Below are 121,896 nucleotides of genomic sequence, written 5' to 3' on the forward strand. Positions count from 1 at the left end.
AAATTGCTAAATCTTTTAAAGCGGATTATGTTATATTTAATAATAAACTCCTAAATGATATTAAAAAATTACCAATAAAAAAATTAAAAGTATCTTAAAAATAAATTTACATCTATGACCCATTATAATGTGAAAGATTTTTTGAATAATAAAGATAGTTGGGGCTAATGTTTCTAAATTTATTGCTATTCAATATTGTTATACTCATTTGAATACTATTTTTTAAGTAACTTTTGTACTTAAAGTTTTACTGTGAATAAATATTTTTTTGAATTTGAATTTGAATATATATCTGCCACTGAATATCGATAAGTAATACAACAATCCAACATTCAATAAAAATGTTTTGTGTCAAAAAGGTATGCCGGTTTGCAATTGAATTGGTCGCGGGTTCGAGTCCCGCATCATTTATAAATTTTGGTTTCAAATTTAATTTGTATAACTATTATTAAGATTTGAAAGAGCGACAAATCAAATCAAATTTCTAATATGCAAATATTGGGGTTGAGCAAGTTATCAACTAAAAAGTAGATCCGTAGATCCTGTAGGTGAAGCTACAACCTGAGAGTTGAACAAGATATACCAATATTGACGTGGCTTCGAGTCCCGCATCGATCATAAATTTTAGTTTCAAATTTAATTTGTATAATTATTTATCCCACAAGTGAGGGATATCGCTTTAAAAATAACAAATTGTTCAAATACCTATTTATCAATTCCATTGCAAAACTACCCTCTTATGGCATAAAGTAATTAATTCACACCAAACTAAATATTTTATATAATCATAGCCATTTGACTCATAAGCGCCTATTTTTAGTTGACCGTCGCCCCTCATTATGAAGGTTTTGTGCAAGTGTTGGACAAACTTTTCATTCGTCGTTTTGAGTCGGGAAATTCAACCTCGACCCACGCCTACAGCGGTTACGTCATCGACATGGAATTAGTTTTACTAAAATATCCAGTAATGTACCGGTTATTTTATGTTTGACAATTTTTTTGTATGTTTAATTAAAATAAAATGGCACGGGTGAAATTCTTTTCAGCATCTACAAATATGTTTTCTGTCAACTTAAATAAATTTATATAAAGTGTTTTATTTATCAAAACGTTTTAACATTTTACGGTTGTGTTCCTTTCTGATGTGTTGTGGTTCTCTGAGACCTTATTATCAACAAAATTAAACGAATCTAGGTTCAATGAAATTTTCAAAGTGATATGCAAAAATCGTAAACAAATAACATATAATCGTTATTGTTAAAAGTGCTGAGTTATGAGTTTTATTACTTTGAATCAATCTTGACAAACAAACCAATATAAGAATGGTTATCGTATACAACCTGTTTTGTCAAGAGGCATGGATAAAATAAAGTATAATATATATTTTTATTTTGCTACATATCTAGTCATTTATATCAATGTAGGACGTCCTTTCAAGGTCAACCATAGTCCTGCGTAGTGTTCAGAATTTCGTTACAATTCGAGACGTGTTGGGAAAGTTCCCAATATCGCACTTAGCTACATTGAAAAGTATCCGAATACAAAACGAAGTGTGAATATGAATTGTGTATTTCTTTTTATTTATATGATTGTATTTCTTACATTTGTTATTGCTTTGGAATAATATAATACTTCAAGGTTTGTTATATAATGTTGATTAAGTTATATAACTAGATTAAGGATTGGTCTCCGTTGCGGCCCAACTAGATACCACACTACCTGAGAACAGTAGCTTTTTTATTACGGTAACTATTAGATGCATGTGTGCGTGGCATCTTGACACTCAATGGCATCTCTCATATAATCCGTGTAATTTTACATTAAAATTAATAAAATACAAAATACTTACTCATGATATGTGATCCCAGGGTCTTTCTTCTTTATTTTAGTATTATTTTTACAAAGTTTTACCACGCACAGTTTTTGCAGCGCACGCAAAAATAGGTTTTCGATTTTACACTTTGTGTTACAAAATAGTAATTTTATTACGGATCGCTAATTTTGAAAAAAAAAAATCCTCGATAAATGGACTACCCAACACTGAAAGAATCATTCAAATCGGACCAGTAGTACCATAGATTAGCGCGTTCAAACAAACAAACAAACACTGCAGCTTTATAATATTAGTATAGATTATAGTATAGATAATATTATAAAATCAATCAGAAATACGTCTTTGTTTGATTTTTAACTCATTAACTTTGATTACACATTTCCGTGGTTTAAGACTACATTATTCCCGAATACTACATACAATCGAACAAGGTCTGTCGGGTCAGATAGTCTATATATAATATGACGAATGCCACTGCGCAGCAACAAAGACAAATATTTATTTATTCCAACAAAATACAAAATATACAGTACAGGAGTCTCCTTTCAAGCAAATAATTGCCTGTAGTAGGAGGCCCCGCTCTTCCATAGCAAAATCACTTCCTTCCCACAAGCACACAGCCGGTCCGAGGTTCGAGTCTCCTTAGGAGACGCCCCGCGACTGTTGTTACGTAGTCTTTGCGGCCTCCACGGCCCACGTCCTACTTCGCTGTGAAAGCCAGGGCTGCTAACAGCACAGAGGAGGTTTTAGTCGGTATGGGGTGTCCACTTACGCGAGCACACTGCCGAGCCTTTTTGAACTATCACTTTTCTTTGAAGTTAAACAAGTTTTTTGGCATGGCGTGACGCATTTTTTTGGTACTTCTCTCAGAAAAGTTATTCTTATAGCTTGTACTTTTTTGTGTAGGTTCATTTATTCAGATTAGTAGTGAATAACGAGGATTGTAAGCATATAAACTGTTTTCCACGCAAGAATTTTGAAAATATTGGCTTTGTTACATTGATGGCGGGCCGGCAGCCGTGAACTCATATCGCTCAAGGTCGCTGGCATTTAGTGTCGCCTTAATGTGCTGTGTGTGTGTGGGTATGTATGTGGACGTGTGTGTGATTGTATGCGGCAACTGTTGAACCAACTAGACATCCAAAACTCGTGGCCCGAACGTTACTCCGACTAGTGATTTCAGCCCGTTCTAAATTCTTTGAAGCCGGGCAACAATAGCTCACGAGCTGTAAATAAAAGAACAAAAGAATTCGTTATTCGGCTCATTACTGTTCACTTCTGTTTACTTGATGTTACATTTTTGAATGAAATATGTTTATTCCTTTGTACGACATACTTCTGTTTATGTGAGTTTTATTACCTGATTGTCTTTACTCTCATTATACTAATGTTAGAGTTAAAAACTCCACAAAAGCAAGCCAAAACCACTCAACGACAGCACCTGAGTAAAGTATTTTATTTTATTGAAGAGTCAAAGTCAAAAATACTTTATTCAATTAGGCTTAATCTTTTTTTTAATGGAGAAATAGGACAACCAAATAGGGTCACCTAGTGTTAGGTGATCACCGCCGCCCACATTATCTTGTAATACCAGAGGAATCACAGGAGCGTTGCCGGCCATTAAGGAAAGTGTACGCGCTTTTTTTTGAAGGTACCCATGTCGTATCGTCCCTGAAACACTGCGCAAGAAAGCTCATTCCACAGCTTTGTAGTACAAAAGCTTATTTTATCTTCAAACCTTGGATTTTTATCAGAAGAAGACTCCTTTCAGCCTATTTCTCCCGCCAATACAATGCAAACGCTTTTTAGGTCCCACACCTATGGGCGCTGCACCCAAAAGAATAAATACTTCACACCATATAATGAAACAAAGTCCACCACCGCGTCTGTCTGTTCGCGATAAACTCATAAATTACTGCACTGATTTTCATGCTGTTTTCATCAATGGATAGCAGGAAAATTTTTAATATATAATTTATTAAGTTTTTGTATACATATTTGTATACATTAGCGATATTTGTTGGAGGTGTTGGGAAAAATAAGACGTCTGGGAGTTTTCAATGAAAATGCTGTCTAAGCCCTTTGAGATATAACAAAATAATGTGTAGTGGAATTGTGTATCTTATATAGTTCTACGGAAATGTCCTCGATGGCATATGTCTACCTCTTATATGCATGTTAATACTTAAAAAAGTGGGCAGTTATAAAGCGGCAATGTAAAAGCTGTTAACACAAATAAGATATTAATCCTTATTATTTTATTACTGCATGTTATAAAATCATTCAGAAATGCGTTCTTACATATTTCCGATGGCCTTGGGCTACATTAATTCCGAATACTTACATCAATTTTTTTCTATTGGCAGAACAACGTTAATTTGCTAGTATTATATAAAAAATATAATATTTTATTTAAGGTAATGTACAATTATTATTGTGAGTTGTTGTCAGTTCCTTGCAACCGTTCTTCTCAGGTCTGAGGCACACTATTTCGAATGGGTAGTATTATTTGACGTTCAAAAAGTGGTTTTAAATCCTATTTTGAAAAAAAAAACATCTGAATTTGATGATACTAGGTACGTACATGTAATATTGCATTTCTAAACAAACATTCAATTCAATCTTTTTCAATCTTTTTTTATTAAGATTTAATAAGATAATCGTTGGATCTATTTTTCTCCCAGCTTGAGCTATCGCGCCTGCCCGCAAATCCCTATACGCCTTTTTATCATACCAAGATTTACGGATCGGATAATGGAAGTACATCCATTGGTACAAACTGAATTTCAAAATTAATATAATTTTAATAAAAAAAATAAAACTTAAAAAATAACAGGTCTGGTTTTTTCAGATCTATACACATAATATTGAGAAATGGAAAAACATTTGAAGACTCATAAATTTAAGTAACCACAATTCACAGCTCCTAGATTTTACGGCAGGTTGCCCTTGGGAATTATTCAATTAAATATTATAAACACCCAGACAATGTAGTAAGTATATACTTAAAAATTATTGGCTCTCACTGTTCAAGCATGCTCTGCTTGTCAATATTTCAAAAAAGCGGCCAGGTGCGAGTCGGACTCGCCCATGCAGGATTCCGTAGCAGTTAGAAACAGAATATTAAAGTTCTTGTAGTTCGTTTTAACATTGATCGATGTTTTAATATTATTTTTTTTCAATTAAGTTATTAATAATATGTCTCCACATTTTACCACTTTGGAAGTGCCTCTCGCGCAAACTATGCAGCTTAGAAAAAATTATATTAGAAACCTCAATATCATTTTTGAAGATCTATCCACACGTATGGGTTTGATGAAATAAAATTTTTGACTTTCAGTTCTAAGTCAATTTATTATATATAATCTATTTTTGTATGAAAATCTTAATTCGGTTCACCGAATACATCCACATACTAAGTTTCAACAGTATAGTTCTTATAGTTTCGGAAAAAAGTTCCTGTGACATACGGATGGACCGACAGACAGACAGACATGACGAATCTATAAGGGTTCCGTTTTTTGTCATTTGGCTACGGAACCCTAATAATATCTATAACGAATGAAAAATGATTGGCCGGAAATATAATATCCATTACAGTTGAAATAAGAATTCTATATTTGAAATTTTATCCAATACATCTTGGCATAGACATTGAATACGCTGTCATTCTATACATGGCTACATGATCGATTAGTTCCATTTTAATATTCCTTGCGAACTCGGCAAACCGCTTCCATAAGGTATTTGTGTAACTATTGATTTTCCCGCCACTTGATATTAACTGAGCGATATACTTCGTTTCAAAGACAGAAAATACTATGTAATAAGAGACGCGACTGCCTGAGTAAAAATTGTTCGAAATAGTAGTAATTACAGTATGGTGATTGGCGACGAAGTATCATCTGGCTAACTATGAAAGCTAAATCAAAAATTGAAAAGTGGCTGACTAAGCGGAGAATTAATGTCAATGCCCAAAAGTCAAGTAACATTCTGCCTGAGGAGAGATGACTACCTACCCCCTGTCATCCTCCAGAATAGTCAACTCCCCCAAAACAACTGAGCAAACTAGTTGGGTATGTATTTTGACCGTCGCTTTACATGGAGACTCCAATATCAATATAATACAAAGATGTCAGAACTACATCTATAATACAAATCTCAAATACAAAATGGCTTCCAAGAGTTTCTGAAATCCATAGCAACCTAAATATCAACACAGTAAAATAGGAATTAAGGAACTGTTGGCCCATCCAAACCAACTTGCTGTGCAATTAACTCTTCCTGAAGCAATACGCAGGCTGAAAAGGCATATACTAAGCATCCATGATTAAATATAGAGAAATTTCTAATGAGGAATTTATTCTGATCGCTTCTCTGTTAATCTGTTCATAGTCTCTAGAGTTTATCATGATAAAATTATTATAAAAAACGTTTGAAAGATTTCGGCTATTTCCGTTTTTTACAACGTTATACGGCCGTTTTCAATAACCTATCTATCCTTAGTTTAACATACTAGAGGTGGACAAATCTATCCTTTTACGCTTACTTACATTTCAATAACCTAGCGACATAAAGCATTGGATTATAGTTATAATATTGTTATATTGGACATAATTATGGATAGATAAGATCTTGTCATAAAACGGTGATAGCAATGTATCCGTAAATAGAGATATTGAAAACGGCCGATAGTCGTCATCTGTCAATCTATCAATGACTGCACGTTTCATACAATTGAGTGAATCGCTTTTTTCTTAGAGAGTTTCGCTACGCTGCTTTGTTTATTCTTCAGTTCTATGGGACTGACTCTTTTCTAACTAGAACTACAGTTCTAATTTGATTGATAAGTCTGCTTCGCCACAAAACTCGTTCTTAATATAAAAAAATATTTGAAACATTAAATGAGTGAGTGGTATTAAGTATATATAAGAGTATTAGTGAGTCATTTCTACGTCAGCTGTGAACACAACGAAAAAAATTGCGGTGAATTGTTGGCCTCTATTTTCAGCAACGCACGCAAACTGAAAGAAAGTGACTCCTCTTCCGGCTTAACTTTTGCTGCTTGAAATAATATTTCGTGCTGCGCTGGTGGTCAGCCATCCCCGTCTTCCTAGGGTGTGGTGGAATACACAGTAAAGAGGGGCAAACTCATATAACTATTATAAAAATATTTTTTTTTGTTTTATGGAATAGGAGGACAAACGAGCGTACGGGTCACCTGGTGTTAAGTGATCAACGCCGCCCACATTCTCTTGCAACACCAGAGGAATCACAAGAGCCTTGCCGGCCTTTAAGGAAGGTGTACGCGCTTTTTTTGAATGTCGTATCGTCCCGGAAACACCGCACAAGGAAGCTCATTCCACAGCTTCGTAGTACGAGGAAAAAAGCTCCTTGAAAACCGCACTGTGGAGGACCGCCACACATCCAGATGGTGGGGATGATATCCTAACTTGTGGCGTGTCGTGCGAAGGTGAAATTCGGCAGCAGGAATCAGGTTAAATATCTTTATGTACATAAAGGAGAATGGGCAATAATGTATGAACGTTGATATAATCTACCAATCGAACACTAACACCCTCTGTGGAAATGAGAAGCTATTAAGTCCATAATAAAATCACGGCTATCGCTTAGGTCTAAATGCACGTGAGTTTTTCATTAGATTTAAAAAGATAATGCTTAAAAATACAGTATTTCTTTATAATGTAACATTTATCAATTTTAATAATTATTTGCATCGAGAATTACATTGATAAGGTTTGCAGCAGTGGGAGGCTCTTTTGCACAGGATGCCGGCTAGATTATGGGTACCACAACGGCGCCTATTTGTGCCGTGAAGCAGTAATGTGTAAGTATTACTTAATATCGGTCTGAAGGTGCTGTAGCTAGTGAAATTACAGGTCAAACGAGACTTAACATCTTATGCCTCAAGGTGACGAGCGCAAGAGTAGTGCCGCTCAGAATTATTGAGTTATTCAAGAATCCTGAGCGGCACTGCGTATCAATTACCATCAGTTCAACGTCTTGTCCCTTACTGTTATAAAAAAATATGTCCACAAATGTCCTCGATAGCCTCAGAAGCAAATGCTTCTAATGTAGGTCGCTGCGAAATCCAGTCACGAACCCATAAACGTAATTATTGTCGAAGCTTTCTGTAAATAATATAATATTAGTCATACACACTCACGTACACGCATGCTGAGATTTATAGAGCGTACGTAAAACGTAAGTAAAGTTTAAGCAGAGTCTAAGGACGCATATATATATATGATGAGTGGCTCCTACTAACAAAAAACAACCGCCTTCAAAAACACTATTCCGATCAATAGATCCGAACAATAGATAGAAAGTGCACTAAAAAGTATAAAAATAATCGCGTATTTTTATACAATCTAATTAATTAATCTAATTCTAGTTAAGATTATTGTTATTTTTGGAATCGGTGTCCTTCCGCCGCGACCCGCTCTCGCCTTTCGCCTCCTCACGACTCAAGCACATCTCACCTATAACTCTGTATGTAGTTACAAACCTATCTTGGATGACACCGACTCCAAAAATTACAATAATATGAAAGATTGAGTCCCATTGATCATCATATTCGACTACGACAATTACTTAACCATAACCATGGTAGATGACTTAAATATCCGGATAGCATAAAAAAGATTCGGCCGAGTATCGTTAATTTGCTCCTAAGAATTGAAGAATTCCGTTACTTTGTCATGGATTCTGTAATCAGAACCTAACCAAACTCTCACTAAACTATCTTTGAAGTATTCTTTACAATAAAAAAAGAATCATCGAAATCGGTTGGCGCGATATTGAGTCATTCGTAAATTTATTATCAACTTTGCTTTACGTACGTATAGCAAATTTAAGACTTTTATGGTTTTCTCATGGATGCCATTGTCAGATCTGGGCCAAATTACACCGGCAGACTACACGGGAAGCACCAGCTTTCAAATAAAAAAAAATAACAAAATCACCCGGTCGGAAGTTTTGAGGTAACAAACATAAAAAAGATACCGACGAATTGAGAACCTCCACCTTTTTTGAAGTCGGTTAAAAAGCCAGTCCTAGTAACCATAATATCATCCAAAGGAGTGTTATTATGAAAACGGATGATATAATGTTGTACTGAATTTCGTTACAACACTTGTTTGGATAAAGTAATGGTTATGATTAGGACATTGTGTGGTTTAATGTTGGCAATTAGCTAACTGTTTAGAAAGGTTGGGTTAGCTTAAGATCTTTTATGAGAAACAAATAAACAGATTACTTTAAATTTACTAAACAATAATTGTTATTTACTTAGTGGAAAGTTGTTTTCCACGTAATGCAGACTTATTGATTTTCATGTTGTTAGGTGGAAGTACAGAATGTTGTAGTTTGCAATTATCGCGAAGTATCTAGGTAATGGAAAAAGCATGTAATTGTTTCTGATAACTGCATTCGTTGTTCCTCGTCTATGATTAACAATTATTGTGTAGGTAACTGCGATAAATTGGTGCAAAATTCAATTTAATTTTACAATTCAATGTAATTGATACGCCCTGCCTATCACAATGTAGTGTAGGATTCTTGAAAATCCCAAAAATTCTGATCGGCACTACAATTGCGCTCGTCTCCTGTAGACTTTTATGCCTTTTCAACAAGCCACCCACTGGTATATTTGATTTTTAAAAAATTTTCTTTAGATTGCCAAATTGACATTATATTTCTTGGCTTTGGTGCCAGAAAATATATTTTTTTCTAAAGCTGCATCGGGGCTATCGCAATATTGGCCTGATGTGCAAAAACGTTTGTTGTTTTTTTTAGAAGAGGAAGATAAAATTTTACATTAGAAAATAAAATTTAACATTCAAGAACGATGCGAAATTTTAACTTGTGCCTGGCGCTTTGACCACATAGCTTAATGGTCCAAATGTAAGATCCATAAATTGATCCTTGTGAATCTTGGTAATATTGTGTAATTCTCAAGTTACGGCGCTGATATTTAAATAAAACTAACAAAACAAAACCTTCACAAGAGCCAGGAAATTATAATTGTCTTATAATAATTATTCCCGTAACCTTTACATTTAGGTACGGACAGCGACCACGCACCCATTTTCGCGGAACCTTTGTCGTTTATAATTGTAATGAATACACAGAAGAATGTTATCTTTGTACACAAAACCGCCATTATAGCCTTACCCTGTTCATACACAGACTTAATTAACATCTGAAATTAAACCTTCTAATACTGTCCAAACATTTTTGTTTAAATGTTGTACTCAAGAACGTCGAGCTACGAGCGAAGATGTTTGGGTACTCGTCTTGGCTCGGGTGTAATTGGCGGTGCGAGTGCGGTCGAGATCGGGCGCCGCGCAAGCGCCGAGCAGGCAGTGAGGGAAGTACTATCGAGCGAAGTGGTTGTGTCGCACGCGCATGCCGGAAGCAATACGTTCTTATTACGTAATCTATAATAGCTGTTATGTAAAGTGTAACGAAAGTGAAAGTGTTTAACTTGCTGTGGTATTCAACGCTCACAACTATGGACAACCACGAAGATATTATTGTGAGATATAGAAATTATAAAAAAAAATAGATCCTGACCATGTTACCGTTACTGCCCCGTCATATATATAAGAGAAAAAATGGTTTGTTATGTGAATTCTCATAGGAGTTGTTCAGATTAATAACAGTAGCGATATTCTACCATCAGAAATTTCGTCAAAAAGCGAAATTCTACCCGCATCGGAGGAACAACTGCCCAAACCCTCCATAGCCACGACTTTTCTGCCGAACACTGAGGTCGACACAGTAGATGAGGCACTGAAGCTGATCCGAGTGCAAAATGCGGGACTGAACACCGAACACTGGAAGGTGCTCCACGCGAGGGAGGACAAGGGAGGCCAAGTGGTCACTTTTTCCTTGGACGATCCCTCCGCGGAGGCTCTGAAAGAGTCCGAGTGCAGAGCTGCCCTTGGTGTTAGAAAGATTAATTTTAAGATCAAGGGCGTCTCTGAGGGTTCCGCATCCGCGAGTGGACGGCAACCCATCCAGACCAGCGGGCCTGTGCGGCCGGGAACATCCGGGATCTCAAGGACCCCGCAACGGCCGGTTGCCCCCAAAACTATGACCCGGGGCAAAGGGCCGATGTCTAGGAACGTCTCAGGTCCCCTCAGGGGAGGAAAGGATCTGAGTCGGGCTAATTCTGGCCGCGGGCAGAAATACCCATTCCAGAAGACAGACCGACCTAAGCCTTCCACCTCCAGTGGGATCCAATGACGCACCGCAGTGATAGGGCGAAGATACTTCAGGCAAACCTCCACCACGCCAAAGCTGCTACTGCAGTAATTGAGAAATGCCTCGCGAATAGAGTGATCCTCTTGGCCCTACTACAAGAGCCGTGGGTCAACACCGGCAAAATATTGGGACTGAACGCCGCTGGTAAGTTAATCTACAATACCAGCGGATCAAAACCCAGCCCAACCCGAGGCTAGCTGCCCTCTCTCCTTACAACACTCAAACAGGAATGTGCCTTGGTGGAATTCAAACTTGAACAAACTTAGGAAGAAATCCAGAAGGCGTTTAACAGGGCTAAAATGACCCAAGAATGGGAACCCTACAAGGAAGCCCTAACAGAATACAACAGAGAAGTTAGGAACGCCAAACGAGCATCTTGGAAGAGGTTCTCCGAGGATTTATCTAAAACTCCCCAAGGAGCCCGAATACACAAACTGCTCGCCAAGGACAAACCTAGCCAAATCGGCCTGCTTAAGAGACCAGATGGATCTTTACAGCCGACGGGGTAGAAAACGTAAGAGTACTGATACCACCACTTTCCGGGGGCTACCCATTAACCATCTGTAGCAACGCCTACACAAAGGCCTCTTGACGAGGACTGGCATAGATCGGCAAAGATAATTAGACCCCGGGATATAAGGTGCGCCATCAAAACTCTGAAACCCTATAAGTCAAGCGGTCTAGACAACATTTTTCCAGTGCTTCTTCAAAAAGGCTTGGATATCCTAGTACCGCTACTAGTCAAAATATACCGGGTAAGCTTTGCCTGGGGCTATCTTCCAGAACAATGGACTAAGGCTAAAGTATTATTTATACCTAAGGCAGGCAGAAAGGACTACTCCCTACCAAGCTTCTTCAGGCCCATAAGGCCTTACCTCCTTTCTCCTGAAGGTTATTGAGAAAGTCTTGGACAGATACATAAGAGAGGATGTTCTAAACATAAAGCCCATTCATAGTTCTCAACACGCCTACTGTATAGGCAGGTCTACAGAAACGGCCCTTCTACAACTTGTGGATAGAGTCGAGAAGGCGTTACAAGACAAACAAATTGCACTCTGTGCGTTTCTAGACATTGAGGGCGCCTTTGACAATACCCCGACAGACACGCTAGTAAAGGGACTAATTAACAAAAACGTAGACTCCACCACTGTCAAATGGGTAAGGTCAATGCTCTCAAATCGCAAAGCTCTAATCTCCCTCCATGGGACATCACTGGAGCTATAGGTACACTACTCGAGGTTGCCCACAAGGTGGCGTTCTTTCGCCACTTCTATGGACACTAGCAGTAGACGAACTACTCAGTAAGCTGGCAGAACTCAGGATTGATGCACTAGGATACGCAGACGACCTAGTTATTATCGTCAGAGGTTTCTGCCAAAGCCTACTAAGCTCTATATTGCAAGAGGCGCTAAACACCATCTCACAGTGGTGTACAGCCAACAAACTGTCAGTCAACGCAGGAAAGACTGTTATTGTGCCATTCACGAGGAAACGAACACTTAACAAACTGAAGTCTCCCACATTGAACGGCTCTACTTTAGAATTCTCAGCTGAGGTTAACTATCTGGGAGTCACATTCGACCAGAAACTCAAATGGAATTCTCACATCGACAAAGCCGTAAAAAAGGCCAAAACAACCTTGGGTGTATGTCGACGTCTGGTAGGGAGACATTGGGGAATGCGCCCAAAGATCCTCCTATGGCTATTCACAGCAATTGTGAGACCAACAATCACATACGCCTCCATTGTGTGGTGGAACAAAGCCAGCCAGAAAAAAACTGCAGACAGACTAAATAGCCTGCAGAGACTTGCCTGTATGTTGGTAACCGGGGCCATGACGTCTTCTCCTGGTGCGGCCATTGAAGCAATGCTAAACCTACCGCCTCTTCCACTGTTCATACAGCAAGAGGCGAAGGCAAGCATGCTGAGGGCAATCGCTCAGGGGGGTTCATGTAACAGGATGTCGCAAACGCTTAGGACTTTAGAAGACTCAGTTCTGAGAGACCATATATTGGGCATGTTATCTGATCAGATGATTCCACAATTAATCTCTGTTAAGCACTATATCGTGGAACTACCTTTCAGGGACGACTGGATGAACAACAAAGTCTCGTGGAAGGACGGGAGCCTCATGTGGTTCACCGATGGGTCCAAAATGGAAAAAGAAGTTGGCTGTGGGGTCTATGGAGAACGCCCATTTAAATCCAGCATGAACCTGGGGAGCTTTATCTCCATATTTCAAGCAGAGGTGTCACGCCATCTTGGAATGCGCAGAAACCAATATCCAAAAAGGCTACTTCAACCATAACAAATACATTCACTCTGATAGTCAGGCAGCATTGTTGGCCTAAAGACGATGACTTGACGATGTCTAAGTTAATCAATAATTGCGTTGAATGCCTAAATTCATTAGACATGAGAAACAGAGTGATTCTCAGATGGGTCCTAGGGCATGCCGGAATCATAGGCAATGAAATGGCCGATGAGCTCGCAAGAGCTGGGGCTAAAGCAGTCCAATATGGTCCGGAACCCATTTGTGGACTATCTAAGAGCGACATCCGACACACCCTGAGTAACCAATGTAAACAAGAAGCACTTAAACGCTGGAACAACTCTTCAGGTTTAAACCACTCTAAAGCACTGACAAGGGCATTCAACAGCAGCTATGCGAATGAAGCCCTATCTTTGAATAGCAAAAATCTATGCATACTCACTAGGATGCTCACCGGGCACTGTCGCCTAAACAAGCCCCTCAGTGTGGTCGGCATCAAAAGCGACAAAACTTGCAGATTCTGCCTTGAGGATGATGAAACGCCTATTCATCTAGTCTGCGACTGCGGCCCACTAATGCATAAGCGTAACACAATCTTTGGCGACTACTTCGTGCCACCAGATAGTGTTTGCAACACTCGCGTCAAGGAATAACTGCGGTTCGTAAAGTCGGCAGGACTTGACTACGAGCTTTAGTATGAATGGCGAACACAATAGTTCAATTTTGGACGCGGTGTTACTAGGAATCTTTAGGACTAGGTAATAGCCACCCGTCTTTAAATAATAATAATAACAATAATAATAAACGCATTTCTCTATTTCTGGTGTTACAAACTTAAAGTTTGTGGAGGTGTCCAAAGAAATCTGAAAGCGTTCTCAGGTTCGATAGCTGGGCTGATCCATTGGCTAAAACAACTGCCAGCGCTTGGGTTACCGTAGTAACCAATAACTGTACTGAGACACGTAGTTGGTACTTTGTATAATCTCCGAACCTCTAACCCTCTTTTGCCTTTGGGGTTAGAGGTTCGGAGATTATACAAAGTAAGAACTCGACACCAAACGGCACAAACGGAAAGCCCAAATTATTTGTCACGTTTTTTGATCACAAATCCCATGATTTGTACAGCAACGTGATGGTCTCACTACTAAATTTAATAAAAACGGTGTAATAAAAACATTGAAGAAACAGAGGTTTGATTTTTCATATAAGATACGAAGAAGCTTTTCCCCCAGCCTGAGATGTCAACCTGAATAAATTCCGCCAACATGGTATACACTAATATAAACACAGTATAATAAAACAACAATAACATTCATATGGTAAGTACCTATAATTATGCTTCAGTTATATGTTTGCGACCACATAGATTGTTTTACTCGGATCTACTCCATTTTTTTAATTTTATTTTTTGAAAACTTTGACTGGAAGGAAACAACACTAAATATTACGAGTATGCTACCAGAATAGGTCAGAGAAAACCACATTAATAAATTTAACCATTTTTTAGAATCACGAGGACACTTACGAACAACATAAAAACTCTATTTTATTGATCACCGCCGCCCACATTATCTTGCAACACCAGAGAAGTCACAGGAGCGTTGCCGGCCTTTAAGGAAGGTGTACGCGCTTTTTTTTAAGCTACCCATGTCGTATCGTCCCAGAAATACCACACAAGGAAGCTCATTCCGCTGCTTTGTAGTACGTGAAAAATAGGTCCTTGACAACCGCACTGTGGAGGACCGCAACACATCCAGATGGTGGGGATGATATCCAAACTTATGGCGTGTCATGCGAAGGTGGAATTCGGCAGCAGGAATAAGCTCTTCGTAACACCTCCCATGATAAATGCGGTAGAAGACACACAAAGAAGCGACGTCTCTGCGTAATGCCAAGTGACAATTCGAGCTGCTCTGCGTTGCACGCGGTCAAATGGATCTAGCTGATACTGAGGTGCGCCAGACCAGAGATGACAGTAATACTCCATGTTTGGGTGGACCAGCGCTTTGTAAAGCGCTAGAATGTGGGCCGCCTTGATAAATTGCCGTGCTCTATTATAGACGTCCAGCTTCTTCGAAGCCAATTTGGCTTTGCCCTCCAAATGGCCAACGTGTATATAATATTTTTTACAATAAATTTTGTGCACAAATACGGCAGGCTTACTATCATAATATGTATAGGCACCTATATGCAAATGTATAATCACAATAATCTTTTAGGTCAGTCGTCAGCTTAACGAAAATACAATTTATCTCAACACTCAATTAAAAGAATTGAACTGAGACACCCGCTGACCCATTTCCGCGTACCGGCCGGTCAGGTCAATGCTTTACGAATACCCCATTTTAGCGCTAAACTCGCAGTTTTAAAGTCTTATATCCTGTGACAAACTCTTAAATTGAATTCTTAGCCCATTGGTTCTAATTTAACTGGAGTACCTCGAGAGCTCATGAATAGTTCTTTGTGAACCATTTAAATTTCTCAGAAGTTCCTTCGATACTTAATGGATTTTCTAAAAAGGATTAAAAGTATGCTGTTCATGCTTTGGTTATGGTTTGTAAAGCAGCTTTGGTACAGTTTAGTAAGTATTGCATAATATGTAGATGAACTTGAATTGTTTTGTTATTCGGTAGATTTCTCGTGACAAGTATCGTCATGCTCGCTTAAATACCTCTACTTGTGGCGGCGACGTGGGGCGGGTCGTTCCCTTCCCTAAAATATGGTCGAGGGAGGCGATGGCTGGTCCATGCGTCATGCTCGTGAACGGGTGCTACTCGTGGTGGCTGGATGAACTTGTTACCGGAAGGTCTGCTTGATGTGTTTTTATTATTATTATTTCCTTTAAAGTTAAAGTTATTATATATATTTTATTTTATGAAATGCTCACATAATGCCTCTATTTATTTACGGTATTTGTGGATTGATGCATCTACTATACTCAATAACTCTTGTGTTTATAAGTATTAATTTACAATTTTTTTCTTTTTTTGACTTACTCGTGTAAGCCTTTCAGTTTTTGACATTTAAGTATTTTTGTTGCGTCACTTTGCATATATTGTAATTGAAATGATTTGTAAAACAATTAAAATGTAAATCTTGACTTAAAAGAGTTTCTTGCTACTTCTTCTCATTACCTCAACTCTTTACGAAGTAGCGGTAAATTCAATAAGAAACAATATTTTTTTTTTTGACATTCATAAGTGTCATTTCCGTGACCTACATGAATAAAGTGTTTTTGAATTTGAATTTGAATTTAGTGAAACCTTGTGTCACTGTGGCCAATGTGATCTACTATGATAGGTACTGTTAATTGACCAATGCTAACTATAGCTCACTGCTCAATGCACTGTAATGGGCATGGCGTATCAATTACCATCAGCTGAACGTCCTGCTCGGCTCGTCCCTTATTTTCATAAAAAACTGTAAAGTAGATCCTGTGGATGAAGCCTCAACCTGAGAGTTGAACAAGACAAAAGATTAATCAACGATACGTCACTCGAACGGTTGGCTCAGTGGAAAGAGCTCTCGCATGGAACGCGATCGCGGGTTCGAGTCCCGCATCGTTCATAAATATTGTTTTTAAATTTAATTTCTGTAATTAATCCTAGAAGTGAGGGTTATCACTTTAAAAATAATAAATTGTTTAAAAATATGATAATTCTGTAAACTAATTCTTTGGCTTCGGTATTGTCTGTAGAGCACACAGCAAGTATGCATTAAAAACATTTATCTACACCCATGCTTTAAATCCTCTATTAAAGATTCTGAAACAGTAAGCTTATTGCCAACATTAAAACACCCAATGTTCTAAAAACCATTACATCATCAAAACCAGTGTTGTAATGTTGTACTGAATTTCATAACAAAACTCCTGTTTTTTTTCGATCCCTTCATGCGCAAAGAGTTTCAACAGACAGCCACATTCTTATTGCTCGATGCGTGGTATCTGTATGAATTTCAAAAAAATAACATTTTCGTTTACGCGCGTTCAACACTACCACAACGTAATTAAAAACCTTAACCCCAACGCCTTATAAAAAAAGTAGGTTATTCGAATCCCCGCCATTTATCTTCGATATTTTTACTGTTTTGTTTACAAAAAATGAGCGATTCATTTTAAACGCTGCAAAAGAACAGTATATTCGAGTGAATTGTTGCACTATACAAAATATAAATTACTACTAAAATAAATAATTGTTTCATTAATACTTAGTTTATTTGTATAAAATCAGTAATGAATGATATTAGGTTACTACTAGGACTGGTGTTTTAATGTTAGCAGTAAGCTATATGTTCCAGAATCTTTTCGAGGATTCATATTCTGGGTGTAGATAAAGTCTTGTATGCAACTGTTGATAATTAGGTATTAAAACACTCATGTAATAAATCCACATTCGTTGCATAAATAACTATTAATATACAGTTTTTTATTTGTTACGATTTTATTATAACATTTATATATAGTTAGATATGACTCAGATGTAAATAGTAGATTCCAAATCTAAAACTTTTTGTCTTTATCTTTACCTTTATCACTACAGAATTACACGACAGGGAGAAGTAATTTTAAGCTTGGAGTAAGTTTACATTGCTTTTATTAATAAGACAGTAAAGATCTTTGGTTCTCTAAGATAAGCTTATTAATAGGGTACTTTGATATTTCTTTTATAAATGTCATTTGAAACTTTGCTTTTATATATCTTCTTCTTTATTAAGGCCAGGACAGATACTCGACTTTATATTGACTATCTGGCTTTTCAAAGTTACCACCAAAATATTTTACAGCGAACACATGTGAGTGATAAATGGCTTCATAAATAACATATTCACATGTGGAATGCTTTTAGTGTGTTTCAGTGCATGAGATGGTTTTGTATGCACCATGAAATACTGATGTTACAAAATAGGATTATAAATAAAGACGTACAAAACCTTTGCGTTATGACATTCAAAAACTTATTAAAAAACGTTTGTATGGTAAAGGTTAGGTTACTATTACTAAAATGACTTTCAATGATACCATAGATTGGGAATGGAACGACCGCTCTCAAACTACCAGTGCCTATTACCAGTGGGAGGCTCCTTTGCACAGGATGACAGCTATGTTATGGGTTCCACAACGGCACCTATTTCTGCCGTGAAGCAGAAATGTGTAATCTTTACTGTGTTTCGGTCTGAAGGCCGCCGTAGCTAGTGAAATTACTGGGCCAATGAGACTTAACATTTTATGTCTCAAGGTGACGAGCGCAGTTGTAGTGCCGCTCAGAATTTTTGGGTCTTTCAAGAATCCTGATCGTCATTGCATTGTAATGGGCAGGACGTATCAATTACCATCAGCTGAACGTCCTGCTCGTCTCGTCCCTTATTTTCATAAAAAAAGCTAGTAACTAGCTAATAAATTTTTCAACAAACATGCTTGTAAAGGAAGCCTTATTACATCGTTTTTAGGGCCATAAACCGAACTATAACACACACGTGCATAATAATGTTACACACTAGTACATAATAGGATTATCTCTACAAAGTTAAGTTAGTACCTTACTGCAAATTATATGAGAGTAAACAGAGCATTTTCAATTTAAGTGGGTAATACAGTTTTTTTATAACAACAAAGAGTTTTTATGCCGCGGAAAATCCATTTACATTTTTGGAATAAATAAATGTGTCCCTAATTAAGACGAAAAACATTTAATGTATCAAATTATTATTAGGCTGTGAGTTACGCAGGCCCAACACGGCTAAACCTGCATACGTTGCCACCCCGTACCCCGACGTAGTGCTGATCGAGCACCCATTGTCTTTTACATTTCTTTAGTTTAATTATAATATTGTTTAATCAGTCTTGTTCCAATTTACCTGTGAGTAACATTAAATATTGTTAAATAAAGTGCTTTTTAAAAACTTAATTCCCGACGCCCGATACATAACTGGCGCAGTCGAGTAGTCTCGCGGTAGCTTCTTTTTGTCGGTATAAAATCTTCCGATTGTAAAGTAGCTGTGGTTTTCGAGCCGCTAAACCGCAAGAATCAAAGAACCTCGTCGGTCGTTGGGACATTATCATCAACGCGCACGAAAACCCGGAACATTGGGAATTCACGCGCTGGGCAAGACTCGACAGCAGATGCAGATGCTGATTTGGTGAGTACTCTCGCTATTCAAGTATCCTGCTATGTCTACTGTCCTAGTATTATATATATTTTATTATAAAAGTTAAAGAACGTTGCGTACAGCTAATATCGCTAAATAACGGGTTACACTTACTTAGTGACAAGAAAGGTGTATCTAGGTGATAATTACCGAGTATTAAAACAATAGTGTAATCCGAAACGCAATGTCTTTCAGTGAATGTGATAAGGATTTTAAATTCCTTGCCAATTTATTACCACGGTATGATGGGAACCCAAAGTTATTAAACTTTTATATTAGAGAAGGAGAATATTATATAACTTTTAAGTGAACCCTCCTGGGTTCACCCGGCATTTATATGTTTATTGAAAAGTGAGTTAGGAGGTGTCGCTATTGATGCGATAGCCTACGAAGAGTCGTTAATAACGTGGGACTCCATTAAAAACGCTCTAATTAGACGTTTAGGAGAACCGCGCAACGAAATCCAGGTGATGCAGGAGCTCACGCGGACTCGTAGGAATAAATACGAAGATGCGAAGACATTTGACAAACGACTGCGTGAGTTGTTAGATACTCTTTACTCGGTCGGTAAACACGGAGACCGTTGGTACTATGAGGAAATGGTTATAGAGCAATATACTAATCAATTAGATATCAATGTTTCGTTAGGAGTTAGAATAAGTAAACCGTTAACATTAGAGTCAGCAATTATGGCAGCAAGGCAGGAAGAGGCTAGGCTCGTCCACAGTAAACCTTTTTATAACGGGTCACCTGCTTCCCATTTTAAGCAAAAGGATGCCCCTAGAGTTTCGCAACAGCGGAATATTCCATCAAGGAATTTTATAGGGACGCAACCTCAGCACCACCAGCCTTCTAATATCGTAAATCGTCAAAATGTGTCTATACCCCCTACACCTAATTTTAAGAGAAACTCAGGTAATTTTAGGAATAGTAACAGCGCGAACTTTAGGCAATTTAATGTACCTCAAAGACAGGTAACTCCTAAAATAAGTTCAGACGTTACTATGCGAGCCGTGAGTAAACCGGATACGCCCCAGTACGCTGCTCAGAATGTTTTCTATACTCAAGGTCAACCAGTATTATATGGCAATGAATGCCATAGCAACTACAATGAAGGTGAGTACCCATATCATGTAGTACAGGAACCTGAAGAGGAGTACCAGCAGGATTTTCCTCAAACCCAGGAGTTGCCAGACCAGACCTAGTGAAAATAAACTTGTTGGTCAGGGATCACCTCCCTTACATAGAAATACCCGAATAAGGAGGTAAGTTTCTTATTGACACTGGAGCAAGCCGAAGTGTGATTGCTTCAGATGCTATTTTTAATACGTATTATGAACCTTATGTGGATTATGAACCTTTTGAAATATCAACGGCTCATAGTGTTTCTCGCCATAATTATGTAATAAACCTTCTCTTACCACCAATTTTTAATATTAAACTTAGTCATAAATTTCTTATATTTGATTTCGATCCTAAATATAGAGGTCTTATAGGTTGTGACTTATTGAGGCCATTAAAAAGTACAATAGATTTTAATAAAAATATATTGCGCACATCGGCGGTAGATATCCCGATGTACCTAAATAAACCAATTAGGAAAATTAAAATAGGTCCTAAATGTGAAAAATTGGTTCATGTGAAAACACATCACATCGACGGCCAATATTCACATGAAAAACTTTATTGGTCGGAAGACTTAGTCACCCGCAGCCTTCGTGACGGTAAAAAATGGTTCCTTCAGAACCACGGTTATAAACTATAATAACGAAAATAAATTTATCCCAGTTATAACCAATATTAAGTTAAAAAAATTACCGAAAATCTTGAAACAAGTAAAATAAATTCGTTAAAAGTAAATCCAGATGTGGACAAAACATTAAAAGAAAATTTAAATCAAATACGTACAAATCACATGAATGAGGAAGAAAAAAGGGAAATAACAAAAATATGTTATCAATATCGTGAAATTTTCTATTCAGAACCCTTAACTTTCACTCATGCTGTGAAACACGAACTAAGATTGACAAATAACAACCCTATCTTTGTTCGTAACTACAGACAAGCCCCTAAACAACGGGACGAAACAAAGAAACAAATTGATAACTTATTACGACAAGGTATCAGAAGAGAGAGCATATCACCTTGGTGGTGTCCAACACATATAGTACCGAAGAAACCAGATGCGTCCGGTAAAGTTAAGTGGCGTCTTGTTATAGATTAAAGACGTCTTAGTGATAGAATAGTAGAAGATAAGTATCCCTTGCCTAATATACATGACATACTTGATAGGTTAGGAAGAGCCCAATACTTTACAACATTAGATTTAGCTAGTGGGTACCATCAAGTGGAAATGCACCCTAATGATATAGAAAAGACAGCATTCTCTACAGAGAGAGGGCATTACGAATTTTTAAGAATGCCCTTTGGCTTAAAAAACGCACCAAGTACGTTTCAGAGGCTAATGGACGATATACTTAGAGGCCTTAGCAACTTTTATACGTACCTTGATGACGTAATAATAGCTTCTACATCGCTTCAGGAACACATTGACAAACTTAGACAGGTATTTGATAGTTTTAAAACTCATAATTTAAAAATACAACTTGAAAAATCTGAATTTTTACAAAAACAAGTGAACTTTTTAGGGCACGAACTAACGGACGAAGGTCTTAAACCAAATAAAGACAAAATAAAAGCCGTATTAAACTTCCCATTGCCCCAAAATCAAAAAGAAATAAAAGCATTTCTTGGACTTGTAGGATACTACAGGAAGTTCATAAAAGATTTTGCTAAACTTACAAAACCAATGACACTTTGTTTAAAGAAACACAGTAAAATTACGCACAACGCTGAATTTATTGATTCTTTTAATAAATGTAAACAAATCTTAAGAAATGCCCCAATCTTACAATATCCAAACTTTGATGAAACTTTTATATTAACAACAGATGCATCAGACGTAGCTCTTAGCGCGGTTTTATCACAAGGAAAAGTGGGATCGGATAAGCCGGTAGCCTACGCATCACGTACAGAATCGCGTTATTCAACTATTGAAAAAGAACTGTTAGCCATTATATGGGCAACAAAATATTTTAGACCTTATCTATATGGTAACAAATTTACAATTTACACAGACCACAGACCACTCACTTGGCTTATGTCATTAAAGGACCCTAATTCTAAGTTAACTCGCTGGCGTCTAAAGCTTGCTGAGTATGATTATAACGTAATATACAAAAAAGGACGTCAAAACACGAATGCAGATGCATTATCTAGGGTTAAAATTTTCATCAAAGATGTTTTTATACCAATTAATAATACGAAACAGGAAATTATACGTTTCTTAAAAGAACATACTATAGCAGGTAGAATATTCCATTGCTATTTCTATAATGAAGAGCTATACTTGGCCTTTTCTAGAGTATATACTACAATCTTTAACGATAGAGGCCCTAAATTAATAAGATGCACAACTCGCGTCACTTTAGTTGAAAATAAAAATGAACAACAAGAATTAATTAAGAAATACCACGAAGGAAAAACAGCCCATCGAGGTATTCAAGAGACGCATAAGCAGTTACACCGAAATTACCATTGGCCTAATATGTTGCTTACGATTCAAAGATATATTGTGTGATGTATGTGACATATGTCTTAAAGCAAAATATGAACGAAATCCATTTAAACCAGCTTTAGCATTCACTGATACACCCAGAAAACCAATGGAACACCTTTACATGGATCTGTACTCGACAGGAGGAGTTACATTTCTAACTATAATCGATAATTTTTCTAAATTTTCTCAAGCTATTCCCATCAGTGCATGTAGCAGTGTTCATGTAGCAGACGCACTGTTACAAGTCATATCGACATTGGGACTTCCACACCAAATCACAAAAGACTCAGGCACAAAGTTTGATAATGATGTAATCAAAGAAATTTGTGCATTACACAATATTCATATGCACTTCTCAACACCGTATAACCCTAATTCTAATTCACCAATAGAACGGTTACACTCAACTCTTTCAGAAATTATTAGAATTCAAAAGATGACAAATAAGGATGACACAACTGAGACAATAATGAAATACGCACTCATTGCGTATAATAACACTATACACTCAGCGACAAATTACACTCCACATGAAGTACTATTCGGACACACAGCATCACGAAACTTTTTGGAAATTTACTACCCCAAAGAGTTTTACCAGGATTATGTAATAAAACACAAGATGAACACCAAAGCCGTACAAGAATGCATAGCAGCTCATATGTCAAAAAACAAGGAGGCTGTCATCGCCAAGCGCAACCAAAACGCCGAAGAAATTGCGCTCAAGGTAGGTGAAATAGTATAAAAACAGGTAGCTAAGACAGCAAGAAATGATAAAACTAAGCCCGTATTTAAAGGTCCGTATAAAATTATTCATCTTCACCCTAATAACGTAGCGGAGATTATAGGTAACCACCCTAACTCAAAATCAATCAGAGTACACTTCAAGCATCTACGAAGACCTCATCTTGTTTCAGGGTCCTCATCTCAGGAGCAATCGTGCTCACAACAACCGCCGACGTAACGCTTGTCCCTATAAATGATGAGAACGGAATCCTTTTGCTTAAACAGGGTTAAGTACTACGACAAGTCGATTATTCTAATCTTGCATGTGTCTATAATGTCACGTACCTACATTTAACATCAATTAAACTTTTATCTTTATTCGAGAGTGTTAAAGCTGCCTAAAAAGATACATCAATTGGAGACAGACATAGATCGTATAAAGATCAAATAGTACATAGTTTATCTCTTATAAGTAAGAAAATTAGTTTTATTATTCCACACACAAAAAGAAGGAAGAGAGGCCTTGTAAATGGTTTAGGCTCTATAGTATTGACACGGGAGTGGGTCAGGGATTGGAAATAATACTCCGCTTATAGGAACGAGTCTTTATTTGCGTTCACTTTTTCTGAACTTGCACTTCGCCGGTCTGCGGCTGTTCCTCTTGTGGGCGGCGGTACCTTCAACGCGTCACACCGCACCGAACACTAAGTCTCTTCTATCTTCTTCCTCTTGGAACACTTCCACTTTTCACTACTTCTTCTTTTCTTCTTCTTCTTCTTTACACTTTCGAGTCAGAACTAGAACTGCCGTAGGCCACGCTTAGTACGGCTTATATACCCCCGGATCCGTTCTATTTTCAAAATGATTCTCCCATTCCATCTTTAAATTTAAATTGTAGTAGAAAATTCTTTTAACTATTTTTATCCTGCTTACACATTTTCCATCCCTTTTTTTCTGTTCGATTTGATCCTGAACTAACTAGAAATTTCCTTTAACTTCACAAAACCCAAAAAAATCCATACACTGGTAGGTGTATCGAAAGTAAACACTTTTCCGCTGAGCTACGAGTAATGCTGACGGAGCTGTTGAAATTAACAATGTCTTGAAGTTTGACAACTCTCGTCATATACTTCGAAGGGATGCTACGCAACAGTATAATCAATTACAGAAAATTTGGATAACGATGATGCACTTAAATTCGAAGCAGAAATTTCTAATATTAATAATAAAGTAAATAATATCGCGAGCATCCAGGGCAAATCCCTGATACTGGCCGAAAATACCATTAAAGAATTTAGCCATCAAATTGAGAAAATAAATTTAAATCAAAATAAATTGCTTCTAACCATCCAAAATCAATCACGGATCAGCGATAAGATTGCCAACCATCTACATTTCTTAGAGATATACATAGAAATAGACTTTAGCTTACAAATTATTTTAGATAGATTAGAAATTTTAGAAGACGCAATGACGTTTGCGCAATTAGGAGTAATGCACCCTAGTATTATAAGTCCATACAACCTTTTAAATGAAATTTCATTAATTAATAAAAAACATACGTTTTTGCCAGTAGCAGATATAAGTTTAAATAAGATTCATGAGTTGGAAAAATCTATAAAAGTAAAATCAAATAGTACGGAACATTCTTTGACTTTTATCTTAGAAATCCCTTCCATTGATTCTAATATATATGACCTCATCCACATGTACTCCATCCCTAACTCGTCAAACCTAACTATTATTCCAAAATCCAAATACCTAGCACTTGGTAGCGATGAGTACGAATACCTGGAAGGCAAATGCAGAACAATGAACGGAAACACGCAGCTCTGCGAGATGTCCAACACAGCATCCAAGAGGGCATCGGAAGATTGTATTATATCGCGAATTCAACACCGCACGTCAAACTGTACATACGCGAAAATGCAGATTAATAAAAGTATAGTGCAGAGGATCAAGGACAATACTTGGATAATTGTCCTGAGAGAAGAAACAGTCATCCACATCAAGTGTTTAGCAAAATCTACTTACAAAAAGGCTTCAGGTACATTCCTACTTACCCTTACAGAGGAATGATGAACCGCAAAGAAATTACATTTAATGAAGTTGTTCCACTGCCTAAAAATATTGAAAAGAGTGTACCAGTACAGTATACAACCTGCAGCACCTTCTGGAGACAACCCAAGAAATATCTGTCACAGAGGAACCGTACTGGACCACCATGATGGCAACACCAAGTTGGACTACCCTTATCCTATATGGCTTGCTGATTGCTGTTGGAGTCACAAGGATCATTAGCTGGAGGAAGTCGCATGCAGCCAAGGACACCGCTGTACAATACACTGAGGACACTGTGGGAAGCTGCCGGGTCAGCTTCCAGCTTAAGGAGGGAGGAGTTACGCAGGCCCAACACGGCTAAACCTGCATACGTTGCCACCCCGTACCCCGACGTAGTGCTGATCGAGCACCCATCGTCTTTTACATTTCTTTAGTTTAATTATAATAGTGTTTAATCAGTCTTGTTCCAATTTACCTGTGAGTAACATTAAATATTGTTAAATAAAGTGCTTTTTAAAAAATTAATTCCCGACGCCCGATAAATAACTTGTGTGGCTACATTTATTCAATCACCTTACATTTGGCTTACAGTGGGTCATGTATCAAGTATGTCGATGGTACATTGTTGATGATTGATGGAAAGTAAGTTATTGCAAACGATCTGTCATTTAAAATAGCTTGAGCCGTAGGTGAGGGTGTCTTATTTTAGGAGTTTTCAATAACCAACCGTGTGTCAATTAATAAGTATTAATTGTGAATTAAATTATGTGATATTTTTGCAATTAGACTATTTTTTACAGTGAAACTAGGCAACGGGGTCTTACGCGTATACAGTATATTAGATTTCTGACAACTGTTGATGTGAAAATAATTAAATTAAAAAAAAAAAAAAACTTAAACTGCAAAAACAAGTCACCACCGCGTCAAAGAAGGATGCAAAGGATTTAATTTTCGAATCATAATTATAGCCTCTGAAAATACGCCATTTTTAATAACTGTATAGATTTTTTTATATTAAATTTACCTTTTAACATTTCGTAATCAGCCACCGACGGACGCTGTTCTTCAATAGAAAAGAAAATATGAAATAAGTATCAGGGAATAATATAATATATACAAAAACTTCCGGGATCTATTCTATCCATTGGTGAAAAGAACATGAAAATCGGTTCGGTAGTTTTTAAGTTTGTCGTGAACAGACAGACAGACAGACGTGGCAAGGACTTTGTTTTATAATAATATGTAGTTAAGCGTCGGAGGCGCAATAGGCAGAACCAGTGCAGAACCGTTATCTCTCATCACAAGTCACGAACCAATGTGTATTCTGTTTTCGAATTCCGAATTTCGAATTTACGTTTTAAATATGTTCGTTTATTCGACGCTCTTTAAGGTCGGCTATGTTCTTGTAAATATCACTTTCTACAAGAGAGTATGGGCTCTACATCTTGTATCATTTACATATCGTCATCAGCCGGAAGACGTCTACTGTTTGACAAAGGCCACTCCTAAAGATCTCCACCACGATTGGTCCTGCGCTGCCCTCGAGATCGTTGATCAGATCGTCGGTCCATCCTTTGGGGGTCTACCAACATTGTGACTTCCGGTAAATGGTATCCATTAGAGGACTTTACTGCTCCAATAGCCATCTGTCCGTCGAACTATGTGTCCTGCCCATTGCCACTTCAGTTTAGGAATTTGGGGGCTATGTCGGTATGTAGTTGTTTTCCTACAGATCTCCTCATTTCTGATTCCATCTCGCAGGGAACTCCGAGCAAAGCCCTCTCCATTACCCTCTAACTGACCATGAGCTTTCATGTATACAAGTATACAAATATGTATACATATACCATCAGGAAAGTATAAACTGTAAATGTATGTAAAATACGAATTCCATTAATAATATTATCTAGTAATTGTTACAATTTTGATATTTATTATACTTGGGTATAAAAATGGGAGCTCCTAATAATCCAATATTGTATTAAGCCTGAAAATCTGAAGAAACAGCTGAACAATTCTGTATTTATGGAAACATAATCATCCATCGCTTAATCTTTCGCAGCGTGGGTTGCCGACAACGTTCGGATTTGATAATTTGGCAAGCTCTTATCGAGTATTATATAAATACTGGCATTTTAAATGTCTACATGAAATTTTAAATAGATATTACAACTTTGTTATAATGTCTTTCTCTACTCTTTATTTGTAGTCATCTTCAAAAAAGTACGTAATCAAGTGTTCTGTTTGCTCATTGTAAACTACATCTTTTGTGGACCGGTTTTAATTGTTTCTACATTTCTTCATGATGGCCGATCATAATAAATCATAACTCATAATGGTATCTATGAGTTTATGACAGTAATCCTTAAATCGTATAAGTAAACATATAATTTCTTAGTTTTATCAATTTTCAAAGGGTTTTTTTAAGAAAATAAGGAACAAGATGAACAGGACGTTCAGCTGATGGTTATTAATACGGCCTGCCCATTACGATGCAGTGCCCTTTAGGATTCTTGAAAAACCTCAAAACTTCTTAACAGCTCTACAACTGCGCTCGTCACCTTGAGACAAAAGATGTAAAGTCGCATTTGCCCATGAATGACACTAGCTACGGCGCCCTTCAGACCGAAACCCAATAATGTTTACTCATTATTGTTTCAAGGTAAAAATAGCCGCCGTTCTTTTACCCATAATCTAGCCGACATCCTGTGCAATAGAGCCTCAATTACATAATGTGTCACTTGGTGAGACGAGATATTTAAGCGCTTGTAACTAACTAAATCTAAAGGATTTTCTTTTTGTGTAAGAGGGGGCAAATGGGTAAGAAAGTCACGTAATGGGGAGTGGTGAGACAACCGCCAATAAACATCCACAAAACCTGGTATCAAGACAAGCGTTACCGGCCTTTATGGTGAGAATATCTGCGAGAGAGGTAACCTAGCTCCGCTCGATTCCTCAAGGCCGTTGGCTCGGTCTGTTTCGGAATCAATCTGTAACGATGTTTCAAAGTTAATAAAAAAAAACACATATGAAAAAAACTATTCGTAAATAATTAAAAAAAAATTCGTAGTTTTTTTGAGATTTCTTAAAATCTAATTGTATTGTATTTAAAATCTAAGTTTGGTCAAGCTCTTTCGTATGATGCCAAACCCAATGAATCGGTCGAGCCATTCTAAGAGATTTACATACATCCATATATATATATACACACACACACACACACACAAAAACATACATACAGACGTACGGACACCATCGCGGGAAGGGAAAGGAAGGGAAGCTTCCTAGGACGTTAAAACGACGAGATCTGAGTTAAACTCTATTTTCGAAAATCGGGTGAAACCAATAACTGCTCAAATTTTCGAAGCTTTTAAATTTTTCTTAGCGGAAAGTTAAAAAACAATTTCGGTTTTAAGAAAACTGCTTTTTTGACATATATAGAGTAGAGTACTTACACAAACACTTCGCTTATGAGGTGTATTGTACCCGTATTGTATTTTATGAATTATGTTGGAGTGAGATTGTTTATTGCAATTATTTGTGAAATTAATTTATATTTTTTATTGTTTTTTAGGATTTCATTCTCCTTTTAGTATTTATTAAATTATTTTATTTTTATGTGCACGATGTATGCACCTATATACATTTTTTATATATATTTTAATGCCAATACAGGACGAGACGAGCAGGACGTTCAACTGAAGGTAATTGATACGTCCTGCCCATTACAATGCAGTGCCTTTCAGGATTGTTGAAAAACCCAAAAACTAAGCGGCACTACAATTATTGCGCTCGTCACCTTGCGACATAATATGTTAATTCTCATTTGCCCAGTAATTACACTAGCTGCGGCGCCCTTCAGACCGAAATACATTAATGCTTACTTATTATGCTTCACGGCAGAAATAGGCGCCGTTGTGGTTCCCATAATCTAGCCGTCATCCTGTGCAAAGGAGCCTCCCACTGGTAAAACCTATACTTGCAGGAACACGATTTGTAAACTTGGTGTTATAATATTACGAATTGACATCCTGTGTTAGTGGACCTTAAATAAGTACAACGTTGTTACAAGCACTTTAAAACCTAATATAATTTATCTAAAACGTCGGAAACTTTATGCAAATTGGAACACGAAGGGTTTCCAGGCCACTTGTTATGGAAAATCTCGCTGTAGACGTGGTCATTCGAATGTAAACTCGTGCTATTCCATACAGATGTGACTATACACGTTATATATCAATTTATGTTCACTATTTTCTCTTCGCATTTAAATTCGCCTCTTTATCCATCAATTTTGAGATTATTACATTATGTAAATGACCTTATTTAGTACACAAATTGAATGCACTGAGTTATTAAATTAACTGTCTACAAAAGCTGATGCGTACAAATTTAAAATGACTATCAGGATTTTTCTAATAAAAGGTACGTAGGTATGCTAAAATAACTTTTTTACCGACTTCTGAAATGGAGGAGGTTCTCTATTTGACGGTATTTTTTTATGTTTGGTACCTCAGAACTTTCATCTGGGTGAATCTGAATGAATTTTGATGGTTCTTTTTTATTTAAATGCTTTCGGTGTAGGCTAAGGTTGGCTTGTAACTACCCACATAGGTACGACTTTTAGGTAGTCTAATAAATTGCATTTCATTTAACTATGGGAGCTATAGGAGAATTCTTGATATATGTTGATTATTAAGTTGTGGAAGAATACGCAATTATTTTATTACATTTTAGTGCATAATATTATATTGTTTTCCAATAGTGTTTTTTTAGTAAAGTTAAGTATTAGATTATATAGATTAATGTAGATTGGTTTGATTTTAAATAAGAGTAAAAGTAATAATAATAATTCTTCGTCCTAGCCCTCCGAAAACAACAGGGCCCCAGGGCACTAGATTTTTCAGATACACCAAAACCGAGAGTGCCGTACGGCACCCTACTCCTTCACAAAGTTCTGAACCTTATTTTATTTATAAGATGGTTTATTTTGCACGGTATTAAAGCTTGTTTCAATAGCTTTCTGATACATTCATTTAAATCATCCTAATTATAAGCAATCTATTAATACACGTAAAAAAATACCCACTTACAGAACGCTGCGCGTGCGCCAAAATCACGCCGATCTGAAGCATACCGTGCGATCAGTTTCCAAGAACGGAAAAGCTAGGTAAAAAACGGAACCCTTACAGATTCGTCATGTCTGTCTGTCTGCCCGTGTACGTCACAGACACTTTTTTCCAAAACTATAAGAACTATACTATTGAAACTAGTTAAATAGATGTATTCTGTGAACCGCATTAACATTTTCACACAAAAATAGAAAAAAAAGACAATCCTTATTTTAATTAATATTATACATATTTCAAAACATAATTGAATTAAATTTAAATAAAAGAAATCTTGAACTGAAACGATTGTCAAAATTTGTTATTTCAGATACATATTATTATATTGCGTTCAAAAAAAGTTCACACCACGTAATTAATGCTTAAAATTTACAAAGAGAAGGAAAAGTTTATTAAAATATATAAAGGCAATGCTCGCGTGTATATAAATAATTCGTATGCAATGTTGAATCAATAAAATAAATGGAGACGGGCAACCAGGTTCAAAGCTGTAACTTTCCAGTCTACTGCGTTTATGTTCTATTTAGAGACTGTATTACTTTACTCTACGATACTCTGTCTACATACATTTTATATTAAATAGTAAGCGAAGTAAATTTATAGTAGACAAAAAACGAAATATGCCGCAAATTAAACTATCTATAACAAGCTACTGCAATATACATTGCCGCATTGACACCAGTTGTTTAAAATATTCTTGATCAATAAGCTGCAATGTAAAACTTATTGATATACAATTTTTAGGTTTAAAAAATTATTGAAGTGTCCTAAGTATGTGATTTTTTAGGAGTAGAAATTCCTATAGGTTTTGTCTATAATCAATTCGACACGTGTTCCGCCTCTACACGAGGCATCCTCAGGAGATGTTGCCTCGCCAAATTCTGGCACGAGACTCAGTCAACTGCCAGGATTTGCGACATCTTCTTTAGGTTAATCATAGTGGCAATGTTACCTAAAATACTTTTTTTTCTAACGGTACTGTCGTAATTCCAACAAGAAGTTGATATAATATCAACTCGCATGCCGTTACCAAGGACTTAGCCGATTTGTAAATTGAAATCGCCTATCAGCTATGTGCGAACAATAGGAACGTGAGGCCTCATTACGTCAATGAGATCGTGTTAGCAGCAAAACGATCATTTCGCAGAAATGATTGTACGTTTGTCGTGAACAATGCAATTTGTGTTACTATTTCTGTCATTATATCATTGGTGCTGGTATAAAAATTGTTTTGAATACAAAAACTGTTTTCTCTCTCTTCTTTTTATAGCATGCAATCAATTCTAGAACTATGAGCAGATGTATGTTCAGGGACTTGTCTGGCAGACATAATTTCTTCGTAGGATAGATCCCTTCCATCCTCCGTTTTTCTAGCCTCGATGATTTTTCAATCTATTTTTGTAGATCCCAGAATAGGCAACGATTTCTTCTCAAATCATTCTTTTGTACTGATGTAAGTACTTACTACATAGTAAGTAAAGCACAGGTCCAACAACTGATCCTTGATGCAATCCCGCTTGATTATCATAAAATGTCGAAGCACAATAGTTTTATTTTTCTAATTCTTGTAGTATTAGAGCCTTTATTTAACACAGAAACCCTTCATTAGCGCTCTATCGAAGGCCGAAACAATAAATACATACAGCTAAATAGTTAGATCCACAGCATCTCTCATATCATTATATTATGTATACCCGGGGGACTTGTTCTTGGTTGTTGTTGGTTTTGCTGAATACAAATTAGAAACTTTTTATTGCTTACTTGATTCTTGTTTAAGCGGTTAAGTTATTAATCGTCTTGTTGAGGAAGTAGTCGGCAAGCTTATGGATATGAAAGATCTTATTTCAATTGCTTGCAAAAAAGTCATGATAAGTTTTTTTATTGAAGGTAAGTATCAGATCCCTTAATTTCTCTTGCAACACCAGAGGAATCACAATATCATTGCTGGCTTCAAATAGTTATACAATAATATTTTTGAATTACCCATGATAGAAAATAGCTTCCTAGAAATACCGCGCAAGCCAGAAGGTCATTCTAAAGTTGGGTTTGATGGTATGTTGTATGTATGTTATAATATCATTTTTTTCACAAATTTGTAAGGATTACTGAAAAATACGTATTTTCTGGAAGAAGTTTTATGGACTTAATGTACATTATTTTTCGTTGCTTTTCGTTCTCTTGCTTGTCGTCAACAGGCGGTATGTATTGGATGAAACATCATTCTTTTCGACCACATTCGTGTTGACGATATAAGGGCCCAGTGAAAGCGAAATTCAAAAATGTTTGCACAATACTGGTTCACGTCTGAAAAAGGCCCACTTGGCGCTGTATCAACTCCGGAGTCGGCAAACGAGGCCTTTCTCTGTCTTTTATGTTTATGCCATTTCGTCGAGACTATTGGCGGTGAGTTATAACGGCGCTGCGGATATTGTGTAAAACACTATTATCATGTCTCAGCAGGGCTACAATAACAGTTAACGCTCGCATTTATTTCGGTCGACGGATCACCAACGGATCCAATGCGGAAGTGGTGTCACTATTCTTGCTACAATTCCGCCGTCCACTCTATATTTGAAATTATGTTATAATTTGTTATTAAATATTAGTCTACCCAATAGACGCTGTTCTTTCGATAGAAAAAAAAGATGTTCCCAAGTATACAGGAATAATGTCGTCTAAGATCATCGGAAATGAATAATTTTATTATATGTAGACTTAATAAAATGATAAGTATTAATATAGTTTTTGTGTAAACAGCTTCTACATCACTGTTACATAATTGCCAATTTTTTAAACATTAAAATGTATGTGATCCGAAATAGACATAATATATGCTATTGCGGACAAAAGTCCGCAATAGCATATAGCTGTAGACCTATCATTATAAGACACACAATTCCAACGTGCATTTTGTTGCATCTAAAAGTGTTTAGACAGCGTTTTCGTTGAAAGCTTCCAGTCAGCTTATTTTCTTCCGACACCTCCACCAAATATCGTTTTAATATATTAGGTCTTTATGAAATTGCCGATTTGTATGAAAAAAGTTAAACGAATTTCATTTCATGTATTTTTTATTTGTATTAATCGAAGTAATCACCCATGCAATCAATGAATCTTTGCCAACTCAGTGGCAGCTTATTGATGCCCTTCTTAAAGAAATGAGCTGTACGGGAGGCAACATATTTTCTAAAGGCATTTTGTACTGCCTCTCGTGTATTGAATTTGTTTCCCGCCAAGAAGTTATCCAAATTCTGGAAAAAGTAGTAGTCTATAGGCGCAAGGTCTGGTGAGTAGGGCGGATGACGGAGAACTTCCAACTCCAGTTCTTGCAACTTGGAGAACGTCTGCTGTGCGTTATTGTTGTGCAGGAGCAGCGGAGACGAGCGATTGACCAATGCTGGTAGGAGATGTGCTAGCTTCTCCATCATTGTGTTCAGTTCTTCACAGTACACATCTGCAGTGATACTTACCCCGATTGGTAAGAAGCTGTGATGAATCACACCGGCGCTAGACCACCAAACAGTGACCATCACTTTTCTAGGGTAAGTTTTCGTTTAGGACATTGTTTAAGTGCTGAACCAGGATCCAACCAACTTGCAGAGCGCTTGCGGTTATCAAACAGAATCCATTTTTCATCGCAGGTAACAATGCGGTTCAAAATTCCTTAATTTTTGTGTCTCTTGAGTAGTGCAAGGCACGTCTCGACGCGTACTTCGCGCTATAATTAAGTTTGTCATTCACAGTCACCCATTTGTCAAGCTTTTTTACCTTGACAATTTGACGCATATGTACCAATATTGTTTTGACGCTAACACCGAAAGCTGCTGCTAATTCAGCCGTAGATTGTGTATCATCAGCTTCCACAATCGCCTTTAATTCGTCATTGTCGACCAAAGTCTTCGGACGACCGCGAGGTTCATTGTTCAGGTCGAAATTTCCAGAACCGCAGCGAGCAAACCAATAACAGGTGGTGCGATGGTTTGTAGTGTTAGCTCTCTAAGCGTCGTTGATGTTGCGTGCCCCTTGTGCCGCGTTGCTGCCACAACGGTACACATATTCCATAATTATTCGAATTTTTAACGTATCCGTGATGACGAAAAAGATTGAAATGCGATGAAAATTTAACACTAATCAATAAACAAATGACTACTATTCGAAAAAGAATTCCATGTTTTTAAAATAAAATTGATTTCAAATTAGAATTCTTAGTCATACTAAAATTATTTTGATTTGAAAAGGCCAGTACTATAGAACGGCAATTGCATAGGTAAAGACCTAGATACATACATAATGTATACTAAAACTTAACAAATGGTGAAAAAAGCATGAAAATAAATGCAGAAGTTTTTGAGTTTATCGTGAACAGACAGACAGATTTGATTGAGTTAGATTGTACTATTCTATCTTCAATGTTTGTATATTTGTTCCCTCTCATACTTCCGGAACCAATGATAGGATTATGATGAAACTGATAGATTATGGCACGCAATCTATTATGTTTGAACCAATATTAATTTATCGATACTACCCTTGTTTTACAAAAAATCTAACACAAAAAAGAGCATTCCCGTACCGGGAATCGAACCCGAGCCTCCTGGGTGAAAGCCAGGTATCCTAGCCACTAGACCATACGGGAGTTGCCAGATAGGTCAAAATTATTAATAAGCTAATGCTTTTTTACTTTTCAAAAAATATTATTACGTTGTATCCATTTTGAATTGTTGTTGCAATAAAATTAAATGGACATCGCGATTGTTTCGAGAACAAAAATTTAACACCGAGCATTGTAATGTATTATACTAATCATGATCTGAATATTTACATTAGCGCCATCTAGGCACTTACAATTAAACTCGTTAAAACGTCACAATCCGAGGCTTGAATCAAAAGTGAAAAATAACTACGTAATCTTGTAGATGGCGCTAATCTATAAAGTTATCTAATAAGTTTTGGTTTTCTTATACATGTATTCCCATATATACATTATATAATAAAATCGTTACAACGTAAAAACTGTATATTGAATATTTTTTAAAGTTAAATATTAGCTATATATATTAACACAATTAACCGAAATATAACAAACGCGTGCATAATTACACACAAGTGCATAATATAATTAATTAGTAGTATCTAGTAGTATAAGAAATGATATCAAAAAGAATTCTAAAGGAATCAATTTTGAGAAAATAAATGCCTTTCTTTTCTTCTTTTGGCAATAGCGTTTACTTTTTGCCAATAACGTAAATTAAAAGATTGGGAAACTAAGTTAAAAAAGGATACGGAACACGGGAAAGGATCAGATAAGTAGAAAGAGGATTGAAACGGATATTAAAAATTTCATAAATATACATATATACTTGCTACTTACACAACATTACAAATATTTAAACTTTAATATGATTCTGAAGAATGAAAGATGACAATATTTTATAAAATTTACATGGATACATAATAAGACAGGATATACAGGTAGGAAAAGGAACATTAAGAGATATTAGATCATTCAGGAATGAGGAGCGGTCGTATAGAGAACATGAAAAGAAAATGTGATCTAGATCACATTTATCGGATTCACATTCACACATGTCAGTAGATACAATGCCTAATCTATTAAGATGAACAGGAGTGCAAACATGACCCAAACGCATTCTTATGATAGAAGAACATACTAACTTATTGCATTTGGCACGGAAAAACCATGGTTTAAATGAAATAAGTGGCTGAAGGTTAAAATATTTCCTGCCTTTTGATTGACCAGTTTCAGTCCAAAGTCTATTCCAACAATCCTGAAGGTGAACTATAGGAAGAGCACCTAGATCCTGGCAAAAAACTTTATAAGGGAAAATGTCGCCATCGACCACGGCTTCATTAGCTAGTTGGTCTGCTTTTATATTACCAGGAATGTCGCTATGGCTGGGGATCCATACAAACAACACAGAAAGACCAAAGTGATTGCATTTATTTAATAGATTTCTTATTTCTAGGACAACAGAAGAAATGTTTTTTGATTTAAATGGGAACCTATTGAGAGACTGTAAGGCACTTTTTGAATCAGAGAAAATTATTGTTTTTGGAAGTTTAAATAGAATAATATATTCAATAGCCTTAAAAATACCATAACATTCCCCAGTAAACACCGATGTTTCCGGAGGTAGTTTAATTTTCTGTGATATTTTAAATTGAGCGTGATAGACACCTACACCAACGGGATCCGAGGAGGAATGTTTAGACGCGTCTGTGTAAATATGATGGTAATCAACCCAAACAGTATTTTTAAGAAGATTAAACGAAAAATTTGTACTAATATAGTGCTTAATTAATTCTGAGTCAAAAATAATTTCTGGAAGCAACATTAATGCTTCAAAGCTAGTACTGAAAAGAGGATAATTAATGGATCGATGAATAGGAGCTTTTATGTTGATAAATTTCTTAAAACTATTGATTAGACAAGGTGGTTTTTTATTTGACCAATATGCAGATGAATCTATATAATGAGAAAGTTTCTGAAGTTTGTTATAAAGAGAGTGGTTAAGAAACTGAAAAGATCGGAATATAAATTTGTCTGCTAAATATTGACGACGTAGATGTAGTGGAGGATCACCACATTCTACTTGAAGAGCATTGATAGGACTTGACCGCATAGCACCAGAAATTACTCGTAAAGCTTTGGTCTGTATGAGATCTAGTTTTTTAAATGCCTTAACACTACCAGGCTCCAGCAAGAATGTACCATAATCTAATATACTTCTTATAAGAGCATTATATAACAATTTCATGCAAAAAGGGTGCGCACCCCACCAAACACCTGACAGACATCTTAAAATATTAAGAGTACGCTCACATTTAGCATTTAGGTAATCACAATGTGGGATACCAGTTAGTTTCGAATCTAAGACAATTCCCAAAAACTTAACATTATCTTTAACTGGAATCTGATAACCCTCATAAAATATAGAAATAAGAGGAGGAGTTCTTGATCTCGTGAATAAAACTATTGTACTTTTTTCAGGTGATAGATCAAGGCCATTTAAGTCCAACCAAGTTTTTAAATTTATCAGCGGTTGTGTTATAGAAGAACTAGCTTTTTCAATAGAAATATCACGACAGTAAATTAATAGATCATCAGCATACTGAAGAACATTTACACAATTAAGTGATGATTTTAAATCGTGTGTATAAATATTATACAATATTGGGCTAAGTAATGATCCCTGGGGGAAGCCCTTTGAAACAAGTCGAGTAATTGACTTCCTATCATCTAGTTTCAGGATTATGTATCTTTCGGAAAGCATGTTTATGATAAAATTTGTTAATAGCAGAGGTATATTAAATTGTAAAAGCTTACTCTTTAAAATACTTACTACGACATTATCATAGGCACAATTTATACCAAAGAACGCAGCTATTACTGATTTATTATTTGAAAATGATAATTGAATATCAGAAATGAATATACTTAAGCTATCAATAGTACTTTTCCCACGTCTGAAACCGAATTGGGATTCACATAATAGACCGTTATGCTCAACAAACCATTCTAAACGATTTTTTATAAGATGTTCTGTAATTTTCATCAAAACAGAAGAAAGTGCGATTGGGCGATAGGCAGAATGGTCTGAAGAACACCTATTAGGTTTCAGTACGGGAATTATTTCTTGACGTTTCCACGTGGAGGGGATGTTACCAGATGTCACTATGGAATTTATAAGAGATAAATAATAAAATAAAGCATCATCATCTAAATGAGAGATAAAGAAATACGGAATACCGTCCAGTCCTGGAGCAGAATCCTTAACATGAGACAATACACCTTTTAGTTCAGTGAGAGAAAATATACTGTTTAAACCAAAACAGTTATCATTATTTATATTTATTACAGGGTAACCAATTATTAAGTCTTCAGGAACGAAAGGTGGAGCCAATTTATCTAAAAAGCTATTAACTAAATGAAAAGGGATTGATTTTGGAGATGAATCTTTGTATGCAGATCTAAACCTTCTTATATTTTGCCATACAAGAGATGGTTTGACATCAGGTGATATTGAATAGCAGAAATTTTTCCAGCCATCAAATTTCTTTTTCTTTAGAAATTTTGAAGTTTCTGACATACTCTTTGTAAGATTTTCAAAATTCTCATCAGTGGAACATTGACAGTATGTAATTTCAGCATATTTTCTTCTCTTTACTGCCTCAGTACATTCGTTATCCCACCAAGGAGGAGAAGGAATAAAACCCAAAGAGCTATTTTTACTTGGAAATATCTCATTGGCAACCTCAATAAAGATTCTTGCTAAAGAATCTGCACACTGCGATTCTGTACCTGGATTAATTTTTGGAAGTGTAATAATTTTGTTTTTTATTAGATCTTTATATAAATCCCAATCAACATCATTAAGCTTATATTTTAAACGAGGAGAATAAGTTTTATGTAATACTTTATTGTTATTATTGCAGGTTGGAAATGATAATAATAGTGGGAAGTGATCACTACCAAAAGTAGATCGTAATGGATCCCAGGACAAAGAAGAAGCAAGATTAGGTGTAGTGACTGTTAAATCTGGAGCACTTGGGCCCTCGTCAGGATGAGAACGTCGTGTAGGACGACCATCATTTAATATACACAAATTCACTGAATCAAATATATCTATTAATGTGTTACCATAACTATTAGAAGATAAGTAACCCCAGGATTCATGGCGACAGTTAAAATCACCAAGGATCATAAAAGGCTTCGGAAGAATGGAAATAATATCTTTAATTTCATTTAAGATTGCAGAAGAAGGATGAGGTATATAAATAGATACATAACAGATATTTTCAACTAAAGCAGCAATAATAGAAAAATCATTACTGTGAGAAGGAATAGAGAAGAGAGAAAAGGAAAGAGGGTGTTTCACAAGCATGGCTACTCCGCCATGCCCATCCACACGATCTTCTCTGAGACATGAATAACCACGAATCTTAAATAAAGATCCTGGTTTCAACCATGTCTCTTGAAGAGCACAGATATAAGGTTTATATTTATTTAATAAATAAATAAGATCACTTTTTTTAGGAGTGATGCTTTGACAATTCCATTGAAGAACTTTGTCCATTATTTGGTTTATAAATTTGAGTAATTGCAGAAACTAATAAGGCAGCGTTGGACGGTGAAAATTCATTCGATTGACTAAGAGATTTTATAAGAGAAATAATTAAATCAATTACTGAGGATTCCAAAGGATTTTCATTTACTTTGTTAATTAATGCACATCCATTAGAGGGTTGGGGAATATTAAAATCCTTTTCTTGGTGAGCAGATTTGTCATATCCTTTGCTAAGTGGTGAAGGTGGAGGCTTTGGTTTAACAAAAACAGTTTTTTTATATGAAGTATTGCTTATAGCTTTAGGTGTTGAATGTTGATGCTGGGTTGGAAAAGTATTAGGAGTGATGTTAGGTGATGAGAGTAATGTATCTGCATATGAAATTCGAGAGACAGATGGATGTATCTTTGAAGCTTCTGAATAGGAAATACAGTTTTTAGCCATTGATTCCTTTATAGCTCTTTGTCTTTCATATTCTAAACATTTTTTATCAGTTGCAATATGGGAACCTTTACATAAACAACAAGATATAAAATCATCTTGAACAGAGCAGTTGTCACCACTATGTCCTTGACCACACCTAAAACATCTTGGTTTAGATCTGCATTGAGATTTCACATGACCAAACCGACAACAATTGTAGCATTGAATAGTAGGATATATATACAAGTCTACAGTAAGAGAAGTGTAGCACATATATACTCGTTTAGGCAAAAACTGCCCATCAAAAGTAAATACCACAGACTCAGTACATTTAAGATGGTTTTGTCCATCAATCATCATCTTTCGTTTTATTCTCCTAATTTTTATGATTGGGCCACAGCCAATAGGAACAGAAACATTATCTTTTATTTCCTCTTCAGACCACTCAGCTGGTACTCCTCTGACTATTCCTATTCTACTCACAGAAAATGATGGAATAAAAGCCTTATATTTTTCATTTTCTAAATTTTTGTTTTCAACAAAGTCATTTGCATCTTGGTACTTAGAAAAAGAAATAGATAACCTATTCCGGCCAATCCTTTTTAAACTTCCATTCACAATATTTTTAATAGAATTTCTTTTGAGAAAACGACCAAACGTAACTGGATGTAAAGTAACATTATCATCGGGAGATGAATACTGTTTCTGAATGTGTACAACAAAAGGAGCAGCATCTAATGAGTTATAGAACAGCCTTGCAACAGGGGGCTGTGGCTGTTGTGGAGTGTCTGTGTTATTTTTTTGTATGGTCTCTACTACTATAGAAGAATTATTGCAGGAATCGACTTTGGAAAGAATTTGTTTGTCACTAATGTCTACACATTTGCAATCACTTTCCTTAATATCCTTCTTATCACCACGGTGTTTTCGGCGTCTTTTATTACAGTGTCTGCATATTCTGGGTCGAGCTGACACTCTTTTACGGCCACTAGATGTCTGAGACACAGAACCATCTGTATCCATCGTGCTACCTTCGTCATTATTAGAAATTGTCACTACATGACCTATATCAGGGGCTGTCCCCCCAGGATCATCCGGGGGGTCCATCATATAATAGAAAAGTGAAGAAAAGAAGACTTACCAATAGGATGAAATTTACACAAATTAACACTTTAATAAAAACTAACTACTAAAATATATACAATCTACAACTTATCTGATCAAAATATCAAAATATTTACATGAAATTTAAAAATAAAATGAAAAATTAACAAAATTACGTGCGACCGATCTTAAGTTTCCCGCCCTTTTTTTCGTCCTAAATGCCTTTTATGCCTTTAATAATTATTATCCCTAAAAAGTTAAGTACCCAACTGCAAATTATAAAATGAGAGTAAACAGAATATTTTCAATTTAACCGGGTAATACAGTTTTTTTTTTTTTTTGCAACAACAAAGAGAAAGAGGTTTTATGCCGCTAAAATCCATTTACATTTTTGAAACAAATATATTTCTATGTGTCCCTAACTATGATGGAAAACATTTATTATTATCAAAATATTATTTATAATTCACAGTAATTTGTTGTAATATGTATGAATTTTATTACTAAAATTATAATTTTGAAGTACAACCTACTTCATCATGTAATCAATCACCTTACATATTTTGGCGCATGAAATAAATCTTGCGCGCCTTTTCCCATAATTAAACGATTTATGCAATACATGTTTTGATCTCGCAAGTGTGTTGAAGAACAAGAATCTTTTATAATATGATGAATATGGATGTTTGTTTCCGAGTCATGTATGTCTATATGTATTTATATACGTTTATGTAAGTATATTGTATTAAATATGTCGTCTTGTACCTATAGTACAGGCTATACCTAGTTTGGGGCAAGATAATTTGTGTAAGAGTGTGTCAATATTGGATTATATTATTATAACAGAACGAGACAATATGTCATAGGCTATAGTAGGCTACATATTATTATTATTATCACACTTGATGCATGCATAGTATTCTGCTTAATATAGCGTTTACACTGACGATGTCGCGGGCAGCGATAAAAAAATTAAAATGCACACATAAAATTAATTATATTATCTTTATTACACTCTGCTTTTTCTGTCCTTTTTTATAATCCATTAATGTTATATAAATAAAAATATTTTATCCAATACAATTTAATATAATATAGGTACTTACTACTTTTTGTCATAGTTTTAATTGTTTGTAACTCCAACTAAATCCTGTTGATTTGAATTTTAAATCAGTGGGAGTTAGTTATTTTTTTTTAGATATAATATCTATACAAATGATTTGAGTTTTCTTTAGTGTTAATTCCGCCAATATAATGTCTAGTTGAGTTCGTTTTTTTGTTACGTAATTCTTAATACCTAAGTATCCATCCCTACTCTGTGGTAATACCAAAGTCAACTAAGGCTTCGTTCACACGGCATTGTCATGCACGTTTTTTTGTAATCGTTTTTTCAACGTATAGTTAACCGGGTGTTCATATGGAAAATTTTCATTCGTGTAAAAACGAATACCCTCAGTTTCCACACAGTTGTCACAGTGAGTAGACATCACTGATGGATCATTTGCTATTCGATAAAAAACGTATGACATCGTGTCGTGTGAAGGAGACAAAGCTATACTATATGCCACTGTGAACCGAATACGTCAAAGTTCATTACATTTGCTTGACAAGTCCGTTGAGTATGCGTTTAAACGTATAAGCGGTACACGATTTTTTGCAGTACAATCGACGTGTGAATGGATCTATGTACGTTGTATGGTCACTATTTATACGTAAAGACGTATACTGCAAAAAAACGTGCAGGACAATGCCGTGTGAACGAAGCCTAACGATTTTACATTTGATCGCGTGCAACGCAGAGCATCTCGAATTGTCGGGCACCCCGTGCTCTATGAATGGCTAGATCCCTTGGCGTTGTGTAGACGTAGCTTCATTGTGTGTCTTCTACCCCATTTATCACGGGGAGTGTTCCGAAGAGCTGTTTCACCTGAATCCTGCCGCCGAATTCCACCTTCGCACGACACGCCACTAATAAGGATATCATCCCCACCAACTGGATGTGTGGCGGTCCTCGACTGTGCGCTTTTCAAGGAGTTTTTATCTACCTACTACAAAGTCATGGAATGAGCTTTCTTGTGCGGTGTTTCCGGGACGATACGACATCTTCAAAAAAGCGCGTACACCTTAAAGGCCGGCAACGCTCCTGTGATTCCTCTGGTGTTGCAAAGAGTATGTGTGGGCACTTTACAGCAGGTGACCTGTACGCTCATTTGTCCTCTTTTTCCATATAAAAAAACAACAGTGTACAAGCAAGAGCATTAATCCAAATATTCGTGGCCATACCGATTAAAGGCCTAAAATGAATCCAAAGTCATTTAGACTTATTTAATACTGGAACTTTTGCAAGATTATATTTCTTCTAGATTATCCTAAAGAAGGAAAGAAGTAAAACACACTGAATGAGATTTTCTCTTTATTTAACAATAAGTTTCACGTTAAAATTCACTAGTCTACTTTTTATATTACATAATATTATAGGAATTTAATAAACAGGATCGATCCCAGTTCTAGAAGCAAATAGTTTAAAGGTTTGGGAATACAGAAATTGTTAAAATAGACAGTAATATATTTCTAATTGTTCTTATTTATATAATTATTTAATTATGTAAATAGCAACATTGTAATTTCGAAATAGTTTAACATTTTATTTATATATTACCTCTTTAAAATAGTTTTAAATTTACGCTTATAATATATACTAAGATGTTACTGCATGGCCATTAATAAATAAGCTGAGATCATTGGAATAATCCAAGTAAAAATAACTTACATTGTTAAAACTTATTTGTATCAATATAGGCCAATTTCAAGAAATTATCTTAATCGAAAACTAACAGATGGCGCTTATTACAAAATATACTTACGTAAAAAAAATTGTATTTTAAGTGACTTGGAATGTAAATTCTCTAAGTGCGTTGTTGTAAACGTCAGTTTTGGACACATTTATGTATTACTGTATTACTAATGTAATGGATTTCATAATTAATTAAAGCCTAAGCTACTTTGGTATTGTTATATTATATGCTTATCTTCGGTTAAAAACAATTTAAAAAGCAATTTGAGTACCATTTAGAATTGTGGGCAAAAATATAGTTTTAAAATGTAGTAGGTAGTAGACCCACTTGAATTAATTCGCAGATGTTTATGTATGTACTTAGTCATGGCTAGAATTAAACACCAAACAAGACAATGCTTTGTAATAATTTATTATCAATTTACAATTTTAATTCGTACATAATTAAACAAAAGCTAATAGAGTTGTTGTCCATCCTTTTGTTTTACGAAGATAGGAAATAATATAAGTTAGAACGATAGACTAAAAAGAACTAGAATGAACATAAGGCGCAGTTGGCCAGCAATCAAAATAAAACAAACGAAAATCTATGACGTACTATATTTTCATATAATTGTTACGATATCTGATATAACATAGTTTCAATAATTAAGTTATATAGTTTCAAGATTTTTTGAAGATATAGAGCCTTTTGCTTGCTATTTTCGGACTGTCAAACAGTTGGCTTTATATGACTGAATCCTTTACTTGATTTTTCATCGGCACAAGGTATTTTTACACGTTTTTAATTAGTTTCACCTGTATGTATATTTGCTTGTAACAGACTCATTTGGGCGCGATTTTAACCCACTTTAAACCGTCAGATTTCGTTCAAACTTCGTAGGTTTATCGAGGACCGATGACAATACATTAATTTGATAAAATTAAACCATTTATCCATTTGAAAAGAAAATTTTTGTTAATTGAGTCAAGTTTCTGTCTTTTTTTTAAATCTATAGATAGAACGCCAGGTCTGGTTTCTTTTAATAATCTATACATATAAATAAAATTGGAGTGTCTGTTTGTAATATAAAACGGTACTTACACCAAAATAACATTTTTTACAATTTTTGTCTGTTTGTTCCGGCTAATCTCTGAAATGGCTTGATCGTTTTTTATGGGACTTTTATTGGCAGGTAGCTGGTGTAATAAGGAGTAACTTAGGCTATGTTTATTTTAGAAACGTTCTTTTATTTTAGAAGAAATAGAGTAATGTTGCCATGTCCAAGAAACGGTCTAACTCTTAAAATAATTTATATGGCAAAACAACGTTTGCCGGGTCAGTAGGTACATAGCATAAATTGGACGTTTACAACAAGCGCGGGTCTATAAAAGAGCGGGGCGAATTTTTCAGAGTTTGACTAGTAGGGATTAGTGGTAGATTATAAATCTATGTGGTATTTATTGTGCGTCGCGTCGCCTCCTGCCGGGTCCTCCAGCGTAGTTGGCGGCGGCCACTCCCATCATGTGTTTGGCGTGAAGAGCTCCCGAGTACCCACGGTTAAGGCCCAGGTCCAGAGCGCGCTTGTCACTGTCAATTTAAATGTCACTTATTAGTCTTATATCCATAGAATTATAACTGATTGAAATTCATAGTTCCTGTCAATAGAAGTAACATTATAATTAATGTGTGCGTGAGCGTCACATACTTACATTCGCCAACACTCACACAGTCAGCCAAATAATATTGCAAGTGAATAGAAATTTCCCTAAATCAGTGGTTAAATTGTAATTGTAATTAAAATACTAGATTATATGTAATAACGAAAGAAGAAATAGAATATAAATTAAGAAATTAATAAAAACATCACGTTTTTAATTATTGTTCAAACAATTTTTGAAGTGTAGGTAAAGAAGTTCTTTAGAATCGTTGTTTATTGAAACTCGATAAAACAAAAAAGCGAGACGATAGAGGCGCCGTTCCCAGCTATATTTCAGATTTTCTCTAGAAAACCTCGGATATAGCTGGGCGCTCTAGCGCAGAGAACGAATTTGGGATAGTTTTTGAAATTCAAGATGGCTGCCGTGCAAAATTATGATTTAAAAAAATCATAAGATCATATTATAACGTCTCCATTATAGAAAAAATAAACCAAGGAATTTAAATGCGATATTCTATTCAACCAAACTTGTTTATCTAGCAACCCGTAACATAAACCGCATAACGATAGATACATCGAGTATTATAAACAAAGCGCGTACACCTTCCTTAAAGGCCGGCAACGCTCCTGTGATTCCTCTGGTGTTGCGGGAGATTGTGGGCGGCGATCACTTAACAACAGGTGACCCGTACGCTCGTTTGTCCTCCTATTCCATAAAAAAAAAGTGGCCGCGCCGGGTTTGGCGCCAAAACAGCCCAGCAAGTGGCTTCTGTGGGCGCGCAGGACGTGTTGGCATATCAGAGGGTATCCACTACTTATATAAAATAAGTATCAATTGTTTATAAAACTTGATTGTAAGAAGTACATACGTGTAGTTCGATGTAATTACAGATGTGTTATAAATTACAAAACAAATAGCTCTTAATACGTGGACATTCTGTTGAACTTTCGCAGTAACAACAAAAAGTTGGACACACATTTGCAAACAATCGTCAAAGTTTCTAAATAAACAGGCATTTGTATAACAAATGTGTGTTTATTATGCCTGTTAACAATGATTGAAATTATTTAGAAATTAAGTATTGCGGATTTGTTATTATATGCCTGTAAATAGGTTGAACTGTTAAGCCAACAATACGTCGGTAAAAATAATAAGAAATATTATTTTTAACCAACAATCTCATGTAGACAGACTTTGTTTTTATAACTTTGATACTGTTGTTATGTTTGCTTTTTGTAATTGGATGTTTGGGATTATTCATTGGCATCTCTTGTTAGTAGATGATATCCCCAGTCAGTCCCTACATAGTTACTAATTTCATAAACACTGGCAGGCAATGACGTTCTATATATATTATACTTAAATTATAAATGTGAATGTAAGTTTGTTTGTTACGCTTTCACGCCTAAGCCACTGAACCGATTTTGAAGAAATTAAGTGCAAAGTGGACTAGATCTTGGAAAGGTAGATAGGAAAAATATATGCGGGGGTTGAAATAGGTGATGGAAGTTTGTATGGAAGTTCGACACTTCAGTTGTTTAAAATATTCTTGGTCAAGAAGCAGCAATGTAAAACATTTATTTAGTTGAGGTTTGATTCGTACAGTGACAGTTGACACACGGCTAAGGTGAAAAGTGTGCTTACAATGTCTTACTTTTACCGACCCGCTAACAGACTGTGAATTGTATATCCTTATATTTGGAACGTTATATTTGGAAGTACGTGGTAGAAATTTACGCCATCTAGATGGTAGGAGTTGCAAAGGCAATGAATAATATGACTACAACACGATCCCAGATCCCAGCAAATGTCCGATACACAATAAGTGTTGCGAACTTATCATACAAAAGAATTGAAAATTTTTGTGTTGTGAAGGTGACGATAACGTGAATAACTTTCTGAATGCATATATTTATTGTAACGAACGTTTAATGGATAAAAAACCCAAAAGACTCGCTGAATAAAACATTTAAGTCAAAAATATTCATATTTTAATTTAGGAAATAAAATCAGTTTGGGCCAATTCATACTATCATATAGTAATTGTACATATATCTTTTAATTTTTCCCATCCACTCTAACAACTTTCAGTTTCATAAGCCCCCTCATACGAACAAGAACAGGCCTTTGTTACAAAAATATTTCCAACATCCAGTAATGGGCATAAATTTAGAAAAGATACGAGTTTTATGTCCTTTGAAGTCCAGATGGTTAATTAGAACTCCAATTAGTACAGTATCTAACTGGTAGTTGTTAAAACTACAGTTGTTCATAAATGTGTGTTGTTTGTTTAAACTGTTGCAAGTAAAGACTTCTATGTATACTACACGACAAGAAGTTTGGATTATTATTATTATTGTTCGGGGAAATAAGCACTTAAATCTGTATTAATACTGATTTATTGTGCCCCCTACGTGAGCTTGGACGCACGCCCTAGCGATGACTACGCTCATTGTGATGAGGCAGTTGGGAAACAGGTAGAGAATTTTTCCCTTGCATATGCGAGTCCGGTTTATATCTAAATCACAACCTCCAGGCCTATGATCTTTAAGGGGTACAGCATCCTCAGTGGGGTAGTTCCTTTGCCCTCATGTGGAATATGGAGCAAGCATAGTGAATATGCCTTGCAAACGCAGATGTAATAATAATGACAATGTTTTATTGGTCACTTTGAAAAAAATCGGCGTTTTTTTGTTGAAAACAACGATCACGGCTAACAAAGTGAACTGGTCTTCTTGATTGCTCGCAGTGGACTAAACGAGTTGTGGCGTCGGAACCGAAACTAAATGAGCAATTATTTAAGGCCGGGGACCTAGCCAACGGCCTTGAGGAATCGATTGGAGCTAGGTATCTCTTTCACACAAGATCGCCATAGTTTTACATCATATAAATTTCTACAAATCTAAGAAAACTATGTTATGTTATAGTATTGGTGTACAATTTATAAATTATCGTACAATTTTTATGTGTTATGAACGATTAACGTGGCTCCAATTGTAAACGTAAGGTATTTTGGTGATTTCTTTCGCAGAGTCTATAAAAATAGAAATGTAAAGAGAAAATGAATTCTCTTCTCATTTTCTGTAGACATAACTATTTTTTGTAAACATATAAACTTTATATAAACCGTCAAGAAAGGTTTATAATTTGACGATTTTTTGGGATAGCAGCCTTAATGGCGACTATTCTAGTAGTATACATAGAATCTTTGATTTCAAGTTCATATTAAATAATGTACTGTTTAAATTAAACACCTTACCTTGTAACCGCTGCGTCCTTGTAGCTAAAATAGAAACAATAATAATTGGTATTAGGTGATGTTTTTAATTATTTTTATGACAGTAAGGGATGAGTAAGATGTTCAGCTGATGGTAATTGATACGCCCTGCCCATTACAATGCAGTGCCGCTCAGGATTCTTTAAAAACCAAAAAACTCTGAGCGGCACTACAACTGCGCTCGTCACCTTGAGACATAAGATGTTAAGTATCATTTGCCCAGTAATTTCACTAGCTACGGCGTCCTTCAGACCGAAATACAATAATGCTAACACATTACTGCTTCGCGGCAGAAAAAGTCGCCGTTTCGATACCCATAAACCCATAATCTAGCCGGCATCCTGTGCAAAGGTGCCTCCCACCAGTAAATTAATTTACAGAGTTTATACTTTAATTATAAATAGCGGAATTTGACAGGCATTGAAACATTCTTATATTAAGTCAACGTAATCAACGGACGAATATGATGTTCTCATCTTCTTGGTTAAGATGATCACCTATATTTATCATTATGTAGTGACAAGTCTGCCGAAACAAAAAATTATGCAATATTTGAAGTTAAAATTAAATTTGGCAAGCTTATTCAGTACCTACTTTACTAAAACTTTACAAGAAAATACTTTAAATGAAATGATTAATACTATTTTTATGGACGAGCGAAACCTGATGTTAAGTAATCACCGCCGTTCACATTCTCTTGCAACACCAGACGAATCACAGGATCGTTGCCGGCCCTTAAGGAAGGTGTACGCGCTTTTTTTAAAGTACCCATGTCGTATCGTCCCGGAAACACCGCGCAGGGAAGGTCATTCCACAGCTCGGTTGTACGTGGAAGAATGTTCCTTGAAAGCCGCACTGTGGAGGAACGCCACACATCCAGATGGTGGGAATGATATTCTAATAGTATCGCATATTGTTTTTTTTACCAAATAAACTATATTAAAAATAAGTTATGCATGCGTCAGTTTTACTTTGAATGGTGGAACGTTAGGCAATACTACAGACCCTGAAGATATCTCGTGTAGAAGCGAATCATGTATCGAAGTGGTTTAGCGAAACTTAACAGAATAAAAGTAAAGATCGTCATTTAAGTATAACACTTTAACTAAATAATATAATAATTTATAAATCTTTAGATAACTTTATGGAGCATTCTATTTATCGTATTAAAATAAAGAATATCTCTTATACAATGTTGACATACTCAGCCATTTTTCGTTCAAGTTGCATGTAGCGGTCGAGACGATTGAGCATTTCCATTATGTCTTCGGGTTCATACGGCCCTTCCTCGAGGTAATAGTTGCTGGAACTAGAAACAAATAAACACTTAAGTTTGTTGTCCTCTTAGATAGAAGCTACCCTTCTGAAGTTCACGCAAAGAGAAAAGTTGTGAACGAAACATATCCAGCCATTACTTATTTGTTTTAGTTAATACACACAACTCTTCTAATATATATAAAGATAAAAGTCATTTTGGTCTTTAACGATTTGTGGAAGTCCAGAGAATGTTTAAAAGGTGAATAAATATGAAAATTGTCGGAATTAAATAAAAATAACAATTTTGTTTTTCCTTTGACGTGTCCTCCGTCGTTCAGAAATCAAAGTGAAAGAATAGTTTAAAATGAAGAACTCTAATCTTTATATCTTTCTAACTTTCTCAGGAGGTAAAAAACAAACTTAACTTTAGCTACCTATAATTGGTAGATTAACTACAGTTGTTAACTAATTGCAATACAATGTTTGCTGGGTCAGCTAGTCTATAATATAGATATAATTATATGATATAGTTATTTGTAGAAGTCCAGAGAAGGTTTAAAAGGTGAATAAATATGAAAATGCTCGGAACTCAATAGAAACAACAAATCCGTTTTTCCTTTGATGTTCACGCCGTTCAGAAATCAAATTGAAAGAATAGTTTAAAATGAATAACTAATTTTAATTTTTATATCTCTCCAACTTTCTCAGGAGGTATAAAAGAAACCTAATTTTAACTAACTATAGTTGGTACTTTCAGTTGTTAATTATCTATCAGATTATTTTTATATAAATTAATAAAATATGGCGATATACTCATTTAATACTTTATATTAATAAAGTTTTAAGAAATAAAGACGCGTGGACATAAAAGAAAGACGTGGACGAAGTCGCGGGTATTTTTATAGTTTTATAATATACAAAAGTGTATATATGTTTGCTTGTTTCGCATCACGCCTTAACCACTGAAACGAATTTGATGTAATTTAGTACAGAGATAGACTAGAACATGGAAGAGGATATAAACTACCTTTTATCGTGACTGAGTTTTGCAGGGGTTGAAATAGAGGGTGGAGGTTTGTATGGAAATTCGTCATTATCAAAGATGACACAATGAAACTTTGTATTTTGGCACTAATTGTAAAGAAATAAATAAATATTTGATATATCGTTTTTAATATTTCAATCTGTATGGGGATGAAAAAGGGGGACGAAAGAATCCATGCTTTAACGCCTAACTTAGAATTCAATTTGATTATATTTGGTACAAAAATTAACTAGAACAACTTGAAAAAGGAAGTACACTATACGGACACAGACTTAAACTATTTATGTTTGAGCAAAGGATGTGTTTAACCACAGCATTTTGTATGTTTATTATTTACAAAATATCTTAAAAAATAAAAAAGTGCTGCCGAAAGTAACTATTCCACGCGGAAGTCGCGGGTAGTAGCTGGTATATACATACAATTATGATTATCTCCCTTTTGGAAAGCCAAAAAATTATAGACCTCGATTAGCCTCTATTCCTATTTGTTTGCTGACTTACTTCTTTCCTATTTACTCCTTTATTATAAGCTCTTTTATTCTTAGATAATGTATCTTAATCTGATCTATTTTTAGTGCTAATCTTATTTGATTTTTAATGAAACAGGAGGACTAACGAGCGTATGGATCTGATGTTTAGTGATCACCGTCGCCTACATTTCTTGCAACATCAGAGGAATCACAGGAGCGTCGCCGATCTTTTAGAGAGGTATATGCGTTTTTTTAGGGAAACCATGTGGTATCGTCCTGGAAACCTCGCACAAGGAAGCTCATTCCACAACTTAGTTGTACATGTAAGAAAGTTAATGGAAAACCGCACTGTGGAGGAACGCCTCCAATCCAGATGGTGGGGATGATATTGTTATTTGTGGCGTGTCCTACGAAGGTGAAAATAGGAAGCAGAAGCAGAAGAAACACAATGAAGCGACGTGCTATTGGATCCCCGACAATTCTGTATGTATGATCTTGGAATGACTAGTATTAAATTCTCATTTGAACCATAGCTGTTCTCCTCATACACAACCGTACATTACTCTATCCTTTACTTTTTTGTAAATCTATCAATTAAAAAAAATATGGTGTGACCGTAACATCACACGAAAAACTAAAATGAGGCTAGTCAACACTCTAATTTTTCCAAGTTTAGCTATGGGGCTGAGACATGGACTAAAGAAGACCGACAGAGATCGGATTGATGCCTTTGAGATGTGGTGCTGAAAGAAGATGCTTCAAATTCCTTGGACAGCATTCCGCACCAATCAATCCATCCTTCACACTCTAAGTGTAAAATCCAGACTCTCATCCATCTGCCTCTGTAGAATCTTAGAGTTCTCTGGACAAATCGCTAGTAAAGATGGCTACCACCACGAAGTACTGATGGTTACTGGGAAGGTAGACGGACGACGCCCCAGAGGTCGCAGCCCTAGATGGTCTGACCAAATCCGCACATCTCTGGATACCGGACTTCATGATGCACTGCACGTAGCCAAAGACAGACACAGATGGCGAACTATTGTACTATTGTCAAAACGGTGAATCCTCAGAGAAATCACGACCCTCAGCAATGAGGATATGACTAATACGATGCGAGGAGGAGGATAGTTACCTGGGTTATATAATTTGATATTAAATGATTTTATGGACAATTTTTTGGCTCATATGCACATAAATTCGTGTTTCAAGTCCAAACAAAGAGTGTAGTCATTTTACAAAGGCTTAGTGTTTATTCGTTTTTCTTAGTTCGTGTTTGTAATTTAGGAAATGGAAAACTCTTTAAGGATTCACTAATTATTGACGAATCATTTTCATGTCACATAACTTTTCATTTTATTGAAAGATAAACAGAAATAAAGAAAAACAGAAATAAGATTAAAGCCTTAAACAATTAAAAACATAAAAAACTAATGAAATAATGCAATTAATTTATATATATTATACTATATCAAAAAAATTGGTATTGATATTTAGTATTACGTATTTGTTTGATATACTAGCATATAGACGAACTAGGCATCCGGGAGAGAAGATCATCTCTAATGGCTTCAATACATGCTTCGGTCCATCAGAAAGTTCCTCCTGTGCAGGTATGCTCGTAGTGATAGTTTTAATTTAATGTTAATATAAGTAATAATAATATTAAGTAAATATAAGCATTGTTTTGAATAAATATCATCCAATATATAAAAAAACAATAATTTGTTTAAAATATTCAAATACTTACTACCGAGGATAGGAAGCCACAGGCGCTGCCATGATGGCACCCAGCACGAAGATGGCGAGGACACAGCCGAATCGGATCATTCTGCAAATTGTATGTCATGTTATACGGTCCTGCTTAATATATATCGCTTATCAGAAGTGGGGCTCCCCTGGAATTTAGACTCATACATAGATTGCGTGGGCTGCGGTATCTTCCACGTTCAGACAGCCCCAGAATACCAGTGGGAGGCTCCTTTGCACAGGATGCTGGCTAGATTATTGGTACCACAACGGGGCCTATTTCTGCCGTGAAGCAGTAATGTGTAAACAATACTGTGTATCGGTTCGAACGGCGCCGTAGCTAGTGAAATTACTGGGCAAATGACACTTAACATCTTATGTCTCAAGGTGACGAGCACAATTGTAGTGCCGCTCAGAATTTTTGGGTTTATCAAGAATCCTGAACGGCACTGCTTTGTAATGTAATGCAGGGCAGGGCGTAACAATTACCATCAGTGTTTGAAAGTCAAAGTCAAGGCGTATCATTACCATGAACGTCCTGCTCGTCTCGTCCCTTATTTTCATAAAAAAAGCCCCTGACAATGGTCTGTCTGTCACGTTATTGGTGACCAGACGGTCATTCAGTGAAGCATGCCCACCATTGTCCGTACGGTTTGTCGAATACTTGCAGCAGAAGAGCTGTCTTTTGGTCAATCGCGGGTACAGTACAGGTTTCGTTAGGCTTCTCTAGACATTTTATAAGAAATAAACAGCTTGACTGTTGCCTCTCAATATATTCTTGATAATATTATGTATGTTCATAGGCACATAAGTGAATTTGCTAGAAACTGTCATAACCATAATATTAACAACAAGAACAAACATAAACTTATTATGCCTACTACACGGCTAAGTCGATGATAATGTTAAAAACAAATGTATTACGAAATTCAAAAGAATTGTTAAAAACGTTTGAGTGGTAAAGGTTTACTATAACATAAATGACTTTCTTAATGATACCACTTGTTGGAAATTGGGCGACCGCGCATAGGCTATTAAATAATAAATTTTATTGTTTCATTTTACATTGTAACCATATTTTATATAAAAAAAAGAAGCCCGCTGAGTTTATTGCGCCCGCTCTTCCCAGGTCTGAGGCATACCATACCATTGGAATAGGTGGTAGTTTTTGACTTTCAATAAGTGATTTTTTATTCTATTTTTGAAAAAAAAAATTTAATATCCATGACATGTTCTGCTTGAAGAAGATTGTTATACCCAAATCATATACATTATCTATCTTCTATACGTCAGAATTCAGCGTTATTTAGCATATTTTTTTATTTTAAGAATAAAACTGACTTTTAGAAGTATCATGTTTTGGAAATACATTTGGAAAATATATTAATCATAAGAACACGATTGTACTTGCTCTGAATCAGATCTAGAAATATAGCTGCTTGATTTGACATTGATTTTATAATCGTGGACAGAACTATTTTTGCCAATAGGCCTGATCATGCTCCAAAATCGACTGCAATCCTGAGTACCTCTCTCTGTTAACAACGTCATCAAAGCCAACTTTGATATTGTCCAAGTACTTTACTTAGCTCACGAGGCTACTGACACAAAGGATGTTGATTGAATAATAATTGTCCCGATAGTGGTTCCACGACTAACATCTAAACAGGCTTTAGATGCTTTAAGCTCTCGCTGAGTAACTGGGTTATGGGTTACAGAGTTTTTGCAATGGCGTGCATTTTGTGGACTTTCCTTATTTTGCTGCCGTAGCCAATATTTTTTTAATATGATTTAAAAGTCATTATTTATTACGTCTATTAATCCTTGAGAAAATATTTTACTTTAAAGTTCATGCACGTTATTTGAAGAAAATATAATTATTTATATTTGTTTATAATTGATATGCAAATATGTTATAATAACATCTTACTGTCTGAGACAAAGAAATTCTGTCTGATCTATTTGATCGTCCAACATAGTATTTACTTGGGCGTCCGACATGTTTGGGCAATATAAACTGAAATTTAATTCAAAAAGATGTTAAAAATATTTAATACTATTTTATTTTCGCTATTACTAATAAGCTATATGTTTTACAATTAAACTTTACAATATCAACAAGACCAAATAAAGTACTTACAATGATTTTTACAGTTAACAAACCTAACTGATATTTAATTTCAACTCCATTTTTTCACTTATTATAAGTATTTACAGTATACTTCTTGATCACAAAGAGAATATGTTTTTGTTGATATATATAAACCAAAAATTGGCTTATAATAATTATTAGTTAGTTTAATCGAATAAGTAATATATTATTAAGAGGAACGATATATTGTTTCTCATTCTATAATGTAGATATTTGTTTGAATACAATATTATATCATCTCGTCATATCCAACACTAATTATCAGCTAGAATGCACAGATTACTGCAACACGAAGCAGATGCTAAAAGCCTAGATAGTCGTATTACTCGTATACGTCTCGTATGGGATCCTGACAACGCTGTGGATTTAAATTGGCTCTTAATTTGAAGCAATGCAGACAGAGCATCACTCTGCTTCCAATCTGCGCAATTTGCTTAGCCTAGACAACATCCCACTCTCCCTAACGAGCCTATATACATAATAAAAATATCTGCGTAGCTACAGTAACCGAGATAACTTTTTAGCATGGCGTTATGCAACATAATATTATATAATAGCATTAAAAAAAATAAAAATAACGCTAAAAGCACAAAATTCTGCCTTATTGATTAGATGAAAATTATATAAATTTACAAAAAAGGGTGTTATTTAAATGGTCATCATAGTATTAATATTTTTGTGAGGCAGGAAAATATAATCTGTAAGAAATAGCTAATTAATCAGCAACTCATGGCCAGCAAATATTTCAAAATCAATCATCAATTTATGTCATTCTGGATGGCTGTAATTATTATTTTTTACAACATATTAATTATATTAATTGCAATGAGCTGCTCTTGTTTAATAAAATTTTGGTAAGCCCTCAGAGGATAAGCTAAAAAGTTAATTTCAACGCCTAGAATTCGTTTCTGGCGCTCGCAAGCATTTTTTTTATATAAGAGGGTCAAACGGGCAATAGGTTTACTGGATGGCGAGTGGTGAGGCAACTGAACAATGGGCAATCGCAACAACAGATGTCAAGAGATGCGTTGCCGGCCTTTAAGGTGGGAGTATGCTCTTTCCTTGAAGGTCCCTAAGTCGTATTGGTCCGGGAAAACAGCAGCCAGTATTAATTCTACAAAGTGGCTGTGTGAGGCAAGAAATTTCTTGCAAAACGCGCAGGAGTGGAATGTCAGAAGTCAACATGATGCGGGTGGTATTTTGCATGTTGACGTAATGTCTGGAGGTGGAATTCAGCCGCTGGAATCAACCCGAACAGTCTCGTGATAAATCCGGTAGAAGATGCAGAGAGAACAAACATCTCTACGCAACGCCAAAGAATCAAGCCGATCGGAGATGGCTTGAAGGTTATTTTTACTTGACAAATAAGGGGAAACTTAAGTCATATAAAATGGCTCAAGCATTGTGATTTGTCATTCTCAACAGTGAAGTAAACAAGTCTGAACAAAGCAAAATAAATGAGGGATAACCGTCCCGGGCAAGTCAAAGCTTTTAAGGGGCTTAGTTAAATATAGAAATAGGCTCGTAAATTTTATTTAACCTACTAACTCTAGAAGCCATGTCGACACACAACTTTGTTAGAGTTTAGCAAAGTTGCGAAGTATGAAAACTTTAAAGACTACAAAATAATCTGAAGGTTACTTTGAAATAGGGTTGTCAAAATTTTTTTATTTATAAAATTTTATTCAACCTATTAATTCTAGAATCAATGTTGACACGACTTCGTTAGAATTTAGTAATGTTGCAAAAAATTCAAACTTAATAGGCGACATTTTATCAGAAAGGTTAGATGTTGAGATAGGGTTGTCAAATTTTTCTGGAAGAAGTAGGATGTGTCTCATTTCCGGGGGTAAGACTACAGATTAAAGGAAGATTATCATTTACATATTATTTTCTAGATGTGTTTTTATTATGGTTATATTTATTTTGTGACAGATTGAAGCTGCGATCAGAACTGATTTTGGTGATAATAATAAACATTCTTACACATTGTTTTCAAAGTTGTGGATTTTTTAACTATATAAAAAGAATACTTCAACTTACTCTGTGAGTGTTATAGATTATAGAGTGCGATTGGCAACCCTAGCTTAAATTATATTTTATAGATAATTGGTAGATAATTGTTAATACTTGATAATAACATGCTTAGTAGTAATTAAACGCTCAAATTTGGTGATGTATAAGGTGATTTATATCGATCAATTGGTTGATCTAATTGTATGAACTCAATTCATCGGCACCAGAATCAATCATACCTATGTATAATAGCGGCGTACTTGTAATACAGATTTCAGTAAAACTTTACATGAGCCACTACAAATTAGTTAATTTGCCTGACAGTTGTCAGGTAATGGACCAAGTACGATGTGATTAGGGACCATGTATATGGTGGAAAATGTTGCCTTACCCATTAACAAATAGATTTAATTGTAATGCAATTTTAAGTAAGAAACAGTTATTATTAGGTGTGAGGCATATATTTCGAATGGGTTCTTAACATTCACTAACTGATATTAAATTCTAAAATGAAACATTTAAACTTGAATCGCTACCTTGGCTAGAACTTAAAGAGGTTTATATAACTAACAGAATCTCTAAAATCTAAAAGAAATATGTATCGTTAAATAATACCAGACACTGGTAGAGTTTCATCCGCTGTTATTCACTCAGGAACTGCTTCAGTAAATATATAACCATTGTATATTCCTTCCGAAGTAAAGGCATTGATTTAAATGAGATCTAAAAGAAGTATTATAGCAAATATAATACTTTTAGTACTTCAATCACAAATTCTCATAAAAATGTAATGTGTATTAGATAAAATTAGTTATTATTATTCAGATGTTTTTATCATAGTTTTCATGAGCACTATCGTTTAATAATTATATCTGCTACTCGTATCAGCTGAGCGACCATGCATACCATTGACATAACCCACTTGAGCTAATAATTAGAAGCTAAATGAGGCTAGCCTAATTGAATATTAATCTGTTAGTCAGATTGATATTTTTGTCAGTACTCAGGAACAGTACATACCTGTGTATTTACAAGTACTGCCGTTTTTCATAAGAAACATTTACGAGGCAATCACCTGATGATAAGTGATAGGCCCTGCGAAGGCATCGTAATAGTCTAAGCACATGGTCGGATTTGGTACGGCCGTACCATTGGATGGTCCGATGGGCATCTCGCGCCAATTGATCCGGCGTAGTACTCGGTACGGTCCAGACGGTAATAATAATAATTTTGTGCGATGGACAATGCGAGATACAATCGAATATGGTCCACTACCGGACCGCGTCCGATCATTCAGCCGTACCAAATCCGATCATGTGTTTAGACTATACGTAGTTCATCGAACAAAATATAGTCATAATAATAATTTTCTGCTATATTTGGGCGATGCGACATAAAATGGAAAATGGTCCGCTACTGGACCGCGTCCGCGTCCATTCCCCCCATGTGTTAAGGGTATTATGATGCCGATTCGGCCGTACCAAATCCTAATCATGTGATGATAATCCATATTAGCCCAGTAGTTTTACTAATTACGGCGCCGGAACCGGAATATAATAATTCTTGGATATTACTGGTTCACGGCAGATAAAAGCGCTATTGTAAGACCCTAATTTCATCGCAACGTTACGAAATACATACTACCATAACACATACAATAGCGTTTAGTATGAACGTGTGTTCTGGTATGTGTAGAAGCTTAGTTCTCGCTCCGTCTGTCTACATAAGTTGTTAAGCTATGAACAGTGAGAACAGCATACCTATTGTGCTAAACTTTGTTTTAGTATTGGCTATAGAGCCATTTCCAATTCCTTTGAGGATATTGCGATTTTTGGCGCTGTGCTAGACATTATATTATTAAATTATTTTTTAACATTGCCATCTCTTTGTACCTAACATTTCCTGTTTTTTGCAATGGATAGATATTACTTCTAAGTATAAATTTTATTTCGATAAAATCAAGCGAGTAGGTTTTTAGTAACGATAATTTTCGTGTCCGCAATATATATTTCATAAGGCACTGAATGCCCGTGAGACATTTATGAAACCTTTAAGCGTAGGGGCATATTGAAGAGATTTAATTCAACAATCGAAATAATTATCGATTTGGGATCGGATTTCTTACTGGCTACCATAAAAAGAAGACAAAAAAAAGTGATTTCATTGCAGTGAATTTTGCTTGTTTAATATCTATTACATTACCGGTGTATTATCTTTATACACATATGCTCACACCCATCTCTCTAACTGGTATTTAAGCAATTGCATAAAATAATAAAGGAATTTATAATCGCCGTCAGACTTGTCATTAATTGGATGTTCACTATAGTTTTTAAGTTGTGTATATGTACTCTAAATAAGTTTTTGTGTACTATCTGTCGGTACACCTAATTAAATAAATAAATGAATTAACTAATACCCAAACCTCCAACATAGCATGGCGACCCTGCCAGTGCTACCTGCCTGTATATATAACAACAAATTCTTCATAATATTATATCGAACCAAAATATATTAGAGTTTAAAATTGCAGTCAAACTTGTCATTCATGAAGAACAAACAGCATTAAATTTCCACTAAATAAGTTGTCAATTGTAATTTTGAAGTACAAATTAATAACTTTATAAATTATGATTTTCATAACCATTTAATTGGAGAAGGAAGGTAGACAGTACAAGTACTATATTTACCTCTGGAATAAAACCTAGCCTTCACTTCCCTCAGGACTCTATAACTTCCACGCGAATTTATTCTTTCCATTCAATTTTATGTGACGCTTATTATATTCGGAAGTCCTTTATATTCAGTGCATAAAACTTCTATTAACTATTTGTTCTGCATTTACATACCAAAGGATAAACCTGAGTCATATTAAAATTAAACGGTTTTATGGATATAATGATGCAAATGTTATGAAAGCTTTCTTCTAAATACAGAGCTTACATTAAGTAATTACTTTTCTCTAAATAAGAATCCTTTTAGCGAACATCCAAGACTTATTTTAGAGGAAGTCAGAGATCGTGAACCGTCGGTCTGTTAAATTGCAATTTACGAGAGCCAAGTTTTACGAGGAATTAGTTGAACGTGAGATATTGCGGTAAAGTTGCCTTTCTCTGGTTATAATAACTTGTGAAATATAGTGTTGAAAGTTTTGTATGGAAATAAGTTTTGATTTTAATAACACCTGGATCAAACTTAAAGTTTTGTTGTTTGTTGCCGCTATTTGTAAAATATTATACCTAATATTAATATTACACTTTTATGAAGTATATAGGTCTGGCGCATTTCCTATTTCTGCCTTGAAGTGCCGTGTGTAAGTAGTGTTTCGGTCTGAAGGCGCCACAGTTAGTGTAATTATTGGCCAAATGAGACTTAACATCTTATGTCTCAAGATGACGATCAATTGTAGTGCCGGTAAGGAATTTTTGGGTTTTTCAAGAATCCTGAGCGGCACTGTATTGTAATGGGCAGGGCGTATCAATTACCATTAGCTGAACGGCCTGCTCGTCTCGACCCTTATTGTCATAAAATGATTTATTATAAGCTTTCAGAAAAGCCGGCAACGCTCCTGTGATTCCTCTTGTGTTGTGAGCAAGTGAATGTGAGCGGCGGCGATCACTTTACATCAGGTGACCCGTACGCCGGTAACACCGCTCAAGGAAACTCATTTCACAGCTTGGTTGTGTGTGAAAGAACGTTGCTTAAAACCCCATCCAGATAATGGGGGTGTTATCTCAAGCTGTGGCGTGTCGTGCGAAGGTGGAATTCGGCGGCAGAAGTCAGGAGAAACAGCTCTTCAGAACACTCCCCGTGATAAATGCGATAGAAGAAACACAATGAAACGACTCTACGCAACACCAAGTGATCCAGCCGTTCACAGAGCACTGGGTCCCCGACAATTCGAACTGCTCTGTGTTCCACGCGGTTAAATGGTTCGAGCTGATACTGGGGTGCGCCATACCAGAGATGGCAGCAATACTGTGTGGCCGGACCTGCGCTTTGTACAGCGCCTAGAATGTGGGCCGGCTTGAAGTATTGCCGTGCTCTATTTATGTCACCCAGCTTCTTTGAAGCCAATTTTATAACACGAGCAAATAATTTAAACTTTGTTAATATTTTGTTAAAGCAACCTTGATCTTTATTGCATACTTTTAAAACCGAAAAAACAAAATACAATAATAATTTTATTGTGTAATAAAAATGGCGAAATAAATTTCAAATTGTTTCTAACTGTGGGGAACTCCGTAAACATATTCAATGGAGCTTTAAATTTATAGCCTTAAAAGTTCTAGCTAGAATTTATGGTAGCCAGGTAAATTATGTTAAGAGATGATTGATTACTGAAGATATTTTAAGTAAAACTCTTCTGCTTAGGCCGATTATACACAGATTATTCAAATCATTTTAATCTCCAGCTCTGAAGGTACTGATGAAAATAATGTTAATATTTTCACAACACAACTGCCTTCAAATAAAACACTTTTTAAAGGATTAAAACAGGTTAAATTGTAACTGTGTTTTTACATTATATTTTGCGTAAAAGTTATATTTTTGGGTTTCTTGGCCAAATGGCAAAGAACTAAATCCTTATAGATTCGTCATGTCTGTCTGTCCGTCCGTATGTCACAGCCACTTTTTCCGAAACTATAAGAACTATACTGTTGAACTTTGGTAAGTAGATGTATTCTGTAAACCACATTAAGATTTTCACACAAAAATAGAAATGAAACAATAAATTTAGGTCATTCAAAATGATATTGAGGTTTCTTACATAATTTAAGAAAACTGAAAATTTTGCGGGACCCTTCCATGGTGGTAATATGTAGGCCCTCCCCACAGTACTTCTTAAATATTAGAGTGATAAAACAAAAAAAATATATGATGTACATTACCATGCAAAACATCTACAGAAAATTGGTTTGAACGAGATCTAGTAGGTAGTTTTTTGAAAGGTCATAAATCAAAAACAAATAGGTCACAAATATTATTATTAAACAACTTTGATATTATGTTACTTGATGCTACGAAAACCTTCATGGGCGAGCCCGACTCGCACTAAACCGACATTGCGTGACCTTTTCAGAGCACGTTTTCAGTCCCCCTGAACCACTGAACCGATTTTAATCATGAATTATTCTGTGAGATACATTTTTTTAGTTCTGCTGTGACACTATTTCATTACAAAAACACATTCACGACAAAATATTAATATGCAAAAAATATTGTGTGACCATATTTTGTTACATTTGTTTAGGTGAAGTGAAACGTACCAGTCACCATTTCGCTGGCGTCCGTACGTCTGTATGTATGTATGTGAGTGAGTGTATGGATGTATGTATACCTCTTATAACTTTTGAACGGCTGTTGGCGCCATTCGATAGGACTTGACCAAACTTTGATTTTGGATACAACTCGGACCGAAAAAACAAATTTCTAAATATGGTTTTATTTGAATAGTTTTTATTTATTTATTAGAAAAGGCTTACCAACTAGACATACAATTAATATTATGACTACTTATAATATAAAATTTCTTATATTTATATTTGTATATCTAACTTATAGTTATGCACAGCGTTGCCTTCATTTATTATTGTAAGTTAAGTAATACTACTACAATATGTGTTTACTATTACTAAAAAAAGTTTTTAAACGGCTTTCTTTACCGATCGACTGAACACTGCGTGAAAATCGGTTTATTCATACAAAAGTAATTATTGTGGTTTAAAAATTTATAAAATAGGGTTTTAAATGTGTAACACTCCCGTTAAAGAAAAAAAACTTTAACTTTTATCAGACTTTTTAGATCGAAAAGCTCAAAAACATAGAACAGCTATTGAAATGATTATTAAAATAACACAAATTATATTTTTGAGCTCGAAAAAATCGTTATATGTACAATTTGAATCGTTTAGATATGGAATTAGCGGGAAGTTACAATGGCCCTTAGGGTCAACCATTTTCCCATTTTTTTAAAGATTCATGAAATTTACGCCACTCAAACGGTTAACTCAGTGGAAGAGCGCTCGCACGGAACGCATGAGATCGCGGGTTCAAGTCCCGCATCGTTCATAAATTTTGTTTTAAATTTAATGTATGTAGTCATCAAGTTTGTAAAGTACTGCAGTGTACAAAACTTATTTGTGTGTTATTGTCGTTTATTGTTGAGATATAAATAGCGGGATCATCGGAAATTATATCAGGTATATTAATTTAAGTTTTAAAAATTAGACAAAATTTATGTAATTCCTAAATAATGAATAAAAATGATTTCACTTGTTTCCGAAACGTAAGGGATCGCATAAAGCACAAACTTCTGAATAACATTAAAATAAAAATCTCTTTTTGTTTTATATTAAGAGATATATTTAATTCTACAAATAAAATTTGTAAACAAAATTTTATAAACGACACGACTCTCAGGTTGTGGCTTCATCTACAGGATCTACTTTACAGTTGATAACCTGCTCAACCCCAGTATTTGCATATTAGGAAATTAACTTGAGATGTTGCTCTTGTAAATCAACTTCTATTTTCAAATTTTATTTTTGTATTGATCCTAGAAGTGACTACAATATAAATATATAACAAATTGTTTAGATATTTTATCTCTTAATATATTATATAAAACATAACTTCAGACCAAATGCTTGTTTTGTAATCGCAAAAACACCCACAGAATTCGAAACCATTAAGCCACCCGTCAAATACAAGGGAGATAATGTTACCAAACAAAAGGCATATTTGCTTTAGAAAACACTTAGCTTTATTTATGTCGGCCCGCCTTGTAGAGGCAAGCACAGATTTTCTTTAAATAGCTCGGCAAGATACCGTTGAGAGAACATTGTGCGGTTGTCCAACAAGACAGTTATATTGTAGTCTGACACAATGGACTTAGTGATGCTGTCAGCATATTTTTATCACGATGGGTAAATGCTCAAGGATGCTTTTAGTTGTCACAAAAATTACCTTCAAATGTATGATAAGTATATAACTTATTATCCAGAATATTATTATGTTATTGTTCATCTATCCCTCTGTTGCGTTACAATTTTGAGTATTATTGGTTTAATAGTTCTAATAACCTTCATAACTTTAATGTTAACAGACATAAACTTATAATGCCGATTAGAAGCTTAGTTGACTTTGTAGGTCTTTTGTGGGGCGATGTATATACTTTTACAACAAGATCCCAGATAATGTTCAATACAAAAACTATTACGATATTCAAAAGAGTTGTTAAAAATCGTTTGTGTAGTAAAAGATACTATAGCATATATGAATTCTTAATGATAAGTTTTAAATGCAATATTACTTTGTAAACATATGTTTTTGATGAAAAAAAAAAGTCCACTGAGTTTGTTTTGATATGGGTGGTAGTTTAATTATGTCACATCCTATTTTGAATCAAATTTTTTTTCATTTTCAAATTCACGTTTTTCTCTAACACTTTTCTATGACATATCTCAGCTTACCCATATCACATTTGATACCCAAATAAAAGGGGTTCGTTAAAAATGCCTGAGCTAATAACCGTTCGAAAACTCCTCGAGCACAGTACCCAGTTACTGATTAGAAATAAAATTGCATTCGCAATCATTCGTATGTGTACTGTTGTAGAGTCTTTGTGTGGAGCTAATATTGGATTTCAATCCAGGTCAAATCCAGGTCACAAAATGCATTGTCATATACATCAAGCATGCATCTAATGTTCGTATTACAAGCATCTCTATAAGATGTAAACGACCATCAAGTGTATTTCGTGCCTTTGATGGATGTGAAAAAGTGACGGGACCAGAAAGACGTCAGAAGTCACGAAGTCACTTTAAGAAGTGACGAGCTCTAATTTGATGGTACTTCTGACTTGTCAGAAGATGTTAATGCTCATTTGCCTAGCTATTTCAAGTAGGGCGCCCTTCCAACCAAAGTAAATTCAAATTCATATATTTTTAATTAAAAATAGGATTTGACATCACTTATTGAAAGTCAAAAACTACCACTCATTCCAAAAAGAATGCCTCAGACCAAAGAAGATCGGGCGCAACAAACTCAGCGGGCTTTTTTTCTTTAACTTATTATTTAATAGCCTGAGGGCGGTCGCTCTATTCCCAATCTGTGGTATCATTAAGAAAGTCATTTATGATATAGTAACCTTTACCACACAAACGTTTTTAAGCAATTCTTTTGAATATCGTAATACTTTTGTTTTGAAAATTTTTTGGGATCTTGTTTAGCCGAGTAGTAGGCATATATTATATTAGTTAAATTAGTTGGCATAAGTTAATGTTTGTTCCTGGTGTTAACATTATGGTTATGACAGTTTCTAGCAAATTCACTTATGTGCCTATGTACATCCAAAACATTATCAAGAATATATTGAGAAGCAACAGTCAGGATGTTCATTTCTTTAAATTTTGCTCTCAATGATTCTTAAAACGAGTTCATACTGCGTGAATAATGCCAAAATATTACTAAATCATTCCTAGTATTCGAAAACAGCAACATCTTTATCATATAAAATAAATAAGTTGTAATAACGTCGCAAAATCTATCCCGATTTATATTATGTTCTGTTAAAGGACATTTTCGAGATAAAATACGTCTACGGTTAATTATTTTTACGGGGATGATTTATTTCACGATACGCTTGTGTTATATTAAAAATACTTTCTCATCTTTACTTGTAAGTAAGTATGATAATTTATTCCTACTTTATCTTAAAGAAGGCTTATCTTAAGAAGGCCAGATGATCCTGACATCTGTGAGAACTCTGCATCATGCCGTTCAATTTAAAGTTTTTTCTATGATATTAAGGGATGAGACGAGTAGGAAGTTAAGCTTAACGTAATTGATACGTCCTGCCCATTTCAATGCAGTGCCGCTCAGGATTCTTAAAAACTCACAAATTCTGAGCGGCACTACAATTGCGCTCGTTACCTTGAGACATAAGATGTTAAGTCTCATTTGCCCAGTCCTTTCACTAGCTACAGCGCCCTTCAGACCGAAATACAATAATGCATACACATTACTGCTTCACGGCAGAAATAGGCGCTGATGTGGTACCTATAATCTAGTGGGCATCCTGTGCAAAGGAGCCTCCCACTGGTTAATATATTTGTAGTTATATTTCATTATAAAATAGATATTATTGTCATAATACCTTTATTTATATACAATTTTTGTGGTTTGATACATCTTCTCTACTAACACTACTCAATAAATCATGTTTTTTTTAATTATTTAACATTTGCATTTTCTTTATTTCTTAACTTACTTTGTGTAAGTTATGACATTTGTCGTTTCTTTCTTTATGCATTGCTTCGGATAAAATCTCACTAAAATAATTGGCAAATTTATTTTTCTTATTTTGGTAAATGGTAAAAAAAAAAACTTATTTTGATATTCAACAGTTTCATTATGACCTGATTGAATAAGTCTAATTTTCATTGTAATTGATTTATTTAAATATCGCCGATATTTTGATTTAAAGGCGAAATTTATACGTCTAGAGACTGTGACGTGACAGCTGTGAAAACCTCGAAAAAAATTGAGGGTGACAGTTAACCTCTATTTCGAGCAATGCACGCACACTTACACAAATTGACATACAAATCGCGAGTGTGAGACGTAGCTTGTCATGCACACTAAAGTGATAAACCTGGCCTGTTATCATCGGTTATCTAGCAGCAAGAGGCTCTATCTGGAAGTTTATATTGTCTATGAATTTCTTGTGTCATTATTGTACCGGTGCTATATAATTTCTCTTTGATGGAAAAGGAAATTTTGTCATTGAGAAGCATTGGCAGAAATAAGATGGAAAAATTGTCGAGGTGGAAATGAAAAAATATACCTCCGAATTTTTTCGATTCAAATTTTAAAAAGTATTCGGCACTTGTACTGAAAATAGCCACAAAATATGAAAACGAAAATAATAAGAAATAAGAAGAACGAAAAGTTTAATTTGTTTTAAACAAAAGCCTGTGACCGCGGAATTATAATGCGGTGAATCGAAAATGTAAGCGGTTTCAATTCGTTTTTTTTAATAATTACTCGATCCCTGTGAAGTCTGATTAAATTTTTCTGGAAGTGAAATTGCTTGATTGCTTTCAGTTGAATTTTGAATTCGAGTATGATTATGTAAGAATGATAATGTTTCATTTTAAAAAGCTATTTGAATTTTGCTCTCGATAATTAAAGCCCTATTATATAATATGACTAAACTTTGGAATGAGCTTCCTTACTCGATGTATCCAGGCTGGCAACGCTCCTGTGATTCCTCTGATTTTGTTTTATGATAATAAGGGACGAGACGAGCAGGACGTTAAGCTGATCGTTATTGGTTCGCCCTGCCCATTACAAGGCAGTGCCGCTCGGGATTCTTGAAAAAACCTCAATTATTCAGAGCGGCACTACAATTGCGCTCGTCACCTTGAGACATAAGTTATTTAGTCTCATGTGCCCTAATTTGACTAGCTACAGCGCCCTTCAGACCGAAACGCAATAATGCATCAATTACTGCGTCACGGCAGAAATAGGCGCCGTTATGGTACCCATAATCTAGCCGGCATCCTGTGCAAAAGGAACCTCCCACTGGTAGAAGAAAAGTGTCTTCCTCTTCCATTTAAAAATATATTTCAGTGTTATTATTGCTTTACTGGATTATATAACTGGGTTTAACTCATTTTGATCGTATTTAGCTGGTGTGTTCAACAAAATCACAGGAAGTGATGTAGTTAATATTATGATTATCTTCTCGACCAATATTTGACTCATGCAGCGCCGCTTGGTCAAATCTATCAATTATGGAACGAGTAAATTAATTAATGTTTCGTCAACATTGACTGCGGATATTGATTTATAGACTTTGCTATTGACATTTCTATAATTTAAACACATAATATGGGCGTATTGTAGTATTATGTGGTTTTATTTATAATCATCTTTATATGTTCTTTCTAAAACAAAAGTAATATACAAGTTTTCATAGTTATACTTTGAGATGTTCATTCCGAAAGACTAAGAAGAATCTCTGGCCCTTGAAGTGCGACATTTCTTGTGTATGTTTTAAAATGTAACTATCGAAGACAAAACCATGAAACTTTGTATTGAGGCACTTGATAAGAAAGTTATAAATTTTTTTTTTTGAAAACAAGGGACGATACGATCGTGACGTTCAGTTGATGGTAACTTGCCCATTACAATGCAGTGCCACTCAGTATTCTTGAAAAACCCAAATATTCTGAGCGGCACTACAAATGCGCGTCACCTTGAGACAAGATGTTAAGTCTCACTTGGCGTTCACTAGCTACGATGCCCTTCAGACCGTAACACAGAAATAGGCGCCGTTGTGGTACCCATAATCTGGCCGGCCACCTGTGCAAAGGCGCCTCCCACTTCAAGAGTTTCTTAAATTTAGACCTGTGTGGGGTGAAAAAGGGGGATGAAAGTTCTATATTTGGCTGCTTTTATAAATGTACTAACCACAGCAATTTGTAGTGAAATTATTTGCACAGTGAGTATATTAAAAATTAAAATATTGCTGCCCAAAGTAACCATTGCACGCGGCCAAAGCCGCTGGAAAAACCCAAGTACTAAATGATAACTTTAGATGTTAACTCACATTAAAAATAAAGTCCTCTAAACCAGCCAGCCTTAAGCCTTGATAGAAAAGGTCAAATAGTTAAGCAGGTTGGCTTTCACCTCACCCACCTCATATGTGACTTAGAGTTAAATATATACATACAATATGTGGATTCATTTAACAAAAATATTTTTGGCTATTTATATTAAACTTCGCTAAGTGAACATTAACCACTTGAGAGTAAAATCAATTTAGTCTACTTTCTTAATTACGCTAATTTATAAAAGCATTTGTAACTAGACATAAAATGTGTTGTTACAAAAAAGTTAAACATGTGTTGAGCACATGTTTTAAAAAGTTCTATTACAAATCTGTGTCTTTCTGTTGTTTAGCGTTCAACAATCTTGAGATATTGCTTACATTTAAACACGAGTCGAAACTTGTCTTAGGCGTGTCGAACGGATAGGTTATATTCATATGGAAGATTTACGGCCGTTTTCAATAACATATATATCCTTAGTTTAACTTACTAGAGGTAGTCAAATCTATCCTTTTAACCTTACTGACATTTCAATAACCTATTAACAGATAGCATTAGAGTATAACTATATTGGACATAACTTTGGATAGATAAGATCTTGTCATTTACGGCCGTTCCCAATATACTATCTACAGATAGAGATAAATTACTACCTTCTACTGTCAGTAATTAGCTGTCAATAATCTGAAACTGTCTCAATATACCCTAGTTACCCTATATACCATAGTCATTCTTATCGCCTTATATTGGGACGAGTGAATTGCAATTTCCATACAAACTTCTATTGCTGGTAAGCTTTACGTCGTCCCATTGACAGAAAGCGTGTACGGATAAGGTGAGTAACCGTCGATAAGTTTATTAGGATAGAAAAGTCAACGATAGTTACGATTTTTATCCCAAATAAAAGAGATTGGGAATGGCCGTAAACGGTGACAGGAATGTATCCGTAACTAGAGATACGTTATTGAAAACGGCCGCTAGATTATAATGTGCTAATGATAGATGCTTTCAAAAATTGCGTTCGGTTCCTTTAATTGTTTCTGTACACTTCAGTTTATGTTGTTCTTAACGACGTTTTAGTTAAACACAAACCCCCTTATTCATAATAGTCTGCTAACTTAAAGCATTGCTAATTCGCACTCTGTCTTCTTCTATTGACCTAAGTCAGAATGAGAAAAAATTCTCCTTAGCGGCTGTTAAAAGTTAGCGGACCATTATGAATAAGGGAGAAAGTGTAATACAAATCGCGAGTGTAAGACGTAGCTTGCCACGCAAACTAAACTAATATTCCTGGCCTGTTTTTATCGGCTGTCTAACAGCGAGGGACTCTATCCGGACGTGTAAAATATCTAAGATTGTCAATAAGATTGTAGTAATATTTCTACTTTACTATTGGTTGGTTAATGGGACAATTATTAGCTTTCAGTAATCTAAAATTGATGCTTTAATAATATTATTATATTATTTATTGTATTATTTTTACTGAATTATCCTATAATTAAACTGTATTAAAATCAGTTAGTTTTGTAGGAGCAAAACCAAGCTTAACAAAATCTTACTGATATCAAAACTACAAACAAATCCATTAAAATTCGACTTAATACTAAATGGCTAAATGATTTTGCCATCTCGTTAAGAGTTGCTATCCACGAGTTGGATGGTTGATTTGATCTTTCCGAATAAACACTGGCTTTCATTGAATGAACAACCATCCCATTGACAAACTAATTAACCAGAGAGATACATAGCTATATGAATAGAGTTCCGAATGACGTTTGAAATTTATTTCATTTCCGTTTTTAAAAATGGGGATGATAATATTCTGTATATTATTACATTGGGGTTCAGAGGCGCGGAGAATACCTACACTCGCCACGCGTGACTTTGAGCGGGATAGCTTCGTCTAGAACCAAACAATACCGACTTAAACCCTATCAATGTATTAAATTAAATCTCTATTAAGATTTTTGAGTTTTGAAGTCGGTTTTTGTAAACGTATTTTTATTTATTTAATATAATCATATTAAGTTTTGTAAATATAGATATAAGCACGTTTTATAACTTAAAAAAAACTACGTTTAAAACTAATTAACTACATAGGAGTAATAAAAATTAACTAACGGATGGGACAGACTAGCGTTCGGGGTGTTAAATGATCTCCGCCGCCCACATTCTCTTGCAACGATAGAGGAGTCACAGGAGCGTTGCCATCCTGTTGGGTATATTTGAGCGCTTTATTTGAATATACCCATGCCGTATCGTCCTGAAACCACCAAGCAACCCAGTGGGAGGCTCTTTTGTACAGGATACCGGCTAGATTAAGGGTACCACAACGGCGCTTATTTCTGCCGTGAAGCAGTAATGTATAAACATTACCGTGTTTTTGTCTGAAGGGCGCCGGGGCTAGTGAAAATAGTGGGCAAATGAGACTTAACATCTTATGTCTCAAGGTGATGAGCGTAGTTGTTGTAGAGCCGCTCAGAATTTTTGGGTTTTTCAAGAATCTTGAGCGGCACTGCATTTTACCATCAGCTGAACGTCCTGCTCTTCTCGTCCCTTATAATCATTAAAAAAAACGCAAGGAATCTCATTCCACACTTTGGTTGCACGTAATGGATCCCCAACAATTTGAGCAGCTCTTCTTCTTATACGTGCAGTTATCGGTGAATGCAAACCGGATAGTAGAGAAATGCTATATAATATAGTTAAGACTATAAGAATTTTATTTGAATATACCATGGATTCAATGATAGATAGAATGACGAGAAAGGGTAAATACGGGTATAAATTTGTACACAAGGGACGGATAAAGCTTTGTGTAATCGTTATCGGTTACTCTTGTCCTTTGTCAGAATCGGTTTACCGACCGGTATATTGATTCAATATTGAATAAGCTTTTACAAACAAAAACCGAATGCTACCTATAACATATTCAATATACTATCACTAGCTGACCCGACAGACGCTTCTGACAGATCAGTCAATAAAAAAAGTAATGTAAGTATTTGATAATAATGTAGTGCAAAGCCATCAGAAATGTGTAATCAAAGTTAATGAGTTAAAAAAGAAAAAAACACTTGTGAATGATTTTAAAACATGTAGTAATAAAATTATAAGGATTCATGTAGTATTTGTGTAAACTGCCAATTTTTTAAAGTATTAAAATGGATATAGTATGTTATCTTTACGATATAGACATACTATGCCATCTTTTCTGTAGACCTATAATAAATAAAAATAAAAAGTCTTTTTATTCTTCCATCAAAAAAATGTGGAACGCTTCACAATTTTGCGTGCCATCCTCGCGCAAGGTTGGTTATATTGGCGCATGGTTATATTCTCTGTATCATTTAAATTTTAGCATAATAAGTACTGATCTTAGGTATACCTAACTGGTGAGGAAAAGAGATGAGAGAAACGATGGACGAAATATTATTATGAACTTTGAAGGAATTTGAGAATATAACATGCGTTAAGTTTAAATGCAATGTTGCGTGTATTCGTGTTTAAGAAAAAGTTTCAAAGTTCTAGGAGAGAGGGGTGGGAGAAACCTCTTATACAAAATATTGTCGCCGAATTTCACCTTCGCACGACACGCCACAAGTTACGATATTATCCCCACCATCTGGATGTGTGGCGGTCTTCCACAGTGCGGTTTTCAAGGAGCTTTCTTCCTCGTACCACGAAGCTGTGGAATGAGCTTCCTTGTGCGGTGTTTCCGGGACGATACGACATGGGTGCCTTCAAGAAAAGCGCGTAAACCTTCCTTAAAGGCCGGCAAAGCTCTTGTGATTCCTCTGGTGTTGCAGGAGAGTGTGGGCGGCGGTGATCACTTAACACCAGGTGACCCGTACGCTCGTTTGTCCTCCTATTCCATAAAAAAAAAATAGCAATGGCCGGTTAGAGTGACGTATCCCGCATCGATCATAAATTTGATAGTAAAATTTATGATCGATGCGGGACTCAAACTCTCGCGTTCCGTGCTTGCGCTCAACCACTGAGCCAACCGTTCGAATGACGTAATATTCATAGATTTTGATATGTCTTGTTCACCTCGCAGGTTGTGGCTTCATCTACAGGATCTACTTTACAGTTGATTACAGTTTAAATTTAATTTGTGTAATTAAACCTAGAAGTGAGGGTTCTCACTTTAAAAAAATAACAAAATAACTGTAGTAATAGTAGAGCCGAGGGCAATTCTAGATGTCGCCAGTCTTCAAAATAAACAATGGAGTAAATTCGTAATACCAACATATTTTGAGTTCATAGAAACTGTAGGATCCAAGAATTGAGATATACTCGTAGACAAAGGGTAATTGATTCTTAAGGCAAGCTAAGTTTGTGAGCCCTTACGGATTGAAAGGGATCATAGCCATTTAGGCGCCTGAAACTTAATAGCTACTATTTTGACACAGATTGCTGCCCTTGTTACTATAATATATGTAAGTATACATCTCTACTCTGTGTTATAATAATAATAATATAGACATATTATTAATTCGCACCAAACAAAAAATAACAAAAAAATAATTACATTTTCATAATAAAACAAAAACAGAAGGGAAAAACAAATACATTTTACAAAAAAGCGTATAAAAACAAACTAATAAAATATTGGTATGAGTACTTTCAATGTGATTTAAGTGAAAAAATTAAAAATAATAGTAGTTGAACGAGAGATGCAAAAATTGGTACCGCTCAGCACATGCTGCAGCAGGTGTTACAGCGCTGGTCAGCGACCCATTGCGACACAGCCAAAGAATATAATTATAATAGTGCAAGTGCGAAAGTCTCACTCCGAAATATCAATTAAAGCAATAGGGATTCTTGGGGTCATACAATAAGGTGTAATTCAGATCGCACAGCGCTACTAACTTACATTTTTATTCACCTAGACTAGAAGTTGCCTCTCTTTCCACATTCATTTCCTGACATCCACGATGGATAACAAATTTGATTTCAAATCGTTCTATATACCCCCGAGAACCTTGGAAAAGATATCCATATTGGTGCAATGACATTTATAAAATTAATAACGGCTTCGATTTCACAAATCATTCCAAATACTTCTTTTGTCTTGTCTTGTCTTTTTGAAGTGAAAACTTCTATTGCGGCGTTGAGCACTTTTCTTGGGATGGGTATAAAATGTTAAACTCGCGTCAGGACACGTGGCTTGAATTCGTAAGATAGAGGTTGAAATTAGATTGGATTTATACACTTCTAAATAATTATAGTTCGGCTATTTCATTGCACCGGTAGTCGAATCATTGTGATTGCGAAGCCGAAACACCGCGAGACATCCTTTAAATATTTTTACAATATAATTATTTGTTTTTTAAGCTAATTAAATGAAGACGGTGAAAGAGTCGTTGAAATTATAGATGAAAGCTGATTTTTATGAGACAAACTTTTTAATGTAAAATAATAGTAATAGTTCTGAAGTTTTAAATTGTTATGTAAAATATATTGTCATTTTTGTGTACAAATAAATAAATAAAGCAAGCTTTATTTCATCGTCATTTACATGTGGACCCAGTCTAAATTTCGTAACGTGCTCTCTCGGGAACTGTTAAAAGCTTCAAGATAAAAAGTACTATGTCCTTTTCTATACCCCTGAGAAATAAAAAAATACAAATAAACTCACATTCACATTTATATTAGTAAGGATTTATTATTTCTCTTTTTTTACTGAAAGTAAGGGACGAGACGAGCAGGACGTTCAGCTGATGGTAATTGATACGCCCTGCCCATAACAATGCAGCGCCGCTCCAGATTAAGAACAACCCAAAAATTCTTAGTGGCACTACAATTGCGCTCGTCACCTTGAGATATAAGATGTCAAGTCGCATTTGCCCAGTAATTTCTGTTTTATAAGAGAGAATATTAAAAACTCTTTGAAAGTGGCCTAAGAAGCAATCTAGAAAATTCCAAAATCAAAACAAACCAGTATTCGTTGAACAGATAAGAAAAATATCGGAATGGAATCAATTATCATTTATCGTTATTATTGCTACATTCATTTATAGCAGTTTGAAATCCGTTATAACATTTTATCATCCATAAAAGTTATTTCTTGCTTACCTCATAATTCGATCGTCTATTTTTTATTATCCCTCGGTTTCGGCAAACTACGGAATTTGATTAAGCCACTGTTCCGGCGATATAATAGTATAAAAGTTATTAAATCTGAAATCTGATCGGGTCAAACTGATTCCTTCAAAATAGACATATTATGTACAATCAATCAAATCGATTACGGAAAAATATTCTTACATAATTTCTAAAATATCTTTTGATAAAATCCAGGCTTTCAACGTAATAAAATTAGGTTTCAATTTCACAAATGTATTTGACATTAAGAGAAAGTATTTTATACCATATTTTGATTCAATAGTAATTCTATTTATTATCTGTGTATCTTTTGATATTAAATATCTGAATAGGAAGATCATTGAGTATATTTTTGTATATATCATATACATGTGCAAACATTTATATGATGAATATGGATGTTTGTTTCAGAGTCATGGATGTTTATATGTATTTTTGTATGTTTAAGTAAGTATATCGTATTAAATATATCGTTATCCCATAGAACAGACTATGCCCAATTTGGGGCAAGATAATTTGAGTAAAATTGTGTCAATATTATTATTATTATTATAATTTTTATACACCAAACAAACGGCCACATGTGACTTTGCTTGTAATTATTTGGTTTACGCGGCAACTGACAATCGAAATTATTAAATTGAATTGAAATAAAATGAAAAATCTATACTTAAACATATAATATTAATTAAATCATTAATATTATAATAATAAATTATAGTATACAATATTTAGGGCCCTTATTAGTCCAACCTCTAAAGAAAGTTGGCCCATAAAACCCGATGTAATAGACAACTAAGGGATAAATAAATCACTCGACAATCTCATTAATAGTTCAAGCACTGATGTCACGTCCGCTGAGATCATAAACAGTCCAATTTCTATCGCTGACGTGTCCAGTGTCACGCTTCACCGAATGACTCTTATAAAAAGTGACACACACGCGTGACGCTATTTTCAAATCGACCCATTCACAAAAATCTTAACCATTCCATTTGTGAAAACTTGTGTAAATACACAGACAGATATACAGAATTACAGAATACTATTGTAAACCAATTTCTTTATGCAATATTAATGTAAAATATATCCCACTAATTTTATACTTAATATTAAAGTATAAATTCATTTATTATTAAGTTAATAAAACCTGCATAAAGCCGCCTACACATCAAGAAAATCTTATGAAATCTGTCCGTTGCGTCATTTGTGACGCTAAAATGAATTTTTTAATATTTCGCAAGATTAAATTTTGCATATTTTAAATTCAAAGCGGTCTATGTTGTGGATATTTGTATTTAAATAACTAAGCCGGTCCCGCTTTAATGTGGCTTCTCTTTATATAACATATTATATAAAAATATAAATCGATGTATTTATGTTTTTTGATTCCAGAATATGTGACGAGACGCAAGTCATACGCCTGCCAATGTAGTGCCACAGTAGGATTTTTGGTTGGACACAAAATTCTGAAAGGCATCGCAATAGCGTTCGTCACTATGAGACATAACTATTAAAGTCTTTCCCCCTTATTCATAATAGTCTGCTAACTTAGAGCATTGCTAATTCTCACTCTGTCAGCAGCTGTTTTAAGTTAGCGGACCATAATAAATAAGGGGGTTATTAGCCAGTGAACGGATATATATATGCTTTCACTGTTCACCGTTCAAACCAAAACACAAAATATCTTGTAGATTTCTTTTCATTTGTAAAAATATATATTATAATAGTAATTAATTCCAGGAGTGAGGGTTATCACCTTAAAAAATAACAAATTGTTTAGATTTGAAAGAGCGACATCTGAAGTCAATTTCCTGAGCCACAACCTAAGTGTAGAAGAAGACATACAAGATTTATCAACGATACGTCACTCGAACAGAACTCTGCTCAGTGGAATGAGCGCTCGCACGGAACGCGAGAGGTCGCGTGTACGAGTCCCGCATCGTTCATAAATTCTGTTTTCAAATTTTATTTGTTTAATAAATATATATTCCTTATATTTTAATTAGGCTGGACAAATTTTGTTCAGGCAATCTCGGATAATCCAAGCGGTAACCCTGTAAGCGAGTTTGGTTGTGATCGAATAATTTTGTTATTTCGGTTATTTAGCACGGTCACTACATTTTAAATTCTATTAATATTAAATATATTTTTTCATGGGCACAGAAAAAGATATAGGGTAGGACTTTCATCCCGAAATTTTTGGGAGCTCCCACGCGGATATTTCTTAGATATACCTAAGAAATAAAAAAAATACTTGAAAAAAAAAATTTAAGACTCGTGAAATCTATCAACCATCTTCGTAGCTAATAACAAATTAGCTATCAAGTAAATGAAACCGCGTCTTAAGAGGGGACGCTAGCAGCGTTATTCCATACAAACGTATTCCCGTTTTTTCTCCCTGGATAATACTTCTAGAGAGGAGATTTTTTGTCACAAAATCTAGATATGATAAAGCTACGTCTGTACGAATGATATTTTTTCAATCGATTAACGACATAAGAAAATATGACTCTTCAAACGTCGTAGAAAATGCCATTTTTATACCGCCCTATTTTTCAAATTACGGTTGACCCGGGTCCCCTCTTAAATCGGTCGATTCGTTTGAGAGTTACAATGCCACAGAGCAACACACTGTTACAGAGATACGTAAGTAGGTTTAACTAGTTTATAGTACTTTATGCAACAGTTGTATAAAGAGGATCAAAGAAAGTGATTGGCGCGGTTCGCAACGAATGACGCCACGAGTATATACTAACAAGTTTGTTTCTGTAAAGTTGAGATTCAAATGTTAAGTCTAATGACTTAAACATGAAAAAAGTACGTATTTAATATAATATATACTACGTATTACCTAATATTTCTATGATCCTACCATACCTAACCTAGATTTAGTTGTCTGTGGCACCAAAATCTGTGATTTTTTGGCGACAGTATAGTACAGTAAGCAATGCTTTTTTAAGCAATAGAGTATAGACTTTTTCAAAGACTCAATAAAGTATGTACTTATATTAGTGATCGTGGCTGTATAAATGTCAGATAAAAGTAGAGGAGTAGAAAAGTCACTGACCTCTACTATATACCACTGGACTGGCGGCTGTCAAAGTGCTTTTTTGCCTGTTTGACATTCGCCAATTTGGCGCTGTTGGCCATATAGCGAGAGGTACTCAAACTAGTGATGACAACCTCAACTAAACAAACATCGATAGGAAAACTATTTACAATAAAAAGTGTACTGAATTACGTTGATTCCAAAAGTATAAATAACACGGAAAACGACAGAAAATAATTCAAAAAGCAATACCATTTCAGAGTACAATACGCTTCTCTCGCAGCCATTTGTAATATACGTCAAAATTAGTTCTCTGGAAGCTCGCGAGTGGCGCTTCAAATAGGCACAAAAAATTTGCTTTCAAATTTATGGAACAGCTTGTCCAGTGGTATTTATATAGTCAGTGAAAAAAGTAATTAAAACACCACTCTTTTACGTCAAGGATTATAAAAGTAAGTTACTAAGAAAATTAAGTTAATCGCTTGTGTCTCAATGCATTGACAGTTAGGTGCTTGTGGCTTATTTGAGCTTTAATGCTTCTCATAAAATGTTATCACACGCCGTAAGCTTTATCACTTCCAGTTTTTAATTAAATTTGAAACTATCGTTCGTTGATGCGTAAATTGAATTTGAAACGGCTTAAAAGAGTTTATTTAACACGTGAGTGCAATTTTAAAACTAAATCCAGCGAATGGTCGTGTTTGAAATGAAAATATTTATTAAGTTCTGCTTTTAAGTGAGCCGGTTTGCAGCAAACTTTTATAGCAATAAATTTGCGAAAGAGCACTACATTTACAATCGTGAGTAATATTTCAGTGAAATTAATTCGTGTGTCGTTTACTTGTTATTGAGATATGTGAGATATAGTTATGTGAGAAAATATTTGGGTATAAAAAGCAAGATGACGTTATTAAATGATTAAGTTTATGGAAGAAGACACATGAGCGTACGACTTGAAGTGAAGTGATCACCGCTGCCCAGAGGAATCAGTGGGAAGGGATTTTTTTTTTATGGAAATAAGGGACGAGACGAGCAGGACGTGTAGTTGATCGTAATTAATTACCCCTGCCCATAACAATGTAGCGCCGCTCAATATTATTGAAAACCCCAAAAACTCTGAGCGGCACTAATAAACTGCGCTCGTCACTTTCAGACATAAGGTGTCAAGTCTCATTTGCCCAGTAATTTGAATAGCTACGGCGCCCTTCAAACCGAAACACAGTAATGCTTACACATTACTGCTTCACGGCAGAAATAGGTACCGTTGTGGTACCCATAATCTAGCCCGTATCCGGTGCAAAGGAACGTCCCACTGGTTTTGCTATTTAGGAAGGTGTATTTTTATTAAAGGTATCTATATCGTACAGGCTTTTATGAAGGTGAAAGTTAAAAGCGTTTCAAATAATAAATATTTCATTAAAAGTAATAAAGAACAAATTGTATATAAATTATCCTATATTGGATGCATCAACCTTAAGAGCTTGAATATATTATATTGTTTGTGAAAGGATGCTTCGTGAACATGATGGTTGAGACTACTGTCATAATTAGTAATTGCATCTAACAAATAAAATGATTTATTAACTATTACAGGTCAACCTAGCACCACAAGCAGCAGTTCACGAGTTAACGTATGGACCAGCAATCGTTACCTTCGTACATATTTTAGAGAAGGAGACGACCCGGTTCACGACGCCGCCGCAAGCAATGCCATTTTAGTCAGCATCACGAACCGTGTTATAGTATACACATGATGATACAATATACAATTCCAAAAACAATGCTCACTAAGCAAGCCTACACGATTCTATATAATACAATTACAGTAGATTTTATATAAACCAAAATAAAACAATGATATTCATGTTAAATTTATGAGATTATACAATTTTTATATTATGAAGAATTATTATTAGGTGGATCATCACGAGCATCTGTTATCCATAACTTCTTCATCCTCTATATATTCTTTAATCGTATAGTCAGCTTTTTGAATAAGTTGACTCTTTAAATTGTATTTACCTATTTTTTTTTTTAATATCATAGCATGTATATCTTTATTTTGAATGTATTCCTCCTTCTATTACAAACCATACTTATATATAAAATACTCGTGTCATGGTGTTAAACATTGAACTCCTCCGAAACGGCTTGACTGATTCTCATGAAATTTTGAGTGCATATTGGGTAGGTCTGAGAATCGGACAACATCTATTTTTCATCCCCCTAAATGTTAACACCACGATTCGGTGGTCCACACGAAAATTTTTTTGACATTATTTTTTTAATTTGTTTGATTATGAGTCCCCATTAAAAAATACATACAACTTCAAATTTTCACCTATATACGATCAACAGTTACTTTTGTATCGCGATTTTAATATCGGCAATACAACGTTTGCTGGGTCGGCTAGTATTATTATAAATTGATTGGCATGCAAAAATTCCTATGTGTCTAAAGTGATTTCTAAGGGATTTCCCTTTTTTGCAAAACAAATATTGTATCGATATCAGCTGCTTTCCTCCATAGCAACATTCTATATGACATAATTCTATAGAAATAACTGAAATAAATGAATCTCGCTGTGTTACTATCAGTAATATCTTTAATTCTTCTGATAGCAAAAGTAGCAGCACTGAGTTTATTTAAGATTGCCTCAATGTGAGCATTCCATTAAAGTTTTTTAGATTGGTCTGTCTTTTCATCTGTATAAAAATTAAGGCACTTATAAAGCTTATTTATTTTGAAAAAAGGCGAAATGAACTATTAATCAAATACATAAATACATTTTTCCTGAATAATATAACACGGATGACTAAGTCCTGAAATGAATTGGTTTCACATTCTGTATCTCATCGCGTACACTTTTCTCATGAACAAATCGTCATAAAACCACTTATATTTCAAATCGTCCATTTTGTTACGTATTAACCACGGGTTTTAGATAATAATGAATCTATCAGTCTATGTCCTGCATTATGTTCGCTCGTCGATAACGGAGCCCCTTTGTTCTATTAATGTCAGCCCCTACCGTGGAGGCTTCATCGCACAATTTGTGATGACAACAATACAGATTGGTACTCTCAATTAGCATTTAAAATAATTTGAAATTTGAAGCGTCGCTCGGTGGCGCAGTAATTACAAACATTGACTCTCACCACGCAGCCCCCGGTTCAAGTTTTCGTAAATCAAATAATGATATTTTTATTCGGCACTTGGGTATTTACGTACACTTGTTTTTGTCAAAATATTTTTTTTTTACATGCCTTTATTGCTGTTATACAATAATTTAGAATGTATTAAATATTTGTAACTGACAATCGGATTTAAACCGACTTCAAAAAAGTGGAGGTTCTCAATTTAACTGTATTTTTTTTATGTATGTTTACCTCAGAATTTTCGACTGGTTGAACTGATGATTCTTTTTCATTTAAAAGCTGGTACTTGTTGTGTGGTCCCATTTTAATTTGGCCCAGTTCGAGAATGGCAACTATAGGAAAACCATATTTTTGCGTGACAAATGGAGGAATATCTCTATATCAAGCCAACCGACTTCGATGATTCTTTTTTTTCGAACACCAGATTGTCCTGTGATAAAAGACTATGGATGGAATTATTTCAATGACTTCCACCTATCTCTGTTTATTGCAAGTCTTATCCATTTTGGATCGGCCACTCTTTTGAGGTCGTCCTTCCAACGCCTCATTGGACTCCCTTTATTTCGTAACCATCCCTGGAGTACCATTACAATACTATTTTAATCCATTTCTCATTTTTATCTCTTAACATGTGTCCTGCCCATTTCCATTTAAGAGTTTTGCAAACTTCACTCACTCTCACTCTCACACAATCTTTACATTTACTTACGTTTCAAATTATATTTAACCTTATTTCAAGTATTCTTTTTATTCCAATTACACTTCTCTCTATTCTATTTTGAGATACGATTCGATATTTTGTTAATTGATTTCTCTGTTAGTTAGTAGTAAAAATGCCAAAATGTAAAATAAGTAGTCATCGTTTTCCTTTGTACGATTATTCAACGCTTAAAAGGTCTGCAATGCTCTTGTAATTCCTCTGGTGTTACATAAGAGTATGGGCGGCGGTAATCACATAACATCCTTGACTAAAAAAAAAAATAACGTGTCCTGACGCCAATGACGTTCTATACATAAGAACGTCATTGTCTAACAGGAGTTTAACATGTTATACCCATCCCTACAAAAGTGCTAAATAAGTTTTACTTCAAAAATACCGTGAAAATAATACTGTTACACTAGATCAGTTAAATAGAGAACTCTTAGAGTAAACTCTTTCAAACTCATAATAACCTTAAAAAAACGTTCTTTCATTGTTTAATTATATTTCATATATTTATAGCGAGAGATAGCCTCCAAATACTGTTAGGCTTTGCTAAATTGAATAACTAAATTCATTTTTTTTTACTTATATACAAATTCTACAACACCCACAGAAATTTTGTAACAAAATAATTTTTACTATCTTTTCTCTTTGACCTTTTTTATTAATAAATTTATAGATCGTGGGCGACATATGGTCGTACCATCGCATTTTAAATATGTGTTGAAGGAGGCTCCTTTGCACAGGATGCCGGCTAGATTATAGGTAGCACAACGGCGCCTATTTCTGCCGTTAAACAGTAATATGTAAGCATTATTGTGTTTCGGTCTAAAGGGCGCCGTAGCTAGTGAAATTACTGGGCAAATAAGACTTAACATCTTAATAAGTCTCAAGGTATTTTTGGGTTTTTCAAGAATCCTGAGGGGCACTGTATTGTTATAGGCAGGACGTATCAATTACCATCAGCTGAACGTCCTGCACATCTCGTCCCTTACTGTAATAAAATAAAAATTTATTTACTTAAGAGTTATTTCATCCGGAAATAGATTTACTAATTTTTAATGAAATAGAGCGAATATTTTAAAAAGCTTAGAGCAATTAAACCAAGAGCAATGTCCATTTGCCTCTATTAAGAACGCAATCAGCACGACGAAGTGTCTTGTAAATAGTTAACTTATTTAAGTCTTATTGCTTCAAGTGCATTCTCATTAGGACGACGTATTTTAAGTTGCGAGAAAGTTAATGGACTTAAATTTAAATTTAACTTGTGATAGATGAGATTTGCTGAAAGCTATCGTTCATTTGATCTCAATTTGGGTTCAATGCTCCCTTTTTAATGAGTTATTTATATTTCCCTCCTTGTTAATTAGAAAAAGGTTAAATTCCAACCTGGATAGTATCATTTACTAAACAGTGAATCTTCTTAACAAACTTCCAAATAAGTGTATACTTAAAAGGAAAAATAACTTTCGAATAAATATAATAAAAGTTAAATTATGTTTAATTTTGTTCAGAACGTAGACCAATTAACAAAGTCTTAAATTTATTTACTAAGCATTTTAGATTTTCCCATCCATTGTGTGGTATTCATGCATAAAATCTGCTAAAGGGCTATCCTTAAGATGTAATAAAATAATAAAAAAAACAAACTAGGCAAAGCTTTGTACTATGGGTGCCTGACAACGATATATTTAATACGATATACATACTTAGACATACATATAAACATCCAGGACTATGAACAAACATCCATATTCATCATATAAATTTTTGCACCTACCGGGACTCGAATCCGGGACCTAAGTGGGAAGGTTCATCAACTGTTTGGCTGTATGGGTCGTCATTTAATGATATACTGTACAAGTTAGAAATAGAAATATATGTATTTACCATCGGGGAAGACAATAACATAACATATTGCAACAACACTTGATAAACGTCATGAAGATACATCAGTTCGTAAAAGAACTGATTAAAAACTCCCAGCCAATGAGCGAAGTGATCAGGACAGAAAAACAGCGATAAAATAATATTGACGCATTCAGAATTTTCTCCGATTTTGAAGTCAGACTGGACATTTTGGATTGGAATACCCAGAAGTTAAAATCAGTATGCATACACTCCAATAGCCCATGCAAAAATTTCTAGAACATATTATAAACTTTACTAGTCATGTCAATCATTTGATGCCCGCGGTGCCATAAATTATCGATGCACTACGTGATAAGTGATGGAACAAGTAGCCCTAGTACCCTAATTACATCTTTCTGCGCCAGATATTCTCACACTTACAGATTTATGCTCATAAATGTTAGGAAAATTTCCATCCAAGGAAATCCATAGTTGGACGTAGTTCCTGAAAAACGTTCCAAGCCACAAACATCATATTTTAAGGAATTCGTGTTTAAAGTTTTATATATTAGTGTATTCCATCCAAGTGGGTTGGAATACTAAGTCATGGTGTCATTTAAGGAGTGACAGTGGGGCTTCCATTTTTTGTCAGTCCGTTATCCTGAATCACGTTACCAGTTTTATGTTCTTAACAGCTCAATTTCGACATGATTGTGGTTTGGAACGTTTTTCTTATTTTATTTTACGTCTTTATTTCGTCCAAATTATCCAACAAAACATGAAACGAGTCTGCTGAAGACAGGAGAAACACGACGTGTAGAATTGGCGAAAGACCAAAGTTAGCGTAATTAAGACTCAAGAAAAACTCTATTACACTTGACTTATAAATCTTAGCTAAGCAAGAGCTATCAAGTGCTTTCAAGTCATCGGTGCACTTGGAATAGTGGAGTGTTGTGTCACTTATCGATAAATGCACATTATCGAAATTCTTTTGGGAAAAGGTTCCCTTCCCTTAATCCAAGGGGATTATCGATATTATGTGTCACAAGCCAGGTCGACCTGTAATAGTTAATAAATCATTGTGTTTGTTAGATGCAATTACTAATTATGACAGTAATCACGACCATCATGTTCACGAAGCATCCTTACATAAACAATGAGATCAAGCTGGAAAGGTTAATGCATCCAAATAACGATAATTTATATTAAACAGTTAATTCTTTATTATTTTTCATGAAATAATTTATAATATTTAAACACGACTCATATATTGGATGCAGCATCTTATAAACTAATTTGACATGTATTTTTACAGCCATTGTAAAATACTTTATTTGATTGTAAAGAGTGGAATTTTTTGAATTGAATTTCTTGTATGTTCTTCTCACGGCCGCAAATTTTTATGAACATATTATGGTAAATTCAGTAATTTTAAAGAATTGTTTGTAGTTACGATTTAAAGTGCTTGGTTTAAGACTATTTCAATAAAGTTTATTTGCCTTTAACTTAGAATCACAACACGTAATATGTCTATATCATAATATAAATCAGTTTATACGAAAAAAAAAAGAATTCAACATTCGTGATTTTTAGTCTCTGGATACAGCTTTTAATACAAAGACCAAACTGGTTATATAAAACGAAATGCAGCCTTATATCTTAAGATATACTATCAATCTCCAACGATGTTCGGAGTAAATGTTCCTAAAGTACCTCTAAGTTCCTTTTACCGAGATAAACTCAACTGCGTTATCGATAATGCAACTGCGTTTTCTTTGAGTTTTATCAACTTTTCACTTTTTATTCTTGTTTTATTTAAGGTACATATAATTTTTCTGGTGAATATAATTCCTTTACAAATTTTCTAAAGATATTATTAAAGTGAAACTTTTATTATATCGTCTCAAACTTTTTAGTCTGTGGGTCGGGCGGCGCCTATAGTTCGCAGCAGCTGACCGTGTAGTGTATAGACTATTACTCATTTGTGCCAGTGCTACACGCTATTTTGTTTGTTTTTAATCATTTTAAATTTTTTTTAACCAGGGCTTAGAGACAGAATTCAATAAAAATATTAGTTGGAGACTAAGTCTACTTTTATTATTTCCCATTATCATTCCAATTTTCCAAGTATAAAATTAAGATTTATAAAGCGATTTTTATACCCTTAATGGAATATTATTCCAAATTTTTTTAATTAAATGTCTATATTGTGAAAAAAAAATGTTTCACTTTTACTGTGATTTCATAAAACCACACAATACTTTTATATATATAGGAGCTTCTATATTTTAGTATACAATATTACTTCTAGTTTCTTTCATAGTTATTACTTTCAGTCTTCACGCATGTGTTTCATATTAAATATTTCATAACTCTGATGAGAAAAAGTTGTGATTGATCAGTCTTTATTCGGAGGGTAGAAATTGAAGGAAATGTACAAAATATATTCTTAACTTTACCCATTGTACATTGTGATAAATAACTTCAGCTGGCTATTAAAAATGATCGAGCAAGAATATTTTTGATTAACTTTTAAGGTTATTTGTACATTTTGTTTTTGTCTTGCTTAAAAAAAATTATCAGGGATTATTGTTCAAAAATAAAATATATCAGTCACCTATTTCAATTCAACAACTGGTTTCATGGCACTCTTTCGTTTTTTTCTTGTTTGTGTATTTTCAAAGAAAATGCTCAGACAAAATCTAATATAATAGATATTAAGTACTTGCACTCAAAGAGATAAGATTTTGTCGCGATATTTTTGAACATTATGAACAAAAACTAGTCACGAAAGAACCAAATCGACCCTTGATCACTACTAGGTCCCAAAAACGTCCCTAGGTCCCACGAGCCGAGCGTAGCGTGCCGCGGCAGTTCCCGGCGAATAACAGACTCAATCGGCTCTTGTTCACTTGTTTGATGGTCATTTCATATATTTTTGGGGACCAACAAGTAATAAATATCGGTGTGAAAAACTATAATATTTGTTGCTCCAATATTAGAATGCATTTATTTTACAAAGTCTACGCGATTTCGATCAATGTCTGTACTATATATATTCGGGTTTCGTCAAGTTTTTGAAAAACAGGAGCTAAGACAGATCAATTTGCACTTTCACTCTAATGGTATATATAGTCCTTCTTAACTCACTCCCCGACTCAGACATTTTTTTTTATATTAGGGGACCAACCAGGCAAGTGGTTTACTAAACTACCCGCCACTGAACATTCTCCTAATATAAAATTTTGTTGTGTTGGAAGCTCATTAGATATTATTTTGTAGCTAAGGTCGCACAAGAATATGATTTATAATTTATGGTTGGTGAACATTTCATCAGTTGTACGTGATGTCGTTAGAATGGGGTATGGCGTCACATATATTGAGGAAGAACAGACGTGCTGAATTGTTACGTATTCAAATTATACTGAGCAGCCTAGCGAAACTCTTTACAAAAAGTGATTGTATGAAATGTGCAGTCATTGTTAGATTGACAGGTGACGACTATAATATTGTAAAAAACGGATATAGCCGATACCACCTACGTTTTATGCAAGTGTTTGCTTTCAAACTTAGCCGGACTACACATCGTCGCCATAATATTACTATTTCAAACTTATGTCAAGTGTCTGCAAGTTTCATACTTAACTAAGTCCCACCTCTTATTACGTAGTTAATTTTATAAGTTTGTATTGGTAGGATATCATAATAGTTTATATAAAATTATATTTTGAAATCTTCGTTCTACAATATCCATGTTTTAATATATATTTTAATAAAGCATCAGTACCTACAGAGATAGAATAAAGCTGTATTATATCGCAAAGATTTAATAAAAATAAAAATTAAAAGTTCATTTTGCGGAAATTCTTGGGAAATAAAGATATTCAATTATAACTTTGTCTATATGAATCTTGAATGAACAATTTTAAATTGTAAAACAGTAATTAGACGAAGGGCGAGAAAAATATTTTTTTAATAATTTATTGTGCTATCTTCAAATTTTGCAAATCGTACTTTTATGAGTCAGTATAGTAGTACTTTAAATGATGGAAGTTTGGTTTGGCAAAATATAGACACCTCCATGGGATACTCAGTTCCATAGACTTAGTATATACTAGCGACCGGACATCATGATATTTCGAAACTAATTTTGATTTGTCAATATGTGGGTTAGTTTTTGTTGAAACACCCAAAAATTCTGAGCTTCACTACAATTGTACTTATCACCTTGAGACGTAAGATGTTAAGTCTCATTGGCCCAGTAATTTCACTAGCTACGACGTCCTTCAAACTGAAACACAGTAATTACTCATTACTGCTTCCCAGCCGAAATATCTTAACCTTGTCACTACACAATTACATGACAGGGAGAAGTAATTTTAAACTTGGAGTAACTTTTCATTGCGTTTATTTATAAACGCACAGAAAAGTCTTAGAATATACTAGAGACCTGACAGCATTTCGTAACCAACTTTGATTTGTCAATGTGTGTAAAGGTTTAATATGCAAAATACTACCAGTGGGAGGCTCCTTTGCACAGGATGCCGGCTAGATGATGGGTACCACAACGGCGCCTATTTCTGCCGTGAAGCATTAATGTGTTAGCATGAAATTATTGGGCAAATGAGACTTAACATGTTATGTCTCAAGGTGACAAGCGCATTTGCAGTGCCACTGAGAATTTTTGGGTTTTTCAATAATCCTGAGCGGTACTGCATTGTAATGGGCAGGGCGTATCAATTACCATCAACTCAACGCCCTGAAAAAAATACTAAGGACCTAATGTCTTGATACGATCTTATTAGACAGAAACAGTTGCTTTCAGCTTGGAAGGAACCAGCCAGACAAAGAGTATGGCAATATTATTTAGTTGTCCAAAGAGAATCTTACTATAGCTGGTATATTCCCGTTGTTGATCTAGAGTTATGATGATATCAACAAGCTAATCCCAATATCAATTTCCTGTGTGATATGAATTTTATGGAGCACTGCTCTGCGATTGTATTTTCAGATTCGTTTTCGCAATCGGATATTGAAACTTCGAATTTGTTTTATATTTCACTAGGTTTGTTACGGTTCCCAAACTTTTAAGTGCATAAAAAAATGGCTGCTGGTAGAAGTGGACATTTAGAACTTTCATTATTAAAATTTGAAATTTCATAATATTTAAAAATAATTAAATTATTAATTTCAATTTATTTTTAAAACTTACCTTCAATAATGAATGTATTAATCAAACAAAAACACTATCTCAATAATGCACTGTATATTATACACATTGAACTTACTACCTTGGAATACATTTTAATCACTCTAAGCAATCTTTAAAGGAGACTACTCAATGAATTTGGAAAAAAAGTATTTGATACCTACAACCTACCTAACCTACACGACAAAAGCTAAACAGAGGACCAGGACAACACAAAGAGCCATGGAGAGAAGCATATTAAAAATAAGGAAAACACAAAGACAGAAGTGAAGTTATAACACAAAAAACCGAGGTGCCCTCATTGAAGCCCTTAAATTGAAATGGCAATGGCTGGTCATATCATCATCATGAGCCGGAAGATGTTGGACACTGCTGGTCATATAACTCGCTATAAAGACAGCAGGTTGACAATCAGAACCACGCAGTAGAAGGCACCTATAGGTGGACTGATGACATAATAGAAATTGCTGATAAAGACTAGCAAATTATCATCAAAGACAGAGACACGGGAAAAAACTTGGAGGAGGCCTTCGACCGAAAAGGCGTTCATATACAAAAGTAATTCATATTATATATGTAAGTAACCCATACTAATATACAGATATTAACTAACACTGAATAACAACATCTGAAATGTACGTATACATATAAAGGAAATAAAATCCCGCGAGGTGCCAATCAGACGTCTGACGTCTGCTATCAAAACTACCGTTGAGTGCCAAACCAGACGTCGTACGTCTGCTTGGCACACAACTCTAGCAGATATTTTTTCGTTAAAAATACACAGAGTAAGACAAGCTACACGATATACCACAAGAAAGGTAATTTAACAGACTATAAAAGTAAGAATATTTATTTTTAAAACTTTATCTGTGAAAATACGACAAGCCGTCAAAATGCGGTCAGCCGTTTAGCCCTAGCTTTAAACGAAATTGGTTTAAATTACGCAGTATCTATTGTAATCTAACAAAGCGCTAGTTTGTTTAATAACAAAAACATTGACGTTCGTTTTTATAAACAAGCCGAAACACTTCAAAAGCAATAAATTTTATTGTAACACGAGCCCGTTGAAATTGGCGTCGGTAACGCGCGGCGGCTTAAGACGGGAATGTGCGCCACGCGCTTTGTGGCGAGCTTAGCCAGTGGCGGGTTATAAGGATTGTGTGGTTTTATGAAACCACGGTAAAAGTGAAACTTTTTTCACATTTTAGACATTTACCTAAAAATTTTTGGAATAATATTCCATTAAGGGTATAAAGGATTAAAAATACACTACACGGTCAGCTGCTGCGAACTATAGGCGCCGCCCGACCGTCACGCGACATGCAACACACAGACGAAAAAGTTTGAGACGATGTAATAAAAGTTTCACTTTAAAAAGGATTTATTATTATCACTAAAATTACAATTACTTTATATGAATCTATTTTAGTTTCAGACCAAAATCATGGTTATTATAGATATTGGCATATTTCCACAACAGTGCAAATCACTTCTGACCTACTATTGATACGACTTGTTATAATAGCACTTTGAACTTTTAATGCATCTGTACAATAATGGCGTACAATTAACAGGCTAGAAATGAAAACCTTTTAATCTAATACACAAGCTGCATTTAGGGACTACATTAAGTGTTTACATTTCAGATTGAACTGTAGGTACGAAAAACTATATATTTACTAGCTGACCCGACAGACGTTGTTTTGTCAATAAACAGTTCGAGAGATATGGTAAATGCGTGGGTGAGTGCGTGGGTGGGATCGTGGCACGACAAACTAAAATATATGTAAACCTTCCTTGAGCTTCAACAAATCTATTACAAAAGATTTCATTGAGATTGGTCGAATAGTTTAGGAGTTATTAGGGAACATACAAACATACATTCTCTTCTATATATGTATAGAAGTATGATTCTTAAATTATTTTAAAGATGGGCTGGGAGTTTCTTATCGATTCTTCTCCACATTTATTGAAGTAGGCGTTACTTTGCGGAAATCTATAGTTATACAAATGATTTAAGTTTTCTTTAGTGTGAATTCCGCCAATATTTGTTTTTAAACAATTCGACACGTGTTTCGCCTCTACTCGAGGCATCCTCAGGACGAGTTGTCGAATTAAAGTTGGACGAATTAAAGGAATTAGCGGAATTAACACTAAAGAAAACTTAAATCATTTGTATAATCTTCTCCACATGTCAAAGCCTCTTTACGAACTTATATAGGTACAAGAAGTTTACCAAGTTTATTGGAATATGTTATGTTATTGTTCATGTCAATGTTAAATATATATGTATTTATTTATATTCTGTGAAAACTGAATTATATATAATATAAGGTATGAAAGGGTTAGGTATGAATGAAACAAATTCAAGCGATAATCAAAAATCAGTAAAAAAAGTTTAAGGTTTAAGTTTTTATGTTTTTTTTATGAAAAAAGGGACGAGACGAGCATGACGTTCAGCTGATTGAAATTGATACGCCCTGCCCATTACAATGAAGTGCTGCTCAGTATTCTTGAAAAACCCAAAAATTTTGAGCGGCACTACAACTGTGCTCGTTGTGACATAAGTCTCATTTGCCCAGTAATTTCACTAGCTATGACGCCCTTCAGACCGCAACACAATAATGCTTACACATTACTGCTTCACGGCAGGCGTAGGCGCCGTTGCGGTACCCATAATCAAGCCGGCATCGTGTGCAAAGGAGCCTCCCACTGGTTTTATGTAATATAGATTGATGATACAAACATCTATGTATTGTATACATCGAGTATAATTAAATATATATCAATGAGAAAATAAATATAAATCTAAAGTCGCGCGCCGGAGCTTAACTCAGACAATTTTTTATTTAGATACACGCTGTGTGTTAATGTAGCTACGCCTTTAAATGCAAACCACTGTGTGCGCCATTAGATAAAATAATTCTGTTGTTTTAGCAAATTCGGTAATGGATAACACGACACCGCACTCTGTTATGCAAACATTTCTCACTTTCTGCACACGGTACGCGGTGTTACGAATTGACCTTAAAAAACTGAAATTTAGCATTTTGCTTACCTACTGAACAGAAAACAAACAAGAATGTATAAATTGTGAAGATAATTTTATTTTATTATGACGCGCACATTTTTTATCTAATCTGGCTATAACTACGGCCGTTGACCTAAATGCTTTATATAATAAAGCATTTTATATAACAAAATATATTAAACGAATTTAGTTGTTCATGTTAATAGTACCTATTTAAGTAAGAAAAATATAATTTCTTTATTTCTTTTCTTAATTAGGAAAAGCAAAGAACTACACCTTGCAGAGACGTTGTAAAGAAATTACAGAAAAGACTATTGAAATTGTAGTCATGGTAAAAGTAAAAGTTTGAGGAATACTAACTTTGTTAGAGAAATAAAATAATGTTTTAAATTATGGCTTGATGGAGTAAATTAAATTAACAACAATTAATAAGCAATTATGAAAACACAAAAAAGAAAACAAAAGAAATAATTAACTACAAAAATGTACAATAAATTATGACTCTATTAAGGTAGCTTCTGGGTTAGTTAGTGAAAATCTACATTAAAACTATTATTTTCCTACAATCTTTGGTGAACATTTTAAGAAGCTAGTTCCTGATATGAATTCAGCAGAGCGTAGTATTTGCTTTACCAGAGTTCAACTACAAATAATTGCAACAAGATTTGTTCAGAGTTGACAATATCTCTTCCGACCCACGGTGAATGAGTGCCGCCTACACGAGTATCTTTGTTGATAGGCTATTTGATATTTTTTATACAATGAGTTGATAGTACATACAGATTATGTTTATTTAAATGAAATTTCTTTAGAATTGTTGTGACTTGAAACTCGATGACGAAACCCAAAAGCGAGACGATAGAGACTAAAACAAGTAAATGTATAAGATTCAGCTGGCGAGAGAATGAGATAGGAAGCTCATACAGTGTTTTGATACCAGGCCATCATAGTTGAAAAAGAGGTTCTCTTATGTATGACGCGAGTATACCTTAATATATTGTGACGTAATGCGCTCGACGTATTACTATACCAACACCAGAAGAACATAAATATGGTAGCGGTGATAGTCATGTCTTTCATACCTGTTGAAATCATGCAACATCCTAGCAGCATCTACCAGGACTTCATACGCAGTTTAGAGGTTCATGCACAATGCACATTTTAAAATTATTATACAAGTCTTGACGCGACATTATATAAATTAAGCACCCACTCATTGTATGAATACCTTCGTAATGAAATGTCATTGACTGAATTATTTGTATTGCGAATATATAGGTATTTAATATTTTTATTAAAATAAGTTAAGTGGGTAGTAAGTAATTAAAATTTTAACGTAAAATTTGCATCGGATACAGCGATTCCCTTGATTGAGTTTTTGGACGCCAAATTTAATTTGAAAATGTGCAGCAGTCGCACTGTATTAACAACAATATCAAAAACATTCGTTGACACAGTATTCCAAAGATATATTAATACCAATCATCAATCATCTAATGCTGTGCATTTCTTTTATAGGTGTGCATATTGGAATTGTAAATAATGTAAAGTTTATATTTGTAAATGTATTAATATGTATTCTGTTGAAGTGCCTAATAAATAAATAAATACCAAAGTATTTATTTCATACTTAGTTACCATAAGCCTCTTGTATCATTAATCGAAAGTGTAAGCTATGAGTCTGAATAACGGCGGTATTCAATAACGTATCTCTACTTACGGATATATTGCTGTCACCGTTTAATGACAAGATCTTATCTATCCATAGTTATGTCCAATATAGTTATACGGCCGTTTACAATAAACTATCTATCCTTAGTTTAACTTACTAGAGGTAAACAAATCTATCCTTTTTATTATTCTATACAATAGGATACCTTACATTACAATAACCTATCGACAGATAGCAATGGACTATGGGCCGTTTTCAATAACCTACCTATAGCCTTAGTTTAACTTACGGATACATTGCTGTCACCGTTTAATGACAAGATCTTATCTATCCATAGTTATGTCCAATATAGTTATAGTCCAATGTTATCTGTCGCTAGGTTGTTGAAAACTAAGTAAGCATTAAAGGCTAGTTTATTCTACCTCAAGTAAGTTAAACTAAGGATAGATAGGTTTTTGAAAACGACCTTAAATTTATGTAATATATACCAATAAAATATAAAATAATTATCAAACTTTGTATCACTATGATCATTACGAAAACCTACAATTATACTCTTAACGAAATTTTACATTCATCTGATTATCTTGAACCCAAAAAAGGTTTAACTTCTACCACATGTGAAGGCACACATGTTTTTTATTTCCAGTTGAGTCTTATAATTGAACTTCAGACACAGATTCTTAAACTTGATACTATTCTAAGTAACCCCGCTCTTGCAAGAATGGCGACTAGATTGAACATTTTATTTTATCAACAACATTATTTTACAACTTCTATATTGCATTAATTAGTACCTTTTTAAAATCTTGTTAGTAATTTATGCAAAGCAATGACAAAGTCTAGAGCTTTGACTTTTAAATGAGTATTTTCCGTTTATATCTAGATCGTCTTTCTTAATCGCACGAGAATTATAAAATTATTCCTAAATACAGCATTGAATACGATTTTTATGAAAAATAATTAAAGAGATAAATAAACTAGATGAACCGGTTATTCTAACCCTAATGTTCAATATTCTATGGTTTTTAGCTATGACCGTGGAAGAAAAATAAAACATAAATGGCGACCAATCTCCACAAATCGCGATTTTTTTTTCTTTTTTGAACAGGAAGTCGGCTCGGTCGAATTTTGGTTTCCATCAAGAATCTTGACCATCATTGAAAAGTAAAGGTCAGGGCGTATCAAAAGGTTAACGTATTTTTTGTCACGTCACTCTTTCTTTTATGAGAGAGTTTTTTTTATAAAAAGAACGAGACTCAGCCCGTTCAAACATACAAATAAAATCCTTCAGTCGTAAAATACTGTAAGGATAGATTGGGCAAGGCTTTTTGCGAAACTAATAAAGAAGGACCAACCAAGCTGTCGAATGAGCTTCACCTTCCTTAAAGGTCGGCAACGCTCCTGTGATTCCTTTGGTGTTGCAAGAGAATCTGAGCGATGGTGATCACTTAACTAAACTCCAGGTGAACCGTATGCTCGTTTGTCCTCCTTTTCCATAAAAAAGAAGGATTAGTCTTTCCCAACAAGCAGTTTTTGTGAATAAACAAGCAAATCAAAGGCATTTCATGCATAAAAGAAGACCCCAACATTAATTTTGTATGTTTTTGTATTTATTGCAATAAACAATTTTTCATTCCATTTTCATATCATTTAATTGTATAGCTCCCAAAATGTGTTATTTTGTGAAATCATTTTTTCACAAAATAACACATCTTGGGAGACCCCAGCGCCTTACTCCACTCGGCCATCCTGACTTAAAAGCAGTAGTTGAAATTAATGATTCGACTCCACGTATACTCGGTCGGCTATCGACATGCGATGCACGAAAAATATTTGGCGATATACATTGCCTATTATACAACAGCTTTATGGGTGTTTTTTTAAATTTTTGGGGGGATTTTGCCATAATCGCTACGCTTGGCAGGCGGGTTGGCCATCGCAGTTGATGGTGGTGCTCTCTCGGAAGGATGCTGCAGCCCATCCTCTTTGTATCCCTTAGTCGCCTCTTACGACACCCACGGGAGGAGGGTGGTACTCTTTGACATTGTGGTACTATTCTGGTGCGACACCACACGGAGGACCGATCGTCGTGGAGATCTTTGGGAGAAGCATTTGTCCAGCAATGGACGTCTTCGGCTGATGATGATGATAACAGATTCACTTTAATAATAGAAACACTGATTGTTTGTTTGTTGTTCAGGGTTATTTCCTTGCTACAACTGTGACCTAAAATACTATAAAGCTGTGGAATGAACTTCCTTGTGCGGTGTTTCCGGAACTATACGACATGGGTAACTTCAAAAAAAGCACGTACACCTCCCTTAAAGGCCGGCAACGCTCTTGTGATTCCCATAGTGTTGCAAGAGAATGTGGGCGGCGGTGATCACTTAACACCAGGTGACCCGTACGCTCGTTTGTCCTCCTTTTCCTTAAAAAAAAAGAATAACCTACGTTATATTCATGTGTCTGCTATTACAAAGGTATCCTCAAGCTTTAAAGCTAAACCCAACAGTATACCGATGGCAATATTTTGTGCCAGAAATAAGTATGTGACCATTCTCAACGCAGCTATTCCAAAATATACTCTAAGTAGGAGAAAATAAAGCATGGAATTGTAATAATTATATTTTAATTAGAGTTATCTGACACACTGTAAGCTTCAGGCAAACATTTCTTAACAATGAACATTGTCTCGGTATGCTTTTGTCAACAAACAAATTTATTTAAATATTTTACAATGGAAATAATTTTCTTTTTTATATTTACTTAAGAATGTACTAATAGAAGGAGCCGTATTTTTATTCAGTTATAAGCTATAAGTAATACTTACTTAGTATACTACCATACCTACTCTGTGCTTATACCGGAAGAGGCAGCTTGTTTCGGAGAAGTATAAAGTATATTATGATGGTGATAACTTATCTGGAACCTATATTTTTTGACTAAGATGTACCTATATATTTGCATCACAAATAATTCTATCAATGAAATTTCATTCATACAATGAGCCGGCCCGGGTACTTTATTCATATGGCAAAACAACGTTTGCCGGGTCAGTTAACTTATATCATATATACATATTTAGTTTTGAAAAATACATACATTTGTGTCGAATTTTTTAAATGAATAAAATAGCTGTGTTTTAGTGGTTCGTTTCACTCTTTGTAAAGTAGTATAATATACTTCTTTACGAATCGGTTTTATGTGACATAATTTACAGATATGTTTTATTTTCCTTTTTTATTTTATTTGCCCTATTTGGAGTTGAGCAGTTAGACAAAGTTCTCTCAAGTCTATTTGTGAAGCAAATATGTGTTCTGTTAGAATTACTGCAGACCTTACTGCACTTACAGTAAGTTCTACTGCTGCTCTTGACAAATACAAATTACTTCTATACTGCCAACACATATTAGAAAAGCTTGTGGTAGGGGAACCCCAATCAGGAGCATATTTCTAGCCTCCTATTTTTCAACTACATTCATTCTATTTTTATATTTATAACGTTTCATATTATATTTATAGATATCTAACTTTCGATAAGTCTTTTTTTATTGTTCAGAATATACAAGAAACAAAATACTAGAGAATTTAAGCCATCCACTTGAAACTTAAGTGTTAAATAGCGAATTCACTTATTATAAATTTAAAATATTTTAATATTAAATAATTATTATTCTAAACTTTTTATAGTATCGACCATTTGGATAAAATATTATTTTTTGCTAATATTTTTGATACAATATGCCAAAAAATTTTGTTCCAGAAACTTCCGGCGAAATACAATGATATACTTACGTGTTTACAAGGATTAAAATAATTAAAGTTGATTTGTGAATCATTTTTCAATTTCCCAAGCGTTGCGGTCCAGAATATTTATTCTGTGAGCATCACAGAAACATCTCGAGGGTGAAGTTAATTGCCTGGATAAACATTAAGGAATAATTTGCCTCTAGCAACTTAGGGATGTGGCGTTCTGACGGCCCTTACCTTCATAATTTTGTTAAAACCTCTTCATACTAATTTACATCTATTTTAGTGTCGCGTTAACTGTTATAAATAATAATTTATTCATAATATGTTAATGTATGGCACATTCTGTCGAAGTTTCTGTTCGTAATTTAATGTTTTATGTGTGTTTAGAGTTTTATCATCAAACCAAATAAGCTGCCGTTGTTACTACTCAAATAGAAACAGTAATTGTGAGGAAATAAGGAAATGGTATAGTTATGTTATGGTATGTTATTAAAAGGCATAAAAAGCATTTATTTTCTCAAAATTGATTCCTTTAAAATTTCTTTTTGCATTTCTAATATACTAGACACTACTACCGCTTCGGAAACAAGAGGTGGTAAAACCAGTGGAATCTGCTATATTTCTTGGCATTACTCTTGATTCCAAATTTCAATGGGACCCCTAAGGATAGGAAGCAATATTGAAGGATGGCGAATAGGCTCAGTTCTGCAGCATATGCGGTTAAAAAAATAAGACAGTTAACTGATATACATACGACGCGACTAGAGTATTCTTTAGTTTTTGTTACAGTATTATGTCCTATGGTATATTGTTATGGTGCAATGGAGCCGATATTAATACCATCTTTGTGCTGCAGAAGAGGGCTATTTGCGCGATTTATAACCTAGGTACTAAAGAATCCTTAAGGGAAAGATTTCGCAAAGATTATTTCAAGTATCGAAAAAAACAAGCCATTGTTCCTCATAAACAGATTACGAAAACGTGAACAGTTATAGGCGCAGAGCGAGTTGAAAATAACGTTAAATGTTCACGAAAATCGGCTTAGCGTGTTTACGATAAAAACATCTTGTATGAGAAATAATCCGATAAGCTTGTGAACTTGAAGAATAATTTTTGTAAAAATGTTCCATCGAAGACGAGCATTAGATATAATGTTGGAAGAATTTAAAAAACGAACAACTTTGCTATAAAGGCTGAATCTTTGATCGGGTGATGGTTGGATATTTTGTTATTTTTGAATACCTTAAAGTTGAAAATGGAGACACAATTTTATGAATTTTTTATTAGGCACGTATTACTTACCTTGTTGTAAGTGATACCCTCTATCTCTTCCCGAAAATTCTGAGCGACATCGCAATTGCGTTTGTCAGAAAGATATTAGAAAAATGACAGTTAAAAGCTGGACGAATCACTTGAAACTTCAAAAAAGTTAAGAAATTTAACGTTAAAGTATACTAAACAAGTAAAAGAGCAATCAGGTTCCATAATTGTCTGAAGCAAAACTCTGCCTACGCGTCTATTAGGCAAAGTTTTCGTTCAGTTGTGTTTCGACTGCGCTTTGAATACAACGCCACGCAATGACAAAGTGCTCAGTGAAAAACGGTCCAAATACCTACAAAAAACTTGGGAAAAGGGTCGCAAACACCTTTTTCGCGATATCTCGGATACTATGCATCCTACAAAAAATCGTGACGATATAATTTGTACAAATTTCGGTTTGCTTATAAATTTATTCATATAACTTTTTGCCCTAAATTTTATATTATAGAAGTTATAAGGAAAAAAGTGAGAAAATATCTAGATAAATTTTCTTTTCAGCTGTATAACTTTTTTTTAAATATAACTCTATAATTTTCAATAAAAAAGATCATAAAACTAAGTCTTAACATTTCGTTTTGACCGAATTCTCATGAGCATTGATGAACTTTGGAGCACTGTAACAGCGCTTTAAATTAATGAAATAAAAAACATTATAGAGAAACTTTTTCCTCAACAGACCATCTACAAGACTGGTCTGGGATAATGTTTTTGTAAAATGTAAAAAAAAAATACAGAGCAAAGAAGAAAATTTTTATAGAAATTTCCTCACTTTTTTGCTTTTAACTTCTTTAATATTAAATTTAGGGCAAAAAGTTGTCACATGTCCCAAAAATAAAATTGCGTCCTCTAAAAAATGTATCTGTATAAGTAATGTAAATGTATATGTAATGTAATATATCTGTATAAGCTAATAATGCGACGCCGCTCGGACATTTTTTGACATTTTTAATAGGCCATTTGGAAGTCTAGTTGCATATTGTAGGTCATTATGTACCTTTAATATTTCTGCTGCCATTATTTCTGATTTATCAAATCCAATTTGAATATTAGGACAAAGTATACAAATCAATTTCTTTCTATCCTGAATTATATAACACTTCGTCTCACCAAAATTATTCAAATCCAGAGTTAAAGCGATTGTGCAAATTCGCACGAATAAAAATGGTTAAATTAATAAAGAATGCAAATATTTAAAGATCTTCTTGATTCTTGGCGAAATGATTGGATTAGGAGTTGCGTTCATATAATTTACATAGTTATTGTCAAAAGGTTTGTTATTTTTGAAAGATATATTTATATCAAGATAATATTTTTGTTTCATTTTATTTGCAAGATATTATAATTTTTGTTTGAATATTATAAAGTTTTGCGTAATATTTAACTTATCCCTACTAATATTATAAATGTAAATGTAAGTTTGTTTGTTACGCTTTTACGCCGGAGCTACCGAACCGATTTTGATGAAATTTGGTACAGAGATAGACTAGAGCTTGGGAAGGGAATATATAGGCTACATTTGATCTTACTATTGGTTGTAACCTATTATATGCCATAGCAATCTTCCTCGAAATAAGATTCATATCATATGTTGGGAACGGGAGCGAAAACAAGAACCGGAACTGGATGAGGACATGAGATAATCTTCAATACCAAACTTGCTTATTATTTTTAAAAACCCTTTATCTACGCTGTGGAAGTCGCGGCATCAACTAGCTGGTAATAATTTTATGACATCGATATTTTTAACAGTCACTTCTAAATTAACCATAGAGATGCTAAATGATGACTGCCAAGTTAAATGGTTATTGGTAATCATAATTTTGTTTGATCCCTCGATACTTCGGACATTTTATGCTGGTGTTTCAATGATAAGCTAAATTAAGTCAGATATACGGCGTTTTTAATAACATATCTCAGTTACGGATAAATTGCTGTCACCGATTAATGACAAGATCTTATCTATCCATAGTTATGTCTTATATAGGTTAGACGTTAGACGATAGGTTATTGAAATGTAAGTAAGCGTAAAAGGATAGATTTTTCTACCTCTCGTAAGTTACACTTAGGATAGAAAGTGTATCCAAAACAGCCGATAGTAAGCTTGTACTACCCGGTTACATTATCTGACGTCGATGACGTCACATGGTCGCTTTGTTACGGTGTGCAAAAAAATCATCACTAGGATATTATTAGTAATAAGTAAACAACGATTTCTTGTTTCAGTATTATAGATACATCAGTAAAGGTGGTGTGTTGTGATGCTGATTATTATTGTAATAATGTTGAAAAATCAATGTAAGAATCTGGGTTTCGTAAAGAAAGTATTTATTTTTCTGGAAGTACTATTATAGCAACACAGAATAACAGACACTACATAACTATTATCAACAAAAGTCAAACCGTAACAATGAAAGCTTCAAAAACAAAGCAGTGATAGCATGAAAATATCACAACATGTACCTAACGGTAATGTAACAGCAAACCGTACTGATGCAACAGGACGAGCGCGAGGGGCCGAAAGGGGATTGGGAGGAGGCTTTACGTTCCAGCGAGCTCCAGAGATCGTCTGGTCGAGAGAGCGTGTCGTAAATAAGCTTGTCAAAGCTTAAAATAATTGTTTTTTTTTTATGGAAAAGGAGGACATACGGTTCAGCTGGTGTTAAGTGATCACCGCCGCCAACGTTCTCTTGCAACACCAGAGGAATCAAATAAGCGTTGCAGGTTATTATCAACAAATGGTAATATAATTTCCAAAAAAAGATTCATTAAAATGATTTATTCTTAATCTTATAAATTATTGTAGTCAAATGGTAATATAAAAAGATCAATTTAATTTGATTTATTCTTATTCATATCTATTTTTATATGTATTGCACTATTTGCCTGGTCAATAAGAAGGATCTAGTTAATAGAATAAAAGGCATATTTGTATCATTATAGAACATAATAGATTATAATAAGGTAAGGTCGGCTTTCATACGGCCTTTTGTTTAACACACAAAGGAATAACAAAGATACCATGTTTATTCATAGTTAGTGCGTCTACAGGAATAGCATTCCTCAAGGAACGTCGAGAAAATCGCGACTTTTATGCAATATTTTGGGTATTAAATATTCTTTTTTAGCTTTTAGTCTCAGAACTCATCAGGTTTTGAATGGCATGAGATTATTTTTATGATTTATTTAGGTTTTAGAAGAATAGGTATCAATAGGCTCTTGCCACGTCTTGAAACCAAAGCTCAACTCTCTCTTTGACATTCATAAGTGTATTTTTTTACCTAAATTAATTTTGATAGCATAAGATTATGTTTTAGGTGTAAAATAAGGTGTTTTTTTTTGTATAATCTTTAATATTAATGCATTGCTATAGTGGCAAATATGAAACCTCAAATCGTGTTTGAATAATTCTATTTTTCAATTACGTTCTTACAAAAAAACATCTTTACTAAACGAAAAACAAATAACTTTATATTTCTACTTACTGCTATTGTTAAAACTCATATAATATTAGCTCAAATCTAATTTATAGGAGGAATTACGAGAATCGTTTCGCACATCTACGCAAAACTTGTATCAAAATCTTAATTCTCTTGTTATACTTACTCCAAGACACATTTAATGTTGTAATTATGCATAATCTACGTTAGAATGAAGTAATTTAGCACTGAACCCAATTATTCCGAGGGCTTATATTCTTACTTCGTTTGTCGTTGTCAAAACTGTTGCTAATTACTATGTATACTTGGGAAGCTTTACAGAGAAAATCTGACGGCACTTCGGTAAGTTTCTAATTAGATTCTGCAAACAATGACGGTGTTTCTTGCAGTAATCTTGAGCGAAACTCATATGTATTTTTACACGCTTTTTATTATGAGAAAAAAAGCCCGCTGAGTTTGTTGCGCCCATTCTTCTCAGGTCTGAGGCATTCATTTTGGAATCGGTGGTAGTTTTTTTGACTTTCAATAAGTAATGTCAAATCCTATTTTTTATAAAAATATTTGAATTAGAATTAGCTTCACCTGTATGTATGTTTGTTTGTAACCGACTCATTTAGGCGCTATTTTGACCGTGAGATTTCGTTCAAACTTCGTAGATTTATCGAGAACCGATGTTAATACTCGTACATTAATTTGGTAAAATTATTTTCAATTTGAAAATTAACATTTTGTTAATTTATATAATTTTTTTATCTATCGTCAATAAGGCAGGACTAATTTTAAATTTCAACCATTATATTTTCAACCAAAGCGTGTTTTTTAGTTTTTTCAACTCTTCCTCTCCTCCTCCAAACCCGCCGCGTCTGTCTGTCTCTCTATTAGATTATCTCAAAAACTACTGCACTGATTTACATGCTACTTTCACTCTTCTCGAGGGAGGTTTTAGTATATGATTTGTTAAGTTTTTGTCTACATATTGGTGTACATTAACGACATTTGTTGGAGGTGTCGGAAAAAGATTAGCCATCTGGGAGCTTTCAACGAAAACGCAGGCTTAAACACTTTGAGATACAACAAAATTACGTATTGCGGAATCGTGGTTTAAAAGGTCTACAAAGAAATAATAAAATATGGGACGAGACGGGCAGGACGTTCATGATGGTAATTGATACGCCCTGTCAATTACAATGCAGTGCCACTCAGGATTCTCGAAAAGCCCAAGAATTCTTAACGGCACTACAGTAAAATTGCGCTCGTCACTTTGAGACCGAAATTATATTGTATGTATACGTTTGGTCAGACAGATAGCTTAATATGTTTTATTAAATACTATTAAATAAGTAAATCTTACAAATAAAGATATATCTGGGAAATAGCTGTAACGATTATGATGAAATATACTGCACGAGTTTTTGGGAGGGAAAATCCAATCCATCTCGGGGATAATGGGATAACGCGTTCTAAGAGTTTTTCACGTCTCTCTTTCTCTGCACAAAGCTGCATATTATAGGTCAAAATTTTTAATTTAAATCTATTAATTAGCTATTTACTTACATCCTAAAGACAGTCACTTATGTAGTACCTATTTTAATATGTTATGGGAAGCAAATATTCGTATGCACTCTCGCCTCAGAAAGGAATTGCCGAGAATGTATCTAATATAAACAGGTCCTCCCGAGGGATAGCAAGGGAGATTAAAACTGGCTCCTGGAACGCGCAGAAACTCAACGTAAATTATTTTGTGTGGGACAGATTAATTTCAATTCTGGGTTAGTATTCAAAAGCGAATTAAACTGACTTATGCTTACTGTTTATTATAGACCAGATTCTGTCACGCTGCTTTGTTTGCGCATTTTAAGACTGGTTTTATGATGTAAGACGTTCATATCTGTATTTGTGAGCCAATTCCTTCATAACTTTTTTTTATGAAAATAAGGGACTAGACGAGCAGGTCATTTTTTTGATGGTAATTGATAAGCTGTTTCATTACAGTGCAGTGACCCACAGGATTCCCGATAATCACAAAAGTTCTGAGCGGCACTACAATTGTGGTCGTCACCTTGAGACATAAGATGTTAAGTCTCATTTGCCCAGTAATTTCACTAGCTACGGCGCCCTTCAGGCACAAAACACAATAGTGCTTACCCATTACTTCTTCATGGCAGAAATAGGCGCGCTTGCGGTACCTATAATCTAGCCGGCATCCTGTGCAAAGGAGCCTCCCACTGGTAAATAGCTAAATAAATGATACCATAGGATAGCTAACTACAAAACACCAGAGAAAATAGTATTGAAATGACGCCATTTATGAGATACCCGAAAAAGTCAATAATATGTCAAAAAAATATTTATTATTTTTTTATTTTAAGGCAAAAATCATTTCTTTCTTTTCTCGATTAAAATGATAAACTTCTCTTCATATATAACTGTAGAAAATTTGATTCGTCATCCGAAACTAAGAATAACATTTTCTCATTCTTATGCATGTTTAATAATTCAAGAACTCGAAATTTCGATTGGCGTGGATGAAATATTCATCGAACGAAAGATTTTCTGGAATCAAAGTGACTTACACCTGCGGTTACAAGATACGAATACATTGAATAAGTGTCAATTTGATTTATATTTCAAAGGGTTTATGTAGAGTGGCTAAAGATCCTCCGGGATTTGGGAATACCACATGAAAAGCTCTTTGTGATATTTCTTATTGAAACTTTAGATAGAGAAGCGGTTTTAAAGTAAATTTTAAAAGGATAAGTTTGTTTGCGAAAAAACCCCGTGCGATGTATATCACTATATATTTTAATCCAGTGCCGCGTCTGTCTGTCTGTTCGCGGTAAACTCAAAAACAACTGCACCGATTTTTACACTGTTTTCACCAATAAATAGCGTGGTTCTCGAGAAAGGTTTTAGCATAATTTGTATACATTAAAGAGATTTGTCGGAGGTGCCGGAAAAATGATTAGTGACTTGGGAGATTACAACAAAAATGCTGGCCCTTTGAGATGCAACTAAATAATGGAATATGGAACTGTGTATCTTATTAAGGTCTACAAAAAAGTCCGGGAGAGTAAATGTCTATCTCTTAAGTAATAAAATACTATATCCATTTTAATAGTTTAAAAAAATGGACTTCTTTACTTCCGAATACTTACATCTTTATTTTTTCTATTGACAGAACAGCGTATGACGGGCCAACTAGTTTTTACTATAAAAACCGCGCTTCACTAACGAGTAAAAAATATTTAACTAACTAACCATTAATTAATAATTTAGGAAGAGTTTTTTTTATTAATATTTATCACTTAGATCATATATACCTACGTCTAGATAGACTGTGACAGCTTTGAAAACGTGGAAAAAATTGTGGTGGAAAGTTAACCTCTAATTATAGCAATGCACACAAACTAACACAAAATCACATATAAATTGCGAGTGTAAGACATAGCCTTTTACGCACACTAAAGTAATAAACCTGGCCTGTTTTCATCGGTTGTCTAGCAGTAAAAGGCTCTATCTATAAATTATCCGAGGACATCCCCCTTCTAAACCATGACTGACACTGAACGATTACTGCGACCCACTTTATATTTAGAGTCATCTGTGTTATAGAAATCTTAACCTTCTTAACGGCTTTAAGGCGCTATAGCCTTAAAAAGTTACATTTTTGAAAATCTACTTAAAATACTTCTACAAATACTACGGTTCCAGTTCTTGACATGTTTACCTTCATTTCTTTAACTCAATTATCGCTAAAACACGATTACGAAAAAAAAATTGTTAGATTTATTTTTTATTTGAATTATATATATTATCTTAAAACTATGATAGCTATCAACACAAAACTTTTTGTATTCGATACTTTATTAGTATTTTAGAATTTTCTTCGTGGGTTTTATCAAAACGTTTTGTGAATTATTTTATATGAATTTTTTTCGTAATAAATCAATCGCGACGCCTTGGTTTCATGCTCGCTCAAGCCATTCATTTCATAGCCATTCTTTTAAATGTCGTAAGGGATTTGTTTTAAACATATTACGGGATAATGTTGTAAAAGCATACATCGCCAACAAAAGACTTACTAACTCGACTTAACCGGGTAATAGGTATAAAATTCCATAACAAAATGAAATCAAGTCTATTAATCGATGTATTAATAATGAAAAATACGAAGCAGTGACGAATTTAAACAATTTTAAAATAAGAGACTATTATTTACGTAGGCCATCCCATCTGTCGATTAGTATCGCATCAATTCCTGCGTCTGTTCATGATAATATTATATTAAAATATGCATCAAAAAATTCATGAACATAATTTTATGCAAAATTTTACACTAAAAGATATTCTTCAACCAATTTTATTGTTAGAGTGCTTTTGCACTGCGTCCGATCCGAATCCGATCCGTACCCGTGAAAATACGGTTCGAAGTTGTCTTAGAAATATTTCTATGTCAGTTTACGCACTAGATCCTCTCCGTCAACCGTAAGAAATAAATACTAATACACCGGTATGTATTTCCACGGGTACGGATCGGATTCGGATCGGACGTAGTGCGAAAGCGCTCTTATAGTTGGATTTTGTTTTGTATATTCTTAATCTATTTAAAATATATCATCATATCTATTTAAAATAAATAAAGTTATGATACTGTATAAATTACAAAAACTTTCGTTTAAACTACTAGCTCCTCCTTATCACGCTTCCAGTCAACTCAGGCCGACTCTAATTGATCGAGCGTTACACATCCGAGCATGATGAGTGAGCCTCATTCTATAGCCAGAAAAAAAGTGCTAAGTACGCTTTAAGAATTTTCATTTCAAGAATCTTATTCCTTATATTTCTGGGAAATATTCTAGTCAACCCGCGAAAATTTATACCATCATGAAACGGCATGAAAGAAAGAAAATATTCTTAATATGAAACAAAGTTATCCTATTTGCTTCTCTATATCTTTATGCCTTTGCCATCCGATATATGAATTTAATGATGTGTCCTACATAAGTATTGAATACGTAAACACTTATCGAGTATTATTATAAACGGGTTAACCCGTTTACATCCATTGCGTTCTAAGGCTGAGATGTATAAAGCGCACTTAGACTTTACTTACCTAAAACTTAGCTAAGTATAAGCTTAGCCTAACCTTTGATTTCATTTTTACATGCTTTTTATTAGCGTCACCTGTGTGTATGTTTGTTTGTAACCGACGCATTTGGGCGCGATTTTGACCTTTAAACGGTCAGATTTCGATCAAACTTAGTAGAATTATCGAGGACCGATGACAATATATTAATTTGATAAAATAATTCCATTTTTCATTTTACAAAACAAAAAAAAAAAAACAATATAATATTTTTGTTAATTTATATAATTTTCATCTATCGTCAATAAGGGCGGAATTGCTGTTAATTTTAAATTTTAACCATTACTTTAACCGATTTATCTAATATTAAGAAATTATCGAATACCAAAGTTCAGTTTTCTATAAAAAGCGGTTATTTTAAACTATTATTTATTATAGTATTTTGACAGCTGTAACTATGCTGAGCTTAAACTATTACAGCCCAATGCAAAAGTCAAGTTCGCGATTTATCACACTCAGCTAAGTTATACGTAAGTAAAGTCTGAGCAAAGTCTAAGTACGATCTAAGCATCTTCATATTATCGCTAAATTCTTTTAAAATCAAATAAACTTTATTCAATTATGCTTTAACTAAGCTTTCGAATCGGCACTAAAAATATTTCTTTTAAATTACTGAATCTACGAGAGTGAGAAGAACATAAGAGAAACTCAATGGCCACTCTTTTCAATGAATAGAGTATTTTACATGGCCTGTAATATACAAAACAAATTATTAGATTAGAAAAGCGTATTAAATATCAAATATTTCAAAAAAAGTAATAAAGCAGTATTTTTGAATTGAGACGATATCTATCGCGTGACTCTTACCACTTCCGACGTTAGGGTTGTCTTCTTTACCTAAAACGATAGGTTATAGACCTACCTAGATAAATTAACCTACAGAAGTAGCTTAGTTTTTCCATAAAATAAATAGGTATGTAATCGTAATTTTAAATGAATATTCTTTCGTTGTCAAACCTACATTGGTTGAAGATAGTATTGTATATGTTTGAAGACCAAGACATATTCAACATAGTTAGTTTTTCCTTAAAAAAGTAGGAACTTTTTAATAGGTAGATAGGTATATACGACCGTGGAGAGAACCACGACGCGAGAGAAGAGAGAAGAGAGAGAAGAAGCTAGACACACGTCACTCTTATTAAATTAACAATAACAAATTTTTTGCAGTCGGCTCTTGATCGAAGTAAGAAAAACGAAACACAACCATTGAACCTACTTAGAATATATAGTTCATAAATAGGTAGCTATCATTTTTTTATGAAAATAAGAGACGAGACGACGGACATTCAGCTGATGGTAATTTATACGCCATGTCAAGTCTCATTTGCTCAGTAATTTCACTAGCTACGGCGTACTTCACACCGAAACAAAGTAATATTATCAAATTTAATAAACAATTTCTTAATAATAATTATCACTTTAAATTAGATTATTTCAGCATCTTTACGAAGTTTAATAAATTTAAATTTGGATCACAATATTTAATATGATTTTTTGAAACCTTAATATGGTTTGCTTTTTGTATGTTTCTCCATTTTAAAAATATCAGTCGGATCTGTGAAGTAACGAACAAACCTCGCGCGTGCATCACTGCTCGCTCGTGAGTCCTCTGTAGAGGCCGCCGCACGTACTTTGATTTCGATACCTACAAGGGGAGTGAGACAGGCCTGGTAAAAGTCCGACTTCAACTTGATCGGTTTTAATCAGTATCTATAGTTCAAGCGAAAATCCACTGTCTGTATAATATTATACAGTATAGAATACCCTATATGATATGATACATTACGGGTATTTCAGTAAGGCATCTTGTACGAGTATTAAGTTATCTTAATCTTATCTTAATATATATAAACCCAGTGTCCTGGTGTTAGATTCCAGTAAACTCCTAAACTAATGAACAGATTTTAATGGGGATTACTTCATGGAGTTTAGTTTAGTCCAACTTGAGAGATAGGATAGTTTTTATTTCGATTTCGACCCATGATTATTTTTTAACAGTATTTGTTTTATATGGACATATTTTTTATGAGAGAATTTATTAATGCAGGGTTTGACAGTTCTGCTATGAAAAAATATCAGTTTCAAAACAACAGGGAGCATATTTTACGAAATAATTCTTGGCGTTATAAAATATTATTGACAAATTTATAAAAAACAGCATTTTATTTATTCACTAGATTTGTTCAGAGAAATTATAAAACCGTGTTGTTATTTTAACATCTTCCGAGATTTGACCAAATCACTATTTTTATCAGTTCCCTGCTTTCACGTACTTTATCGACGATGTAATAAACAGGCATACTTTTTACTTTACATGACCATGTCGATGCGAGACTCGAACCTACGACTTCCGGCGTTCCGTGCCGGTGCTCTAACCAACTGAGCTAACCGTTCGAGTGACGTCTAAGTAACTTAGTTATAGCAAGTAACTAATTATACTACTATTTAAACGAGATTTAAATTAATAATGTTATAAATATACCTTTTGTGATATAAATGTTTTACAGGCGACCGGTTGATTCCCCTGGGTGAAGATTTCATGGTTATCATGACAAAAGGTACCTAGCATTATAAATTTACGTATGATTAAATTTACACACTTACGTCTTTGTATGTTAAGTTAAATAGTATAATTTTAGCTATAATTAAACATAAAATTTATTTTTTTTTAAACCCCGTTTAGATTTCTTGCGCCGGTTGTTCTCAGCTGTAAGTCATAAATTTTCGAATGAAATTTGATTTTGACATTTAATAAGTAAAAATCTGACATTATTTAAACGTCCAGATAGAGCCACTGCTACACAACCGATGAAAACAGGCCAGGTTTATTATTTTAATGTGCCTGACAAGCTACGTATTGCACTCGCGATTTGTATGTCACTTTGTGTGAGTGAGCGCTCACTGCTCAAAATAGAGGTTAACTGTCAACCTCAATTTTTTCGATGGTTTTACAGTTGTCACAGTCGTATAAATGATCTAAGATAACAATATTTGAATTGAATTTCAAATATAAAACAACTGATTATAAAACCAAGCTTTCAAACGCTCGCAAAATATTATAATTCTTAAATTAAATTAATACTTCGTTGCTGTTAAGTGCGAAGTTAAAAATTAATTATTGTACGTAACGGCAAGGAGTCTCATTTAAAATAATTATTATAACACGGCTGAAGGCTCTGGACGAATTATTTTCATGATAGCTACTCTTTGGTCCAAGGACGTCTTGATATTCTTAAAGATTATTATAGCTTTTACGTGCAAAACTAATTAATCGTGAATTCCAATTGCCTGTTGAATTAATCGTGAATTCCAATTGACTGTTTAATTTTTGAAGCTACATTTATATTTCTTTAAAAAATATTATGCATCTATTGTGTTCTTTAAATATATATAATGTTATGTTTATTATGTGCCTTATATTTATTCACATGTTAACTGTATTTGTGGCTGTAAGCTTCCCTAATAAAATAAAAATTATATAATAACAAACGCTGTAATAGCAAAATAGCAAACAAAATAATTTACTTTATTTGCGCGGTCCTTTCAGGTATGTGTGCGTGTATGTGTGCGTGTAGACTGGTAGCGCTCCTGTGATTCTTCTGGTGTGGTAGGAGAATGTAGGCGGCGGTGATTACATACATTTTGCCTCTTCAAAAACAGCGTAGCGTGCCATAAGAATACCCCCATCACATTGTACCGCACCCGTCCTCTGACACCTAAAGATTACCTTTCCAAGTTTCCAACCAGAACGCAACGGTACACGAGCATTAAATTTGTGCCATCGTGAATTCAGCTGGGCCGGGCAGCTAGGGAAAAATGAGGCATGTAATTGTTATAATTATAGCTTAAGGCAGACGTAACGTAACAATGAACATTTACTCGGTTTGGCTTTGTCGCAACAAGCACAATGGAAAATCTTACACTTTTAATTAAACATACAAATACTATCGCTATTCCTACATAACATTTAAGGGTTCAGCGGCGTGAATGAATACATGCTGCATCTTTTAAATAAAAGAGTTGGATTTTAGGGTTGCTCTTGGTTAAGATATGTTAGTGTGTGCTTGTACACTAGTCGATGGCGCGAAGTCATAGTTGGGCGCGGCTAAGGTGCACGCTATCTCATCCAACATGAAGTATGAAAGTGATACATATAATATATATATATAGATAACGCTGTAACGAGAAGTAAGATGCTAGTGCGGTTAGGCACACTCACTCCGGTATAATTAATAACGATTTATAACGTGAAAAGCGGGTAAATTTTATAAATAGTCCCTTGGACATATGGTTATTTTGAAAAAAAAAAAACTACTGAATGTACCATCAAAATAAAATTATTTGAATTTTTAAATAACTATGGTAACAGTTAACAGTTTTGCCATTTTCAAACTCCATGATTTGTATATTTACGCCCAAAGATGCGTTGACATTATTGATGAAGTGTGGATGTTTCGACGCCCATTAACATTCAAGAAATAATTTATTTTTACTTTTTTGTGTCCATTTAAGGATAGATAATAATGAGATAAGTAAATTTTAACTTCAATTTAAACGTACATAGACACACCGTCAATCAAAAGGGTAGTAATAGCTATATTACGTTTGTATGGAAGAATGACCGTCTAGCGCAACCTTAAGACGCCTTTGAACCGACACCGAGAGAAGTGTTGACGATTGTGTGTTAGTCCGTCAATTATTACTATTGAATAGCGTATTGTTGTTATCTATTGAGGGTACAATTGGTGATTTTGGCTGTTGGAATTGCCCTAATCTTCAATTAAATGAAATCACTATTTTGGGAAAGTCGATTTGTCGATACAAAAGAATTTGTTCCCTATTATAGCGAACCCAATCATATAAAATTTTCTTCAGCTAAGGCTTGTATAACTACAGATTAGGATATATTTGATTCTAATTGAATTCTTACATTAAATTATGATGTCAAATAAACAAACAAATATTTATTTATTCCGATGTATCTTTATATTTTTTATAAGCGTTGTTTAATGTTTAAATTTAATAAGTACTACCTGCCGACCGTGTACTGTGTAGTCGTCCGTATCGCAGAAACAATACTTTGACTAAATTTAGCGTGATTCTTTCGAATTCAGATTCAAGCAAAATTTTTATTAAACCCTTTCCAATTTTTGCATTTTGCCTAGACATACAAACTGATAAAACTTTTATAACGTACTGTTTTGGCTTTGGTGTTGTTTGCTGTGTCTTCAAACAAAGTAAGTTTTCTTTTGAAAAATATTCAATCTGACAGTTTTTACAATATTTTTATGTGTTTAGAGTTTATAGTGTGGTCCATTACTTATCGATGATTGAAAGTATTTTTTTTTAAATCTTTGATAGGCGTTTCAAACGAACAATCTCTCCGCCAAGTATCCAATAAATCCAATCCTCTACCCTCCTTTTCATGGATCAAACATAAAGCATTTTAAATATTAGTATAATGTTGTTAGGTTAGCTAATTACGCAATAACTTAAAACAAGGATCCTTCATCTTTAAGTTGGGTACTGAAAAAATTGACGGACTTGGTATTACATGGATGTGATAACTTTTTACGGTAGAAGAACGGAGTTTTAAGACTTGTTTTTTTTTACATTTTGATTTTGATTGTATTACTTTTACCGATAAGACTTTGGTTTTATATTTTTCAATCATATGTTTCCCAAATTAACAACTCTTATACACATGTATTTTATCATTCCGAGCTTGTAAAGTGACAAGCAATTTATGATAGAATACAATCTCTCCAGATATTCCTGATATTTATCACTTACCGCGACACTCCAACGAGATTTCTACAACGTACAAATGAACTCATCTGAGCTGTGCCAGGTCGATACGACATAGTTACCTTCATAAAAGGCTGCTTCACGGCAGAAAATGGCGCCGTTGTGGTACCCATAATCTAGCCGGCGTTGCCTCTTACAACACCCTTGGGCCTGGGACTGCCCTATTCTATTTATGCCCCCGGTGAAGTACTTATTTTTGTCGATTTTATCCGATTGAAAATCACAACCGCCACGCGTTATTAATTAAAATGATAAGATCCACACAATCTGCGATAAAACGCAACGTTTTTGTATCAATACCAATATATAGTAAGTACTTATCTAACTAAACGTAATTTATCGACGAAACAACAAAAGTTACAAAGCTAATAAAGGTACATTTCGGATACCAAGAATACCTTCAACCGAAGCTTTTCCTTAATGTAATAAATTTCTTGCGACTCGAAGTGCACGTACTTGGAAGACTGATGGTTGTTCTAAAAGCTGTAACGAGCTGTAGATTAACAGCGTTGACGTATAGCTTATCCATTTATCTTTCGTTATTATTCGTGTTATTTAGATCATGACAGATTTGAACACAGATTCGCAAAATAAACTGTATCTGTCGTTATAATGTTTTTTTTTTGTGAAAATTTGGGACGAGACGATCAGCACTTTCAGCTGATGGTAATTGATACGCCGTGCCCATTACAATGCAGTGCCGATCAGGATTATTGAAAAACACAAAAATTCTCAGCGGCACTGCAATTGCGCTCGTCACCTTGAGACATATGATGTTAAGTCTCATTTGCCCAGTAATTTCACTAGCTACGTCGCTCTTCAGAGCTAAATACAGTATTGTTTACTGCTTCACGGCAGAAATAAGCGCCGTTGTGGTACCCATAATCTAGCCGGCATCCTGTGCAAAGGAGCCTCCTACTAGTTATGGAAAATAACAACACAGCTTATCTTACATTAGATTTATCACTAATCTGTCTAGAGCAATCGGAAGCTCATCTGTGTAAGTAGTTTATGTAAATGTATATTGTACTTAACTTAATTTGTAAGTGCTGGAACGTGTTCGAGTAATTAGACAATTACGATCCATATAAATTAAATGAAACCAATGTTTATTTTGACTCTGTGTATGTTTCATATACGTGTCATTCTTACTCTTGTATTAAGGATTGGTCTTTGCTGCGCTCAGGATTACCTTAATCTAAGTTCTTACTATTAAATCATTTTTTCTCACTTTAAGGGGATCCTTAGATCTATAGTAAAAGCTACTCCCCGTAAAGACCCAATGAAATAGTTGCCGTTTAGCAAAATTTCCCGAAACAAAAACAGATAAAAATTAAAAAAAAAAATGTTTTCTGTTACAATTACTATGACATACATGCATTTATTATATATCATAGGCACTTGTAGCAGTAAATTTGCCAGAAACTGTCAAAACCATAATGTTAACACCAGGAACAGACATATACTGATGATGCCTACTACTCGGCTAAGTCGAGTTAGTAAGTCTTTTGTGGGGCGATGTAAATGCTTTTACAACAAGATCCCAGAAAATGTTCAAAACATAAGTATTACGTTATTCAAAAGAATTGTTAAAAAACGTTTGTGTGGTAAAGGTTACTATAACAAAAATGACTTTCTTAATGATACCACAGATTGGGAATGGAGCGACCGCCCTCAGGCTATTAAATAATAAGTTTAATTGTACAATGTTACTTTGTTAATGTTACTTTAATTGTAAAACATATTTTTGATGAAAAAAAGCCCGCTGAGTTTGTTGCGCCCATTCTTCTCAGGCCTGAGGCATTCATTTTGGAATGGGTGGTAGTTTTTTGACTTTCAATAAGTGATTTCACATCCTATTTTGAATAAAAATATTTGAATTTGAATATTAAAATAACAAATAGCCAATACAAATTTTATTAATATGTGATTTGTATATGGCGACCAGGTGGAATAAAATTTGCTTATCTAAGAAATAAGATAAGACCTGTGGGAGGCTCCTTTGCACAGAATACCGGCTAGATTATGGGTACCACAACGGTGCCTATTTCTGCCGTGAAGCAGTAATGTGTAAGTATTATTGTGTTTCGGTCAGAAGAAGAGACGAACGTAATCGTAGTGCCACTCAGAATGTTTGTGTTTTTCAAGAATCCTTAGCAGCACCGTCTAATGGGTTGGGGACGGTAATCACCATCAGCTGAATATCCTGCTCGCCTCGTCCCATATTGACATAAAAAACTGATAAGACTTCACTTTCTGCTGGGGTTATTCTAAATTTTATAGCAATGTGTCCGTACAAATTTTAAAAATATGAAAGTAGCTCTGCCTGCTATTTACTCTTACGCTTAATAATAGATCTACAGATTTGGATGAAATTTAGTATAAATATAATCTGAGCTAGAGGGAATATAGTTTGCTTTTCAGGATTTAATAGAGTACTCGTCATAAATTGTTTATAATTGAACTCCGCCCGGGTAACAAAACATCGGGTAACAAATTACCGTTCCTTAGGGTTCTTTCCCATGAAAGCCTCATGTTTTTCCGGATATTGTAGATGATATCTAGTATATTAAAACAATGAGAAGTTATTCTAACACTATAAGCGTTAGCTATCTTAAATTAATTTTCAAATAAAGGAAGCCAAGTTCTTTTATCTCATGTATATATTTCAAATTAAATATTATGGCTGAGATTGGGTAAACTTGAATGAGATATCTGATAGAAAACGTGCCTCGAGATAGAAATGGTATTATTCTGCAACGCAGCAAAGTCATTGTGCTTTTGAAATCATTATTGCCGATTGGAAAATAGTCAGTTGATACGCCTTTTTGTATTTTAAGCATGATTCCAACACTATATTGAGCATATTTATATAATATATACATTAGAGATTTCCACGTATATAGTCACTCATCACGATATCTCTGGAACCATTAGAGCTAAAGACTTGAAATTTGGTATATTCTTTTCACCGAGTAGAGGTCAGCTAAGAATTTTCCTAATAAGGATTTTCCAAAATTCCATCCGCAAGAGTTTTTTTTATAATGAACAGAACAACGTCTGTCGGGTCAGCTAATCTATACTAATATTATAAAGCTGCAGTGTTTGTTTGTTTGTTTGTTTGAACGCGCGAATCTCTGGTACTACTGGTCCTATTTGAATGATTCTTTCAGTGTTGGGTAGTCCATTTATCGAGGATGGCTATAGGCTATGTTTTTTTTTTCAAAATTAGGGATCCGTAATAAAATTGCTATTTTGTAACACAAGGTGTAAAATCGAAAACCTATTTTTGCGTGCGCTGCAAAAACTATTGACAATAGAACAAAATGATGTACAGGCTATAATATAGGCAATATTTTATTACTTATAAAACTATCGTGTGAATTATACTTTATATGGCAAAACAACGTTTGCCGGGTCAGCTAGTATTAAAACAAAACTGAAGGAGTAATCTTTACATTAATAATTATCGTCAGTGATAATATTAATTACTCATTTATACAATTATAGATATCCTCTTAATAGAGATTTTTATTATTATAACACTAGAAATAAGGAAATTTTTTGTGACTAATTCTAGTAGGCTTCATAAGATATATAACAGCTATAATAGTAAATGTATACAGCTATTATGTACACTTTTATAAGAAAGTACTAGCCATTCAGGCATTATCTATAAATAAATTTAAATGTTTTATTAAAAAAATGGCTCTATGGTAAATCCTTCTACTCCACAGCTGCATATCTAAGTGATCCGATAACCTGGGACTAGATTATGATTATTTTATAGCAATAGCAATGGCAGTAGAAATAATGTATATTTTATTAAAAAGAGCGCAAAATAATGCTGGGGGAATTTCTTGCACCGCTTCTTCTCTCTCAGAACGCTTTTTATTTCCGATGCGAAGTAGTATCAAGTATATAAGAAATGACGTCGAAAGGATTCTAAAGGAAACAATTTTGAGAAAATAAATGCCTTTTGAGCCTTTCACATACTTTGTTATACGAACTTTGATATACATAATTTTGTTTAATAAGTGCAAGAAGAAAGTAAGTATATATCCTTGTTTTTTTTAGTGTTTCACAGCATAAATATTTAAAATAATTTTAATTTCCCCTAAACAGTTTGTTTGTTGCAGTGTATATAAGCTATGATTTTTTTAAATGATAATACGATAAGTTTTCAATTTTATTGCTTGTGCTTTTCAAGATTTCTAAATATCACCTCGATCTGTGTCATGTATTTTTATGAATTTGTTCTTAAAAATATGAATTGATCTGATTTGCTGCTTTTTACTAAAAATACAGTATTTAATCTATATATATTATAACTATTATTACAGATTGCTTAATATATACAAAATAATGTTGAATTATATGAAATATAAACCATAATATTTTTATCACTACCACTAATTGTTAAAGCTATTTTGCTAAGCTTATTTGGGAAAAATCAGGTAAGAACTCGACAATACCTGTTTTATTAAATATTAACTTATTAATAATAAGTGTAACTGTTATGTCGTGTTATATTAAACAGCAATAATTATCTGTACTAATATTATAAAGATGAAATATTTTTACGATTAAACACAATTGAAATAGAGAGAGTGCATTTATGTATACTGCAAATTTTAATAAGAAATACGTTGCTGTTAATAAAAAACAAGGCTTATATTTTTAAATTCTTATCCAATTAATTTCAGTCTGGATTAAGTTAGGGAAAAGACTAGTATAAATAATATGGCCTACTGTAAGTTGATATTTAAATGTATCTAATCTAGACTGACCTGGTGACGTATAAAGTTGCGAGGGCACTTTCGACGTCGGTGTCTGGTGAAAGCAACAAGTATTCTACCGCCGCCCGCCTAAAGCTCAGCTTATATAGCATTGTGACCGCCCAACGCCCACATAATCAGTGGACGTCTAACATAGTTACCACTCCAATCTTCACAACCGAAATTAACATTTATTACTATTTGTTTTTATTATCGAAGCACACACATAAAGTATTGTCTTTTAAGACGTTATCATATGATATTTAGCCAGTTGCAGAAAGTATATTTAAAGTCAATGTTTCATTATATGACATGTTATCTTAGACTGTCAAAATGAAAGTGATGGTATTATTTTTAAAGAAATATTAACTTAAAGGATGCTTTCTGCAATTGGCGGTTAATCACTTGTAATAAATAAAACACTTTTTAAAGGATTAAAATGCGTGTAATTGTAACTGTGTTTTAACACTAGTGTTTGCGTACAAGTTAAATTTTTATTATTATTTAAGCATGACCTTTTCAGAGCACGTTTTAATAATTTACTCATTAAATCGAATGAAACATTTAACACCTGCGTGAATCAATGAAAACACTTGTAATAACTAAATCTGAATATAAGTTAACGTTATTTATATAAAATATAGTGTTCTACAGCATATTGAGTAAATTATCTCGTTATAAAGTAGTGAAGTAGTATTTAAATTTAAAGTGCATTATGTTATATTTATTTAAAACTATGTCTGAATATGTATAATCATGTTAACTAGCCTGTTTCTTCTTAGCACATTATAGTAATTTTTTAGGGTTATATACTCCCGGAAAAAACGGAACCCTTTTAGGATCACATTGTGGTCCGTTTGTCTATACAAGGTATTTTCCGTTGACCTAGAATCAAGACCTACTACAAGTATAGAGAAAAAAGGAAAAAAAGAATCTCTATGATTTGAGTTAACCGTGTCATGTGTGGGGGAAGGGGGTATCGTATGAATGTGCTGCATTGGCATATGCTTAAACAGATTTTTATTTATTTTTCCCATAAAGACATTGCTCTGTACATTATAAATAAAATACTGTTTTTTATTAATTTGTCAATAATATTTCGTAACATCAAGAATTATTTCGTAAAATATGCTCCTTTTATAACGAAATTGTTTCACAGCAGAACTGTCAAACTGTGCGTCAATAAATTCTCCCATAGAAAATATTATGTCCATACAAAACAAATATTGGAAATAAAAATAATTATGGGTCCCAAATCGAGATAAAAACTATCCTATTTCTCAAACTGCACTCCGTGAAGTAATCTCCATTAAAATCCGTTCATTACTTTAGGAGGTCACTGGAAACAAACATCAGGACACTGGATTTATATATATTAAGATACTTTTGTATATATATACCTAAATTGACATAATATACCTAAAAGTTTTCGTTTAGGTATATTATGTCTAAATAATTTGAAGATTTATCCGAAGCATGTACTCCAAGACAATACATACTACAATAATTTTAATAAATATTGAGATAAAAGATGTACAAATATATTCTTGAATTATATTTTACATTTATATTTAACTTGACATTATAATATCTCATTTCAATTTCAAATTAATATTTGATCACCAAGCTTACTAAATTTAAGCGATTCCATCACTTATAATAATATTTGCTATTTAATTAAGTTTTAAATTTCTGCTGCTATAATTCAAAATTATAGTTTGAAACACCTGTCTGTTTGTGTGAATAGCACGATGATGACAAGCAACGGGTGTGGTGTTTGATTCTACACTGGCCTGCAAAAGTAAGTATCACACTTTTCAAATTAAATTTTTTTCTTAACTATAGAAGGTAGAGATTTAAGATTAAAAACGTTTTGTTGCAAATCTTATAGGCTTTAATTCTTAGAAACTAAAATTATACATTAGTAACATTTTTAACTTAAAAAAGATAAAACAATGAAAATAGACATTTTTAGTTTAGTGTAAAAAAAATCAACTAAAATGTATTACATGTTATTTAATTTTTAATAACTGGTATTGCCTCCTCGAGCTCTGATTACAGCTTCGAGCCGGTTTGGCATACTGAACACTAGGTTTCGGAGCCGATGTTGGGGAATATTCTCCCATTCTTCTACCAGGGCCTGCTTTAGTGCCCTGAGGGTAGTAGGTGGTGGTCTACGATTTCTGACTAGCCTCCCAAGCTCATCCCAGGCGTGTTCAATCGGGTTGAGATCAGGACTTCTTGATGGCCAAGCCATCACGCTGATACCGACCTCCTGAATATACTCTTGTACGATATGAGCCGTGTGTGGCCGGGCATTATCATGCATCAGCATCGATCCATCATCCATATTTGCTAAATACGGCCCTGCATACTCATTGAGAATCTCTTGAGCATATCTTTGCCCAGTGAGGGTGCCATTTTCTATGGCTACTAGCTCTGTGCGACCTTCTGAAGATATGCCAGCCCATACATGTACACTGCCTCCACCGTATTGGACTCTTTCTGAGATGCAGGCTTGAAGGTATCGCTCACCAGGTCGCCTGTAAACACTTCGCCTTCCATCAGAAGTGTAAAGGGAGAATCGAGACTCATCTGCAAACAAAATTCTTGACCATTCTTCTTCATCCCACTGCATGTGTTCACAGGTGTATCGCAGTCCCGCTACTCGATGCTGTCTCTCGAGTTTTGGGCCACTCGCTGGTCTTCGGGGTTTCAAATTTGCTTCAGCAAGTCTTCTTCTCACTGTACTGTCACTAATGTAGTCCCTCCGGGTCTGAAGTAGCTGTTGCTGTCTTCAACTGCATTTTGGTGGCGATTTCTTAACACAGTGGAAATAATATAACGATCTTCTCGGGCACTGGTACACCTGGGTCTGCCAGTACAAGGTCTCCTCAGATGGTGTCCAGTCTCTTCGTACCTTCGCTTTACCTTCTGGACCGTTCGTATCGTCACACCCACCGTTCTTGCAGTGCGAAGCATACTGATGCCTAGTTCCAGAAAAGCCACGATCCTAGCACATTCTTCAACTGAAAGAGGCATGATAAATAAATGTTATGTGCCCTTTACCATATTTTTTTGAAAGAAGATCCATCGATCTTGAAAAAAATTTAAAACAGGAAGAAAAATGTGAATGGTAAAATTG

General features: G+C 34.5%; 3 protein-coding genes, 1 non-coding gene and 1 pseudogene across 4 annotated transcripts; 1 reads left to right on the forward strand and 4 right to left on the reverse strand.

Annotated features, from left to right (window-relative positions):
* The first annotated feature begins 23,284 nt into the window (after positions 1–23,284).
* LOC126974848 (uncharacterized) lies at positions 23,285–26,311 on the forward strand. Its single transcript, XM_050822518.1, has 4 exons — positions 23,285–23,890; positions 24,081–24,123; positions 25,655–25,936; positions 26,028–26,311. The coding sequence occupies exons 1-4, from the start codon at positions 23,285–23,287 to the stop codon at positions 26,309–26,311; spliced, it is 1,215 nt and encodes a 404-aa protein (XP_050678475.1).
* A 7,848-nt stretch (positions 26,312–34,159) lies between these two features.
* Positions 34,160–34,609, reverse strand: LOC126974849 (histone-lysine N-methyltransferase SETMAR-like). Its single transcript, XM_050822519.1, has one exon. The coding sequence runs from the start codon at positions 34,607–34,609 to the stop codon at positions 34,160–34,162; it is 450 nt and encodes a 149-aa protein (XP_050678476.1).
* A 1,034-nt stretch (positions 34,610–35,643) lies between these two features.
* Trnae-uuc (transfer RNA glutamic acid (anticodon UUC)) lies at positions 35,644–35,715 on the reverse strand. Its single transcript has one exon. It is a non-coding gene; the product is annotated as a tRNA-Glu (tRNA).
* An 8,378-nt stretch (positions 35,716–44,093) lies between these two features.
* Positions 44,094–118,827, reverse strand: LOC126975113 (diuretic hormone class 2). Its single transcript, XM_050822939.1, has 5 exons — positions 118,764–118,827; positions 53,928–54,008; positions 50,610–50,714; positions 49,388–49,411; positions 44,094–46,057 (listed from the first exon to the last, which is right to left on the reverse strand). The coding sequence occupies exons 2-5, from the start codon at positions 54,005–54,007 to the stop codon at positions 45,928–45,930; spliced, it is 339 nt and encodes a 112-aa protein (XP_050678896.1). The 5' UTR covers position 54,008; positions 118,764–118,827; the 3' UTR covers positions 44,094–45,927.
* Positions 72,981–73,096, reverse strand: LOC126975145 (U6 spliceosomal RNA; annotated as a pseudogene).
* Positions 118,828–121,896: the final 3,069 nt, after the last annotated feature.

Source organism: Leptidea sinapis, chromosome 34, assembly GCF_905404315.1.
Source record: "Leptidea sinapis chromosome 34, ilLepSina1.1, whole genome shotgun sequence".
In the NCBI taxonomy this organism is placed as follows: domain Eukaryota; kingdom Metazoa; phylum Arthropoda; class Insecta; order Lepidoptera; family Pieridae; genus Leptidea; species Leptidea sinapis.

Bases quoted from the DNA above. Each gene is read 5' to 3' on its own strand.
- LOC126975113 (XM_050822939.1), bottom strand. From the start codon at position 54,007: ATGATCCGATTCGGCTGTGTCCTCGCCATCTTCGTGCTGGGTGCCATC. The intron at 50,715-53,927 runs GTAAGTATTTGA...ATTTGTTTCTAG, and splicing joins GTGGCTTCCTATCCTCGGTA to TTCCAGCAACTATTACCTCG. The intron at 49,412-50,609 runs GTATGTCAACAT...TTTCTATTTTAG, and splicing joins CTTGAACGAAAAATGGCTGA to CTACAAGGACGCAGCGGTTA.
- LOC126974849 (XM_050822519.1), bottom strand. From the start codon at position 34,609: ATGGTCACTGTTTGGTGGTCTAGCGCCGGTGTGATTCATCACAGCTTC.
- LOC126974848 (XM_050822518.1), top strand. From the start codon at position 23,285: ATGGATCTGTACTCGACAGGAGGAGTTACATTTCTAACTATAATCGAT. The intron at 23,891-24,080 runs GTAGGTGAAATA...ATCTTGTTTCAG, and splicing joins CCGAAGAAATTGCGCTCAAG to GGTCCTCATCTCAGGAGCAA. The intron at 24,124-25,654 runs GTAACGCTTGTC...CCAAATACCTAG, and splicing joins TGCTCACAACAACCGCCGAC to CACTTGGTAGCGATGAGTAC.